The sequence below is a fragment of the Notamacropus eugenii genome, chromosome 5, assembly GCF_028372415.1.
Source record: "Notamacropus eugenii isolate mMacEug1 chromosome 5, mMacEug1.pri_v2, whole genome shotgun sequence".
NCBI classification, from domain to species: Eukaryota; Metazoa; Chordata; class Mammalia; order Diprotodontia; family Macropodidae; genus Notamacropus; species Notamacropus eugenii.
The window spans coordinates 278,166,982-278,275,760 of NC_092876.1; the positions used below are offsets into that span (position 1 = coordinate 278,166,982).

A 108,779-nucleotide genomic window follows, 5' to 3' on the forward strand; every position below is an offset into this window, starting at 1 on the left:
ACAATTCAGTAGGGATAAATGTAAAGTCTTATCCTTGTGTACAAAAAAATTAACTTCTTAAGTAGATTAGGGAGGCCGGGTGAGGCAACAGTTTATCTGAAAAGGAGCTGAGGGGTTCGGTGGACTGCAAGCTCAATATGAGTCATCAGTGTGACATAGCAGCCAAAAAAGTGGATGCCATCTTGGGCTATACGGAGGAGGAGCACAGCCTCCTGAAACAAGGATGTGCGAGGAGCTCCACTCAGCCTTGGTCAGATCTTACCTGCACCTGCAGTACAGTTCAATTCTGGGCACCGCAGTTCAGAAAGTTCATTGATATTCTGGAGGATGTCCAAAGAAAGACTGTCAGGATGATGAAGGGCTTTCCCTAATGCAGGTCATATTTGGAGAGACAATAAGAATTGAGGATATTTAGGCCAAAGAAAAGAAGGCTCAGGGGGCGGGGGCATGAAACCTGTGTTCTACTATTTGTTTTTTTAAAGAGGCATTGGACTTGTTCTGCTTAGCCCCAGAGGGCAGAGCCAAGAGCCATACAGGTGATGATCACAAAGAGAAGGTAGAACTGGTGCCAGGAAAAACCTCCTAACAGTGAGAGCTGTCCAAATATGCAGCAGGCTGCCTCTAGATGGAGGAGGTCCCCCTTCCTTGTAGGCCTTTCATCAGTGGAGGGATGACTGCCTGTAGCTATGCTATATGAGGATTCCTTCAAGCAGTGAGTTGGACTAGGAGACCACTATGGTCCCTTCCAGATTTAAAATTCTATGATTTAGTGAATAATAAAAACAGTACTTACTTGTATTTATATAGCACTTTCTGGTTACAAAATATGTTGTATATATTATCTCCTTTGAGCCTTACAACTAGTTTTTGGACCAGAGGCAGGTAAGGTCAGTATCTCTCTAGATTGCAATGTGAAGGGGTTGGAAAAATGTCATGTACAACATGTCCTAAAAGTCTTAGTGCATCTATATCTATATCTATACCCATACCTATACCCATATCCATATCTATACCCATATGCATATGAATATCCATACCAAGAATTATACTCATACCTATGCCTACAACCATACCTGTACTCATATGTATACCCATAACCACAGCTATATCCATAGTATGCCTATACCCATACCTATACCAATAACTATACTCGTACCTATGCCTATGTTCATACTTTTATCTATACCTATACCCATACCAATACCTTTACTTATTCCCATACTGATACCGATATTGATACCTATACCCATCCTATACCCATTTCCATACCCATATCTATTACCATACCTATACAAATGCCTATACAATATCTATACCTTTGCCTAAATCCATACTTATATCTATGCCCTTACCTGTACCCTTATCTATGCCCATACTTGTCTCTGTCTATAGATTTTATCAACATACTACCAAATAGAAAGATATTTATATCTGTCTATACATTAAGATGCAGACCGAGATAAAGATATTTACATATAGTTAAACAACTGACACATTGAAAACAATGAATGCGGGGCACACTCTCAAATTTAATCTGCATTCTTAATATTTTCTCCATTACTTTCTTAAATCTGGTCAATCAATACAAAAATAAGTCAAGTCTTGATTTATAGCGTTTACCAATTTCTGAGGTGTAAATGATCACACTGAAAATTTGAGCTGGTATGAGCTGGCTTCAGTACATCCTTATATAGGTATATACACAGATATTAAGTTATTATTTATATTCTATTATAATATTGTTAATAATATTATATAAAATAAAATATTTAAAATTTTTAATAACATATTATATTACACATATATAATATGCACATATAGATACGCATGTATGCATATACATATATATGTATATACTTCCCTCTCTGCTCCTTCCTTCTCCCCAATATTTTTGTGTTCATTTTCTATTAACTTGCTTATATTGTTTCTCTCCACTATAATTTAAGCTTACTGAAGGTAAGGACTGCCATGTTTTTTTCATCTTTGTGTCCGTAGTCCCTGGCACATACTAAATGCTTGTTGCATTGGATCGAATTGTTCCATGAGTCACCAAGACCAAATCATTCACCATCGATTGGCCAATCTTCTCTGATGAACCTTTACATGCTTAAATAGTCTGATCTTTGGCAGACAGACAAAGCCTGTTGTTCAGCTTGTGCTTGGGGCCCTTCCTCAGTTCTCAGACTTTGCTTGTGGCATATCAGTTCCTTGACCTACTTTGGCTCACAACACCTGGGTGGGACAGTACAAATACTACTGTTACTCCACCTTACAGATAAAGAAACTGTGTTCAGAGAGCTGCTGCAGAGTCACCTAGCAGGTGGTAGAGATGGAAATAAAACTCGTGTCTTCTGCCTCTTCAATTTATTGTGGCCCTTGGTAAAGGTAATGAGGTTGTAGGTCTGAAGCCATCTTGCCTGCCTAGAGTGTGGGTCCCTTCAGTAATGAGGGGATTGAATGACTGGCAGCAAGTGGTATCGAAGGGAAGTCAGAGAAGGGTGAAAAGGTGGGAGGGCCATGGTCTTAAGGGGAGAAGTATAGATGGCTCCCTGTCTTGGAGTTCAGAATTCAGGCTCTGACATTTATTCACTGTATGACCCTAGGGAAGTCACTCCACTTCTTTGAGACTCAGTTTCTTCACATATAAAATGGGGAGAAAAATATTTGCATTACTTACCTTATGGGATCACTTATAGGAAAGTACCTGGTAAACCCCAAAGTGCTGCAGAAATGCGGGTCATTAGTGGTTTGAAGATGCATTGAGGCTGCTTTATCATGGAGGTCAAATGAGGACAGTGCTTCCTGGAGAAGGTCATTGGGAACTCTCCTTGGGGTGACTTTCTTTTCCATGGGCAGAGCCCAAGCCTAGGAATTGGGTATCTTGGATCTGATTCCCACATGACTTTGGTCATTTTAATTTTCAAGTTTTAGATCTTAAAACTCCTAGAACCCTACCTCAGCCTATGAGAGGATCATACTCTGACAAGGAATTAAGCTCTTGTGTCTTTTTCTTCGTTCAAAAGTGGTGCCTAGCACCATGCTTTCTTCTAGAAATGTTCAAATATGGAAGTATGGTTTGGAGAGAAGACCGAGGGAATCGGAAGGCCTAACAGCTGGACCTATCTGTGTCTTGTTCTGTGACCTTCTTAGGGTCATTTACTTTTCCTGTTCTGTTTTCTCATCTTTAATAAAAAGATTATAGTTTCTAGCCCAGCTGTATTTCCAGAGGCTCTTAAGCGGAAAGATAGAAGAATATTCTGGAAACTCCTTAGAAGTCATTGATAAATTGAAGCCATCTTTATCTTCTTCCTCCTCTCTTTGCTCCTTCTCTGACTCTTCCTTACAGATACAGGCCTTTATCTCTCCTTTCCACTTCTACCACTATCCTACTTGTATTATTCTTCTTATTCTGGGTCATGGGGACTTGGCAGAGATTCTAGAGCTCATGCTAGGTTCTGTGCCCTTAACTACTTTTTACAAACTCTTTATGAACCCTGCCTCACCCAGGAGCTCCAAGGTAATAGTTGAACATCTGGTTTACAGAGAAGAATCCTAGGGCTGGGGGTGGGGAGTGGGGAGGGAGTAACTTCAGTTAAGACAAAGCAGTGACTAAGCATGGGAGCAAGGAGAAGAGGCAGGAATTCAGCACTCCCATCCTGGGATCTGTAATAACTGTACTTTATACTCATCTAAGTGGCTTTTATCCTAGGATCTCAAAGCACCTTTTATACTAGGAGCAGCTCCAGGAATTGGGTAATCAGCCTGTGTCATCATTCCAATTAGCAGGAGAAAGCAGAGACTAAAACTTGGTCTGAAATACTTTCCCCCCAAGGTATCCACTGAATCACTCATTTGGGCAGGGAACCCAGAACTCACCCAAGGTCTAGTCCCCAGTTCTAAAGTCTGGAGAGAGAGGCTACCTCATGTCAAAGTTAGGGACCAGGTAGGCTTGGAATTAGGAACCCTGGGTTCAAATTCCCTTTCTGCTGATTAATCCCTCTGTAACTCTTGGAGGCTGTTTTTGAATGTTTCCTCTCTTGTCTCTGTTTTAGAGAGGGGAACATTGCCTCAGAGGCAGTGGTAGGCTTCTTGGCCTTCTGGTATGAGCCTCTGAGAGGGCCTTGGGGAAAACTGGCATTTTGTATTTTTCCAAGATCTACATGGGGTGGAAGGAAAAGGAGGAAGCAAATGTTAGAATTAGACACACAATTCCCTTGGTAGCAGCAGCAGGAGAAGTGGGAGAAGGGTCAAAATCTCTGAAACAAGTAGTCAAAGACTGGACATCAGGAAGATCCAAGAAGCTTGGTATCTTGGGTTGGGGTTGAAAGCACCATGGGGGTGAACCATAGAGATCACAGCTCAAACTTCCCTCATTTTATAGATGAAAATTATGGTCTCAAATCACACAGGTAAGTAGCAGAGATGGGGTTTCAACATAGGCCCTCTGATTCTAAATCCACCCAGGGTACATGGAAATAAATACAAAAGAAAGCCCTGGGACCCTTAAAGGTAAGGCCTTCCATGGGCAGGTCCTGAGAAGGAACTCTAATTCCCCTGTCTGCAGCATTGGAATGGCAGAGCTGGAAGGAATCTTATCAATCAACTAGTCTAATTCCCTCATTTTTTTCAGATGAGGAAATTGAGGCCCAGAAAGGGGACCATTTTTGCCTAAAGTGACAAGAATCAGGACTTGAATACTAATCTCCTTATTCCCAGTCCAGTGACCTTTCTGCCCACCTGGCTGCTTCCCATCATCAAAACAAGAAATAATGATTGAGTACCTACTCAACTGTGCTTGATGCTCTGAGGGAGACATCATTTGCTTCTCATAACTAGACTGTATTGTAGAGCTTTTCAGATTCAATTTTATAAATGAGGGAACTAAGGCTCAGGTAAATTAAGACTTGACTGAGGTCACAGAGTGAGTTAGTAGCAAGGCCAAAATTTAAACTCTAGTATTTAAGTAGACAATACATATGGTATTTGCTCTTGAGAAGCTCCCAAACCTTCCCTTCCTGACTTTTATGGATAGGAAAGGGATCCTCCTCCATATGCTGTGAGCTTCAGTGACTCAGGACAGGGGAACAACTTCGAGGCTGCTGTTCTCAGCAGATTGGGTAAGAGGTAACTGCCCTAGGAGGTGGGGAGGAGGCTGGGGAAGTCGGGGGCAGAAGAAAATCCCAGATGTTGCATAAGGAAGAGTGGGAGTAGGGGAGGGTCCATTTTAATGAGTTGGCCAAAGAAGAAGAGTAGGCAGGCCTCAGTGGACAGATGACAGGCAAACCTGGTGATGACTATGGATGGATCAAAGCTTGGCCCAGTGCATCATGCTCTGGGAACAGCGTTGGCTTCACCAAATCCCTGACTTTAGGATGTGGCTAGTTTTGATGTCACTGCCTTGTTTTTCTTTTTCTCCTGCCCACCACCCCCAGCTTTCCTCTGAAGGGCCTCATCCCACCCCAACAGCTTTAGCTTCCCACCACTGACTCAGGGAAGCTGGCTTGCCTTCAGTAGGACTGGTGATTCCCAGCTACCTGTCATATGAATTCCAGAGTCTTCTGTCCAGTCTTCAGTGCCCTCCAGGCTGCGTGCGCCTTCAATCACCAACTCATTTCTACTGACTTTTGCTCTGCATCTCCAGTTCCAACCAACTCTTTTACAAGGACATGCTTGTTCTCACAAATGAGCTTTTAGCACTGGCAAATTACCTACTATCTACTGTGGAAGAGACCACCTCCTCACCTCCCATACCCCCTACCCCAATCCACATTCTTCCCTTATTCAAAAGCTGATCCAAGAAATTTTCTTTGGTTAAGTTCATTCTCCTCTGATTGTTTTCCCTCCTTGTGTCCTCTTAGCTTCTGGAGTCTTAGTTTTTCACCATATTAATTTTCAGTGGTTCTCATATCAGCTCTAACGATTTTCATGTCTTTTTCCTGTGTATTTCTTTTCCCCTCACTAGACTGTGAATACCTCCAAATAAGGAGTTATATCTTCAGTTTCTTCTGAGGATCTAAGGAGAGCATTTATCTTGTGAACTTTGTTGGTGATGTGTGCATTGGACTGAATTATTCTGATTTTGGAGAAGACGGGAAAACTGCCAATCTTTTCTCCTCCTCCTCCTCCTTCTTCTCCTTTTTCTTCATCATTTTTTTCTTCTTCTTCTTATCATTCCCTCCTCCTCCTTCTCTTCCTTCTTCTTCTTCATATCCTTTTTCTTCTTCTCCTTCTTCCTCTTCATCATCTTCTTCTTCATTTTCATCATCATCCTCTCCTCCTTACTCTTCTTCATCATTAATAAGTTTATAAAGCTCTTACTATGTACCAGTCACTGTGCTAAATGTTGGGGATATAAAGAAAGGTAGAATCATGAAAAGTTCATGTCTAATGGGAGAGACAACATGCAGACAATTATGTATATTCAATATATATATATAGTGTAAATGATGGATAAACTTTGAGAGAAGGCACTAGCAATGAGTATGACTAGGAAAGACCTCTTTGTAGTAGAAGATGAGATTTGAACTGAATTTTCAAGGAATCCAGAAAGTAAAGGTAAGGAGGGAGAGCAATCTAAGCATGGAGAGATAGCAAGTGAAAATTTCTGGAATTGGGAGATGGAGTATTGTGTGGCAATTCAGATAAGAAGGCGACGGGTAGTTCTCATGGTCTTGCACAAATTTAAAGCTAAAATAGATTTAATCAAAAGAGAAAAATACTGAAACTACATGATATGTCAGCCATATGAGCCAATATTATTTTAGATCATTTAAAATAACTAGACAGTATAAGGTTGGAACATTGTTGTTGTGTAGGAAATAATGAATTGGTGGACTTAGAAAATTAAGGAAAGACTTGAACTTAAGAGGAAAAGGTTATCTACCCTCAGAGAAACAGAGGATGAACAAGTATAGTATGGTCTTACATACATGCATATGAATGTATATGTCTATATATGATTATAGATATCTTAGTATATGTATATATGTGTATGTTTGCATGTGTATATGCATGTCTATATGTTTGTGCCTTTATGTGCATATATGTATGTTTATATGTGCACACACTTACATATATGAGTGTACATATATGTGTATATATGTATGCCTGCAATTAAGCACTGATATCTATATATCTAAACATATTCTTAAAGGGGGAGAGGAAGGGGGGAAAAGAACAAAGTTAAAAGTACACAGCAAAGAACAAAAGAAAACTTACAAAGAAGAAAAGAAAAGATTGACAGCTCTGAACATGTCTAGTATTTATTATATAGGCTTTCTTGAAAGGAAAATTTATTTGCTGTATATTCTGAATCCTCTTATGTTCTGCTGTGCACATGGCAGTGCTTTTTTGCTTTTCTTATTTTGTATTTAAATTTTAGTATTTAAGTTTATAATATGTTTCTTTTAAAAAGTATAAATAAATAAATAATGTTTCTTTTTCTTTTCTTATTTTGTATTTAAATTTTTATATTTATTTTTCTTTTTTGTATTTGTTTTAGTATTTATTTAAGTTTATTGTAAGTTTCTTTTTCTTTTCTTCCTGTGTATTTAAGTTTAAAATAAATTAATTTAAAAATTAAAAATAAAAGCCAGTGTCCTTGATTTGTACAGTATGTGGAAGGGAGCAAAATGTAAGAATATTGGAAAGGTAGGAAGGGACCAAGTTATGAGGGCTTTAAAAGCCAAGTAGAGAATTTTCTGTTTGATACCAGGGATAATAGAGAGCCATTGGAGTTCAATGATATGGTCATACTTGTGCTTTAGAAAAGTCACTTTGGCAGTGGAATGGAGGATTGCTAGGAGTAGGGAGACTTGAATCAGGGAGACCAACTAGCAAGCCGTTGTAATAGTTCAGGTATGAAATGATGCATATCAGTACTCAGGTGGTAGCTGTGTGAGTGGAAAGAAGGGAATGAATATGAGAGATATGATAGTAGAAATAAGATCTGGCAACAAATTGTATGTGTGGGGTGAATGGGAGTGAGTAGAGGAGGATGCTGAGGTTGCAGATATGAGTGACCAGGAATGATCATGTTGTGCTTGATAGAAATAGGGAAATTTAGAAGACAGGAGGACTTGAAAGAGATCAATGAATTCTGATTTGGACATGTTGAGTTTGAGATATCTATGGAATATCTAGTTTGAGATATCTGATGATGTGATACTGGAGGTCAGGAGAGAGGTTGAGACTGGATAAATGGATCTTAGTATCATCTTCCTAGAGATAATAATTGAATCCATAGGAGCTGGATCATTACTAGAAAGAAGGCACTAAAATTAAGAGGGATCAGGAAAGATTTCTTGCAGAAGATGGGATTTTCGTTGGGAGTTGAAGGAAGCCAGGAAAGTCAGCAGGTAGAGATGAGGTTCCAAGAATGAGGAACAGCCAGGGAAGAAGCCTGGAGTTGAGAGATGGAGTGTCTTGTATGAGGAATACCAGGAAGGCCAGTGTCACTGGCTGTATATGGAGGGAGGTATTGCAAAGATAGGATGAAGTCACTGACTTTTTCATTCTTGGAAGACAGAATGACATCTATCTAACTCAATCTAAATGCAAACTTTTCTGAAAAGAGGAGCTCATAGACTTAATGTATCTAGGACAATAGTTTTACAATGCTGCAGTGGGAACTGCTTTATTCAGCACCATCTTCACTCTCTTCTGGGATGGATCCTGTGTTTCCTTTGTGCAAAGCCTGTATATGCATTTAACCCATAACTTTGGCCTCATTAAGACCATACTCTAACCTACTGAATGACCTGGCCACTTGATCTATGGAATACTTAGAACAACCGCATGCAAATAGGTGCTTATTAAATGCATGATGAATGTATAAATGCTCAGTTGATTCATTTATTCATGTTTATAGTCCCCTCTCCTTTATCCTAATCCTACCTCTTGGCTTTTGATTATAACACATTCCAAAGAGTCCCTGTGAAAGAAATACTGGTTACTATTTCTAGAGATAGCTTCGGTTCTCAAGCTTTTTTATTTTTAATTGTAGTTGTCCTGAGTTCTCCCTGTAGTCTAGACTGACTTTGACTATGTCATACTTTCTGTTAAAGGCTCAGAGAAGACAAAAATGATGCCACTTTCTTAACTTCTTTCACTTCTTTCTGGAAGTGTAGCATGATGCAGGGTCCTGGAAGTAAGTGTTTAATGAATAACTCTCTCTCAAAAAAAGTATGTATGGCACACTTAAATTTTAATTTATATTATTAATATTTTCACCATCATGTTCCTAAGCCTAGACAATCGATGGAATAACAAACCAGGCCCTGATTTATTACATGTGTTGATTTACAAGTAGCAAATTTTCATAATCAAAATTTAACAATTGACTTTCCACCCCTGAGGTGGAGACACTTCGCTCTTTGGGTGCTTAGAAGAAGTAACATCTATGCCGCACCCTCAAGAAGACAGAAGTCACTCTTAGTCTCTTGCCCAGACATATAGCATTTCAAGCCTTAAGTACTGACTCGGGTTAAAAAAAAGCTTCTAATAAATTCCTAGATGACAGTTCCACCAAGAGTTCCTAAGAGAGATATCTGGGGGCCCATTCCTACCATTCTGAGGGTAACATCATTGAGGACAACAATGAGATTTTCCCTCAGTGACTCAAAGACACAACATAGGGATAAAAATAAATGGACCATGGAGTTGATTCAAGTTAGTGGCTACAATATTCTTAGATTTTAGTCAGAAAATACCAAAGTTGGAAGGTCCCTAGAGGTTATAATGTTTAACCCCCTTAGCTCCACCCAAGCCACACTAGAAATATAGTGCTCCTTTCTATTTTTTATGGCTTCCTGGGAATCTTAGTCTATTTCTTCCCCATTCAGTTTGATCCAATATCATCTTGTTCATCTCTGGACATGCTGTAGATATTCCATTAGGGCCATTAACATCTCCCCTCCCTCCCCTCCACCTCACCCTGCCCCAGAATGGAGCTCCACCCCTGGAGTCATCTTGTGTTTGGTGAAGCCAGATTCGACTTCTTCCTCCCCCGCTTCATTCCAGGTTTCCCTCCACACTTCCTGGGCATGTCCAGCCAAGGCACTAAGTACTACCTCTACCTTCCAACTCTCTTTTATGTATTCATTCTCCTTTATCCATTAGAACATAAGTTCCTTTAGGGAAAGGACTGTTTGACTTTCCTGCATTTGTATCACAGTACTTGGCTTATAGTCAGTCAACAAGCATCTATTAAAAACCCACTAGGTGCCCTGCTAAAGGTCGGGCACATAATTATAGGCATACCTGGGAGATATTGCAGGCTCATTTTCAGACTACCACAACAAAGGGAATATTACAACAGTCACACAAATTTTTTGGTTTCCCAGTGCATATAAAAGTTATGTTTATACTATACTGTAATCTATTATGGCAAAAAAAAATCCCAACATTGTATATACCTTAATTAAGTAATATTTTCTTGTTAAATCTTGATCAACTGTCATCTGAGCCTTCATCAAGTCATAATCTTTTTGTTGGTGGAGGGTCTTGCCTTGATTTGTGGATGACTGCTGATTGATCTGGGTGATGAGTTGCTGAAGACTGGAGTGGCTGTGGCAATTTCTTAAAATAAGACAACAATGAAGTTTGCTTTATTGATTGACTTTTCCCCTCACTTGAACATTTAGAGGCCATTAGAGGTAGGATTATTAATTGGCCTAATTTCAATATTGTTGTAACTCAGGGAATAGGGAGACCTGAGAAGAGAAAGGAAGAGAGATGGGGGAATGGCAGGTCAGTGGAGCAGTCAGAGCACGCACAACATGTATCAATTAAGTTCATTGTCTTATACTCGGTTCTCAATGCCCCAAAACAGTTACAATGGTAACATCAAAGATCACTGATCACATATTGCCATAACAGATATAATAATAGTAATGAAAAAGGCTGAAATATTGTGAGAATTACCAAAATGTGACAAAGGGACACAATGTGAGCACATGCTTTTGGAAAAGTAGAGCTGATCGACATGGTTGTTGCATGGTTGCCTCAAACCTTCAGTTTCTGAAAAACAAAACAAAAACCCAAGGGGGAAAAACCCCAACACTGTCTCCAAAAAGCAATAAAGTGAAGCAGAATGAAATGAAGTATGCTTATATTAGCAAAAAGATAAACCACACTTATCCTCCAGGAGCTTATATTTTAACGTAGAAAAAGAAACTGAAAGATGGGGAAGGAAAGGAATTAAGTTGATGGGGGTGGTGTCATATAATGAAGAAATCCAGGGGAATATAGCCTGGTAGGAAATAAAAAGATGTGTGCTGGGGACTCTCTTTAAATGCAGGTTCTGGGAGGAGCCATCTAGTCAGTGGGAGGGGCCCCATGGACAGGCCATATCTGGCCCTCTAGTTCCTCAAGTGTGGCCCTTTGACTGAATCCAGACTTCATAGAACAAGTCTCATTCATGTGGCCTCAAGGCTGCAGGTTCCCACCCCTGCTCTGGGCCTTTATATGTGCCCTTCTGGGTAGAGCTGTAGGCTGGGCTAAAAGAATGGAGCTGGAAATGTGTGGCATGTTGGTTTGGGCTTCCACATTGTCCAGAGCCAGAATGCTTTCCTGGGAAGAGAGCAGTAGATAGCAGTGACAGAGGTGATGGAAGCAGAACACTAAAGCTTCCAGCCTTTGGTGAGAGTGAGAGACCAGGACAATGTGGAGATGCACAGAGACCAGAGAAAGCAGATGCTGAATGTACTCTAGAAGCCTCCATAGCAGGAGGGCTCCAAAGTAGAGCGTAGGGGCAGAGATTAGTAGAACAAGGGACCTCCGATCCAAGAACCAGAAGGCCTGGAATTGAGGAGAAATAGGGAATACATAGAGTCACAGTGTGAAGGAACAAACTCCAACTGTGCTCTTTGCTGTACTGTGGGTCAGGTGGACTGTGTGAGTGTGTGTGTGTGTGAAACAAAAGCATTTCCATAACAAAGGTCAATAAAATAGATGATTCTACAGGAAACTGCAAATCTGCTGCCTACAATTTATTATTCCTTTCAAATATACAATAAAATTATCATGTAAATTTCTTTTTTTCCCCTCTTTTCTTCTTTCCTAACCCACTTTCCACCCTGTCTCCTGCTCTAGAGATGGCTACCATTAGACACAAGTATATATACCTACACATATATACATACACATACACATATATACATCCTTCTATTTATCTGTGCACTGTTCTATTTATTCCATACATACTTCTATCTATCAGTCCTTTCTCTGGATGCAGATAATGTCTTTCTTCATATGTCCTTTACAATCACTTTGGGTGTTTATAATAGACGGCATGACTTGGTTGCTCAAAGTCATTCTTAAAACAATGTTGCTGTTACTGTATATAGTGTTCTCTTGGTGTTCTGCTCGTTTCACTCTTCATTTTTTTGGGCAAGTCTTTCCAAGTGTTTCATGTTAGTCAATTCTCTAGTCACTCCATCCATTTACCTCCAACCCCAGGAAGATACAAACTACAGAGATGATTAATGATTGGGAAGATTTCCAGTACTGAACCTTATCTATGTGTACTCAGCTCAGTGGGTTCTGAGGCCTAAGGTATAGTGTGTGTGTCCGTGTGTATATATATATTATAACCCTAACCTTAAATATATATATGTGTGTGTGTATGTATGTATCTATGTATATCTATATATGTGTGTGCATTTGTATATATCTATGTGTATATGTGTGTACATGTATGTACATGTGTATGTATGTATGTATCTATCTATCTATAAGAGAAGCATTTCAGACAGAGGAAGCTGAGTTCAGAGGACTGAACTCAGACTGGCTATCTGAGCTGGGACACAGGAGTCCCCTTCCCTTGGAACATAAACCTTTCAGATCTATTTCCAAAGAAATGGACATTCTGGTCTCTTTTGCCTTAGCCTGAATTTGCTCCTCAGCCATTCCTTCAGGTTCCTCCCTTTTCCTTTTTTTGATCCACTGGGCTTCTTCAGCTACATCAAGACTCCGTGGGAGTTCTGGGATGGCTGTTTTAAAGTACTGTCACAGCCTTCATCTCCTTCTCAGCCTCTTCAGCCTCCACCTCCACCTCCACCTCTTCTCCTGATATATCAAAGGGAGTCAGGGCTGAGCTATCAGCTCTAGGGGATGGGCAAGGGGAGGGACTGAGCAGAAGATGCTTTCCAAAGTTGGCAAAGAAAAAGACAGTTATTAAATATTTCATACCCCAATAAAATTGTTTCCCCAAAGCCAAACCCTGGGGCCCTTTGAAGCCTGGACTTGACCTGACTCTCCTTCCTTCTGTTTCATAGGAAACCGAGCTCTTTGGGTTCTTTGGCTGAGTTTTCCTGGGCAGCCCATTTCCCAGGAGGGTATAATAACTCTAGAGGCTTCCCAAGGTCTAATGATGGTTAACACTGGTCGAGGGCTTTAAAGTTTGCAAAGCTCTTTATATGAATTATCTTATTTGATCTCCTTAAGGTAGATGCAATTCTATAGCCTTGTTTTATAGATGAGTAAACTGCATCAGAGAGAGGTGAGGTGACTTCCCCAAGGTCACACAGCTGGCAAGTGTTTGAGGCAGGATTTGAACTTAGATATTCCTTCTTCCAAGTCCACTGCATTCTTCTCCATAGCTGCTAATAGGAAAGAAAGGACCCAGTTCCTTTTAGGGAGCATTTATGTAGAAAGTTTCTAGAGAAGTATGGTATTATACAGACTTTCTTCTCTAGCTGGTTTTCACCTGGACCCAAATGTAAACAGATATTCATGAATTGGAGTGCCTTAAACTTCTCAGAAGGGAAACTGGGGAAGGACTCTATTTGAGACACCTTACCTCAGTCCTTTCTCTTCTTCCTTATCTGCAAAATGGAGAGATCAGTCCTTAAAAAGAGATTTTCCAGTTCTTAATCCTAGGATTCTGTAAGTCTGAAAGTGGATGGAACTGAAATGAGAGCAGTGGGACAAAGAGGCAGAGTCAGTCAACTTCTTTAGGGCCAGTCTGACTCAACAGGGATATCAATACAGGGTCATTGCTCCATTATCCACTCTTATGGGTGGGGGAGGGTGGTATGGACCAATGGTGTGTATAATCTCAATCAGTGGATGATTAAAAGTCAGCTCTGTTTGGCTTGGGGCTGCATGAAATGAGTTTCTTCTGTTGCAACTTTACCCTCCTAATGATGTTTGCTCACATTAACCAAGATTGTATTCTGTGTGTACAGGCTGACTGACAGCCGGATCTGTAGGCTGAGCAGCCTCAGAGTAGACTGGGTGGCAGATAGAAGGATACCATCTTGGGCCTCAATACTGATCAGAGCTCATCCACAGCAGGCCTTACACTCCAGAGGATCCAGAGGGCTGAAAGCATGAGGCTACTAGCTAACCTGAAGTTCCAATATCGTTTACCAGTGCCTTCACCATCTCTGATCTCAAAGCACTCTTCTATCTATGGGAGGTTGTCAAGTCAGAGAAGATTATCTTGATTAGACTAAATCAGATGAGAAACCTGAGGCCTAGTTAGGCCTGGTGTGGATGCAGGCAGATCACAGGAGGTCTGTGTATAGTTCTTTCTTTGGCAGGTGGTGGGTAGAATGCCCAGCCTGGAGTCAGGAAGACTCATCTTCCTGAATTCAAATCTGACCTCAGACACATATTAGCTGTGTGACCCTGGGTAGGTCACTTAATCCTGTTTGCTTCAGTTTCTTCATTCGTAAAATGAGGTAGAGAAGAAAATGGTGAAACATTCCAGTATCTTTGCTAAGAAAACTCCCAAAGAGGTCACAAAGAGTCCGACATGATTGAAACAACCAAATAACAACCATTTATTAAGTTCCTATCATGTGCTAGGACAGTGTTAAGCACAAAAAAGCCATATGATTTTGGACTAGAAACTTCTCTCTAGTTCAGATAAGTGCAGAAACAGATAAGTTTCCTTATCTGGGAAGGAGATTGTGCTAGGTAGAGAGACCATAAGTTTGCTTGTAGCTCTATTATTGTGTGGTTTTATTCATTCAATATTAAAACAACATTGTATAGTGCAGGGCCTCTTAAACTTTTCCCACTCAAGATCCCTTTCCATGTTGCAGCAACATTTGTTGGCGTCGCGTGGTCTGACAGCATGCACTGTACAAAGTGCACATGCTTTGGGTTCAGAACCAAGGCTGCAGTGAAGTTGTGAGACGCAACATGTCCAATCGCTGCTAGAAACACCTTGGATTCATTATGCCTCTGATTTTTAATTAATTTTCTGTTGTTGCTTGTTCAAAAACATTTTACTGTTGCCAAATTTTTTGAGATTCCATATGAGATTTCAATCCCCAGTTTAAGAAGTACTGAGTGGATAATGGGCTGGCCTTGAAATCCGGAAGAGCTGGGTTCTGGTTCTGCTTCAGACACATTAGCCGTATGACCCTGGGCAGATCTCTTAATATCTCAGTGTTAAGACTTCAAGTTAAAAATCAGCTTCTGATCTATAGAGGCTGTTTCTGTACTCAGGGAATTCCTTATTTAGATGAAGTCACAGGTCTGGAACCCCCACCCCCCAAAAAAGAGTACAAGACCCAAATTGCATGATTACTCAGTGGTAATGGTGGAATCAGAGCCTAGTACTCCTGTCCCCTCCCTCTCTAGTTCAGCTCAGAATTCCTTCTCCTGCATCAGATATCAAAACAGAACATATATTGGGCACTTATGATGTAATGGAAAAAGTGTTAGAAGGAGTCAGAACTGTGTTCTCCTGACACTTTTCTATTTAAGTTAGCTATGTGATATTATGCAAATCTTTACCCTTCTAGGTCTTAATTTCCTATCTATAAAATGGGGAGTGGTGAGACTGGGAAAATTAATCTCTAAGATTCCTTCGAGGATTTAAGTTTCTATGATAATACCTCCCATTTCTGTAGAATTAGAGAGTTTACAAGGCCTTTCCTCACTTCAGCCTCTCAAGATAAGTAGGAGCACAAATATTATTATCCCCATTTTACAGATAAAAAAACTAAAACTCATGGCTATGAAATGGTTTTCCCACATTCACAGAGCTAGTAAGCATCAGAGCCTGTACTTGAGGCCAGGTTTTTAGTGCTCTTTCCATTAGCCAGCCCTTGGGGAAATGAGGGGGTGGGTGTGGGATGGGGGCACTCATGGTCCTTGTAGAGAAGAAAAGACATGAGAGAAGGCAATTTTGAAAACAATTAATTAATTGATTGTTGCAAACAGTTATTTTCCCTGGCCTCCCACAGTTGGACGATGGAAAAAAGAACCACTCGTCAACAAATATATATAACCTAGCAAAACAAATTTCCACATTTGCCGTGTCTGAACATGTGTGTCTCATTCTTCATTTAAAATCCATCACCTCTCTGGCAGGAGCTGGGTGACATGTTTCTCGTCACTTCTCTGAAACAGGGCTTATCGTCACTTTGATCAGAGTTCTAAAGTTCTTCAAAATTGTTTTCCCGTATAATCTTGATGTCATCATGCAAATTGTTCTCATAATTCTGCTCATTTCACTCTGAATCAGCTGGTAGAGATCTTCCTAGTTTCCTCTGAAACTATTTTATGATTTTTATGGTCCAATAATAACATTCCATTCCATTCATACACCACAATTTCTTTAGCTATTCTCCCACAGAAGGGCAGCCCCTTGGTTTCCAATTTGAGGGTCCTATGGAAAGAGCTACTATAAATATTTTTGTACATATAGGTAATTTCTCTCTGTGTGTCTCTCTCTTTTTTAATGTTTTGGTAGTATATGCCTAGTAGTAGTATGGCTCCATCATGTTTTAATGACTTTTAGGGCATAGTTCCGCATTGCTTTCCGGAATGACTGGAACAACTCACAGCTCCATCAACAGTGCACGGGGGTGCCCACTTTTCTACAGCCCCAGGAGGGAGTGTTTTCCCAAAGGACTAAAAAAGAACCCTAACTCTCAGAATTCTTTCTTGGGACAGAATGGTAGGGACTGCTACTAGACTCTGCAGGGGCAACTCATTGAATCTTAGCTCCAGACAAAGTGGGATGGGGAAAGCATCTTACCACCCCCAACAAGCTCCCCTTTGGCAGAACAACAAGAGGCTGTCCACTCCCAATAAAACCAACTCATTTCCTAAATTGCTCTTTCCAGATGGCCCTAAAAGTCTAATCAAAGACAGATTCCCTTCCCTTGGCTTCTTCCTTTCCTATTCTGGCTGGTTAATAGCCTTTCCTCAGTCTCATTGGCTCTGGGGTCCCCTTTAACCATTTCATGACTGACTTCTACTACATCAGAAGTAACTGAGCTGTCACATCTCACTTTCTGAAACTGAAGTCAGGGAGACCCTCTGGCAGAGGTTTTCCCCAAATTGGATATAGTGTAATGGAAAAAGCATTAGATTGGGAGTTAGGAGACCTAGGTTTTTAATCCCAGCTTTATCACCAATTTGCTCTGTGATCTTAGTTAAGCCAGATCATCTCTCTGCCTTACTTTACCTCCCATTTGTAAAGAAATCAGAGTTCCTGTCCTATCTACCTCAAAGGGGTGTTGTGAATAGAGCTATAAGTAGGACTTTTTGTACCTGGGGCAAACACTACAACCCATATCAAAGGCAAGAGACAATAAGCAAGCCCACCATTGAGGGGAGGATGTCGGGGAGGAACTTACCTCATTCCAGTATCTCATAACTTCATAGACAGTGGAGCTAGAGACCTTAGAAATCACATTGTCCAAACTAGCTTGGAAAACAGTGACTTCCCTAAGCCCACAAAAGTCGTACATGGCACAGTTAGGATTGGAATACGTGTCCCTTGTCTCCAAATCTATTATCCTTTCCACATGTACTGATTTACCCCCTCTCAAAAAAATTAATGTTCAATTTTAACTAATTATTTTTGCTAATAAGATGCTAAGCTCTGTTGTTTCTAAATTGTTGGACTTCAGCTGTTATCATGTCCTCTAAATACAGCAAATTCTAATTTCATTTACTGAGACAAGGCTTTAGTTGCCCTGTCCTAGAATGGCTCTGGTTGTAAAGCTCAACCAAGGCTATAGAAAAGTATAAAGTGCTCTGGAGACAAAAGACATTATTATTTTTTGTTACTATTATACTAGGCTGAGAGTAGAGAGATGGTAGTATGTGTGTAAGTGTGTGTGTGTATATGTTTGTTGGGGGCAGCAGGGAGGATGTCCATTTGAGCAAGGTGATAAACGTCTATACCTAAGGCTTCTGGGAACCTTAGCCTTAGGGAGAGCTTTATAAAAGTAATTTGTAAACTCTGAATCAAAATGGGATGAGGCTCTGCCCAAGTGTCTCCTCAGAAGACAGAGAACCTACTCCATGAAAAGAGTGATGGAGAACTCAGAAAAGGTCACATGAGGAAAAGCTAAGGCAACAAGATCATTTGATCTAGAAAGGAAAAGACTGAAGCATAATTTGATATTCTAGTGTATTTTCTTCAACGATTGAAAATATTTGTGGTCTCCTCTGCATATTATTGTACAATAGCCCCAAGCCAAAACCTCTGTGGCTCATTGTTTAGGCTGTGATGGCTTAGAATGAGTGTAAAATTGCAATTGTTTTCTGTTCTGGCCAGAAACTTTGGGGGTCTTCTCCTCCCAGGTTGATACTTTTGTGATTGTAAACTAGGACATCTTTTGTTTCAATTCTTAGCTAGTCCCCTAGTCATTGAGTGGGTATTGCTTCAGACCAACTGAGGTCTGGGAAAGACCTTAATTTAGAAAGGTCAAGGTCTCCCACTACATCCTGGGCCACTGCCATCATCTTGACTCCTGTCTTGCCACTGGACTTTGGTGACTCTGAAGGAGGGAATAAATCTGATGACCTTGCACAGATCTGCCTCCCTTAAATCCAATTTGAGAAAGTCAAGAAATCACCCTTGTGATGTCATTGGACCTCTTTGAGAACAGAAAGAACAAGAAACAAACAAAACATTCCTTCCATGGATATAGATCTTAGCCATTCTACAACTTAGCAGATGGTTTTAATGAGTTACTGTGAACAAAAGAGTGGATCCTGCAAACTTTAGGCCAGAGTTCTTGACTTTTATTGCTGGCAAAATTCTAGAATGTATTATTAAAGGGATGATTTCTGATATCTAGAAAAGTGGCAGGAGAGCACCACCTGTGAAACATTATGCAAAACTAACCTAACTTCCTTTGTTGAAAAAAATGATGAGTTGGGTAGATGGGAATATTGTAGCCCTAGTTCACTTCAGCAAAGCATTTTACAAAGCATCTCCTGTTATCCTCATGGATGATATGAAGAGATGGTCCAGATTATACTATTATGTGGATTCCACTTGGAGAGATGCCTCTAGTGATATGTCCTGTTATCTGACCTCAGCCTTATATCATTAAACATTTTAACCAATTATTTAGTTGAAAGTGTATTGAATTTGCACATGATACATTGGGCAGTAATAACAGTCGTTGAGTAGCATTACAAAGTTTGCAAGAGCACTTTACATCTTATCTCAATTGATTTGCGCAATGACCCTGTGAGCTAGGTGCTATTATCTCTGCTTTACAGATGAGGAAACTGAAGCAGAGAGAGTCTCAAAATCTGACAACTACAGTTATCCTTTCCACATTGGGACTTTCCCCATTGTGGTTTTGATATATTGCAGGTTGGCTTAAGAAATTAAATGAGAATTTTTTTTTTTTGCAGTAAAATTTTTTTTAAATTAACTTATTTAACTTTTAACATTCATTTTCACAAAATTTTGGGTTCCAAATTTTCTCCCCATTTGTCCCCTCCCCCCACCCCAAAACACCGAGCATTCTAATTGCCCCTATCACCAATATGCCCTCTCTTTTGTCATCCCTCCCTTCCCTTGTCCCCATCTTCTCTTTTGTCCTGTAGGGCCAGATAACTTTCTATACCCCTTTACCTATATTTCTTATTTCCTAGTAGCAAGAACAGTACTCGACAGTTGTTCCTAATACTTTGAGTTCCAACTTCTCTTCATCCCTCCCTCCCCACCCATTCCCTTTGGAAGGCAAGCAATTCAATATAGGCCATATCTGTGTAGTTTTGCAAATGACTTCCATAATAGTTGTGTTATGTAAGACTAACTATATTTCCCTCCATCCTATCCTGCCCCCCATTGCTTCTGTTCTCTCTTTTGATCCTGTCCCTCCCCAAGAGTGTTGACTTCAAATTGCTCCCTCCTCCCCATGCCCTCCCTTCCATCCTCCCCCCCACCCTGCTTATCCCCTTCTCCCCCACTATCCTGTATTGTAAGATAGGTTTTCATACCAAAATGAGTGTGCATTTTATTCCTTCCTTTAGTGGAATGTGATGAAAGTAAACTTCATGTTTTTCTCTTACTTCCCTTCTTTTTCCCTCTACTAAAAAGTCTTTTGCTTGCCTCTTTTATGAGAGATAATTTGCCCCATTCCAGTTCTTCCTTTCTCCTCCCAATATATTTCTCTCTCACCACTTAATTTCATTTTTTAAAGATATGATCTCATCTTATTCAATTTACTCTGTGCTCTGTGTGTGTGTGTGTGTGTGTGTGTAATCCCACCCACTACCCAGATACTGAAAAGTTTCAAGAGTTACCAATATTTTCTTTCCATGTAGGAATGTAAACAGTTCAACTTTAGTAAGTCCCTTATGACTTCTCTTTGCTGTTTACCTTTTCATGCTTCTCTTCATTCTTGTGTTTGAAAGTCAAATTTTCTTTTCAGCTCTGGTCTTTTCATCAACAATGCTTGAAAGTCCCCAATTTCATTGAAAGATCACTTTTTCCCCTGAAGTATTATACTCAGTTTTCCTGGGTAGGTGATTCTTGGTTTTAGTCCTAGTTCCTTTGACTTCTGGAATATCATATTCTATGCCCTTTGATCCCTTAATGTAGAGGGTGCTAGATCTTGTGTTATCCTGATTGTATTTCCACAATACTTGAATTGTTTCTTTCTAGTTGCTTGCAATATTTTCTCCTTGACCAGGGAACTCTGGAATTTGGCCACAATGTTCCTAGGAGTTTCTCTTTTTGGATCTCTTTCAGGCAGTGATCTGTGGATTCCTTGAATACTTATTGTGCCCTCTGGTTCTAGAATCTCAGGGCAGTTTTCCTTGATAATTTCATGAAAGATGATGTCTAGCCTCTTTTTTTGTTCATGGCTTTCAGGTAGTCCCATAATTTTTAACTTGTCTCTCCTGGATCTATTTTCCAGGTCAGTTGTTTTTCCAATGAGATATTTCACATTCTCTTCCATTTTTTCATTCTTTTGGTTTTGTTTTGTGATTTCTTGGTTTCTCATAAAGTCATTAGCCTCCATCTGTTCCATTCTAATTTTGAAAGAACTATTTTCTTCAGTGAGCTTTTGAACCTCCTTTTCTATTTGGGTAATTCTGCTTTTGAAAGCATTCTTCTCCTCAATGGCTTTTTGAACCTCTTTTGCCCATCGAGTTAGCCTATTTTTCAAGGTGTTATTTTCTTCAGCATTTTTTTGGGTCTCCTTTAGCAAGGTGTGGACCTGCATTTCATGCTTTTCTTTCATCTCTCTCACTTCTCTTCCCAGTTTTTCCTCCATCTCTCTAACTTGATTTTTGAAATCCTTTTTGAGCTCTTCCATGGCCTGAGCCCATGGTATATTTATTTTGGATGTGTGGGATACAGAAGCCTTGACTTCTGTGTCTTTCCCTGATGATAAGCATTGTTCTTCCTCATCAGAAAGGAAGGGAGGAAATATCTGTTCACCAAGAAAGTAACCTTCTATAGTCTTATTTTTTTTCCCTTTTCTGGGCATTCTGACTTCTGAGTTTTCTTTCTACACCCACCACACCTCCAGATCCACCCAGCCAGTGCTTGGGGTCTGAGATTCAAATGCTGTTTCCCAGCCTCAGGGCTTTGGGCAGGGGCAGGGCTGCTATTCAGTGTGAGATTAAGTTCAGGTGCTCAGGTGGGGGCAGGGCTACCACATGGGGCTCAGTTCCCTCAGGGGGTTTATGCAGAGATTTTCAACAATGGATCCAAGCTCCTGCCTGTTCTGGGAGGAGTTATCTGCTGCCGCCCCCACTGCTGCCTCCCGAGGGGGCCCGAGCCATGGGGACATCCTACTCCCCTATCGGCCACCCAAAAAGACTCTCTCACCAACCCCCACCACCTGTGAGTAGAGGGACTCGCACTGCCACTGGAGATTCCATCCCTGAAGCCTGCTTGAATCTGATCCTCTCGGTGTCGTGTGGCCAAGGCAGGGCTGGGCTCCTCTCCGGGTCCGGGTCCAGTGCGCGACGGACCTTTCGCGTCAGGTTTTCTGGTCTCTTTGGAACAGAAATCTCGTTGGCTCCATTGTTCTGTGGCTTCTGCTGCTCCAGAATTTGTTGGGAGTTCTTCTTTACATATATTTGGGTTCGGAGCTAGCATATGTGTGTCTTTCTACTCCGCCATCTTGGCTCCTCCCTTAAATGAGAATTTTTGAAGAGTTTTGAGGAAGCTGCAGATGATATACAAAGGCCAGCAGATGACACAGAAGTTATGGCCCAAATATTACAATGAGGTACTGTAGACACCCCATAAAAGAAAAAGAAAAAAGAAAGAAGGGTCCAAAAATTTTGTGTAGATTTTCTAGATCACAGGGCTGCTGTGCTGCTAACCTCCACAATGTGGAAGGGATAACCGTACTGAGTATCTAAGGCAGGATTTGAACTCAGGTCTTCTTGTCCATCACTTTATCAACTGGGGTACTATGATTCTAAAATATTTCGACCATTTATACCAATGGGTTAAATCTAATAAGATGGAATTTCATAGAGGTAAATCTAAAGTCATACACATGGATCAAAACATAGATTTCAAAAGTACAAAATGGAGCAGGTATGCCTAGACGATAGTTTGTCTGAAAAAAGATTTTATGGTTTAATTGCCTGTAAGCTCAGTAAGCAAGCCAAGATACAGCACCCAGAAATGCTAATGGGATTATTAAGTTGCATTTAGAGAAGCGTAGTGTGTGAGACTAGGCAGTGTTATTTAGTTGGACTCTATAAGTAGGATGGTGTAGGTTGGGCTTTACTTTTTAAGTAGGATATTGATAAATTGGAGTGTCTCCAAAAGGTCACATAGCACGGTGAGGAGCCTCATAACCAGCCAGGGGAGTATATGCACACACACACATAAAGGTATATATTAAAAATAAGTACAAGACAACCATGTACACCTAACATATTTTTGTCTTGGATTTTTTTTAACAGATTTGTAATTTCTTTGGAATAAGGAACACCCAATGGAAACCTTATAAGTGGAAGAAAATGGAGAAGAGAAGATTTTTTTTTAACCAAGCATGATAGCTGTCCTTACATATTTGAAGAATATATGGAAGAGGGATTAGATTTTCTCTGCTTGGTCCCAGAGGATAAAGAAACAATGGTAGAAGCTGGAAAAAGGCAAATTTAAGCTTTGGTATTAGGGAAACCTTACTAATAATGAGGGCTATTCAAAAGTTGGAATGGCCTGTTGTGGAAATGATGGATTTCCACTTGTTAGAATTTTCCAAGCAAATCCTGTTCTGGCTGTGGTAGACAGACGCTCTTCTTCAGGTACGAATCTGTTTTAGATGGCCTTTGTGGTTATCTCCAACTCTGAGACTCAGTGATTCTTTGACACTCAATTTAAAGATGAGAAAACAAGCTTAAAAAGAGGTGAAGTGACTTGCCACAATTTCTTGGCTGTTACATGGCAGAGGTGCAACTTAGACTCAGGTGGATCAGTCACATGTCCTTTCTTTGGAGCTCAGTTTCCTGATCTGTAAAATGGGAGGTAGGGTTGGCCAAGATCTCTTTTAAGGTCCTTCTAGCTCTTTACAATCTATGACTCAGTGAATTGGGTCTCCATGTCTAGTGCTTTCCTTTTTCCAGGTCAACAGCATTTATTAAGTGTCTGTCATGTCCCAGGAGCTGTGTTAAGAACTGGGGATACAAATAAAGGCATAAGACAGTCTGTGCTCTGAAGGATCCCACAGTCTAATTGGAGATACAACATGCAAATTGCTACATAATACATACATACATACATACACACATATATATGTATACACATACACATATCCATCCATCCATCCATCCATCCGTCCGTCCGTCCGTCCGTCCGTCCGTCCGTCCGTCCGTCTATCTATCTATCTATCTATCTATCTATCTATCTATCTATCTATCTATCTATCTATCTATCTATCTATCTATCTATCTATCTATCTATCTATCTATCCATCTATCCATCTATCCATCTATCCATCTATCCATCTATCCATCTATCCATCCATGTATCCATCCATCCATCCATCCATCCATCCATCCATCCATCCATCCATCCATCCATCCATCCATCCATCCATCCATCCATCCATCTATCTATCTATCTATCTATCTATCTATCTATCTATCTATCTATCTATCTATCCATCTATCATATCTATCTAGTTAGTTGGAAATAACCAATAGAAGGAAGGTGCTAGCATTAAGAGGGGTTTGGGAAAAGCTTCTCTCAGAAGATGAGAATTTAGCTGGAACAAGAAGGAAACCGGGAGGCAGAGATAAGGAGGGATAGCTTTCCAGGCATGGGGGGACAGTCAGTGATAATGCCTGGCGAGAAGTGTTTGAAGAACAACAGAGGCCTGTGTCATTGGATTGTCGAACATTGCCCCTCAAAATGATTTTCATGTCTAGGATGGAGTTGGGGTGGATGGGTTGGGAGGCACAGGGATGAAGCATCTCAACAAAATTCCCTCCATTCTGTCCCCCTTCTGCTCCTCCCAGTTCCATTCTATTTTCTCTTGCGTTAACTATTGCAGACATGGTAATTGGTCTATTTGCACAGTGGCAAAGAGACATCTTGTGGTACATGTTGGGAACAGCAATTCATTGTTAAGAAAGGAACCCTATACAACACTCCACTCCGGGGGCATTTGGAAGCTTTTTTGGTAATGTGTGTCTTTTTAAAGGATTTTTGCAGAATATTTGTGCTGGAAAAGACCTTACATATTTTCTAATTCAATTGCTCCATTTTTTCAAAATAAGGTCACCAAGACCCAGAGTGTCTAGCTGCCCAAATAAGATCAAGAAACCTTTATTATCATTTATGAAGGACTAACTGTGTGTAGATATTGTTCTGGGAGCAGGGAGAGAAGCAGTGTTTACATAAGACACATTTCCTGCTCTCATGGAGCTTATAGTCCAGTTAGTGGCAGAGCCTGGATTTAAATCCAGTTTTAACTCTAGTATTCTTTGTACTATACGATATGATTCCCTGCCTGGAAAAAGCAATGCCTATTATTTAAGAAAAAAAGATGCATAATAGGTATTTGTGACAATGTAAAAACATAGGTATATCATACATGACATACACACATACAAGTACTTATATTGAGAGACATCAAGGAACAGTGGTGGCCTCGTTATGTATCAGGAAGTCTTATCTCCAACATATATTGTCTATACATTCCTAGGCAAGTTCCTCAACTTATTGCCCCCCAGAAACTAACACTCTAGGTAGCAAAGCAGTCTAGAAATGCACTGGCAGAGGGAGGTTTCCATGGGGTGTTCCCTAGACCAAAGAAATTCCAAGTCTATTAAAAAATCCCAGACAAAAATGTGTTAAGTATGCATAATCATTCTGTACTATTTTTAATATATACCTGTGTGTGTATGTGTGTGTGTGTGTGTGTGTGTGTGCACATGCATTTTCCTGGCTAGACTAAGAGAAAAGGGACAATTTTCAATTTTGGGTCCCTACAACCTCATACATCACCTGGCACATAGTAGGTTCTTAAAGACTTGCTGATTGGTTGAGATATTCAGTGCCTCCAGTACTAGGAGGACTTGGCACATGGTGGGCACTTAATAAATGCTTGCTGATTATTTATGCCATAGTATGCAAATGTGTACATTTGTGAGGACGTAGTACGAATGTTTGTATATGTTGGTGAATGTGTGTGTTACAAGGCTCAGGTCTGTTCTCATTAGCATGGGACAGGTGCCCAGTTCTGGTTCTCTGGGTTTCCACTTCCTATGCCACGTTGATGATACATATCCATACTATGGATTTACATTCATTCATTCAACAAACATGAATTGAGGGCCTACTCTTTGTAAGAAAGTATGGAAAATTTCTAACTTCTTGAAGTTTATCATCTAGAAGAGAAATGCATTTACAAACAATAAGATAGAACATGATGTGTCCGATAGAGGTATGAATAAGGTGCTGTAAAGAATCATTGGAGGTTGAGAAGGCTTCTGGATGGGGTTAAGGTTGTACGCTTGAGTAGAACCTAACAGCATCAGTAACACCACACATTAAAGATGAATGGATTTTTCATGCATGGATAGAAGGTGGAACAAAGGATCATAGATTAGACTCAACTTCCCCATTTTACAGGTGGAGAAACTAAGGTCATACATGACTTACCCAGGGTTGTACAAGTGGCAGAGGCAGGATTCTTCTAACCCAGGTCCAAAGCCAGTGTCCTTTCCAATGTACCACTCTGCATATAGTCTGATATGGTGGCTAAAAGGTACTTAGCATCACAACAATCTGTCCTGTCAGGGGAGAGAGGAGTATATTAATTAGCCCATAGGGAAAAATTATTTAGGACCAAGTGTCAGGCCTGGGAGCACGGAGTGCTTACATATTTATCTTCCTGGGAGATTTTAGATATCATTCATAGCATAGTGAAAAGAGGACTGGAACCAGGACTCCAGAGTTCTGAGTTCTGACCCTGACTCTGTCACAGTCACTGGGCTACTCTAGGTAAGCCATAGACTCCTAGAATCTCAGAATTGGAAAGGACCTCAGGGGTCAGTCATGTGGTCCAGCTCCTATCTAATGCCATGAATCATCTTTGCAGCATGCCTGGTTAGTGGTCCTTCAGTCTCTTTTTGAAGACCTCCCTCCAAAGACTGGAACTCACTACCTTCTGAGGAAGCTCATAGCTCCTTCCACTGGTGGGCGACCCTGATGGTTATATTTACATGAAACTGGTCTCCTTGTAAGCTCTTTCTATTGCCCCGAGGCTTCTAAATTATCTGGGTCTCTTCCCTCTCCCTCTCTCTTCTTTTTGTCTTCTCCCTTTTTCTTCCCCTATCCCATTTCTTCCTCCTCCCTGCCTCCTATTTCTCTTTCCCTTCCTTTCTTGTTCTTTTCCCCCTGTTTTGCCTTCTCCTTCTCCCCATGGTGGATAGAGAGCCAGCCTCAAAGTCAAGAATACTTCTACTACTACTACTACTGCTACTACTACTACTACTACTACTACTACTACCACCACTACTAGCTAACATTTATATGATACTATGTGTCTGATACTGTGTTAGGAGTTCACAATCATTATCTCATTTGATGTTCACAGCAACCCTAGGAGGTAGTGCTATTATTATCACTATTTTACAGGTGAGAAGACTGAGGCAAACAGAAGCTAAGTGACTTGCCCAGAATCAAGTGGCTAGGAAGTATCTGAGATTTGAACTCATGTCTTCCTTATTCCAGGCCTGGCACTCTATCCACTGAACCTCCTAGCTTCCCCAGGCAAGCCTGGGTTCAAGTCCTGGTTCTGATGTATACTGGTTATGAGAACCCAGGCAATTTACTTAACCTTTCAGTGCCCCAGACAGTTCTAAGTTGCAGAGAAGATGTTGACCTGCATTGATAGGGAAAATTATCCCATCCAGGAATTCTATACTAATGAAACGACAGGCCTATTCCTCACCCCTAGCCCAGGTTTCTTATATGAGACAAATAGCACAGGGGCTGGATTCAGGAAGACCTGAGTTCAAATCCACATTCAGAAACTTGCTAGCTGTGTTACCCTAGGCAAATCACTTTAACCTCTGTTTGCCTCAGTTTCCTCATCTGTAAAATGAGGAAAATAATAGCACTTACCTTCCAGGGATCAAATGAGATAATATTTGTAAAGTATTTAGCACAGCACATAGTAAGAGCTAGTTTTATTAATTTGTAAACTGAGGCAACCATCTTGTCCTTCTTCCTTCTTGTCCTTTCAAATCAGCTGACAAACTAAATGTGAAGGTGTTTCAGAAAACATAAAATATGTATAACGTTATAATTAGGATTGTGAAGCTGGTAACCACTAATTAACACTTGGTGCTTTAGTTCCATTGTACTATGATTGTACTAGGAAGGCATCTGGCTAGGTGCAGAGGAGTGGGAGGGGATGATGCAGAGAGCTTCCTTCAAGGAACTATCTCTCTATGTCTGTCTCTCTGTCCATCTCTGTCTCTCCCTCTCTGTCTCTGTCCCTAACTCTCTCCTTTCCCCCTCCCCTCACGCCATAGAAATAGGTCCAATCAATCATTAGTCAATAAACAAACATCTATTAAAGTCCTTTAAGGCTCAAGATACTGAGTCTACAAACATGAACATGAAATAGCTCTGAGGTAAAATTCTCTGCTGCCCTCCTCAGACTGAACATGAAAAGAACACACTTGATTGATCTCCAGAGCGTTCAGGGTGCATTCTTAAGAGACCAGGACACTGGACAAAAAGGCTAGGGATAAAACCCAGGCTAGTCCCCCTTCCGTCACTCCTCCTCGCTCCAGAAGTGTGTGTGTGTGTGTGTGTGTGTGTGTGTGTGTGTGTGTGTAAATGGCATGACTCTAGCACACACTGACAATAGTCCCAGTTGGATAATCTGACAGGATATATCCTCAGCTGAGTCATTTGAGTTTCTGGGCATCCATCCATCCATTCTTTTTCCTGGCCCTTGACAGTGTACCAGCTTATCCTTGAGCCATCCAGACCTCATTTTACTTACTTCACCCTTCAACTGTCACCTCAACAGAAATAACTCCCAAATCCCTATATCCAGCCCTGACATGTCTCTCAAACTCCAGACTCACGTTTCCTATTTCCTGATGGGCATCTCCCTGAATATGTACCAGTGGGCATGTTTAAAACTAAATCACTATCTTTCTACCAAATCAACTCTGCCCCTGACTTCTCTATTTCTGTTTATGGCTATATCCTCCTAATCAGCCAGGATCAAAAGCTCATTATCATCTTTGGGTCCTCCTTCTCCCTCATCTCAGCAATGATCACATTCTGTCATTTCTACTGCAAGCCATCTGTTGCATCACTCCATCCCAGCTCATGTTCTCATCCCCTCTCACCCAGACCATTGCAGTACCTTAGCTATAACAATAATACTAATCTGGCCCCCTGCCTTCAGTCTTTTAAATAAAAAAACAAAAAAAAGGAAAAAAGTTTTAGTGATGATCCTCTGTTCATTTCTGTTTCTTGTCTGCCTCCTATTCTAGCCCCCCATCCTTCTTTATAACAAAGAAGTGTCATTAACCATACAAATGAAAGCTACGGCTGTAATGGACAAGCTATGCCTCATGATGAACTGCTGGTCTACCTTCTGTCCCCAGTGAAGAAGGAAGAATGTCTGACCTCTTAAGTCACCACTTGTGGCTTCACTGATAAGAATTCTGAAGTCTTTTCTCTGTTCCCTGCCTCCTACCTTTACATTATTGTGGCCATTGTATAAATGGCTCTTTTGTTTCTACTTATTTTGTTCTATGCCAATTCATCCAAGCCCTCCCAAATTTTTCTGAATTTTTAATATTTATTTCTTCTTAATGTATAATTGGGCAACTAGGTGGTCCAGTGGATAGAGTGCTGGTTCTGGAATCAGGAAGACTCATCTTCCTTAGTTTAAATCTGGCCTCAGACACTTACTAGCTGTGTGACCCTGGGTAAATCACTTAGCCCTGCTTGTTCCAGTTTCCTTATCTGTAAAATGATCTGGAGAAGGAAATGACAAACCACTCCAGTATCTTTGCCAAGAAAACCTCAAAACAAGGTCATGAAGAGTCGGACGTGACAGAAAACGACTTAATGACAAAATTGTTTTTTATGCAATAATTTGCCATACCCCAGTTTAAAAGCATCCCCTTTGTTTCTGGTTCTTTGCTCCTGTTAAGGGCTGCCTCCAGGCTTTCCTCCCTTTTATTCACCCTGCACATTTCTGCCTGAGTTATTTTCTTAACATACAAGTCTGCTCTCATCATTTCCCTGTTCATAACACCTTCAGTGGCTCCCTACTGCCGATCAAACAATGTCCAGATTAGCGAGTCATTCAAGGACCTCAATAATTTGGCACTAACCTATCTTTCTAGACTTACCTCCCATTATTTCCCATTATATAATCTATACTCTAGTCAAACGAATACTGTGCCACATGTGGGCCCCATTTGTGTTTTCATTCTTGGAGTTCCTGACACCTCAGATTCCCTCTCCTCCCTTCTCTATCCTCAATCTACCTTTACCTGATCAACAAAATTATCCTTTCCTCCCCAGAGGTTCAGATGGTAAAAAGGGGGTAGAGGTGGATTATACCCCCAAATGTTGGAGATGTTTTGCATTTGTTCTTGCTATAATGCTGAATTAAGCATTCATTTGTTAAAGCTGATCTGACCAAATGTTTAAATGGAACTGGAGTGCATAGGACCCACAAAACTGGGAAAACCCCATTGGTGGGGTCCTGAGCCATTCTCTTCAAGGCTGAGCTCATATCCATCTCTTTGATGGCTGCCAGCTTTTCCTGATTCCTTCAAAAGGATGGAGTCTTTCCCGTTCTGAACCCTGCAGAGCAATTGCTTTGGACCTGTAATGTAATGAAACTTGGCTCTGCTCATTCCCAGATTACCCGAAATTGAGGCACCTACAAAGGGGACACCAGAGACCTGCTTTTGGGGGAAGATATCCTGCATTCCCCTAACACACAGCTGAGAATAAACCCTTTTCTATTGGCCATGGAGCTGGAAATGGCTGTGTCTTTGAAATGACCAGACTAGGAAAATCTCCTTCTCCCTTCCTCCCTCCCTCTTCTTCTTCCTTCCTTCTTTCCTTTTCCCCTTAAGCCCTCCCCTCCTTCTCTTGGCATGCAGGGGGAACAAAGTTCTGTTTGCCTGCAGTATTGGCTCCATGAAGTGGGTGTGAGGGAAGGGCTACCTTCTTTGTCCCTCACTTGGACCCTGTGGTTCCAAGAAATGAACTTGGGGTTGAATCTGTTTCCCTTTCAGGCATAGTTGTAGGCAGTAGAACCCTTGGCCCTGGGAGCTAGAGCTATGGCCAACTGAGAGGCAGGTTTCCAGGCTGGATGTTGCAGTCAGCCCAGCAGAGAAGCCCTGAGAGGCGGGTATATCCTGGTCTTGAGCCCAAGGAGAGCTTTGGACAGAACTTGGTGGGACAAAGTTATGTAGTAACTGAGCTCAGCTGTGAACCTAATCTCTTTCCTCCCTAGAAACTGAGATGTATGATGCGGAGATTGTGCCTCTCATGCATTGGGAGGATATTTGTATGTTTGTCCAAATTTTTAAGTTTACCATAACTTTGGAAGTAAATATTTCTTTGTAAAAGCGTATCCATTAAATGATTAAATGGAACTGTGGTGACTCTTAAAACTGGGAAAACTCAATCTGTGGGGGCTGGAGCCAGTGGCAGAGAGAACCCTGCCCCATATCCCCATTAAGGGTACCAGAGGACCTTGGGGTAGGGATGAAATGTAGCACACGTGGCCTTTTGGCATTGTGGGCCAGAATAATTATATACCTCCTTATAGACATATTGTATTCCACCTTGTATTAGAGCTACTTGCTTATGTGTCTCCACCTCCAGCTACTCCTCAAATTAGACCTAAGGCAGGACTTTTGTTAATAGTCTTTAGTTAATAGTCAATAGTCAATAAACATTTATTAAGTGCCTTCTATGTGCCAGGCACTGTGCTAAGCAGGAAGGATACAAATGTGAAAAAGAAAACCAATTCCTGTCCTCAAGGAGCTTACAATAGGGGAAGACACAAAAAAGGGATCTGAAAAGGGAGGAGGTAAGATTAGGGGGGTGGGAAGTGAGGAACAGGTATGGGGGTATGGTTGTTGTTGTATCCTTTTGGTCATGTCTCACTCTCCATGATCCCATTTGGGGTTTTCTTGGCAAAGATACTGAAGTGGTTTACCATTTCCATTTCCTGCTCATTTTACAGATGAGGAAACTGAGGCAAGCAGGGTTAAGTGATTTGCTCAGGGTCACACAGCTAAGTACCTGAGGCTGAATTTGAACTCAAGTCTTCCTGACTCCAGGGCTGGCATTCTTATCCACTCTGTCTAGCTTCCCGGGGGTATGGTAGAGAAGTTAAAGATGTCCCAAAAGAATGCAGCCAGGTGAGAAATGAGATGTCTGTTGCATGCCCTCCCCTTAAATGGAGGAGTTCATAGCTCCACCCTCTAAATCAAAGGGCCAGAAAGTACTGATGAGGTCTGAGGAACAAGGTGGATCGAATCTAACAAGAGGAGATTTTTCAATGATGAGTTTACTGGGGGAATGGTGGAGAACCAAAGAAGAGCAAAATAACTACAGTGTGTGGGAAATGAGGAGAGGCATAATTTTCTTATCATTGTGGCCCCCCATTCCAATACTTACCATAAGGCCTTGTACAGAGTAGGCATTCAATAAATACTTGTGAGATTGAATTGAATTTATCTTGGTTCTGATGTATTTCTTAGGAGACACTCACCCCTGAATTTATAAGTTTTCACCTTATTAAACATAAGAAGGAGGGAGATTACAGCTCTTGTACTGAGAACAGAGTTGATCCGTGGGAGGGGAGTGGAAAACCAGATTGGCCATGGAACAGCAATATAAGGCCCCAGTGAGAGAAGTAGGGACTCTCTCTCCCTGAGGAGGTTGAGAAACAAGATCCAGGAAGAGAAAGAACTAGACTTTATTGAAAAGAGCTCTAAACTAGGAAGATATGGGTGCTACTTAATCCCACACTGGGATATCTTTCCACTACTGAGCTTTAGTTCCTCATCTGTAAAATAAGGGAATTGGACTGGATCGTATGATATAGACTGGAAGAATCCAAAGAGACTATTTAGTCCAATTCTTTATAGTAACATCCAGCAATAACATCTTGTGATTCTGAGAAAGGGCCTAGAGTCTCCTATTCCTCTTAATAGGCTATAAAGAAATGACTTACAGTAGATGGGTACTGGGGGTGTATTTCTACTACTCCTGGTGGTCTGGATGTTAGCCATAGCCTGCAGAGTAACCTTTAAAAATAGGGCTTGGGACTGTTAGTTCTGCACTATTGCCTCCAGTGATAGATAGGAATAAATTTAACTCTGTCCTTTCTTCTTCCCTGAGAAAGGAGACGAGGTTATCCATTCACCTTCTATTTGGAAAAATAGAATTCTAAAAGCCCCTAGTTGGGACCTCTTAGAGGTCATTTAGTCCAGCCCCTACCTGTTCTAAAGTAGAGGTTCTTAACATCGAATCCATAAACTTAAAAAAAATTATAGCTGTATTTTGATATAATTGGTTTCCTTTATAACCCTATGCCTTTTATTTTATGCACTTGAGAACATTATTCTGAGAAGGTTCCCATAGGCTTCACCAGACGGAGAGTTAACCATGACATTAAAAAAAAAAAAAAGGTCAAGAACCTTTCTACAGTATTCTTAACAGGTGGTCGCGTTGTCACTGACCAAACCATTCCGATGACAGGGAGTCCATTGTCTCATAAGGAAGTCTACTCCATTGCTGGATAGAATCACAGAATCTGATGGGAGGAAAGGATTGTGGTGACCATCCAGAATCTAAATGGCTCCTATTACGAACCCAGTGTGTTGAGTCCTGTCCTGAGCAGTGTTGAGGCATCTATAGAAGGAAAATGTTCTCTGGAGGCTTTCTGTTGAAGCAGGCACTATTTTTAGAACTTCCTAGGAGGAGCTCCTTTAGCTGGGCAGTTTCCCTCAGCGTCCTGACCAGATATCATGATGTGACTCTGGAACCATTTGATTTTCTGGAAAGTTCTTCCTAGGGCTTACATGAGAAAACTTATGGACTCAAGGGAAGAGGCCTAGCATAAAAGAAGAGCCTCTCTTTGCCCAGAGTAGGAATGTCTCTCCTCAGAAAAAATTAAACCCATCCCAATGGTGTCAGGGAGACTACTGGACAGAGAATGGAAGGACTCTATGACTGCTATTATTTGTCCCGTGAGAAGTTCATAAAATGTTGGTTTTCCACCCGACCCCTCAGGCCTCAGGACACATGCCTATGACTTTTTGGCATAGTCATACAGGAGGGGTAGAAGGTGAGGGAGCTTCACACCTTTCTCTGCTGACACAAAGTCCACTGCTCACTCAGGGGGATGAAATAGAACTTTGTGATGGGGTGGAGAACAACCATCAAAGGCTAACAAGCTGGGACAAGCCCTGGGAGTGATGAGAGCATGAAAGCTGCTTTCTTCTCACAGGTCAGCCTTCCCCCTCCCCCCCCATTCTCCCATCATGCCTGCTTCTGCCTTCCCCTCCTCCCTCCCTCTTTCTTCTCTTGGCTTCTCTTCCTTATCCTTTTTCCTCCACACCGGGGTGCTCTTTCTTAGGTTGGCTCTCCAGTTTCATACTATCTTCACTTCTGTCCCCAGTGCCTAGTACAGTGCTGGCATGTAGTGGTCACTTTATAAATGTTTATTGATGGATTATTTCTCTCCTTTTCCTTTTTTTCCCTTCTCCAGACCTCTACCTTCCCATTTTGCAGATAATGAAACTGAATCCTAGAGAGATTAAGTGACTTGCCTATCATAAGATGCCTGGCAAGTGTCTGCACCATAACTTGAATTCAGATTTCCTGACCCTATAGTTCTCTACTCATTTCACCCTATTGCCATCACCACCATCGCTCTTACCACCACCACCACCTTTATCACTACCACCACCACCACTAACATCACCCTCTTGATCACCACCATCAAACCTATCCTTGGATAAGGGCGCTTGGCCAGAGCAAATCACATGATGACTGATGTAACGAAATGACTTTAGGTAGGAATCAATCAATGAATGAACATTTATTAAGCACCTGCTGTATGCCAACACTGTGCTAAGCTCTGGATTTACAAAAAAGAGACAGAAGACAGTCCTTGCTCTCAGGTTGATTACAGTCTTATGGGAAAGACAATATGCAAACTAAAGCTACATACAAGATAAATAGAAAATAATTAGAAAAGGGAAGGTACCAGAGTTAAGAGGAGTTAGGAAAGGCTCCTTTCCCAAGAGATGGGAAAAAAGATGGGAAAAAAGAAGCTTGAATTATGTTTGTTTCCTCATGGGATGTCCAAGGAAGTGCTTAAGGAAAGTTCTTGGATGATGATGGGGAGGTCTGAGGCATTCTTTGCTTAGGGGATTGGAGTTTCACCAACAACTCCAGGCTGAATAAACAGCAGCTCAGGAAGGCAACAGATAATCAATAATCAATAAACATTGATTACATGCCTACTATATGCCAGGCACTATGCTAAGCAGTTTTTACAAATGTTATCTCATTTGATCCTCACAATGACCATGGGAGGCAGGTGTTATTATTATCTTCATTTTACAAATGAGGAAACTGAGGCAGGTGGAAATTAAGGTGACTTTCCCAGGGTCACACAGCTAGTGAGTGCCTGAGGATGGATTTGATTTCAAATCTTCCTGACTCCTGGCCCAATGCTCTATCTGCTGCTTCACCTAGCAGCTTAGGTGGGCTTGCAACTGTACCCCAGACTCAGTGCTATCATTTCTTTATACTTTCTTTTAGGTCTCACTCCTGATAGTCATATCCAGGTGAAATTTGAAAGACAGTGAGTATCAGGAACAGCCCTGAAGAACAAAGCAAACCATACCTGGAAAATGGATGGCTTGGGGAGGCCAGAGGGGCAAGAGTTCTATTGGATTTTAGTGATTTGGGTGGTGGTGATGGCAGTTAGAGACTGACTGGATATATGTATATGAGCTCTATAACCTATTTAAAAATACTGGCTGACAGCTCTACCTCCTCTTTCCCTCTCACCTTGTATCCTCAGTGCTTAGCAACAGAGTGGGTCTTTTATAAATGTTTATTGGCCAGCTTCTTTTCTCTCAGTTGTCACCCTGAGTCACTGTTTATCCACCTGTAGCTGCAGAAGCCTGATGCACTCCTAATCCTCCAAGCAAAGGACTGCTCAGACCAATATTACCATCCCCATCATCATCCAAGAACTTTCCTTATACACTCTGCTCGACATGCCAAGAAGAAACATGACCTAGGTAGGAAGGAGGTTGTTCTTCCTGATAGACCTGAACCTAAACCTCTGTCTCTTTCTGCCTTAACTGATCCTCATTCATTTGTACCACAAGGCTTTTGGAAGATGGCCTCTTTCCTAATTCACTAACAGAGCCAGCAGGCTGCTTTGTTTCCAGGAGACTAAAAATCCTCAGAATTCTCCTGACTTAAAAACTTTCTTTCCCTGCAGTGTCAGAGGGATGGAGGTTAGGTTTTTCAAAAGGACGTTATCAGCCAGTAAGAGAAAGAAAGCACAAATTAAGCAATCTTACAGAGCATAGTAATCTTATCATAAAATATCTGTTATCTAGCCATAGAGGCTGTCACAACTTCCTGAGCTAACTAGGCCAACCCTCCATCTCCCTCTTCTCTATCCCTAGCCTGCTCTCTGGTCAGCCACCATGCTGCCTAGGAGGAAAGACTCTATATGTTCTCTCCCTGGCTTTCACTCACTCTAGATTCACATTCCAACTCAAAGCTGGTGTCCCTTTCTGGTATTTCCCTCTGCTTTCAGGGTTAGCACTCAACCTATCAGTTCTACGGCAAAAATAATTGCTTTTCTCATAGTGTAGTAGTAAGTACTGTGCATATTGAACTGCTTACATATGATATCTGTCCTCTGAGAACTTCTAGTCTTAGACATAGAGATAAGGATATACAGAAAGCACACTAGAAAGAAGAAATCTGTCCATGGACAAGGAAGGAGATTGTCAATCTATCAATCAACCAGAACCTACTTAAAATGTGCCAGGTACTCTGTTGGAAACTGGGGATAAAAACACAAAAACATGAGAGTCCATGACCTCAAGAAGCTTGCTCTGGCATTTGCGAATTTTGGGGGCTCACCAGTGTCTACGGTTGAATTATTCTGACTTTGAAAGTGATGAAAAACACTTGTCCTTTCTTCCTTGTCTCCTTCCTTTGTTTAAAGGAAAGGAGAAGTGAGATAACAGATGATTAGGTAGGGATGTAAGTGGATCCGCCTCAAAAAAAACCCAAACAAAACAGAATATTTTTCTATCACAGGCTTCTTAATTGTCTGATGGTGACTTAGAAACTGCAGAACAAATAATCATTACAACTAGTATTTATAGAAATCTTTGAGGTTTACAAAGCTCTTTGGCATGTTTTACCCAATTTTATCCTCATAACAACCTTAGGAGGTAGGGGTTATTATAATTCCCATTTTACAGATAAGGAAACAGAAGCAGGCAGAAGTTAACTGCCTTGCAAGGCTTACATGGCCAGTAAGTATCTGACTCAGGATTTGAAGTCAGATCTTCCAGATTCCAGATCCAGCCCTCCATCTGCTCAGTCACCTAGCTGCCTAAGTAGTTTAAGCCAGAGTATGCAGGCAAGCCAATCCCAAATTGGTATTTTAAAACAGAAAATGCCACCGTCTTCTGAGAGTGACCCAAATACTATGCTTGGATATTCAGTCTCAGAAAGGATCATAGGTCAAGTGAAGCCCAGGGGACTATAACTAGACTAAATGAGAAATTTATGACACCACCCAAACTTCATAGTCTTGTTACATGCTCATTTATAATGAACTGCTCCTGGTATATTAGTGCTGAAGTTATATATTTTATATTCTCTTTGTTCTTTGCAAATACATGTTAGAAAGTTCTCTTTTGTGGTCAGGAGTTGTGTAGCTACAGGGGAAAGAGAAAAATAGAGGCAGAGAGTGGAAATGGACACCAGAACACAGTGGTAGCAGTGGTGGGGGTGGGTGGGTAAGTGGTTAGGGTGCAGCAGGTCTCTGAATTCAGGAAACCAAACCAATATTCTGTGCCCAGGAAAGTACAGTGCTCTCCCACCTGGGTGTGAGGTTTAGTGATCTTAGAAGTTTAGAATGGAGCGAAACCTCCGGGGGATCAGCTCTAATTGAAAAGACCTCTTAGCTAAACTTTATGTCTCTCCCAGCACAATGTTTGGCACACAGTAGATACTTAATAAGAATTTTTTGAAATGAACTAAAATGGATTAGTGAGACCTAAGGCCCTTAAAGAGGGCATTAGGGGGAAGAAGGCAGGGGAATTCATGTGTGTGTGTAACATGGGAGAGAGAACCTGTGCTAGTTACAAACCATAAAAAGAGAATGTAAAAGTTACCAACTCCCTCTATAATCAAGGCTTTCTAACCTTCTGCCTTTGGACCTGGTGTTAGGTTAGCACCTCATAGCACCATTAATTTGGGCAAATCATTTGGCCCCATTGTCCCTGAGTTTCCTCCCCTGCTACAATGAGGGTGTTGGGTTAAATGACCTCTGAAGTTTTGTTCAGGTTTAAATCCATGATCCTATAATTCTTTCCTTTAACTCCTGGAATTTCCATTTTGTTTCCTTCTTCACATTTTTCCATTTCTCAGTCTCTCCTTTATCTTTCCCTCATTTCTTTCTTCCTCTCGTTTGCCTCTTTTTTCATTGCTTTTTTCTGGCTTTGACTTAGCTATCCTTTGTCCTGATTCCTTAGCATTTTTCATGGTCCTCTCCTGTTGTCCTAATATCTTGTTCAGAGAATTGGGAGAAAGGCTTCCCTTCTGTTTGTGTGCTGCCTTTTAGAAGGCAGGATCTTTGTCTAGGCTCATCTGTACTTGGCTTCCCTGAAGACACCAAGGAGAATTAGTGACCAGCTCCCAGTCCAGAACCTGGGTTGGGGCCTGGTCCTCCTCCCTTGCATCCCCTCACACCCTTTCACTTTTTGGCCCCACAGCCTTCAGCTCTGGTCACTTTAGCTCCGGTTACTCCCCCATCTCCTAAACAGACTTACCTACCCCTCTCATTTTTGTCCAAGCACATAATGGGTACCTGGATCTGCCCTGGGTAGAGTAGAGAGGTGAACACTGTTCTTCCTACTCACGTCCTGTTCTTGCTGCGCATTCATAGAGGTGTATGTTGGAGGAACAGGGAAGCAGAGGTCATCAGGAAAGGAATGACACAGGATTAGGCACAACTCATCCTCCAGAGGCTAGTGCTTATACTATCTCCTCTCTCTGTTTGGTTTCTAATCCTCAGGACTTGCAGGTTCCTGAGAGATCCACAGTCCTGGTCAGGGATTAGACTTATTTGTTTTCTACTGCCAATGATAGGGTGTCACTGCCTGCCTGCAACATTCAGAGCTCTAGAGGAGGGTGCTGGCACCAACTTCTTGCCAAAGAGGCAGCTCGCTGCCAGCTACTGGGCACAGCACAAGCCTCAGGCAGCTAGTGAGCTCAGCTGTCAGGAAGGGCCCCGCTACATAAAACAAGGGGAGCCTAAGTGCCTCTCCCACACCGTTCATCTGCCTTTTTTTCTGTTCTCTCCTTGTTCTCCCTCCACCCTTTTGCCTTGCTTCCCCTCCTCCCCTTGGCTTCCTTCGCTGGTGCCTAAGGGTGGGGGACCAGGCAGATGACTAAACCAGAGGTTGTCCCCCCTCACTCCCTACCACATGAGTCATTCCTGGTGTCACTTGTCTCCTACCTTTCCCAGTAGTTTCACCTTTCAAGGAATTGTATCTGGTCTGAGCTAGCTAAGCAGAAGTCAATGAGTAGGCATGAGAGGTGGATGTGGGAATGGAGAAGGGATGGGGAGGTAGGACAGAGGGTGCAGGGCTCTTCTTAGAGTAAGATGGGGGGAGGGTTAGATGGAATGGTACCCTCACTGCCTTTCGCCATCCCTTTAAAGGCCTGTATAGATCCCACAATGTTTGGGGTCGGGGCTGGGATGAAGAATGGGATTGGGTGTGGTTATATGTACTTCCTGAAACAGATTTCCCAGTCAGAGAGTCTAGACCAGTATCCCAGACATGGAAAGAATTTTTAGAGATGTAGATGTAGATGTAGATTTAGAATTTGTAAATGGCCAGCAAGGTCTGAGATCAGTCCCTCAGTTGTTGTGTGAAAGAAAAAAGAATCCATATTTGTTGGCTCCTGCCTCACCATTCCACATGATTGGTTCCCTCTGTCTGCCCTGAGGAACATGTCTGCTAATTCCCTCCCTCAGTTGGGATAAGATAGAGGGTGCTGAGTGAAGATCCTCCGCCCCCAGGGCAGCAAGGTATCTATCTGCTCAAGGATCTGTGGAGAAGCCTATCTTGTATGCTTTACTCTGGTCTGGATAGAGCTGTAATGACTCACTAAAAACTAACGAGTGGCTCAGTCTACCCATTTTATGCTGGGGTCAGCTTCTCTTCAGGGATCCCCACATGCAGCCTAGGCCATAGCCTCTGTGTAAGAGTGTCGGGGTATGTGTGGGGGGGTACTTTGTTACCTCCAGTCTAATTTCTACTAATTCACAGACCCACTAGTTGTGATTTATAACCCATTTTTTTCAGAGATTAGAAATTAGGCCTAATTGTTTTCCCAGCCCCTAGGGCAGGCCTGCTTCTCTGCCCTTACCTGTTCTGTCTGTTTTTGTCTTCTAAATCTTGATGTCAGCTTTCTTCTTGTGCCTCACCCTAGGAAGACCTGTTTCCAGAATATGAAGGGAGGTGTTGGTGGTGGGAAACCCCAAAGGTTGTCTAGTAGATCTCATGGTCTCAAGTCAAAATATCAACCCAAGTCCCTTCAGAGAAGATAATTGTCTCAAAACCCTGTTGGGAGCAAGTCCTCGTCTGTCTTTTGCTAAGACATATATCCAGCTGTCTAGCCCAAATCCCTTCAGTTGTGATTCTAGGCCATCTTCTCTTACTTGTTCTTGGCCTAGTTACCCTATAGGAGTGGGAAACCTGTGGCCTTGAAGCTACATGTGGCCTTCTAGGTCCTCAAGTGCAGCCCTTTGATTGAATCCAAACTTCACAGAACAAATCTCCTTAATAAAAGGATTTATTCTTTAAAACTTGGACTCAGTTAAAAGGCCACACCCAAGGACCTAGAAGGCCATATGTGGCCTTGAGGCCACAGGTTCCCTGAAAGATATAGTGCATTCTTTGGAGTTTAAAAGATCTTCGTTCAAATCCTGCCTCTTATATGTGGTGGTTTCCTACTGAGAACAAGTCTTTCAGGACCTTCAAAGACTAGATTTTACAGATGAGTTGTTTCTCTGTATTGTTGGAAGAGGGAGTTTCTGTGGGGCCATCTCCAGTCATCCTGATCCATATCTGGCCACTGGACCCAGATGGCTCCAGAGGAGAAGGTGAGTCTGGCGACTTTGCACAGCCCTGCCTCACTTAAATCCAATTGACGTGCATGTTATGGCTTCACTGCCTTGATGTCATGGTCTTCTTTAAGAACAACAACAAGAGGGAGTTTCTACTCAGAGAATTCCCTCCCTCTAACACCCCCCCCCCAAAAAAAAGAAAGGTATAAAATAGCAGACCAATACTCTCCTTTTAATCAACTTCCCTACTCCAGAAGGCTTTAATGAACTCAATCCTTCCCCAGGCTAAAGAATTCCAGTACTCTAATGCTTTCTTCACATCAATTATTCTCTAAGCCTTTAGTTATTTTCATTTGCCTTTTCTTGTATCTTAGAAGATAGCTCTAGAATAGGGAATCTTAATCTGGAATCTACAGACTCAAATTTCAGGGAGTCTATATACTTAGATGCGAAAAGTATACATCTTTATTTCAAGACAATCGATTTCCTTTGTAATCTTGTATATTTTATTTTATTCATTTAAAAACATAATTCTGAAAAGGGATCCACAGGCTTCACCAGATGGCAAAAAGATGATATGTTAAATGATTATATTAGATTATATTACATGATATATTAGAAAACAAAAAAGTGGGTTGTTTTTCTGGTCAAAGGTTCTTTGACCAGAATCCTAGGAAGAAAAGAGCTGGAAGGCATCTTCCAAGTCCTACCATCCAAGCCCTCATATTTTGCATGAGGAAATCTAGGGCTTCCCCAAATGAAATGACTTGATTAAGGTCACTAGGTGAGTTAGTAGCAGAGAAGCGGAGTGTCCTGACTCAGTTCAGGGCTAGTTCTACTACTTCACACTGACTTTTTGGCATCTTTCTTTGAGCAGAGGGAGCAGGGGTCTTACTCTGCTCATTTGCCTGAATTTTCACTCCTTACTTGAATGTATCCTGTAATCCCCCTCTATCTTTGCATTTAGTCTTACTCCCTATTTTTCCATCTGCTTCCACTAACATCTCAAATAGCCATGTGCTAAAATCATTTGCATCTTAGGGGGACCAAGGAAGCTTCACTTTGTTTCTGTCATCTTCCCTATTGGTCTGGCCCCCATCAGCCCCTCCTTCCTGTAGCAGGTCCCAAGGCTTTCTCCTTGATCTCTGGGGCAGGGAGCAAACAGACTAGAGTTAAGTTAAGTGTGTGCTTCTAGACCTAGACTTTCCAAGAGAGTTAGAGGGCATAGGAGTTCACCTCCATCTGAATGAATGGTGATTGCTAGAAGGGTTATCCTTAGAATTCCCCTGAAAAAAGTTGTTTTGTCTAATGTGCCCTTCTCCTTTGACCTAGTTTTGGAAAGGCAAGGGAAAATTAACTTTGGTCAACTCATCTTCCATCTGAAGACATGGAACTCTTTTCCCATAACAGACCACGCATAGAACTACTGGGTAGAGTCCTCAATGATTAATAAAATTACTGAATTTTGCCCACCTCCTACCCTCCTCAAATTATGTCTAAAATATATGTTGTCCCTCTCTTTCCCAGGTCTTATTTTACATCCTCATTGCCCATAGGGAAGGAAGGTAGTATTTTTAAAATGCCTATTATATGCCAGGTACGAGGCTCAGTGTTTTACAAACATTATCCTTACAACCCTGTTGTGAGAGAGATGCCACTATTATCCTCATTTTACAGATAAGGAAACTAAGTCAGACAGATATTAAGTGACTTGCCTAGTCATATAGCTAGTAAGTTTCTGAGACTGATTTTGAACTCCAGTCTTCCTGATATCAGGCCCAATGTCCGATTCCACTGTACCACCTGATTTTCTGCTAATTCCAAGTACCACCAGGTTTCAGTTTAGGTTTATCCTTTTTTCTCATATCAAACAGACATGCTGGAGTGAGGTTAGTCCCACAGAATCATAGAGTCAGAATTGAAAGAGGCCTTAAAGATCATCTTTACTGAATCGATTTTACAGATGAAGAAAACAAATTAAGAAGAATGTTGACTTCCACAGTCTTGGAGAGAAAGCAAGATGATGATAGAAATCGGAAGGGATACCACAAAGTCATGTAATGTATCTTCCTGCCTCTATACAAAACCTTCTCAGTTGTATGGGGATCAATCCTTAGTTTTAAAGCTTTCTCCAGAAAGAAATGGACAAGAACAATACTCTTTCATTTGAAATTCTACTTGGATCCCTCATCATGTCTCAGAAGTGACTCTGGATTATGGAAAGCTATACCAGTGGGTGACAAGCACTGGTAGGCCTACCACGTTTGAAAAGTTATATGTATGAGCCAAGGCACAAATTGGAAGATTTGAGAATTAAACTACTTGAGTTCAGAGAAGCTCTATACCAGAAAGTTGACCACTAGATGATATATGTATGTGTATAGGTATTCTTTGCAACATCCCTAACTTCCTTCAAATGAAAGCTTCCCTCCTTTCTTCTTTTCATTTGAACACATCTTTTCATGCATTTTATTATTTCATGAGTGGCTGGAGGAAACATCAAGGTAGGAGCATCCCTAAGCACTAGTCAGTGGGTGGCTACAATAGCTCCACCCCACTGAATGAGGGGAAGCTTCTGGCAGGTGAAGGTCTTTGTGGTACAGTTTGTGAGAGATTAAGAAGGATTCGTAGAAGGGATGGAGGATGGCTCTTGTAAGGAGCTGCTCAGGTTCCACCTCTTACAACCTTTCCTACTCCCTCATTTATCCTGTCTCTCTCTCTCTGTCTGTCTGTCTTTCCCTCCCTCCTCCCTCCTTTCATCTCCTCCCTTCTCCTCTCTTCTCCCTCTCTCTTCTCTTCCCTCCTCCCCTTTCTCCCCTCTTTTCCATTTCTTGAAACTCCATAATAACTTACTTGTGTATAGGCTATATCCCCTCCTACAATGTAAGCCTCTTGAAGGCAGCTTGAGTTTCATTTTTCTTTGTATGCCTTCCATTCCAAGTACTTGGTGCAGCCCCTTGAATATAGTAGGCAATTAATATATTGAACTGAGAGATTCATTTTTTCCTTTCTTTTTTTAAATGCAGTATCTGACTTGAATCCAGGTCTGGTGGATTTCAAACCTATGTAAGCAAGGGGTTTCATCTTCTCTTACTATTTTCAGTGATTGATAAGGGAACAGTAATTTACTATCATCTCTTTAATTCCTTTTTTTTAAAAAAAAATTATAAGAGATTTAGGTTAGGCTTAAGAAAGAACTTTCTGACAGTAATAGCTACCAAACACCAAGACATAGGATTGTGGGAGGTTGTGGGATTTTTTTCCCTACAGGTTTCTTAACTATGGGAATGACCTCCATCTGTTGGGAAAGGGTTAGTATATAGTCTTGCTTAAAGAGGCAGAGGATTGATTTGTTGGCTTCTCCCTTGCAGATTCAGGATCTGATGAAGAGTCTCTTCATTTTAACACATCTCTTCAATCATTTTATTATCTTATGAGTGACCAGAGGACACATCAAGGTGGGAGCATCCCCAAGCACTAGCCAGTAGGTGGCTAGAGTGGCTCCACCCCACTGAATCAGAAGACGCTTCCTGCAGGCGATGGGCTTTGTGGTACACTTTGTGAAAGAGACAAAGGAAGATCCATAGAAGGGACAGAGGATGGCTCTTGTAAGGAGCTGCTGAGAGAAAAGTGGGTGGAGAGAAGATCTTAGGGGGCTGGGCAGCTTGTGTGAGATCAACACTGAATGAAAAGCTTGTATACCCTGCACCCTTCCATGGTTACAGTCATACTTACTCATTGTTCCAGGAAGGGAACAAGAGATATGTTGGAGGTTGGCAGCCAGTCTCATTTCTCCATATTCAGTAGGCAGGAATATATAAGCTTTGTTTCAAGTTTCATAGATTTAGAGATGGAAGCAACCTCAGAGAACCTCTAGTCCAGGGCTGGGGAACTTATGGCCTTGAGGCCACATGTGGCCTTTGAAAGGTCCTCAAGTGTGGCCTTTTGACTGTGTCCAAGTTTTGCAGAGCAAATCCTTTCATTAAGGGGATTTGTTCTGTGAAGTTTGGATTTAGTCAAAGGGTCACACTTTTGGCCACATGTGGCCTTGAGGCTATAAGTTCCCCACCACTGCTCTAATCCAATACCATACCCCTCTATCCCTTTCTAAACTTGAAGAAACTGAAGTTCAATTTAACCTTGGTTAAAGGATTTGTCCAAGGACTTAGTAATTATCAGAGGTAAGATATGAATCCAGCTGCTCTGATTCCAAAGGTAGTCATCTTTTCCATCATACTATGTTGCAGCTTTAAGTGAGATTCGAGGGATAATTTCCTTGACCATGAGGGAGGCTATGGCGTTCCTTTCTTTGAGGAATATTAGGAATGAAGGAGATTCCCTTCTGTGAAGAACATTAGGTTTATTCTATGTCAGGATTTCTTGAAGGAACTGGAGTTGTTTAGCCAGGAAAAGAAAAGCCTTAAGGGGAATGTGATAGCTGTTTTCAAGTATTCAAAAAGTATTCAAGTATGTGGAAAAGATCCTAGAAATATTCTTCTTGGTCCAAAGGGGCAAAACTGGAAGCAATGAATAGAAGTGGCAAAGATTCAAATTTAGATTTAATGTAAGCAGCTTCTGACAATCAAAGTTGTCTAAAAGAAGATGGACTCCATCAGGAGGTGATGGATTCACACTTATTGGAGGTGTTTATGCTAGCTGACCACTGGTTGAGTAGGCTGCACAAGGCATTGTTTTTTAGGCTTGGGTTGGGTTTAATGGCCTCTGGTGTCCCTTCCCAGTCTGAGATTCTGTGATTCTGTTAAACAGTACTCATATTGTAAATAAGATCATAGATATAGAACCAATGGGAATCTTACAGGTCATTTAGTCAAAGCCCATCATTTTATAGATAAAGGGGAAGGGAAGGAAATAAACAAATACTAAGCACCTTACACATCTTTCATTTGATCCTCACAAACAACCTGGGGAGGTAGGTGCTATTACTATCCTCATTTTAAAGTTGAGGAAACTGAGGTGGACAGAGGTTAACAGGTAGTCAGTGTCTGAGGCCACATTTGAACTTGGGTCTTTCTGACTCTCTGCTCAGTGCCCTATACATGTTGACACCTAGATGACTCTAGGCAAGAAGAATTGAGGCACCGAGATATTAAGTTTCTTATCTAAAGGTAACCCTGGACATAAGAGGCAGAACTGGGATTGGAGCCCAGGTGAGGTGATTGCAGATTTACAAGTCTTTCTACTACATTTGCCTTGCCACTTCTCAGAGGCACAGGCTAGGTGGCCTCCAGAAGACTCTTCCACCCGGTGGAAGCAGGCTCCATGATGCTAGACAGCTCTAAGTTATACTCCCCCTGCACAGATGCCTTGCAATGACAGGATATGGAGGTTACCCCGGCCTCCACATGGGGCAGGAGGTGAGCACCAAACAAGTGCCAGGGCTTGGTTAGAGGGGTTTTGAAGGACTTTAGCCTGAGAACTGTCTTCTTATTGAAAGCCTCTCCCTCCTCCCTCTTCCTCTCCTTCTCCATCCTAGATTTTAGCACACAAAAAGTTACAATCCTCATTTCTGGTAGATGTGAACAGACTTGTGTGAGTCATGTGGAGGTGGGTGGATGGGAAGGTGGAGACCTTGGTGCTTCTGGCAGATTCCCAACAGAAGGTGGTTTATACCATATCCTATAATTCCTGAGATATTGGGGAACCCCTAGGGAGCCTACCCCTACCTTGACACTTTATCTCAGCAACAATTAGGAGTGAAGAAATGAAACCCAGCACAGAAGTGGAAAAAATCCATCAATTGATTTAATTTAGCTTAACAAACATTAATTAAGTGCCTACTAAGACCGTAAGATTTAGAGCTGGAAGAAACCTGGAGATCACTTAGTCCAGAGGTTTTTAACCTATGATCCATGAACTTATTTTTTTTTTTGAAGTATATATTTTAATAAATATTTCAATATAATTTATTTCCTTTATAATGAGATATATTTTATTTTATGCATTTACTAACATAATCCTGAGAAGGGCTCCATAGGCTTCCCTAGGCTGGCCGCCAAAAGTATCCATGACACATAAAAGGTATTCCAACCTCCTTATTTTGCAGAAGAGAAAAGTGAGGTCCAGAGCTGACATTTACACAGCAGTTTAAGGTGAGCAAAACATTGTGAATATATAATCTCATTTATCCCCACAACTACTCTATGAGGAAAGCACAACAGGTATTATTATGCCTATTTTATAGATGAAAAGACAGCAAGACTCAGAAATGTTCAGTGACTCAACTGTGGTCACACACTTGCTGCTCTGAATCCAGGTCTCGCTTACTCTAGGGCCCAGGACACTGAACCATATAGCCTCTCCAATGTACATTGTGCTAGGCTCTGAGAGAGTAACAAAGAGCTAGGCCTGGGGCCCTGTCCTTGGATCTGAGGAGCCTGCCCAGTTGATTTGAGGGGACAGGAGATATAAATGCAAGAAAACATAACCAGCAGTTGTTGTTGGTCAATCATGTTAGTTATGTCCAACTCTTCATGACTCCATTTGGGATTTTCTTAGCAAAGAAACTGGAGTGATTTGCCTTTTCCTTCTAGAGCTCATTTTACAGATGAGGAAACTGAGGCAAACAGAGTAAAGTGATTTGTCCAGGGTCACACAGAAAGCAGTGCCAGGTATTTATATACTAGTTCCTCAGTAAGAGATGCAGACAGCAAGTGATACAGGAGCTGGGAAATGGGGGATTTGCTGTTGTTTGGTGAGGATAGCAAAGACTTTACCAGAGGAACAAGACTCAGGAGACATGAAATCTAGTCCTAGGTCTGCCACTAACTAGCTGTTTGATTTGTGGTCCGACTGCTGTGCCTTGTTATGCTTCAGTTGAGCAGTCAGGTATCTCCCTAGCTGAGAGGGATAGGACATAATGTGTTCTAAAAACCTGTGTCCCTGTCTGCTGAAGGTTGTATTCAGAGGCCTCTCCAGAGGTGAGAAAGGTAGAATAACAGGCCTAGATTCCACTGACCCTTATCTTGTCCAGTGAGTCTGGACCCTCAGAGGAGATGAGACTACAGAAAGAGAGGATTCCTAGGCCAAATCCAGGTGTTACTGATCTGTAGCTGGGAATTCATCCTCCCTTTTGGGAGAAAATCTCCTTTTAAGACTTTGGGCTCCTTCCATTGTGTTCTTTAGAGTCCTGGGAGTTTACTGTTCCCACAGTAAGGAGCTTCCTTCCTTCTCTCAGCAAGACAAAGGATTAGGTGTTCAACTCGAGATCCGAGACCAAAACCAACACAGAACCTGGGGAACATCCCCCCTCATGAGCATTCAACCCATCACCTCCCCACCCGAGGGAGAGAGAAAACCTTGTATCCAGGTCACTGGTTTGCAAAGTGCAGAAACTGGAGGCCTCCCAAGATTTACTAGATGGCATGCCCCAGCAAGAGCAGAGGAGATTGAGAAAAGTATGCCTGCAGTGGGAGGGCTGTGTATATTTCTCTAAGTCTTTTTTATCCCCTCCCTTCCACCCCACTGCCAGGGGCTTTCATTTAGGTGATAGTCATACTCAAAATAACTGCTTCCACCTCCTTCAGGGAACTATACTGCAAGTGGAGAGGAGACTTTAATCTGAGAAACAAAGGCAGTGGGGGCTGGAGCCAGGAGTTTAGACCTCTGGGTCTTGCTCTCTTGGTACCTACTGCCTTGGCTTGGGAGTTTCTTAGGCAATGTCTTAAGTAGCTTTTTCCATCTCTGAAGTGCCAGCTGGAGTGGGTTTAATTTGCATAGAAATATCCACTGTTAGTATGTGATACTAGCTGTGTGACCTTGGGCAAGTCACTTCATCTCTCTAGATTTTAGTTTCCTCATTTGTAAAATGGGAACATTAATAGTAGCATCGCTTCCCTTACTAAATTATTGTGAAGAAACCTTGGGGCCTTGCTTTCCTGAGGCAGCAAGGGCTAGTGTGCAGATAGTGTGCCAAACTTAGAGTTGGGGAGATGTGGACTCCAATCCTGCCCTTGACACTTACTTGTGTCACACCGGACAAATCTCTTTACTTCCTAATCTCAGTTTCCTTATCTGTGAAATGACAGTTAGGCTAGGTGGTCTCTAAGTCTCTCTTACAGTTCTGAATCCATGATGTAACCTGTGATTTGAGGGGCTGTTTGACCCAGCTGGTAACGTTGCATGTCTTCTCATGGTCCCAAGGCCCAAATCCAAAAGAAAACCACAAATGCGCCTTAATGTAAGAAGCCACCCCACTGTCTGAGGGTGGGAGATCCTTCTCAGAAGCCCAGGCCTACAAATTACAAAGCTGCTTGGCTTTGGTGACCCAATTAACGCCCCCTTACTCTGTGGGCCATTCTGGGAACCCCACCCACCTTTTTAGGTCAGAAATTTTTCTTTCCAGATGAGAAACAGGCCCATTTGATGGAAGTAGCTCAACTGGTTATTGAGTTATGGAAAACAATTAAACTGGAAAAAATATTTCTTCTTTTAGGTTAGGTCTGAATGTTCAGGGCGTGGCCCTTGCTGTGTAATTAGGTGCTCTGCTGGCATCTCCGACTTGTCTGCTCCTCCCTCTTCTCAGGTCTGCTCCTGCCCCTGAGGCTGTGGCCACCCCTCCTCCCTCCCAGCCCCTGCAGGTGTGTCTCCAGGTTCCCTGCCTCCATTCTCCACTCCTCACCCAGACTTGGGCCTGATCAGTCACCCTGTCCCAGACCTCCAGCTGGTCCCACTGACAGTGACAGAGAGAATGGAAGCCTCAGACGGCACAAGAAGCAATGGGGCCAGCCCCGAGGCCAGGGATGCCCGAAGTCCCCTGGGCACCAATGGCAATATGGAGAATGGTGGTAAGGTTGAAGCCAAGGATTCCAAGGGCACCAATGGGAACATTGGGGAAGGTGCTGAGAACAAAAGCCCAGGGAGTCCCCTGAAGCATGGGGAGGGAAGGAGTGCCTTGTTTTCTGGTAATGATTGGAGAAAACCCATCATCCAATTTGTTGAGTCTGTAGATGACAAGAATTCCAACTACTTCAGCATCGACTCTGTGGACAAGAGGTCCCCTTATGCCAGCCTCCAGTTAGGGGGCTTGAAGAAGCCACCTGTAACCTTTGCAGAAAAGGGGGAGCTGCGTAAGTCCATTTTCTCTGAGTCCAGAAAGCCTGTGGTGTCCATCATGGAACCTGGGGAGGTGAGAAGGAACAGCTACCCCCGGGGGGGAGACTCGGGGATCCTCCTTCGCCCCAAGTCCAGTTCAGAGGAGATCCTGTGTGACTCCTGCATAGGCAACAAACAGAAGGCGGTCAAGTCTTGCCTGGTATGCCAGGCTTCCTTCTGTGAACTGCACCTCAAGCCCCACCTGGAGGGAGCCGCTTTCCGGGACCATCAGCTGCTTGACCCCATCAGGGACTTTGAGGCTCGGAAGTGCCCCCTGCATGGGAAGACCATGGAGCTCTTCTGTCAGACAGACCAGACCTGCATCTGCTATCTCTGCATGTTCCAGGAGCACAAGAACCACAGCACTGTGACCGTGGAGGAGGCCAAAGCAGAGAAGGAGGTAACCAATCATTCCCCCTCCTTCTCCCAACCCTCACCTGTGCTCTCCTTGGCTCTTCCCATTCCCCTTTAAAACACTGAGGGGAGCAGGGCAGTTCCTTTTCCCAGGCTAGACTTTTCCTCCCCTGGGTGTGTGTGGCATAGTGGAGTAGTCCTGTCACAGCCAGCTGGAATGTCTTTCTCCCCACCACAAGCTTGGGCACCAGAAATAGTGAATTCTTTGTTCCCAAAGATCGCCCGAGTCTAGGAGAGGAGGAGAGGGTCATTTCTTAGGTGTTCACAGCAGGTAAGGAGTTTGATGAAGGTCCAAAAGATTATCTACATTAGAAAAGAGAATAGGACTGACAGTCTACTAGCCAGGATTTTTATCTCCTTTTTTTTTTTTGACCTGGGGATGGGGATGCAGTAAGGAGAGGGAGAATAGGAAGGAGGAGAAGGGTGGAGAAGAATGGAATAATTCCTGGATTTGGAGGCATCTGCCTGACCTCAAGCAAATGATTTCAATTTTCCCTTCTCTAGAAGGATGATTGGACCACATAATCTTTAAGGTCTTCTTTAGCTCTAAATCAGGTGACTCTATTCTTTTTGGCTGTAACTTTAGGTAGGGTGATACTAGAAGGGAACAGGGGGTAGGTTTCTTGTTAGGTTTTTTACAGTCTGGGGCCTTCTCTGTGGGATCCAAGGTCTTTCTAGTTAGCAGAGGGACTCCTTGCCTTAAAAATTCACCAAGGATCTTATTTATCCCTGCATGTGGCTGTCAGTGATGTATGTAGGCCTCCTTTCCTTTTCTTTCCCCATCTACTCTGCCATTATCCAGTCTTAAGGTTCAGGGAGACCTTCATTTCTCTTGTTTCTTCCTACCATGGGATGAGTGGAGGAATAGGATCACTAACTCACAGGAGCAAAGATTTAGAGTTGGAAAGATCCTTTGACAGCATCTAATCCAAGACTCCTTATTTTATAGATAAAGAAACTAAGACCTACAGAAGACCTTGACCAAGGTCACATAGGAATTAAGTGGCAGAGCAGGATTTGAAGCTAGGACCTCTGTCTCCAAATTCAGCACACTTCCCATTGCACCACACTGCCTCTTAATAATAACACCTTTTAATTGTGTAACACTTCCCCACTTTATAAGGGACTTTCACAAACGTGGTCTCGTTTGATCCTTACAACAACGCTGGTAGTTAGGTATGGCCCGTATGATTATCCTCATTTTATAGGTGAAGAAAATAAAGCAGAGAGAAGATAGTTAAATGAGTCACCTATGGTCAGACAGTTAGCAGATGATTATAGACCTGAGATGTAAACTGAGGTTGTGTGATTTTGAGTCTAGGGCTCTGTGCAATGAACCACTTTTGGATTTAAATTAATTCTGTTCTATCTTTAAAGGAGGGGGAGCATCTCTAAACCCACTTGACCCCTTTCTATATTCTTAATCCTTCTATCCCTGTAATTTTGTATTATTGGATTCAGAGCTGGAAGGGACCTTAGAGATCATCTAGTCAGACTTTATCAGTTTGCAGAAGAGGAAACTGAGGTCCAGAGAGGGGAATGACTTACTCAAAGTTATAAAGGCCTTATGACAGTAAAGATATGAATCCAGGTCCTTTGACTCCAAATCCAGTGTTCACTGCCCCATGGTAGCAGGATCCTCTCCCAGGTCATTTAAAATTGCTTTTAACAAAGCTCAAGAGGCCTCTGAAGAAACTCCTGGCAAAGTCGCTCACTTTGGTCCTGGCCCTGGCCCCAGACTACAAGTCCTGTCTTAGCTCAGTATATTGCTTTAATGCACAGCCACTCAGATAACCCTCCAGGAGGCCTAGAATGTCTGCAGTCCTCATGTGTACTATTTTGTGTTAGTGTATAAGTAAATAATAGCAACAATAATAATGTAGTATTTTTAAATTTGCCAGGGATGTTATGTGTACAATCTCATTTGATTCTCATAATAACCCTTTGAGGTAAGTACTATTATTTTATTATTTCAATGCTATTATTATTGCTTGAGGTAAGTACTAATATTATACAGATGGGGAAACTGAGTCTGAGAGAAGAGAAGTGACTTACTCAGTACCATACAACTAGTAAGTATTCTGAGGCAGGACTAGAAATCTAATCTCCCAGGCTCCAAGTCTGTCGACTGTACCCAACCAATTAGGTTTCAGAGTGTTACTAGATCATAGAGATTTAGACCTGGGAAGGGCCTTAGAAATAATTTAATGCATTTAACCCCCTTCTCTCTACATATTTCTCTAAGAGAGTAGTAATATGACAGGTTTCCAACAAACCCATTTCTTGAACTTAGTCATTTTCATTGATACCACCCCAGATTATGGGCATTATGGGAAGACTTGAGGGAACAGAAATGCCCTGGGAAGCTTCTCAGCTAATGAAGAAGTCAGGGATAAATCACCCAAGATCAGAGAAAACTAAAATATACTCAGGCCAGGATGTTAGTTAGTGGCAGGGACAGAGCCTAGCCTACCCTTGCTAAGGACATGTTGGAAGGACAGGAGTAAGCAGAGATGTTGGGGGTTAGGAGGTGACCGTCTTTTAGAGGAAATTGTTCTAAATGAAACTTTATAGGCCTCATCTTGAAACCCCCAAGTCCTTCTTCCTGGCAGAAGAGTATAGCAGAAAGGTTTAGGATTCCTGGGTCCTTCAGAGCAGCTATGGGACCTTGGGCAAGTCACGACCTCTTTAAATAACCTCTAGTATACCTGTTTGCTCTAAGATTTTCAGATTCTTGTGATCTTGTGACACATTTGGAAATAAAGTTAGTATAGTAGTGTATGTGCTCTCAGTGGAATGAGCTTAAATTATGGGCAGCACAGTCACAAGTCCAGAAAAAATATTCCCTTGTTCATAGTTACCAAACCCACAACTGGTGTCCACCAGTTAGAGGTTCCCTTCATTTGTGTTCTTCAGCTTTCTGCCCTTCCCCCCAAGGTTCCATAACTTGTACCTATCTGGGGAGTTTTAACATTTATAAGACTATCACAGAATCTCTGAGTTGGAAAGAATCTCAGAGGTCTTCTTGTCCAGCCTGAACTTGGAAAGAAATCCCCTCAACCACATCCCTGAGAAGTAGATGTCCAGTCTCTGCCTAAAGACCTCCAATTGTCTCCAAGCATTTATTAAATACCTACTATGTGCCAGGTACTATGCTAAGTGCTTTACAGACATCTCTGTGAGGTAGGTGCCATTATTATCCCCATTTGACAGATGAGGAAACTAAGGCAGATAGAGATTAAGTGACTGGCCCAAGGTCACACAGCCAATAAGTGTCTGATGTATTTGATTTGTCTTCTTGATAACAGATCCAGTGCTCTATGCACTGCATAGTGGAAGTGAATTGTGGGACACAAATTAATTTACAGATACTTATTAAGTCCCTCTCTGCCTGGAATAGAGTCAGAAAGCCACCTCCTGGGTGTCACCTGAATAGGCTCCCATTAAAGGCCATAGACCTCCATTTCATAAAGAATCTTAGAGCCAGAAGAGGCAAGTTCTGTAACCTTTAAGTCAAACCTTCTTTATTTAATGCATGAAGAACCGCAGAGATGTGAATGACTCATTTGAGGTCACACAGGTGATCTCTAGGGATAGAGTTTCCAGTGGGTGTAGAATCCTGGTCTCCCAGCTCTGCTGGCACTTCTCTCTGTGCACTTTCTATAGATACCAAGCTGGGCATGATGTGGACCACAAAAGAATGATACAAGACATGATCCCTTACCTCTGGGGCCCTTAGAGTCTGTGAGGACAGCACACACTTTCCTCTGTGTGTGTGTGTGTGTGCCTGCACATACATCATCCTAAAGATCACATCCCCAACCAAAACCAGGCAGCTCAGAATGAATATAGTGTTCCCTGAATAGATGCTTATGGAGGAGATGTGGACTCATGGAGTGACGGAGAAAATACCTTGGTGCCATAGAAAGATTGCTCAGTTTGAAATGTGAAAATCTGGTTTGAGGTCCTGCTCTGCCATTCACTAGCTGTGGGACTTTGGACAAGTCATTAACTTCAGGAGCAGCATGGTTCAGTGGACAGAGTGATGGTATGGGAATCTGGGAGACCTGAGTTTGCATCCTTCATCAGCTGATTAGTACCTAAGACCTTGGGCAAATCACTTAATCAAACTCTGTGCCTCCCTTTCCTCAACTGTAAAATGAGCAAATTGGACTTGAATGGTTTCTATTGGCCCTTCTAGCTCTGAATCTACTATCTTGGGATGTAGATAAGGAATGATGTAGATATATGTCATCTGGAAATGGAGGTTGGTATCTACATTCCAGCTTTCTCTGAGCCTCAGTTTCCTTAGCTGTAAAATTTAATTCAATCTAAAAGATATTTATTAAGGACCTATTAAATTCAAGGTACTCTACTAAGTGCTAGTGATACAAAGACAAGACATGATTCAGACACTGAAGTTTCTTGCTTACCTTCTTCTTGGGGACTGGAGGGGATGGCATACGTACATTGTTAAATATAATACAAAGTAGGGAACGAAGAGCTCCAGGAGGGAGGGTAGAATCACAGCTACTCCCTGGGTCGGGAGAGCATTTGGTTAGGGCTTCTCAGAGAAGGTGACATAGAGAAGGGGTCTGGAAAGAAGATAAGGATTCTGAGTGGCAGAGGGGTGTGGCATGAAGGGGACACATTACAGGCATTGGGCAAATGCTCAAAGGCTGGAGATGCAGTACTGACTTCAGGGGACAGTTGTAACATAGATCGAAGAAAGAAGATTGTGATGAAATAGGTCTGGAAAGGGAGGTTGGTATCTAGTTATAGCAGGTCTTAAAGGCTAGACTGAGGAGTTTGTATTTTATCCCAGAAGAAATAGGGAGCCATGGATGGTTTTGGATGATAAAAATACTCCTATCTTCTGTCTCTTAGGGTAACTGTTCTGAAACACTTTATAAATGTAAGTATTCTCATGACCACCATTTTCAGGAGAGATGAATCCCTCTCTAGTCTTCTCAAATGCCTACAGGAATTATCTTCTATGGTTATAGCAAAGCAAGGAGCCAAAGAAATGGGATAGTTCCAACAGCAGGGAAAGCTTTTCTGTGCTCAACTCTCTCCTTGGTGCTTTGCGTTCTTCCCCTAGGAGTCATTCTCTTGGCTTAAGGCCTTGTCTTCGGAAATGCACATTAATTATCTGGGAGGGGCACCTTCTTTGTCATCCATTAGAATCATAGCATTTAGAGCTGGAAGGGACCTTAAAGATCATCTAGTATCATCTGTAAAATGATGAGAAAACTGAGATCCAAAGACAAGTAATGTATCCAAGATCATTAATAGTTAGGAATTAGTTAGAATTGTTAGGAAGTAGAACCAGGATTTGAATCTGGGTCCTCTGACCACAGTGGTCTTTCCACTGGGCTACCCATGGTCGATTATCACCCTCATGTGGATTAATTTTCAGATTAGCCCTTTCACAGAAGAGGGCAACTGAAGGAATAGGATACAGAACTGTTAAGTCTGAACAGGGACCTTGATGTCTGTGGGTTATGAAGCTGATGCTGGCACCTCTGATCAGGGAGTAGTGGGACCCTGGGCAAGGAGCTGATGCTGCAGGATGCCAGCTGGGATCCCAGGGATTGGAGTGGAGGAGGTCATTGATAAAGGGGTGTGGAGCACAACACTGACCTCATAATTCTGCCTGGGACCAGCCAGCCCTGCTGGAATGTCAGGGGTGGTAGATATTGAGAAAATAGTTTGTGGGTGGAGGAAAGAAAGCAAAGGAGAAGGCCTGCCCCACTCTTGGTTCTTCTGTGGACCCAAACATCATCCTCCGCACATGGGTCTTTGTTTGGGACTTTGGCCCAAAACTGGTTCTGCAGGCCTATTAGCAAGGGCACAGATGAGGTAACCACAGAATCATCTCAACTGTGTAAGTCTGTAAATAAGGACAGGGCTCTCCCTGGGCTCTGGTGAATGAGTGTCTTAAAGGCCTCAATGTCCCTGAGCCAAGGATGTTTGGGGAGAGGCCACTTAGTAGGGATAAACACATGAATTAGCCTACTGGAGAATAGTAAAGGGTTAGATGTTAATAAGTTTATCCAATAGAATCACAGAACCTCAGAATTGGAAGGAGCCTCAGAGGCCATATTTGATCAAGAATCCTGCTAGCCAACAAATGGTCACCCAGTCTTTGTCTGAAACCTTCTCGTGAGTGGGAACTTAATAAAAAGTCAACCCATCTCTGGACAGCTATAATCACTGGCAAATTTTTCCTTTTGTGGAGCCAAAATCTTCTTAGAAATTTCTGCCAACTGCTCCTACTTCTGACCTTTGGGGCTCTTCCACATCATAGCCTCTCAAAAACTGGAAGGTGGCCATCAACTTCCTTCTGTCCTATACTCTCCAAGTCCTCTCTCCTGCAGACCAAACATCAACAGTTCCTTTAACTGACTCTTGTAAAGTATGGCCTTCACTCCCCTTACCATAACAATTACCCTTCTCTGAATATGCTCTAGCTTCTCAATGTCTGTCCTGAAAGGCAGCACCCAGAACTGGACACAATACTCCAGGTATTGTCCTACCAGGACAGAGTGCAGTGGGACCATCCATCACTGTAGCCTGAATATCATGTCTCTCAACGTATCTTAGGATGATTAGGATAATTAGCTTTTTTGGCTTCCAGGTCACACTGTTGACTTACTCTGACCTTAAGAATCACTAAAGCAAAGTCTCCTTGGAGCAGAAGAGTCCTGTGAAGCTACTTGATCCATCCTTCTGCATTAAAGTCCTTACCAGGCCAGAGGGCAGGAGAAGAATCTACTATGTTTCCTTCTCGATTCCTGTTCACTGTATGAGGCAGCCCTATGAGGGTGGTGCAGTGGATAAAGTATTGACCTTGGACACAGGAAGACTTGAAAGATTCACTAACTGTGTGACCTTGGGCATGTCATTTCATCTCTCTCAGCCTCAGTTTCTTTAATGGTAAAAAAAAGAACCTACCTCACAGGGTAGTTGTAGGTCAAATAAGATAGTATATGTAAAACACTTTGCCAACCTTGAAGCTTTATATGACTGCTAGCTATTATGATGCCAAGGGTTATATAGGTCTTAGGATCATTTCCTTTATCGGGAAAGGGAATAGGCATTTATTAAATGCTTACTATATACTAGGCACTGTACTAAATGTTTTACAAATATCTCATTTGATCCACCCTCTGAGGTAGGTGCTGTTATCATCTTCATTTTACAGTTGAGGAAACTGAGGTTAACAGAGGTTAAGTGACTTGTCCAGGGTCATGCAGCTAGTAAATTTATGAGATAGGATTTGAACTTAGATCTTCCTGACTCCAGACCTAGAGGTCTATCCACTGCACCACTTAGCCTGCTTCTAGAACTAGATTTAGAACTAGAATGACTTTAGAAGTCACCCATTAACCTCTTCATTTTACAAATGTGGAAACTGAGGCCCAGAGAAGTGATTTGCCAAGATAGTAAGTAGCAGAAGTGACATTTGAATTCAGGTCCTCTGACTCTGAATCCAAGTGTTCTGTGCACTGTACTACATTGCCTTCTGTCTAACCCGTATCCTTATTGTGGAAACCCAGCAACACAAGAACACTCAGAATTTAAAAGCAAGTTCAGGGCACCTTCCCAGGGCAGAACAACAATGTATTTTGCATCCCATCCTGCTTGGCACAGTGAAGCAAGCAGCTCAGCTCTGACCCAAGCACAAAGTCCAAGTTGAACCAGCTGGGGCTGTGTCTGTTGCCAAAAACGTGCGGTGTGCCTTGGCTATCCTCTCTGGAGAATGGACTCTCTTGGCTCCCACAAAACTTTACATTTCAGTTTGCCAGGACCCCCTGGGACCAAATGAGCTCCTCGTCTGCCCTTTTGGTCTGAGTTGTTCCACTTAATTTATCTCCCTCGCACTTTGTTGGACTTTTTGGCATCCCATTTCTCAATTCTTCTGCCAAGTTCTCCAGCCTCCCAGCCTCTCAGCCAATGTCAGTGCTCCATGAGAGCTCTTTTATCCTTGGATGCAATGATGCTGAAAAAGTCACTGCTCTGACCTAGCTCTTAATGGACCAGTGGTATTGAGAGGTATTTGGGGAGATAGCTCCAGTGTAAAGGGATTCCTCTTCCCTCTGGGAAGGACTTGGCAAGAAGTAAAAATTTCTTTCCCTCAAAGTTTTAATAGATTCATAAAATATTAATGTTGGGAGAGACCTTAAGGACCATCTTTTAATCCATTATTCTTGAAGAATAAGAAAGAAATACAGCTCTGGGACTGGTTAGGTTTAAGTACTATGAAGAGGGGCAACTAGGTGGTGCAGTGGATAGAGCACTGGGTCCAGATTCAGGGGGACCTGAGTTCAAATATGGCCTCAGACACTTCCTAGCTGTGTGACCCTGGACAAGTCACTTAACTCTGCTTGCCTCACTTTTCTCAAATGTAAAATGTGTTGGAAAAGGACATGGCAAACTACTTTCACATCTTAGCAAATGGGGTCATGAAGAGCTGGACGTGACTGAAATGACTCAACACTATAAAGAAATTCAACTTAGTTTTATTAAAATAATTTATTATATGTATTATTATTTATTATTAATTTAAAATAATTATTTATTATTTACTAACCATTTGCTATGTGCAAAGCACTATCTAGTCACTGGGGATATGAAAACAACAAAAAAATTTATGTGATCCCTGTTCTCAAGCACAGGCTATAGAAGAACATTTCTATATCTTTACAAGTAAGTAAGTAAAGTAATACAAAGTCATTTCAAGAGGAACAATCTTAACAGCTGGATGGTGGGGGGAGAAAGGCTTCATGAAGTCTTCATGGCCCCCAAGTTATGCTTCAAAGAAAGCTAGAGATTCTGCAAGGAGGAGGTGAGAATGGAGTGCATTCCAGGCATGGGGGAATCTTTTGTGCTAGAATGTATAGGTGAGAGATGGAATGTTGTGTATACTATAGGAAGTAGCAAGCAGAGATGACATGGGATGACTTCGAAGGGGTGCTTCAAACTCAAAGATTGGAAAGGTTGCATGGGATGGAAAGAACTGTGGATTAGGATTTTTCAGGAGACTGGATTCTGGTCCCAACTCTTCTGCCAACTGGCTGTATGACCTTTTGGTATATAACATCATCTCTCTGATGCTTAGTTTCTTCCACTGTACAATGAAGGGAGAGGCCTGAGGGATGGTGAAAGTCCCTTCCCACTCACATTCAGTGGCTTTCAACATCTCCAGAGCACTAAGAGATGCTGTAAGGCCTCACAGTGGGTGACCTAGTATCCTTGCTATATTAGGATCCTACAATGGAAGGGGCTTTAATCAGTCAATAAGTATTTATTAAGTACCTACTATGTGCCAGGCCCTGTTCTAAGTGCTGGGATTAGACAAAAAAAGGCAAAAGACAGTCTCTGCCCTCAAGGAAATCCCAGTCTAATGGCGGAAGACAACACATAAGGAGACGGTGATGTTGGAGGCAGTGGTCCTCAGCTCAAGGGCATGATGAAGTCCTGCAGGGGCTGGGAGATGATGGAGATGGCTGCCCTGGGAAATTGTCTAGTCTAGCACTTGCATTTTACAGAGGAACTTGAGACCTAAAGTGATTTACCTGTTTGTGATAGGATCAGGATTGGAACTTGGGTCTCCAGACTTCCAGTCCGGGGTTCTTTCTACTAGCTGTGTGATCCTGTGTGATACCATTACTGACTTTTCTGGTATTGGGATGTCTAGAAGAAGAAAAAAAAAAGGGCAGGGAGATCCCAGGGGAAGAGATTAATATTTAATTTTTGTTGTTGTTCAATCATTTCAGTTGTGTTCAACTCTTCATGACTCCAGTTGAGGTTTTCTTGGCAAAGGTACTGGAGTGATTTGCTGTTTCCTTCTCCAGCTCATATGACAGATGAACAACAGGGTTAGGTGACTTGCCCAAGGTCACAGAGCTAGTAAGTGTCTGAGACTGGATTTGAACTCGTGAAGATGAGTCCAGGACTGTGCCACCTAGCTGCCCCTTAATCTATTCAATCTACTTTAATCTAGGGGACACCAAACATGTATTTGAAATTGAAAACTGTATTCAATGTGTTGGATGCTTATCCAGATAACTACCAATTACCTAGAAGTGGCAGCTTCAATTATCTAGTTCATTTGATTACAAGTAGACAACCTCTAAGATCTCTTCCAGATCTAAAATTTAATGAGTCTGTGTGGGTAATTTGGGCCTGGAGGGGGACATACAAGTACCTAATCACTACTTCCTTTTGGGCAGCATTGGTTTTTCTCCAATCACTCTGGCTCTGGCTGGATCCCGTAGTTGGTCTTTCTGTGTATTCAGGTCTGTCTTCAGTAGGGGAGGTCCCATCCCTGACCCAAGGTTCTAGGCAGGTTTGGGCTACCTTAATGGAGAATACTTGATACAGAGCTATGGGAAGGGTTCTGAGGTCTCAGGTCCCTTACCTCCAATGGAGGGCTACTAATTCATTCATATCCAGCTGCAAAAGCCAGCTTTTCAAGGGGAGGAGGATGTTGAGGAGGTTCTTAAAGGAGAATTGAAGTGGGATAGGCCCATTTAGAGTCTCTCCCAAGTAGTGGAGAGGCCAGAGGCAGCCAGACAAGTGTGGGAGAAGAAACAAAGAAAGTATTTAGTGGCAGGCCTGGGCAGGGAGAAGCGAATTGAACAGGGAGTAGGAGGAAATCAGCAGAGAGGTGGAGGTAGGGGTGGAGCTGGGGGAGCAGAAGGTGAGGCTCAGAGGCCCCAATCTGACATCAGGGGGATTCAGCCTAGCCTCCAAGGAAAAGGGGAGAGGGGAAGATGGAAGGGGACAGAGAAACAAGGACTGTTGGGTGGGGCTGGGTGGGGCAGGCAGAATCTTAGAATCATAGACTCTCAGAATTGTAAGACTCCTCTGAGAGTTGGGCAGAATTTAGTTTCAGGATTGGAGAGAAGGAAATATGTTTTAGGAGGAACAGAAACAGGAGCCAGAAGGGAAGTATCAAGGTTAGAAAGGGTAAAATGAATTTCTGTTAGACACTTTACTTCTCTGGAGACTAAATAAAACAAGAGGGCTGGAGTAGGTTAGTTCTAATGTGTTATGGATCTAAAGTCCTACAGTCCTAAAGATAACAAAGAGAGGGAGAGCGAAGAAGGAACCAAACATTAGCGGACATTGGAAAAAACAGGTAGCAGAGCAATGGTCAGTTCTGAGAGGGTCTGTAGGTTTTGTGCATCTCAAGGAGGCAACAGGTTGGAGACCGAATATAGCATCTTCTAGGACAGGTGGGTGGAAGTCCTGGGAATGAGAGATGTCTCATGTGAGGTGGAAATGGACAGATCAGCAGCCTAGATTAGAGTAAGAGACTGGGCCAGGAGAGGAGAAAGGGTCCTACAGGATTTGGGGAAGGCTGGAGTCCAAGGGAGAAAAAGCTGAAAATGGAGGGAGATGATGAAAGGGGCTTATACAATGTTTTAGGGAAAGGGGAGATAGGGAGAGGTGGGGTAGGAGAGGCAGGAAGAGAGGGAGAAAAAGACTTTTGCTAGGGTGAAGGCTGAGACAACTGAAGTTCATTTTTGGGACACAAGAGGACATGAAAAGTAGGGTGAAAGAGAGCTTTCAGCTCACCTTTCCTCAGAGAAGAAGGGATGTTAGTCTGTGCCTTTGGAAAAGAGGAAGAAGAGGAGAAGGAGAAAGAGAAAGAGATGAGAGATGATTTGTAAATGTGGGAGGGCAGGGTTCAGAAGCGGAGATCAGCTGTCTGCTGCTTTAGGCAGAGGAATCAATCAGAGAGTAGAGCAAGAGAAAGGAGGCCTCCAGATTCCTCCAGGGCACTGGATGAGTCAGTGAGGGAACTTTTTCTTCCAAAGATGGTCATTCAAGCTGGCAACAGGGTAGGAGGGACACAGAGGGTCTTGAACTAAGAACACACAGTCAATAGTGGCCTCACACTATTTAATGGGGAACAGCTTTTGGAGGGAATGTCTTCCCATAATACCTCCCCTCCCCACTATGTCCTTTCTGGGATAAGGAGATGACACAAGGGAAAGTGGAATTTGAGTTTGGATGACAAAGGAAGGAAGTAGTTCCTAGATCCCACTGTCAATTCTTGTGCTGACTTGTTTGGGACTAGAGAAAACTGGGTTGAAGTTATAAAACATGGTGAAGTCTCAGGGAGGTTGTATGTCCTTTATAAGGGATGAATTATGCTCACCTATCCCTCTCTGGAGGGTTCTCCATTTCCAGAGAGAAGTGACTAGCTGTTTCTCCAAAATGGAGTATGGGATTTTCTTTGGGATTGAGAGTAAAAGGTCCAGACAGGATGTGTAGGAGTGACACATTTATTTCTTCAGAGGCATCATGATGTAATGGATAAGATACAAGACTTGGAACTAGGGAAGACTTGGATTCAAATCCCACCACACAGTATCTATGTGACCCTGGGCAGATCATTTAACCTCTCTGTGCCTCAGTTTCCTTATCTGTAAAATGAGGGGGTTGGACTCATTGGCCTCTAAGGTCTCTTCCACCTCCAAAGAGGCTATGATCTCTCTTCAGGGATAATACAAAGGGCATTGCAGTTGGAGTCCTGCCTGGCTTTGACATTCACAAACCTTGTGACCACTGGCAAGTCACTATAGTTGTCTGAGTCTCAGACAACTCTAAAATGGGAATAATTACATTCATGTTACCTACCTCATGAAGTTGTTCTGTGCGAAGTGCCGTTATTGCATAGTTGGGAGTGATTCTTGCTGCCCCCATTATGGGTGGGGTCCCTTTTATGACCCTTGTTATTTCGCCCTCCATGACTTCATAGAGAAAACAAACCCTGCTGCCTCTAGATTGGGTTAGGAAAGCCTCAACTTGAGTGGGAAGGACTTCAACTCCACCCTGAAGCCATTGCTTAGTTCAAGAGCTCCCCAATGACAGGAGAATCATAAGGGGTGTATATATGCCCAGCCTTCTTCCACATGGGGGGAAGTAGTGAAAAGAGGGAGCGTTTCTCCTCATTTATAAGGTGACCTCATGGTTAGCATTTGCTTGGGTCTCCTGGCTCCCTAGCAGCACTACCCAGGCTATATATAAAGTATTAGAGTCGGAAAGAACCTTAGAAGTAATTTGGTCTAACTACTTTATAGATGAAGAAGGAGGGCCCAGAGAGGTTGTGACTTGCCTAGGGTCACACAGCTGGTTACTTATAGAACCTTGACTCTTTCCTAGTCCAGAACTGTTTTTAATGTCTCCCAACCTCCAACCATCATCTCTACCTAGAATGAGGTGGGCTCATTTCTAGGCCAAGAGAGATACCCAAAGCACTACTTTGGCCTCTTGGTCTTTGCAGGAGGTCTTAGGACCTCTCTATCTCACCAAAGAGAATGACAATCTCTATTACTTTCTCTGCTTTCCTGCCATGTTGCTTCTTTCCTGCGAATGGAAGTGGAGTTAGGCTAAATTCCCTTCTTGCCTTTCCCTTATACTGATGTAACTCTTGTTTTAGTCAAATGGGCCTTCTTCCCTGTACGTACCGTTCCTCCACTAGCTTCTGTCCCTTTGCGCAAACTGCCTCCATGTTTAGGGTACCCCCTTTCTCATCTCTGCCTCTCGAAATCCCAGGGCACTTTCAAGTACCCACTCAAATGCCACTCCCAACAAAGAGACCTTACTTGACTTCCCTCATAGTTAGTGCTCCCTTCTGCACCCTTCTCAGCTAATTTGCATTTATTTTATGTATGTAGAGTATTGTAAACTCCTTGAAGGCAGAGACCATTTCCTGCCTATATTTGTGCTCCATTAGCATGGTGCCTGGTATGTTGAAAGGGCTTTGTAACAGCTTGTTGAAACCTCCTTTTTTACCTGGTGAGGTTGCCCACGTTTCCTTCTTCCTCCTCTCAGTTTGCCTCTCCTAGCTCCCAAGGTCCCTAGGAACAATTTGGTGGGGACTATGAGCTAGCCTTGGCTAGAGAGCCTACGCAATTATTCACAGTGCTCTAAGATTTACAAAACCCTTTCCTCACCACAACATTGAGAGTTAGGTATTGTAAGTTTTCTTATAACCATTTTATAACTGGAAACTGAGGCTCAGTGAGGTCTAGAACAAAGCTAGTAATTTCTGGGTTGGGGTTTGAACCTGTGCCTCAGGATTCTAAATTCCACAGGTTTCTCACAACAGAAGCTGGAGAAAGGCTAGAGATAAGATAATCTTTGCAGGGATCTATAGCTTCCTGATTGGATAACCACTTTCCTCTTCCCCACCAGTTTTCCCAGCCCGCTGGGCTCCTTCTTGCCTGAGAAAGCCCAAAAGAGCTTCAGCTGCAGTCAGCTTTCTTCTCTCTGATCTCTATCCATAATTGGCCTGTTGGCTTCAGCTCCTGTCATTTGTGGCTAGGAGTCCTGCTCCCAGGCTCAGTCTCTCATGGCTCTGTACTGGCCAAAGGCCAACTAACATTCCTAGTGGTTTTTGGCTTCCTTGACTCTCTGGTTCTATGGACACCCTGGCAAAGGACATAGGGTGGGGATAGAGAAAGGAGCCCAAGATACCCAGGCTCAAATTTCATCTATACCTTTGGAGACTTTGGATGAGTCAGAGCTCCTCTAGGGGCCTTGGTCTCTTAATTAATTTACTAAACTGGGACATTCACATTCACTCCCCAGCTTCTTCGTTGGGAGCTTCTTCAGCTCCCCCTGAAGTATGGCTGATGCCTAAGGGGTGAGCTAATGGAACACGTATCTTCTGTCCCAGAGGGACATGTGGACAACAGCGTGCCCTGGTGCACCCTTTGACTTTAGAGGATCCAGTATCTCAGGAATAGAGGGGAGATCTCCTTCCACCTTAACCCCAGGCTCTAGTGGCCCACCCTCTGATCCCTTAGCCAGGGCACTAAAGAATTCCTCTCCTGTTCTCCCACCAGCCTTTTTCCCTCCTGGCTCCACTAGGCCTCTTCACCCTTCCCAGGTTGATGGGAAAAAAAAAAGTGCCGATCCCATCAAAATTGAGGTTCTGCTTGTCCAGGCAGAGTCCCTCATCTGCAGCAGCCGTCTCAGCGGCTGCTTGCAACACTTACCTAACACCATTCCACAATTATACATGAGACTGTTATTGCTGCTGGGACACTCCCTGGGCTGGGCTAGACTGGGCTGGGCCCCCCACCTCATAAGCCCATCCTGACCTGACAATGCAGGTGCCTTCCTCCTGGAAAATGGCCCAGGTCCTTTTAAAGGAGCAGAAACAATTTATTCGGAAATGCACTCCCCCACCCCCCACCCCCTGCAAAGGGGGGCACCAAGGTTGGGTGAAAGTGAAGGGGGGAGGAGAGAGCTGAGCCCATACCACTCACTTTCTGCACTTTCTTGTTCTTCTAATAAACAAATCTGCCTCAGATCTGAAGAAGTAGCTGGTGCTTTATAGAGGATACCTCCTGCTCTCCCTGGGGGGAGCCAACCCCTACTATTCTTTAAATGGCTGAGATGTGGATAAGGCTAAAGAATAGAAGTTTTCTACTACTCAGTCAATTAGCATTTGTAAATCACAAGTGCTAGGTACTGTGCTAATCCCTGAAGATGCAAGAAATGCACCCCCTAAAAAAATCAGTTCCTGCTTTCAAGGATCTCATGGTCTAATAGGAGAGACAAGATCATACAGAAAGCTATGTTCAAACAAGATCCATACAAGATCAATTGGGAGTGGTCTCTGAGGGAAGGCACTAAGATTAACGAGGACTGGGAAAGGCTTTTACAGAAGGTAGAACTTTAGCAGAGGCCAAAACAACCGTAAGCCTACATTTACATAACACTTCATAGGCTGAGTTAAGCACTGTGCTTAATGTTTAGGGAGTGCAAGAATGACTATCCTATTTTTCAGATGAAACAGGTTCAGACCGATGAAGAGACTTAGCATGATTTATAGGATTACAGAATTTAGAGCAGAGAGGGACCTTAGAGATTCATCTGGCCCAACTCTCTTACTTGACAAATGAGCAAACAGAGCTTTCCATAGTATCACAGAAAAAGAGGTGAAGGATGGGAGAATTCATACGATATAACCATTGGAGCATAAACCAGAAGGAGCCAGTCAGAGTAAGTAGAGGGAATCATAAGAGCATGGATTTGGAGCTGGAAGGGACCTTAGTGACTAGGCCAACCTTCACCTTCCCCCCCACTTTATAGAGGAAGAACTGAAGCCTAGAGAAGAGATTAAACCATTTAAGTCTGCACCAGTATTAAGTAGCAGAGCTAAGATCTGAACCCAGGTCTTCAAACTCTCATCCAGAACTCTTTCCCTTGTATTGTGCTGAGTGATTCATTATACAATGTTTCAGGCTCTTCTGTGCCCTCTCTCTGTTGGTACCTGTAGAGCTCATCTCCAGTCTGTTCACTCTCTCTTCCCTTAAGCATCCAAGCCAGAAGTGTGTTTACAAAAGTATTTACCAGCAATTAAAGGAAAGAGAGAAAAGTAGAAAATATAGCAGTGTATAGAGAAGTACAGACCCCAGAGATCTTTCCCAGCATGTCCTAGTCTGGGACACTTTCGTGAATCAATTTAATATTCACCAGTTTGACTCACTCCATTTCCATCCTGGACCACCCAGGTTAGGGAGCAGGGTATAGTGGGGACATCTAGGTGGTGCAGTGGATAGATTGCTGGGCCTGAAGTCAGGAAACTGCAGTTTCTTGAGTTCAAATCTTACCTAAAACATTTCTGTGTGTCAGCTATGTGACTCTGGGCAAGTCACTTAACCCTGTTTGCCTCAGTTTCCCTATCTGTCAAATGAGCTGGAGAAGAAAATGGCAAACCAGTATCTTAACCAAGAAACCCCAAATGGGGTCATGAAGAATTGGACACAACTGAACAACAATATAATGGAAACAGCAGTGGTTTTGGAGTCAGGGGACCAGGGCTCAAATCCTTCCTCTGATAAGACCTTTAATTTTGGTCAAGTCACTTAACTTTCATCAAATATAACATGAAAGGTCTGCACTAGGTAGATTTTGAGGTCCCTCCCAGATCTAGACATGTGCCCATGTAGATTGACCATTGTGGATTTGGAACTGAGGGAAAGCTGTCAGCATACATGCCCTCCCTTTTCCATATCTCATAGGATGCCATTGGACACTGTTTTGTTTTCCCAGCAATCCTCCTTTGGTCCTGGCTTCTCTTATTTATTTCCAGGTGTCTGCCACATTACCGTATCTCCACCCTCTTTACCAGAGTGATAGCTGGTCACAGGTGCCCTCCCCAGCACAATCCAGGGTAACAGTGTCTCTACAGATACCACACATACACAAAACATCAACACTTCAGCTAACCCCTCCCTGCCTTAGTAGCCAATTTCATGAGTTTTTAATATGTCTAAATGATCTGTGACTTCCTCAATAAAGGGAATCCCTTCTGTGGAAACTCCCTCCACCAACCAGTTCATGACTGAGTTCACAAGGACTAGGACATTGCCAGAGGCAGGTAGAGATTAAGTGACTTGCTGAGGGTCACATAGTTGGTTAGTGTCAGAACCAGGACTTGAGACCAAGTCTTCCTGCTGCAGAACCTCACACTGCCTCTTCATGAGGCTAAAACACTTATTAGCACCATAGTGCTAGTGGAAAGAGTGTTGATTTTGGTGGCAAGATGATCTGGGTTCAAATCTTGGCTCTGTCACCTATTACCTTTTGGATCTTCCCTGAGACTCAGTTTCCCCATCAAGAAAATGAAGCCCAGATCAGTGGTGTCAAACTCAACTAGAAATAGGGTCATTAAGTGGACCCTTCATGACTGTATAGTGACTTAAAAAAAGAGTAATAACAGTATCTATGTTCTGTTCTATTTTTATTCATTCTCTTGAATATTTCCCAATTAATTGTAATCTGGTTTGACTATACTGTGGAGTATAGAAGGCAGTCAGTTGGATGCTTCTGGTTTAGATGACCTCCAAAGTCTCATATATCTCTGCATCCATGAGCCTCTGATCTAATGGCCAGTCTTTAGCTGATGAGATCTCCAAACTCAGCCAGGATGGTTCTGGTCCACCAGCACCATTAGAAGCCCTTCTGGATGATTAGGACTTGGTGGATCTTGTGTTGCTTTGACATAGCCAATAAGCTCCAGGATCCCATCTCTGCCATGTGATAATGAAGCATCAAAAAAACCCAACTTCAGTGGAGAACATGACAGTAAACTGCATGATTAAAAGGAGGGTTATCAGCTCTAAACTACACAAATAAGTTCCCCTTTCCCTCTGAGCTTAAGTGAAGAAGATGGAGGCCTGCTCTTTTACGCACCTAGGCCTGAAACCTGGACTACCTGCTTCCTTTCTCCCACTTTCAATCCAAATGCAGCATACTTTCAGAGGGTAAATTAACCCCTCAAATAATCAGAAGTTTTATGAATTTCACTTTTGCCCTTTTTTTCTCTCCCTTCCCTTTTCCCTGCCCCACAGACAGAGCTCTCTTTGCAAAAGGAGCAGTTGCAGCTGAAGATCATCGAGATCGAAGACGAAGCTGAGAAGTGGCAGAAGGAGAGAGACCGGATTAAGGTGAGGCTTCCTAGCATCTTCCCTCTCGTGATCCTTTGCTCCATCCCAAGTCTGGGGATTTCCCTAGACTCCCTTTGGAACAAGGGAAGGAAGGAACACTGGCTGCTTGCTCCACTCAGAAATCTCAGTCCTTGGCCCTCCTCAGTGCTGACCAGGTCCTTCCCCCATGTATTCCCATCTATGGTTATTTCTGGCTGCCGCCCGAACCTTGCCTAAGCCTTATAAGCAAGGTTACACAACTGATCAGCCTGTGGAGATGATGGACCAGCTAGCCTTCCCCCATGGATGCTGCCCAGCTACCAAAAACCTGCTGCTTTAGTTATCAGGCCATTGTGTGTGTGTGTGTGTGTGTGTGTGTGTGTGTGTGTGAGCGTGAACATTGGGGATGGAGGAGAAGAGAATAGACTAGTATGATAAGGAGCTTCCTTTCCTTGAGCTAACACAGACTAATGGTGGAGTTCTGAAAGGATATTGGTAGACCAGCCTAAGGTGTTGAACAAAGACAATCTATAAAACAGGATGATCTGCCTCTGGACAAATAAAAATTGGCAATCTCTACCCATCATGTTAGTTTTGGTAAGATCAGTCATACCACTTGGTGCGATGAAAACATCCTGGTCCCAATTTCTAGGGACTTAGTGATTTGTTTTAACTGAGGCCCCTTTTTTCTTGTTCGCTCCCTATTCCCTTACTCCAGAGCTTTACCACCAATGAAAAAGCCATCCTGGAGCAGAACTTCCGTGACCTAGTTCGGGACCTTGAAAAACAGAGGGATGAAGTTAGAGCAGCTTTGGAGCAGCGGGAGCAAGATGCTGTGGACCAGGTGAAGGTGATTGTGGATGCGCTGGATGAGAGAGCCAAAGTGCTGCAGGAGGATAAGCAGACCAGAGAGCAGCTGCACAGTATCAGCGACTCAGTGCTGTTTCTTCAGGTAATCTGTCCATCTGTCTATCCATCCATCCATCTCTCTCTCTATCTATACATAGTTATTGGTTCCTCCTATGTGTTTTGCACTGAGCTGTGCTGTATTGGGGTTTCAGAAGATGTTGAAAGGAGTTTAAAATCTGTTTAAGGAGATAAGTCTTACACATGGGAAATAGTTAGAGAACAATATAAGAAACTATGTAATTAAATTACAAACTGGATGTTTTATAAAAATATGAACCCTAAGGGTTTAGAAAGGGGAAAGTGACCGCAAATGACTAGAGGCTGAGAAAACAGGGTGATGCTTCCCATTTTATAAATGGGAAAACTGAATGGAAGTCCACTGACTTTTCATAGTCAACTAGCTCACCAGTGGCAGAACAAAATCTAGAGTCCAGATTCTGGGGCAGGACTCCCAACCCTGCAACTGTTTTCATTAGACTACGAAGGAGTCAGGGCGCCTGGGCTTGACTCCCAGTTCTAGATCTTAATCCTTAGGAAAGTCATTTAATTTCACTGGGTAGCTAAATGGCATAAGTTATTGTTGATTTTCAGTCTTGTCTGACTCTTCATGACCCCATTTGGGGTTTTCTTGGCAAAGATACTGGTGTTGTTTGCCACTTCCGTCTCCAGCTTGTTTTACAGATGAGGAAGCTAAGGCAGACAGGGTTAAGTGACTTGCCTAGGGTCACACAACCATTAAGTGTCTGAGGCTGGATTTGAACTCATGAAGATGAGTCTTTATGATTCCAAACCTGGCTCTATCCACTGCATCACCTAGATGTCAGAAATGACACAAGAACTGAGTTCAAATTTCACCTCATACATTCACTGTGTGGGACCCTGGGCAAGTCACTTAACCTCTGTATGCTTCCATTTCCTCAACTGTAAAATGGGGATAACAACAGCACCAACCTCTTGAGGTTGTTGTAAGGATCAAATAGAATAATATTTATAAGGATCTTATACAGTTTCTGGCATGTGGCAGATTCTTGTTTCCTTCTGGGTCTTAGTTTTTTCAAATCTAAAATGAGGTGGTCGAACTAAATAGCTTTTAAGGTCTCAACTCTAGGTCTATGATTCTATAACCTTTGAATACTTGGGTAAGTCTCTTTACCTCTCTGGGCCTCAGTTTCCTCATCTGTGAAGTGGTGCTGTTAGGCTCAATTATCTCTCTAAGAACTCTTCTAGCTCTAAAATCTCTAATTCTATTATTTTATCCTTTCAGATGATGTAAAGATCAAAGTATCTCTGACCTTCAAGGGCAGACAGCTTAATGGCTTCTGTTACTTCTTATTGGCAGGAATTCGGGGCACTAATGAGCAATTACTCTCTTCCCCCACCTCTGCCTACATACCATGTCTTGTTGGAAGGAGAAGGCCTGGGTCAGTCACTGGGTAACTTCAAGGATGATCTACTCAATGTGTGCATGAGACACGTGGAGAAGATGTGCAAAGCAGATCTGAGTCGAAACTTCATTGAGAGAAATCATATGGAGAATGGTAGGTCACATACTAGTAAGAGGGCTCCAAAATCCCTTTGTTTCCCAGTAGAGACTGGTCCTCCTCTCTGATTCATAAATGAATAAACAGAAAGTCAGACAGTCTCCTCCTACATCCACAGCTATGTCACTCCATACTCTGGCTGATCTGGACTTCAGATAGATTAGTTCAATGTATAATAGAATGGAATGGAATACTATGCACATTCAGTGGATAGATAGATAGACAGAGACAGACTGTTAGACATTAGGTAAAGTGAGAAATATAAAAACAGATATTGGTATGTAGGTAGATAGATGGATAGAGGGATATATGTATAAACAGGTAGAAAGACTGATAGATGAATAAATAAATGGATGGATGGATAGATAGATATTAGGTAGAATTAGAATGATAAAGACAGATATAAATCAATAGATTAGATAATAGATATCTATCTATATATCTACATATAGATATAGAAAGAGAGACATCTATGTTGTAGTAGTTAAAGAGTTGGCCTTGGAGCTAGGACAACCTGGGTTCAGATCCTACCTCTGCCATATACTGCTGTGTGACCCTGGATGAGTTAGTGATTATTTCAGTGCTCTAGGCAGCTTTTGAAGACTGGAAAGACGTTGACTACCTGAATTAGTAGAGGGAGTTTTCTCACCTGGGTAGCTCCCAATACTAATCAATTCATAAGTCCATATTCATAGTTTAAAACTGCATGACTTAAGACTTTTGGAACATAGTCATACAAATATGAATATATGTCTACATGTTGATCTGTGTGTATGTACATTAACTTTAAAAAGATAAAGATACCATAAGAGACTATACTTCTGTAGAGGGAAGTTATCTAGACCACTGGTGGTTAGACAGTATCATGGAAACAATGAACATGAACTTGGACAGATTTTGAGAGATAGTGGAGGATAGAAGGACCTGGCATGCTGTATAGGGTGCATGGGGTCACGAATAGTTGGACACTACTGAATGATTGAACAACAACAACTAGGCCACAGGGTTAGTGAATATGATCATTGAGCAAAGTTTTCTGCCAGGTCATCCAGACAGTACAAAGTTAAGCCAAAGGAATGGTTTCAGCTCCTTCATACTTGTTTATCAGGTAGTATCCAGTGGCCACAAGGATGCTGCCATGCCCATGGAGCCAGCCGTGTTGCTTTTGGTGATCTGTGTGGATGCAAGCTTGTTAGCCATATTAATACATGATCTTATTTGATCCCCATAACCCTATTAAGGAGATATTATTGTCTTCAATTAGCAGCTGAAGAAAATGAGGCCCAGAGAAGTTAAATAACTTGCTTGTGGTCACATAGCCAGTAAATACCAGGGGTGGGGTTCAGATCTGGGTGTCTCCTGGCTTCATGTGTAATGCTCATCCCACTACACCGTACTACCCCAATATGATGATGACTTAATGGACAATACAAGTTGAAATGAATCTTGCACAGCTACTATCCTTGACCATAGAGTAAAGAGCCAAGAAGAGTGGGCCAGCTCTACCCTGACAATGCAAAAGTTTCTGTATAGTTGGATCTGGGTCATTCCCATCCCCAGATGAGGTCACCTAGACTATGTCTCAGCAAGCCCTGGTCCCATAACTTGAAAAATGGCTCCCATGGAGGAACTGTTTTTTTTTTTTTAATCTGTAATAATCTAGTTTCCTCAGGCTTGAAGCCTTTGTGTTTTCCTTCATGCCCAATTTCCCTACTCTAAACCCTAATGTCAGGCTTATATTGTTGATCTTAGGGGTCCCCCATGAAAAGCATAGCATGGATCTCCAAAAGTGAGGAAGTACAACATGGACTTGCTAGGACACAGTGTTGCTCGGAAAGTAGTCCTTCTTGCTGAGAACTTTGAGAATGTTTGTAATTAGTGACATCCAATTGTTGGCCCTCCCAGTCTTCAGGAAGAGGTGGGAACTGGGAAGGTGAGATTGTAGGAAGTTAGCCTCATGGCAAAAGATATGTGTCAGCAACAAGGTCCCTGGACAGGGGAACGCAGTGTGATGTATGGCCAGTGTAGGATCATGGGGGCAAGGCTATTGACTTACAGGACTTATATATTCTCTCATATCACTGCCCTGTGGCAAAGGTCCAATTTCCCCATTCTAGTTATGGTTCTGGTTGCTAAGTTTAGCCTGATCATTTTTTCCTCTGGCTGTGCATGCCCAGGAAGGAAATGGTTGACCTCTATTGTCTGCCAACAAGGTGGAGGACCTGATTTTTTGTGTAGGGGTAAGTATGAGGATAAGATAAGGTGAGGGGATAATGATTCTTAGGAGGCTGAGGGTTGAGGACTGAGATAACTTGTCAGTGAAAGAATTACCATGAAATGAGTCCTCCTAAAAAGCTGAAGAAGTCATTAATTGGTGACTAATTTCTCAGGCACAGATCATGGAGGTGGCAGTGGGGCACTACGTTCCTATCACCAGTTTGCAAACATCAGCTTAGATCTGGGTTTGCCCTGTGAGATCTGGTTCTGGTTTGCTCCCTGGTGGAGGCGGGTGGGGCCCAAAGGATTCAAGTGAAAAGCCAGAGACCCAATCCCACGCTGGCGCATTTTGTAGGTCAAGGTTGATGACTCTACCTAGAACAGGTGTGGCTCCTTCAAGCCTTCCAAAGGCAGGAAGCCTAGTGGGAGAAGGGGAATACTGCTGATGTCAGTGCCTCAGCCTCAGGCTGGGGTGGCTACCTTACTGGGGTTTATTCCTTCTCACTGGTAGTTCTGGGTCTGGATATAGGTTGGGGATTTTATAGGATCATAGAGGTAGATCTGGCGTGAAGGGAGGCCTTCTCTAGAAGGCTCTGAGTGAGTTAGCAATAGGAACAAGCTGTCTCCAGCTCTCTCCTGATTGCCAAGTCTTTGCTGCTCCATGGGAGGAGGCAGGGGGATTAGATAACTGGAGTTCACTGGCAGCTCCCTGACTTACGTAGAATAACACTGAGTCAGAGTCTCCCTATGGCCTGGTGCAGAGATCAAGGGGGAATCAGGAATAGGTTTTCCCTGAAAGATGGTATCAGGGGTGAAATGGACATCTCAGACTAAATGTTGACCTAGATGTTCTCTTTTCTTTCATTCTTAATATTTCCGCCCCCCCCCATAACATGTAAAGACCATTTTAACACTTTTTTTTTAAAGTTTTGAGTTCCAAATTCTAACCCTTGCTCCTCCCTGAGATGGTAAGCAATCTGATATAGGTTATACATGTGCAGTCATGTAAAACATTTCCATATTAGTCATTTTGTGGAAGATAACTCGAACAAAACCAAAAAAAGAAAAAAAGAAAGAGGAAAAATAGTATGCTTCAGTCTGTATTTAGATGACATCAATATGAATTCTTTATCTGGAGAGTGGATAGCACTTTTCATCATGAGTCCTATGGGATTGTGGTGGGCCATTGTATTGCTGAGAACAGCTAAATCATTCACAGTTGTTCATTGTGCAACATTGCTGTTACTATATATAATGTCCTCCTGGTTCTGCTCAGTTCATTCTGCATCAGTTCATGGAAGTCTTTCCAGGTTTTTCTGAAATCAAACTGCTTATCATTTCTTATAGCATAGGAGTATGCCATCATGATTATATATCACAACTTCTTCAGCCATTCCCCAATTGATAGGCATCCCCTCAATTTCCAATACTTAGCTGCTACAAAAAGAGCTGCTATAAATATTTCTGTACAAATATGACCTAAACTTTCTGAGGTAATTCTATTTGAGAATAGTTTCTTACACCTTACTTGGCCCAGGAGTCTCTCTTGGTGAGTCTAAATTACCCTTAGCCTCCAGGAGGAAGAGGAAAGGAAGGAGGAGACATTTAAGGTGAAGGAAAAGGCAGAAGAAAGAAATGGGGTGGAGAAATTAATTAGAAGACTTGTGAGGAACTGTGAATATAAATCAAGTAGCTCATTTCTCTTCCAGTTCCTAGGACACTTGATGGCAGTCTAAATCTTTAAGGTCAAGGCTAGGATTTTTTCACTTTTTGTAATTTGTCATATACTCCTCTGGCCATCTGGAGAAGCCATTCTCAGAATAATGTTGTTAAATGCATGGAATGAAATATATAGGAGTAAAAAATAAACCAGTTATATTGAAATAAAGATGTGTTTTTTTCCTAAGTTCATTGACACCTTTAAATCTATCCATGGACCCTATGGTGGGGGGGTGGGTCCTCAGGATCCCAAATTAAGAACCTCTGTTGTAGGGTAAGACATTCAATTGTTCAGTCATTTTTCAGTCATGTCTGTCTCTTTGTGACCCCATTTTTGGATATTTCTTGGCAAAGAAACTGGAGTGGTCTGTCATTTCCTATTCCAGCTCATTTTACAGATGAGGAAACTGAGGCAAAAAGGGATATGTGACTTGCTCAGGTTCACACAGCTGGCAAGTGACTGAGGCCAGATTTGAACTCACAAAGATAAGTCACCCTGACTCCAGGCCTAGCACTCTAAGGGTAAGACTTGGGTACTGAGTCTTTTAGGATCCTGAATCATAATAATAGCTCACATCTACAAGAGAAATAACTAGAAGTTTAGTGGACGGAGTCATTATACTTGGAGTTAGGAAGATCTGAGTACAAATCTTCCTTCAGTTCATATTAGTTGTATGACCCTGGGCAAGACACTTGATCTTCGCCTCAATTTCTTCATCTGTAAAATGGAGGTAATAATGGCACCTACCTCATGGAACAGTGCAGATCTAAAGAAAGAATATTTTTAGAGAGCTTTGCAAACCTTAACATGTGATATAAATAGTGTTAATGGAGCAGTTAGGTGGCACAGTGGATAGAACGCTGAGTCTGGAGTCAGGAAGATTCATCTTCATGAGTTCAAATCTGGCCTCAGGCCTTTACTAGCTGTGTGACACTGGACAAGTCACTGTTTTGCCTCACTTTTCTCATCTATAAAATGAGCTGGAGAAGGAAATGGTAAACCACTTCAGTATCTTTGCCAAGAAACCCCAGTTGAAAATGACTGAAGAACAATTTTTATTAATGAAAGAAGGGGGCAGTGTGACATAGGACAGCAGGAAGGAAGGAAGGAAGGAAGGAAGGAAGGAAGGAAGGAAGGAAGGAAGGAAGGAAGGAAGGAAGGAAGGAAGGAAGGAAGGAAGGAAGGAAGGAAAGAAGAAAGGAAAATTGAATGCAGAACTAGAAAGCCCAAATTCAAGTCCTAGTTTCAACACTGACTAGCTATGGTACCTTGGGGATGTCACTTCTCTGAACCTCAGTTTCCTCAGTCACATAATGGTAATGATAATATTTGCACTGCCTTTGTCCTAGGATTGCTGTAGGGAAAGTGCTCTGTAATTGTGAGTATACTCTAGAAGCGTGAACTGCTGTGTTTTTCATGGGAACCCACTTGAACCCTGGAGACACAACCTGATGTGCCCATATTATCCCTGGTTGATGAGGTTGTAATGTCTGTACTTCAAGGATCTAGGAATTCATTGAATGGGGCCCCCTCCACTTACACAGACTGTGCCCCTTCTGCTCCTGGCCAAAACATAGTACTGATCCTGGTGATGAGGCTTTCTGAGCTCAGCCAGGCCAATTCTTTGGCACCTTTTCCATTGGATAGGACCTGCTAAAGATTGGGCCATGCTATCTCATGTTCTCTCCAGATCATAGGAGGAAAACTTTAGTGCTATTTACATGAAATTCCCTGAGATAAGAATCTTGGCTTTCTGAGACTAATCCATCCGAAGACCAGGGCCTCCCTCCAGCCCACTCAGTGACCCTGCTTCAGCCCACTGCTGATCCAGCCTTGTCTTTTTTCCCCAGGGGACCATCGCTATATGAATAACTATGCATCCGACTGGGGCCAGTCAGACACCATGAAGAGATATTCCATGTACCTTACACCCAAGGGTAAGCAACAGCTGTATTCATTTACTCTGTGGGCCTGTGAACCAACTGTGGCAAGTTCACATCTCCTGGCCTTGAAGGTTCTTCCTCCCTCCAGATGGTTCCCCACTCGGTCTCTCACTTCCCCAATCTCCATTTCTAGAATGGCTTCACATGAATCTGTGTTCCAAACAGGTTTCCGGACTGAGAAGACCTGGGTCTGAGCTTGGGCCTGGATCTTGGTAAAATAGGCTAACTTCTAACTGATCCTAGCTCTTCCTTGGAATTAGTTCCCAGGACTTTGCCTTTAGTTCCAAGACTCTCCTTTCACTGCTTTCTAAACTCTCCTCACTATTTTGATATTAGGCAGTGAGCCCTTGACCTTGGTCACTGAGCTCACTTGGTTCCTTGGGTTCTATTGGCCAGGTTATTCTTAATTAGCCTTCCTTCTTGCTCTTTCCCTTGTCACCATAACTGGCTACACAATTCTGGCATCTGTTTCCTCTTTAGCTTTGTATCAACACATTCCTGGTTATTGTAATGTGTTTCATAGGGATTTTTCGCAAGGGAAAAGAAAACATAAAACCCCAGAAAGGTAAGGTAATTAGTAGTGTGTATTTAAGAAAGCAACCAAGTCTCAGGATGGCTGGTGCTTAAACTTTCCAAGGCTATTTATCTAATGCCCAGTTCTTCAGACCTCCTTGCTGCATGACTCTCTCTAAGCCTCTTGCCTAATGCCAGTTTCCATACTCTATTGGCCAAAAAAGAGACCAGGGCTTTACTGACCAGAGTACCATGAGTGAAAATTCTTCTCTTGGGCTGTCTGGATCAAGCTGATTTGTCCATTGTAAAATGCCATGATTATACTTCAAGTTCTATTAAAGAGCCTCCAGTTTCTATGTCCTACTCACACTGCTGCCCTATTGCTGGCTTCTCAACCTTTCCTTCTTCCCAACCACAGGAAAGTGCGCAAATAAACACAGACCTTGTTCTCTATCATCTCAAAAATCAGAATAAAAATCCACACTCCCCAAACCATTTTGTACTCTCATAGAATTTGCTTTTGTAAAATCGTTCCCTCTCTTGGGTAAGAAAATCTTCCTTCTCCCTCTATGATAATTATTGCTGTGGTTCAGTTGTGTTCAACTGTTTGTGACTCCACTCAGGGTTTTCTTGGCAGACATACTGGAGTGGTTTTCCATTTCCTTCTTCAGCTCATTTTACAGATGAGGAAACTGAGGCAAGTGGGGTTAAATGACTTGTCTAGGGTCACACAACTAGAAGTGTCTGAGATTAGATTTGAACTCATGAAGATGAGTCTTCTTGACCACAGGCCTAGCGCTCTATCCACTGCACCACCTAGCTACCCCCTCTTTGATTATCTATAGTGCCAAATGAACAGATCTCAGTGCAAATCCCCCAGGAAACTGGGACCTAGAGATACGATATGATGAATACAAGGTCACAAAGCAAGTTAGTGGCAAAATTGGAACTAAAGCCTAGGTCACCTGATACCAAGTCTGAAAAGAGTGCTGTACTCAGAGTCAGGAGGCTTGGATTTGAATCCGGGTTCTGTTCCTTACTTCCTATGTGGTCTCTGGGCCTCAACTACCTCATCTGTAAAATGAGTGGATTAGATATGATCCTCTCTTTTCCATCATTGCTTCCTCCCCTAGAAGACAGGAGCCAAATTTTCCTCTTGCTTCGTATTCCCCAGCCTGGGACTCTTTGCATGCAGATAACAAGGCCAGGTTTTCTCAGGGCTGACTTCTGATGGATTCTCCTTCCCTTTCACCCATCCTCTACCTTCCCCTGGTCAATGGGAGTTTTTATGGCTCAGGAGATCATTTCTGTCTGCTTACACTCCTGCTTCCCCCAAGCTGGCCCATCACTCACAACCCTCACGCTATTCTCCCTTATACCCCAAATGTCTGTCATACCAGTGAGGAGACACTGTCCTCCTTTGCACAGAGAATGTAGGTTAGGAAGCTAAGATCCATTCACGAAAGAGAACCTTGGCGAATGGGTATTTTCCTATTCGATGCCTGTGGACATTTGGATCTAGCTGCCCCTCCTATAGTGGGGACCCTGTCCAGCTTGAAAAACAGCATCTGGGCTGTGTGAAGACTGTCTGGGGGTGGCAAGCGTGAGGGATGGGGCCTCACCTTCCCATTCCTATCTCATGCCAAGCCTGAGCTCATCTTCCAGCAGAAGGTTGCACTAGCTTACTGTGCCCTGCAAGGGGAGGAGATGACATCTAGTAACCTGACCCATGCCTCTGCATGTTGTCTTCCTGGCATTTGGGTGTCCTGCCTGCACAGACTTGTTCTGGGATCCACCATTCTCTGCCTAGACTGCCTGCTTCTGCCTGCTCTTTGGGACTCATCACTGAGTCTTCCCACACTGGTCCCTGGGAGCTTTCCTACTCTGCTAGGAACGGGTGGTTTCTGGTTTTATCATCTCGAGTGCTTTCTCTTGCCTGGAAAGGGGAGAAACCATGAGAAGGCGCTGTGTTATAGTGGAGAAAACACTGGACTTAGGTGATGTGGGAACACAGAAATCACAGGATTCAGAAACAGAAGGACCTTTGTCCTCATTTTACAAATGGGGAAACTGAGACCCACCTACCACAGTTGCCCACATTGTTCAAATTTGAACTCTGGTCCTTAGACAACAAATTCAGTGTTCTTTCTGCTCTGTTGCTCTGCTGCTTCTGCTGATAATTAGCAGTATGACCTTAAGAAAGGGACTCGATCTGTCTGGCCTACAGTTTCCTCATTTGTAAAATAAGGGGGACAGATGAGGTGATCTCTAAGGCCCTTCCCCTTCTGAATTCAATAATTCTATTTTATGGCCCTGTGACTCCTTGGCCATTCAGTCTGAGAAGAATGACCATTGGGGCATCTTAAAGAAGTCCCACAAGCAGTCTGCTCGGCTAGAGCAGTGATTTCACATTGGTGAGCAGCCAGAAATGAGGGATACAGAGATATGTGAGAGAGGAATAGAGTCTTAGAGTCAAGAAGGTCTGAGTTCAAATCCAGCCTCAGACACTTAGTACTTGTGTGACCCTGGGCAAGTCACTTAACCTCTGTTTGCCTCAATTTCCTCATCTTCAAAATGGGGATAATAATGGCACCTACCTCTCAGGGTTGTTGTGAGGGTCCAATGAGATAATATTTGTAAAGTGCTTAGCACAGGGCCTGGCACGTAGTAAGCACTATCATTATTACTGATGAAGAAGACTTCCCTTAGTTCAAATCCTCCCTCAGACACTTACTTGCCTGTGATGCCAGGCAAGTCATTTCACCTTTCTCAACCTCAGTTTTCTCACTTATAAAATAGGGATAATAAGAGCATCTGCTTCGTAGGGCTCTTGTGAGAACTGAATGAGATTAAATCTTTAGAACACTTTGAAAACTTTAAAGTGGCATGTAAATGCTAGCTATTGTAATTATATACCACATAGAGTAAGTATTTATATATGTGTGTGTGTATATATGTATACATACATACATAAGTATATATACATACATATATATGTATATATATATACATACACACATGCATATAATTTCATTATCATTGCTTTTGATGGAGGGAAGATATCGTGTCCTTATATAACCATTATTCTCACGGGAAGCTATGCTAGGTACAAAGCAAGATGTATCCATCCCTTTAGCTTCTGGTACTTAACAGAGGATCCCTACTAGGGCAGTCCTGGCTCAGGTATCCTCAATTTTGACCTTCCTGATAGACAGGGAACCTAATTCACAGAATCACAGAGCTATCTAGCTCAATCTATACTTGAAAAGGGATTCCTTCTATGCCATCCCAGATAAATGGTCATCTAGCTGCTGCTAAGACCTCCAGCAATACCCCTCCTGAGGCAGCCCACTTTACTGTGGGGTAGTTCAATAATTAGGAAATTTGTCCTTATAGGCAGTGGAAATCTGTCTCTCTAACATTCCCACTTACCACTTCTAGCTCTGACCTCTAGGGTCAAGAAAAATAAGCCAGATACTTGAAAAGAGTTGTCAAGCCATGGCCCCCACCTCTCCCTCTAATCTTGTCTTCTTCAGAGTGCATCTTTCCATATATCCAGTTCCTTCCTTGATCCCCCATGACAGGATTTTTCCTCTTCTGCATGGCTGGAACATTTCCATTGCTTGGGACGAGCTTACAAAACAGGGTAACCTTTAAAGTTTCTCCTTTCTATTCTCCATAGCACCTCATTGTTCCCTTCTTCCTTCCCCACAGAGGCTGATACCTACCAATGTCCCACCAGTAGAAGGCTTCTCCTTAGACAGCTTGGTGTTTACTCATAATCCCAAAGTGTGGGCTGGTCAGGTTTAAGTTGGCACTTGTACTGAAGTTATTTCATTCTAATAGGAAACATTGGAAAATCCCAAATAGTTTTAGGATCTGCTCCCTTCCCTCTAGTTAAATTTCTAATAACAACATGTTCGATACCAGCATGGGCTACAGGAGAGAGTGTTTTTGGTCAGGGTTCACGGCTTCTCTTCCTCTTCAGATCACACCCGAACATATACTCTTTATCTCTTTCCTCAGCTGGGGCCAGGACATCTTATCAACCTTCTTCTCCAAGCCGCCTCTCCAAAGAGATCAACCAAAAGAACTTCAACAATCTCTATGGAACCAAAGGTAAATGGCATTAGGACAGTTCATGAGCTGGAGGAGGAGGCAAAGTTAAACCAGGAGAGGATAACATTGGTGGAATGGAGAAGGGTCAGTCAGGGTGAAGAGGGTGACCTCCTATATGAGATGGGCTTAGAGAGCTTTCAGGGTGTGTGTGTGTGTGTGTGTGTGTGTGTGTGTGTGTGTGTGTGTGTGTGTGTGTGTGTGTGTGTGTGTGTTTGTAGTGGAGCTGCTAGCAGATGGTGAAAGCCTAGAGAAAAGGCCAAAAGTAGTCATTTAGAGATAAGGAGAATCATGTGGCATTTAGTAAAGCCTGAGTCAAGGGTTCCTGAAATCCATCTACTTTCTATTCTCATCTAGGATGGAATAAGAGGAGATGGGCAATGAACTGCCACCAGAGGGCTGAGTCTAATATTAATTCACATTTCTATAATGTTTTATGGTTTACAAAATAGGGTTTCCTCCCAAAAATCCTATGTGGTAGGTAGAATTCCCATTTTATAGTTGGAGGAACTAAATACCTCCTGTCTTCCTGGTCCTGGGAGTTACTACTACTACATTTTGCTACTTCTAGAATCAAGAACTTCCTGACATTAAGCACTAATATTTGGGCCAGGAAATCGCTGTCCCTGGTTTTGTTGTAAAAGCACTAGTCTAAGAGTTGGAGGATCTGGCATTTGCCAGAATCTTTTTGCTTAGAATCCTGCCATTTACCTGCTGTATGGTCCTCGGAAAAACTGATTAACCTTTCCAAACATCAGTTTCCCCATCTGCAAAGTGGGAAGAATGATACCCATAGCCCCTACCTCAGAGGGTTGCTGTGAAAACATACCTTGTAAGGCTGAAAGAAAACCGTAGACATGAGAATTATGACTTTAGGACATACTTCTGCCCAAAGGCAGAGGGATGGCCTAGATGAATATGTAGCTCTAAGAGTCTTTAATTTTATGCCAGCTAGTCATGACTTATTTCATAGTTGTAGAATGTCCTTTGAGGAAAAGCATCAGCCCTAATTGGTGAACTTTCTAACTCTGTCTTCCCAAAGAGAGCTCCTTTAATATGGGGGGCAAAAAATGGATGGCTTATACGAGGGAGAATATGTAAAGATGGAGGCATGAAGAGGAGACGTCTAAGGTTCCTTTTTGGTTAGGCTCAGGTACCAACCTTCTCTAAAAGAAGGGTGGCAGAATTGGCAGAAATAGATTGGTGCTTGAGGCCCTGGAAGGAATCATGATGAAGTGAAAAGAGCCCTGGCTTTGGAGTCAGAGAGTCTGGATTCAAGTCTCAGCTCTGCAGCTTAGTACCTGTGTGACCTTGAGTAAGCCATCTAAACTCTTAGAACTTCAGTTTCTTCATTTGTGATGTGAAAGAGTTGGACTAGACAATCTTAATTGTCTGTTTAGGCTCTAACTCAGTGACACACTCCTGGTTGGAAATCCTTTGGCCTCTCTACGTCTTGGCTCCAGGAGAAAATTCTCTTGTAATTACTGGAAGGTATAAGTTCATTGGCACTCTGGGTAGCAGGTTGTTATACAGACCCATTCTTATGTTTCCAGGAGTTTTTGCTTTAGAGAAAAACAGTTGAAAGTAATTTCTTCTGTGCTTGGAAATCCAGCTATCTGTCCTCTGTAGGCAGAGAGCAGATAAGCTTGGCAGGAGGCTGAGAGGAAGGGCTCAGCCATACAGGAACCTCCTTTGGTTACAATAAAGGGAGAATGGGGTGCCACTCCACACATATGTCCTATCAACTCTCCATTATGCATGTTGTAGACTATCTGTGACAAAATGTGGGTACCTGATCGTTTTTTCTCCAAGTCATCCAGTTCACTCCACATTGCCTTGTTCCTTCTGCCCAATATGAATGTGTTCAGGGAATACAAAATCTTTTGACTATTAAACCAAACCTAAGAAAATTAAGGAGGTAGCACAAATTGCTCCTCAAATTCATGGTCCTGTGACACGTGGAAATGGTCTTTGTGTTATCGGATGTTTTGGGTCTGCTTGCTGTTTTTTCTTCTTGCCTAGTATGGATAATTGAGAATGATTCCAATCTCTAGCTGTTCCAGGGGCAAATTCAGATGGGCTGGTTAGATTTCAATACTCACTCTTCTTCCCTACCAGGTAACTACACTTCCAGAGTGTGGGAATATTCATCTTCCATTCAGAGTTCTGATGATTTGCCTGTTGTCCAAGGCAACTCTTCCTTCTCCTTGAAAGGTATTGTTCCTCCCTCCTCCCTTCCCAGTGACCACCTCTCCTACTGTCCCTGTTCTTCTCTCCAGCTATATTTTCCTTTCAACAACTCCCCTATTGACCTCCAATAGGTCTTTTTAAAATCTGTTTCTTCCACTTTGGCTAACTTATCATAGTGCATCATACAAAGCACTTGGACTCTGAAGACCTAGATTCTAGCCCTAACTTTGTCACTGCTGTGTGACTTTGGGAAAATCTTTTACTTGACCTCGCTTGGACCTCATTTGACTAACTTACAGAAACTAAAGGTTTGGATCACATGTTACAGCATGATATAGTAGATATAGAGCCAGCCTTGAAGCCAGGAAGACATAGGTTAAGTCTCACCTCTGATACATATGGTTTGTGTGACCCTGGGCAAGTCGCTCACCTTCAAAGTAGTCTAGGAAATTCTCTAAATCTTGAAGTTGTAGAGAAAATACTGACTTACACTGGTAGAAGGAATTTACTCACCTGGAAATCAATGAGTCACATTCCTATCCTTATCCTTTGGATATGACTCTGTGACCCCTATTCTTTGACTCTTTTCCCTGCAAAAGAATCTTAATATACCTTCCTTCCTTCCTTCCTTCCTTCCTTCCTTCCTTCCTTCCTTCCTTCCTTCCTTTTCTCTCTCTCTCTTTTTCTTCAACTTTGTCTCATTCCCTTAAGCTCCCTAGCAAGACATGAAGTGTCAAGGACCCCTACCCTTGAATGCTTCTCTGGTCAAACTCAGGAGGGAGCATAAGCCTACAGGAAGATGAGGAAGGAAGCTCACATCCCCAAGGTGTTGATGGAACTATCTGAGTAGATGCTGATGGAAGCAGACTTTCCTTTCAGCTCCTCATAAACAGATGGTCTGGAAGGGAAATAATCCCCAGATGTGAAAGGGGGATAGGAGATGGGAGACTCTCTAATTACTGAATCCTCTAACCTGCACCTTGAGGTAGCTTCAGCATCTTGGAAAGGGACTGGAGCTAGACCTCTGGGCAGGACCTAAGGATCTAGCAGTGTCCATGGGGGGAGGGAGTGGTCAGTTTTGAGGTCCCCCGGGGAGTTCCAGTGGTCTTCAGACAAAATCTAGAGTCTGTCAACCATCATTAGAGATGCTGGATCATATGTAAGTCATCATACAGACTATTGCATGGCCTGTTGAAAAAAATTCTGAATTTAGAGTTAGGAGATCTGGTTTTGATTCCTGACTCTGTTTCTCAGTGTTTGTGTTACTTTAGGCCATTTTATTCCCCTCTCTGGACCTCAGTTATTTTATCTGTAAGATGAGGCAGTGAGGCTTGATGGTCTCTAAAGTTCCTTCCCATTCTAAATCCTATGATCTTCCATTGGCAGAGGAACGTTACTGTTTAGTTGATTAGTTGTGTCTGACTCGTGGTGACCCCTTTTGGAGTATTTTTGGCAAAGATACTGGAGTGGTTTGCCATTTCCTTCTCCAGCTCATTTTACAGATAAGGAAACTGAGGCAAACAGAGTTAAATGACTTGCCCAGCATCAACAGTTAGTAAGTGTCTGAGATCACATTTGAACTCAGGTCCTCCAGCTGCACTGTGGATAGATCTTTACAAGGTATTAAGGATGGCTTTCCTACCTCCAAATATCTTTCCTTAGGCCCTTGGTGCCCCGTATGAAAAATGTTTCTTTGGATTAAGGCATTCACTTTGGACATTCCACATTGTTTATTCTTTCCTTGACTGAATAGTAAACCTACCTTAGAGGGTAATTCACATCGTACAGGTGCAAACCGATATCCTGCGTTAGGTTTGCAGAAGATCAATACCAGCCTGGGGAGTCATCCCCTACATGATAGAGTTTGGGATATATAATTTTATCAGATGATCTGAGAATAGACCATGGTCAATGAACTAGTAATTGATGCATTGAATTGTTCATATTCATTTAATTTTTCTTGAGTGCCTTTTCGGTGCCAGCAACTATATAGAATGCTGTGGCAGTTTTCTAGACAGGAGAACCTTGTGGCAGGGAATGTTACCTGGAAGGTCAGGCCCAGGATGGGAACTATAGTAACAGCTCTAAGGCACATAGTAGAGATAGACAGTGCTGAAAAAATAATTGAGGGGAATCACCAAAAACAAACTCTCTTTGTATCTTCTCCTTTCCCCATGCACCCCACACCCTCTCTTAGTCTTCCTTGGACCTGGTCAGGCTTAGAGAGATCAGGCCTCTCCAAGCTGCCCCTAACCTTCAGGGTGCAAATTGGGGATATGTTGGCAGACCTTAGAAGCACGGACCTTCTGTTGTGAAGGAGGGGACTCCAAGGAGAGGCTAGAGTCCTCTGTGGGATCACCCACACTGCACTTCATCCCCTGAGCCTTTGGATGTAGTAGAAAGACTTTTATACTGGAAATCAGAGAAGTTAGTTCAAATCCCTGCTTTTCTAATTCCTACGGGGCCTTGGACAAATCACTGAAACCAATATGGGCCTCAGTTTCTTAATCTGTAAAATGGAGGAACTAGATTAGATGGCTTCTGAATTCCCTTCCAGCTCTCAATCTGTGCTCTTTTGATAGCTCCTAGTCATCTAGGCTTGTCCCCCTGCAAGCAGCATGCTGTTGCTAATGCCTTTCTCTCTCCCAGCAGGCAGTGGGAGAGTCCCCTATCAGTTCACCACCCTGGGACAGGCCTCAACAGAGTTTTCCAAACATTTGGATGGTGGCCTGTTTAACACTGGTACCCAATCAATTTCCATTTGTTTCCCCTGCCCTTCTATTCCTGCCTTTCTTTATTCCTTTGTGCGGGAGATGGAGTTTCTAGCAGGGCCTTTGCCTTCATTTCTGGGGCATCCTGGCCTTTCTTCTCAGAAGAGTTCTCTGTCAGTGGCATGCATGGTCCTTCTCCTGAATCCCCAAGTTCAGACCTTCTCTCTGCAGCTCTGCTGGTTGCATACCACCATCCATCCCCACGTAGCTGTTATTCCAGCCTCTAAAAAGCAGGAAGACAGTCTCTTTTCCCTTCCTTCTCTCCTCCTCCCCACCCTTGTGGGTAACTCTTTCTTTCTGGGAATGTAGGATACGATCCCATCCTCTTAAATCTCTCATCTTGTAAGACTTTCTTTCCCTGGGAGCAGGATGACACTTTGGTCCTTAACTCTCCAGCTCTCTTCCTTTCTTCTCACTGCTCTGATGGAATGGCCAGTGCAGTGTCTTTTCTCTCTCCACCCCAGGGGGTTCTGACGAAGTCCTCAGGGACCAGGAATGAACATCGACATTTAGGGCTGGAGAGGAAATGTGGGCTGTCCCAGAGCAAGAGCTTTAGATGAGGTCTCAGGGCCTCCTGGGCCAAGCTGCTCCAGCTGTCAGCAGCCACCCTGTTTATCTCTTTCTCTCTGTGGTGTCTTGGTTACCACTGGCAATTCTAACAACCGTTGTTTCCCATGGCATCAACAGCTGACCTGCGTAGTGCTGCCGGAGGTGGGTGGCTGCTGAAGTGTGTGCTTTTCATTTTTTAAGCTGGATTTGAGCTCAGATGGGATGAGTGCTATGCAAATTGTTTGTAGGGGAGAAAGGAAGAAGGATCTGAGGAGACTTCATTTTTCTCATCTATAAACCCAAAGGGCCATGCTAGATGAACTTCAGTTCTAACATCCTACAGTCCTATGAGGGACTGTCCTGCCAATAGTTCTTCATAGCCCAGTCCAGAAGTTCCTGCCTCTTAACTAACCCCTCCTAGACTAAACCCTGATGATTACTCATGTGTTCTGGATACCAGGACCTCTAGGGCCTTGGATTAGTTAGCCTTGAGTCATTGCTGGGCTGTTTGACCTATGGGCCTCAGTTTCTTTCTTTGTAAAATAGGAAGAATCAATGGTGCCCCAGGATTGTGGTAATGGGGTTGGGGGTGAACTTCTTGGAGAAGATGAGGTATTGGTGAGAAATGTAAATTGGTTTTTAACATCTAGCCTCGCTAGATGGCATTGAAGGTGACAAAGCCCTACTCTTCATTCTTCCCTTGATTTAACTCCAGGTTTATAGAAAATCAGTAATAGATCATTTCAGCATTTGAGTTTATGTCAATTTCAGTGGGTCACTTTTGCCTGGGGTTATGTCCTTTTCCTTTTTCTGGATGTCTGCCCATTATAGCTTCATTTAGTCTTAATCATATAGTGGCCTTATTCCAAATGAGGACATTACTATTTAGTTTGGGGACATTTTGCACCAAAACTCCACTGGGTCCTTGGTCTCATTCTTTTCTATCTCCCAATATGGCTTTCCTTATTTTTGTTTCTTGATGTCTGTTTCTGTACTCTCTTTCTTGGGAGGTATTTCTAACACCTGGACTCTGGATCATTTACTCTCCCATCAGAGGTGGTTGCATTTTGGTGATAGGCTAGACACAGTGCCTGGGCCTCCTTGAGGAAGGCAATTGGACTGCTACCTACCCTGGCTGGAAGGAATAACCAGTCTTCTCCCAGTCTAAATCATGTATCTTATCTGTTTCCTAGGTTACCCCTCCATCATCAGAAGTCAGAGTCCCAAAGCTCAGCCACAGACTTGGAAATCTGGCAAACAGACCTTGCTGGTGAGTGAGGAGGCTGGGGGAAAGACAAGACCAGAGCATGCCTAGAAATTGGTTGCATGTCACTTTTCCAGGCAGGGAACACCCCCATTTTCTTGGGGGTAGGAAGGAAAGGAGGAGTACTCAGCTGAGGTCACTCAACATGATATATAGAGAGAAATCAATCCAGTAATAACTTAATAATCATTTCTTAAGTAGTGGGTACTTTGATTCTGGAGGTGCAAACACACACACAAAACAATCCCTACTCTCAAAGAGTTTATATTTTGTTGGAGAACCCTAGGAATCAGGTCATAGGTAGTTATGTTACCATGAACAATTCATTTTACTTCTCTGGGTCTTAGTTTCCTTGTCTGTAAAAGAAGAAGTTTGGATTAGGTAACTCCTAAGATTCCTTCCATTTCTCTGATATCTGAATTTCAATAAAGTATCTGACAAAATCTCTCATACTTGTGGACAAGATGGAGGGATGTAAGCTGGATGATGGTACAGCTGGCTGAATTTGGAATTTGTTGAATGACTGGACCCAAATCAGAGTCATTAGTGTTCAGTGCCAACCTGGAAAGAAGTCTCTAGTGGAATGCCTTATTAATTTGTCCTTGGGCCTATGCTGAAAAACATCTTAATTGATGGCTTAGATGAAGGCAGAGAAGGCACACTTATCAAATTGCCAATAACACGAAGCTGGGAGGGATAGATAACAAATTGGTTGACAAAAAAGGCTAGAGTGATAGGCCAAATTGAATACAATGACATTTAATAAAGACAAATGTAAACTCCTACATTTGCATTAAAAAAATCAGCTTCATACTTGCAAAAGAGAAAGATGGATGACTAGACAACAGTTTGTATAAAGAAGTGTGGGGTTTTTGGTGGAATGTGAAATAAATATAAACCAACAGTCCAAATGGCCCAGTTCCAAGGGCTATATTTTAGCAACATTGACAGTCAGAGATGATCAGTCAAAGGAACTTGGAATGTTTAGATTGGAGAAGAGAAGACTTAGGGGAAATCTGATCGCTGCCTTCAAATAATGTGAAGATGGATTTGTCTTGTTTTGCTTGGATCTTCAGAGAAGAAGTAGAAGCAATGAATAGAAGTTGAAGAGAGAGGAATTTCAATTTGATACCAAGGGGAATAAAAATTAGAAGTATCCAAAAGTGAACTGGTAGTGAGTTCTTCGTCTCTGAAGTCACTAAGACTTCTTCAAGCTGAGAGTGGAGAGGCCCTTGTTCGGGATGTTGTTAGAAGAGGTTCTGCTTATTGAATTTGCCTTTGACGTTTCTGTCAATTCTGAGATTGCATGGTGTGGTGACAGCATTTCTTCCCTCGCCCTCCTCTCCCCTCTCTCTCTCCCCCTCTCCCCTCTTCCCTTCCCTTCCCTTTCCTCCCCTCCCCTCCCCTCTCCTCTTCCCAGTAAAGTATGCATGAAGGGGGTCATATGAATTTCCAGATTCAATGCAGCCTAAGAGTTACAGTGCCTGATCCTTTTCTGGAGTTCTCTGTGTATAAAATAAAATACATATAATTACCAAGGAAACAAATCATTACAGTTATCAAAATATTAAAAATGTCACATTAATAGAATCCCCCTGAAATTTTTCCCCAGGCCCTAAGTTAAGAACCCCTGGTATAGACACTGATCTGTTGGAAAGTAAGTAGCCCCTTCTGCCATATGTCTGCTGTTGTTAATTCAGAAAATTCTAGGATCTAGAATAGGGGTGGGGAACCTGTGACCTCAAAGCCACTTGTGACCCTCTAGGTCCTCAAGTATGGCTTATGACTGAGTCCAAACTTCATAGAACAAATCCTTCCTCTCCCCTCCTCCCCTCTCCCTTCCCTTCCTCCTTTCTTGTACAATTTGTACTCAATCAAAAGGCCTCGCCCAAGGACCTAGAGGGCCAAATGTAGCCTCAGGTTGGCAAGTTCCCCACCCCCGAAGAAGGTAGAAGGCACCTCAGAAGCTCTCTAGTTCAATACCTGTCACAGCAGGACTTTCCCCGAAAAGAGTGGTTGAAGCCGCTTAATGGGAGAAAGCTTTTAATTTATTGGTAAGGAGGGAACTAATTGAGTGTATTTGAAATTTGGAGCTGGGCCCAGAGGCTCTGTAGCAGCAGCACTAAAAAAGCAAATAAGGGAAGAAAAAGAAAAAAGAATTGTTCCCCATCCTATATACCCTTGTTCCCCAGAGGATCATTTCCTGAAAGAGAACACAGTCATACCCAAGTCCCAGGGGGAGGGGACCCCTTGGCCAGAGGCTGTCAAGGCCTGGGGCCCCTACCAACATGACAGCAAGAGCCGTCAGGCAGGAATGAGACCATCTCTCACAGTCCCATCGTTAGAGTTGTTTGTTTCTGCTTTACTGGATTTTTATTCCATACTACTAGTGGCTTCCCCAGTAGTATGCTCCTTTACTGATGCTACAGGGGTGATGACCCCTTCCGTAGCTCTCTGTTGCTGCCATAGTCTACAAATGGCCTCCAAATGGATGTCCCTGTCTTCTCCCTCATTGTACCTGAGATAGAGGCTGAGGTTCTCAAAGGGACCTTAGTAGCTTCGGTAGAAAAGAAGATAAAGCTAACTCACAGAAGAGAGAGCTTTTGAGTTACAGGCCCCAGGATGTCTTTCTCTAGCCACCGAGGACAGCAGCTTCCTTGTCCCATTCCCATCTGACTCACTTCTACTCCTGACCCAATTCCATGGCAAACCACACTACTTCTGTCCTCTTTCTAGCCTCCCCTAAAGCCAATTCCCTTTTTCTCCCCAGTTGGTGCCCCTTCTATACCCTTCCTAGTTTCAATCTTGGGCCATCGAAAATCTATATTCATGGCTTATTAAATTTGCAAAGGACATGGAACTGGGAGAGATAGCTGGCATATTGAAAAACAGGGTCACTGAATGACAAGTTAGAAAGACTGGTCCAATCAAATAATATGAAATTTAATAGGGAGTATATAAACACTCCTATACTTGAGTTTAAAAAAATCAGCTGCACAAACCTGGGATCGGAGATGTATGGTTAGACAACAATTTATGTGGAAAAGGTTTGGGGATTTTAATGACCTGCAAACGAAATCACTCAATCAATGAATGAACCATCAGTTATTTGCCAGGTGCTAAGGATATGAAGGCAGGAAAGAAACAGTCTCCGCTCTTTTGGGGCTTAAATTTGAAAGGAGGTGGCAGCCTATACACATCTAAATACATACAAAATACGTATGAGATAATATTTGAAGGGTGGCACAAGTAAATGGACTGACCTGGGAAGGCTTCATGTGGGAGATGTCCCATGAGGCTAGCTTAACCAAAAGTAAGGATTTTGAGAGTTAAAGGTAAGGAGGGAATAAATTCCAGGCATGGGGACAGCTTGTGTAGAGGCAGAGACAGAAGATGGGATGCTGGGAGTGAAGAACCATATGTAGCCCAGCTTGGCTGGACCAAAGAGTGCAAGAAAGGGAGTTATATGTGATAAGGCCAAAAATGTAGGTTGAGGCCAGGTTATAAAGAACTTTAAGGGCACATAGAGGAGTTGACATTTGAATGAGTCAGTAGAATAACATGGCAACCTAATATGGATGCCTCACATTGTTATCGTGCTTACAAATGTGTGAAGTAGCATTTTAACCACAAAAACCTAGTGTTGTGGTTATTGTTGGCATTATTAGTTCCCTATTACAGATGAGGAAATTCATGGTTTGAGAGGATGTATCTTGCTAGAGGTCATATAGTCTCTAGGGCTTTGTCTCCAGATCTTGTGATGCTGGTAGTATTCCTACCAGTGCCTCAGATGGGACTTGATGGAGAGCTCAGAAATTAGAGAAAGTACAGGAATGAAGGGAAAGACTCTGAACCCCAAAACATCCTTTCATTGTTTCCAGGGCAATTCCATAATGAACGTACCAGAAAGAAGGTTCCATCTTTTCCTTATCTCAAGTCACTTTAGTCTATAAGAAAACAACCTAGCCCTAGAAACACAGACATGGAGCTGACCTGTAATTCTTTCGGTTGACCTGACTCACCAGAAAGTCTCCTAGGTCACTCTGATTCTGCAACCTTGGGCCTTTTCATAAGGGGCATTTGCCTTGTTGATTTTTTCTGTCCTAGACTGAAAACTAGACTGAAGGAAAACAGTTGGACTGGCAAATACAATCCATGCATGGTGCCCGTGAGCATCAAGCTACGGATGTCCCATAGAAGAGGGTCAGAGAGCATTGGCTAGCTGTTGGGAGGAGTTGGGGGGAGAACACAGACTTTTAAGCCCAGTTGGAGAGCAAGCTTATTACCTGAGTCAACATGGGACAAAAGATAATCTCCATAGGGAGGTGCCAGCTGCAACTCATTCTCCAGCTCTTGCCTCAGGTGACTGTTTCCCTGAGGTAGGCATGGTGGGAGGCATAGATTTTGTGAAATCGCAGGCAGAGATGAACAGAGCAGGGCCAGGAATTATGTAGTCATTGGACTCTGAAGATGCTTAGAGAATGTCAATGAGACTGGGAAGATTAGGGAGAAAACAGGTAGTTTGGGATGGGAGTTTGGAGGACCTAGAGAGGCCTGAAGTTTCCACTACACAGATCTGAAGCTATGTTACTGGCATGCTGTGTGACCCAGACTGAATCACTTTCCTTTTCTGTGCAGGACTATCCTCCTCTGGCCAGTGGGATTGTTTAAACCATACTAGCCTTCTTCAAAGAGACAAAACTAAGGGCTTGGATTGCCTTGAGAGCAAATATGGGACATATAGAGAAGGGATAAGTTGATGATGGGCTTGGAGGTGATGGTTAGGTCTTATAAAAAGCAATTGAAACCCAATTTGTCAATTATTTCCTAGGAGGTCAAAGAGCAGGTTAGTTAGGCAAAGCCTGGATAAATCAGTTGATTTGCTCTTAATGAGTTATAATTAGCATTTAAACTAGAGTTTCTAATTATCCAGCCCTGAGGATTATATCTGATATTAGCACAATTGAGACACCTGGTGACCAGGGTCAAGATGGGGCAGCCTTTGCTATAGAGGATGGGCACATTCCCAGGAGGGTAGACCAGAGACTCTCAGACTTTTCAGGGGTTCAGGCTGCTGTCATAGCACATACCCCATACCCAGTCTAGTGGTTCTTATCTCCTTCCCCTCCTCACCTTCTTTCCCCTACCCAGAAAAGGGCAAAGACTCCACTGTACAGAAGGCCTATTTTACTTTAAGAAATACATTTCATAGAATTTCAGAATTGGAAGGCACCTGGTTGGCATTTGAGACCCTGTATGACTTGATTCCAGTCTACCTTACCAGGCTTATTATATACATTGCTTCCCTTCACATATTTCAGTCAAACTGACCTTGTGGACCATTTCTTGTGTTATTATGTTTTCCATCTTTATACCTTTGCATTGGCCATTCCCCACACCTGGAACACCTGGAACACCTGGAATGCTTTATCTCTTAAAATTCTTTGTGTTCTTCAAAGCTCAATTCAACTACATCCTCTTCTACGAGACTTTCCTGATGTCCCCAGCTACCTTTCTCTCCCAAATTATCTTGTATTTATTTTGGTATAAACTTTTATGTGTATATGCTATCGCCTCTGATAAAATGTAAGTACCCTGAGGTTAGGGACTATTTGTGTCCTTGGGGCCTCAAAAATGCTTGGCTCATAGTAAGTGCTTAAAAAGGCTTGTGGACTCATTGCTGGATTGGCCTTAGGGGGGCATCTGGTTCACCATTAACCTGAGCAAGAAATAATCCCTTCCAACACAGCCCCCAAAAGTAGTCATTACAGACTTTCTGTAATAAAGGGCTTACTAACCTGTCAAGGTAGTCCATTTGACATTTGAATATCCCTAGTTAGGAAATTTTTCCTTGTACTGAATTTAAAAATTTCTGTTGATGTCATTTTCACTGATTGCTCTAGTTTGTCCTTCTTTCTGGGGTCAAGCAGAAGAAGTCTATTCTTTCTTCACACAACAGAATTTAGAGTTAGAAGGTACCCTATTGACCTACCTACTCCAATCAACAAAATTTGTTACATTACTTGCTATAAGGCATTGCGGCTAGGTGGCACAGTAATAGAGTGTTGGGCCTGAAGTCTTCTGAATTCATATCTGGCTTCAGACATTTACTAGCTGTGTGACCCTGGGCAAGTCACTTAACTCTGTTTGCCTTAGTTTCCTCATCTGTAAAATGAGCTAGAAAAGGAAATGACAAATCACTCTAGTATCTTTACCAAGAAAACTGCAAATTGGGTCACAAAGAGTCAGACATGACTAAAATGACTGATTGATACCACCACCAGGTGTTGCACCAGGATTGGGGGATACAGCCAGTCTTCACACTCGAGGATCTTACATTCTATTAGGGGTAGAAAATACATACATATAAGTACTTACAAAGTATTTACAGAATAAAGACAAAATGATTTTGGGGAAGAGCACTAGCCTCTATGGAGATCAGAAAAGATCTCATGTAAAAGGTGGTGCTAGAGGTGAATTTTGAAAGAAACAGGGAATCGAAAGAGACAGAGGTAATGAATTAATGTATTCTAGACATTGTGAGACCACCTGTGCAAAGCTATCTCCTCCTAGAGTTAGGAGATAGAACAACAAGCAGCTGGAGCATCAGTGTAGCATTCATAAGAAGGCATTTAATTTGTAATGTTTGGAAAGTTAGGCTAGAACCAGTTAGCAGAGGGTTTTAAAAGCCAAAAAAAAGTACTTTAACCTAAGGCAATGGAGAGCTACTGGAGCTTTTTAAGGTGAGGAGTGACATGATCAAGTATATGAATTTGGCATTTGTTTGGAGGAAACATTGACAGGAGAGAGGTAACAAGGACCTGGACTAGGGTGGTTGTGACATACCCCGCACCTGAAAGGAAAATCCAATCCATCCTGGCATGTGGATATCCAAGCCCTTCTCAAGCACCTCCAGTGAAGGGGAAGCTATGATCTCCTAGGCTGACCTTTCTACTTTGAACATGTCTGTTTATTAGAGGGCAGCTTTGTGGTGCAATGGATACAGGTCTAGGTCTAGAGTCAAGAAGACTCCTCCTCCCATGTTCTAATATGGCCTCAGATATTTCCTTGCTGTGAGATAGTCATTTAGTCAATTTGCCTCAGTTTCTTGATCTGTAAAATGCACTGGAGAAGGAAATGAAAACTACTCCAGTATCTCTGCCAAGAAAACCCCCAAATGAGTCATGAAGAGTGAGACACGACTGAAATGATGAACAAAAACAGATTTGTTAGGAACATTCTCCTGACATCAGAATTAACTTGGCTTCTTTGTAACTTCTGCTCAAAGAACCAATCCAATCCCTCTTCTCCTTCAAAGATAGGCAGCCATCCTCTTCCTCAAGTCTTATCCAGGCTTGACATCCCCATTCCTTTAGCCTATTTTTGGTAACATTTTAGGACTTCACTATTCTTTCCTGAGTTCTGTCCAGTTTGCCAATTCCCTTCCTTAGCCATGGCACCAAGAACAGAATATTCCAGATGTGTCTGCCCAGGACAGAGTGCAGAGGGGCCACCACCTCCCCATTCCTGGAAGCTGTGCCTCACTTTGTGTGGGCCAAGGTCATCCCAATTCTTTTGGTTGCCACAATACACTGCCAACTCACATTGAGTTGCAATCCATTGAAACCCTCAGATTTTCTTCAAACAAGTATATTTTATATCTTTTACAAGATGACCCTTCAAATCCTCCAGGACACCTCTCTTTGGGGAAAGGGATCATCCTCTGGTTGCTGATGATCAAGAAAGGAAGGAAGCTTGGAGAAGGGAAAAGGGAGGCTGATAGGTTGGGATTTGGGGCATTATGTCCAACTTCTAACCTTTGTTTCTCTGTTCTCTCCCACAGTCTCACTACCGTCCTTTCTATGTCAACAAAGGCAATGGTGTGGGTTCCAATGAGGCCCCTTGAGCTCCCCACACAAGAGTGAGGCACCGAGAGACTGCCTGACCCTTCCCTAGCTGTACCTGCTACTATTATCTACTCAGCTACTGCACTGTCTATAGGGGGACTGGGCTGGTGGGGAACATGACCTTCCAAGGATTGTCCTTTCTCCCCTCCAGCTTCCTCAGTCCTCCAACCTGTCTGACAATCCTAGGATTTGTCAGCGACTCCCCCTTAGCTTTACTGTGCTTGGTCCCCTGTCTGCTCAAGCCCCTTTGTCCTCTGCTTTCCCTGTAGTCAGAGAGGACTCTGTCACCCCTTTCATTTTATGGGTCAGGATATGGTTGCAGAAGGGACTCTCCCTCCACATATCCCGTACACATAGTAAGTCCTTCTGCAGATCCTAGGAGGGTAGCTCTGGAGGTAGGCACCCATTTGGCACCAGCCTGTCATTCCTGACTGGTGTTTCCTCTATCTCCTCTGCTCAGCCGCTACCTTGATTTTCCCTTAGAACTGCCAATAATCATCCTCATGGGTGACCTGAGGGGTCTGTGCACCTAGCAGACAAAAGTTTGTATTCTTCCACAAGAGTAGACATTGTCTCACTCTTGTCAGCTCATGTCCCTAGCAGTGCAAGACTGACTTCCTTGAGACTCAGACTGTTTTTTCTAATACCCAGGATTTCTGATCTTGCCTGAAAAGGGCAAAGTTCCTCCTATCTGGTTAGAGGCTGGTTTCCTACACAGTCAGAGGAGTTTGATGCTTTTGTCTTTGTGCCAAACAGGCCCATGGTACCTGAACAGGGGTAAGAGATAAGTCACCCCCATTCAGGAAACCTATGTGTTTTCTGTTCTCAGCCTCAAGGGAGGCTGAGGCTCTTCAGCAATGACAGCCAGGTTGCTTGGCTCTTACCCCTCCCCAGTCCTTCTCTGTTACCAGAATGGGTAATGTTCCTCACAGTGCCTTCCCCCAGTCTTGTAAATAGCTGCTAGCCTGGTGACCTTGGAATCGAGTAATTCATTCTTTTGCATAATGCAGAATATAAAATGGGGGTAGAGTGGGTAGGAAGGGGAAATACTGGGGGTGAATGAAAATGACTGGACTGGTACACAGTAAGTACTTAGGTAAAAATGTGCTCCCACCTCCCCTTCCTATGCTCACCCCAACCAGAGCTGCCTTCCCTCTTTCCCTTTGACCAGTCTCACTGCTGGGATCTGCTCCGAGCCTCAGCTTCCCCAGGGCATGGCAGAGAAGAAAAAAAATCAACAACACACAAAACCAGGAGGACTCTGAGTCTCCACACTGGACTCACCTCCCCCACTGGAGGGGCAGAGATGGAGCAGGATTGAGGGGTTAGTTGGGAGATACTGAGCTGGCAAAGAGTGGGAGGAGCTCAGCCTTGGCTTCCCCTTCCTGAATAAATATTGATCAACACTTCATTTGCATTGAGGGAGGGGCTCCCTGAAGGTCATGGGGGGCACGGGATTGCTCTAATTATTCTGTACATATTTCCCGCCTTGATGAATGTGCTTTCATACTCCCCTTTCTCTCTTTAATACACTGCCCTTTCGAAGTCTTTGGTCTGATAGTCTGCTGCTGTCACCAGCCTCACTTAAAGTTTCATCTTATCTCAGGAGGGAGGGGATAGGTCCCCCAAGCACAAGGGCCAGGAACCCTGTCTGCCCTGACATGCTCTGTCTGCAGAAGACTGGGGACAGGGCCCCAGGAACTTGTAATCCAGAATGAACTGCAAAGGACAAAGAAAATTGCAGAAATGGAGGCTACTGAGGGTCAGCGGTTTTTGTTTTGTTCTTGTCGGTGGCTTAAGCCCGTCAGTCAGGCTGAATGGAGAGGCTCCATGACAAGGAGGTCAGTCCTGGGCACTGGGGGAGACAGTGTCTCTACCACCCTGAACTGGTAGTCTGCTAAAAGGGAAACACACACACACACACACACACACACACACACCACAAGTAGATATAATACAGGCAACAGCAAATATAGCCAGAATTGGAGCCATTATACACAAATGTAGGCGATGCAACAGGGAACAGTAACCCAAGCCAGGAGGCTCATTGCAGGAGACAGGTCCTGAATAGGGTTTGGAAGAAAAGGGATGGTGAAAAGGAACCATAAGATACTAAAACTGAAAGGGGTGGTAGCTAGTCCACATTAATTTAGGGGTGAGGAAACTGAGATCCAAAGAAAGGATATGATCTACCTAAGGTCAGACAGCTAGGCAGTTGTAGAGCTGGGACTTATAACCCAGCTCTCCCAATTTCTGGTTCAGGCCTATTTCCTGACTCGTCTGAGCATCTATCTGTGGATGTTTGGTGCCTCCTAGAATCCTGTGTTCTGCCCTTTCAGAACTGTTTACGGGCCTGAGCAGTCTCTGAGCCAGCCCCAAGAGCTTTTACTGTCGCAGTTTTCCCTTAGCAATTTTTCAGTCCTTTCCTCCTTTGGCAGTAGGGGCTGTGAGGTTGTGTGTGTTAGTGAGAGTCACAGGGAGAAATCCTCCCCTCAGTATATATGGTTATTCTAGGATAGTCATGATCCTAGGCTAAGCTGGACAGAATCCCTGGGAAGGGGGTCTTTTAGGGGTTAGTGATACACCAAATGGCACCTGCAAGTAGGGATGTAGGATCCAGGGCAGAGTTGGGGACTCTCCAGTCCATCCAAGCCCCTGTGGATGGAGGAGCAGGTAATGAGAGAGGAAATGGGCATAGCCAGACAAGAGGGAGGAGAACCAATGAAGAGAGAAGCCTGGAACCAGCTGGGAAATTCCTCCCACCCCTCCAGAAAGTGGAAATATTAGACATGTAAGGGATGTGGTTGGGAAATAATTATGACCCTCACTACTGGGGTAGTGGTGAGGAGGGAGGTAGAGAGAGGGAGAAATGAGGAGACAGAAATAGAGACAGATAAAGGAAAAGCAGGAGACAGAGTGAAAGGGATTGGGAGGGAGGGGGTGCCCAGGAGGGACCAAACATGTTCATGAAGAGTTAACATTTCAGGGAGAACATGTGACATACATTAGCTCATTTGATCCTCACAACAATCCCTGTGGGGAAAGTAATACACTTATTATTATCTCTGCTTCACAGATGAGGAAACTGAGATTCAGAGGGGTTAAATCAATCACCCACCTTCACAAATAAAAAAAAAATGCCAGAGCACAGATTTAGACCATGGTCTTTTCCAATTCCAGGCCCAACCCACTTCCCAGCACTCCAGGTTTTCCCACTGTGGACATCTGGAGGTCATGTCAAAAGAGGGCAGGAAGTTGAGGTTATTAAGCAGCTAGATGGTATTGGTCAAGGAATCAGGAACCTCCCTCAAGTACTTATAGTATAATATCTATATAATGCTATATATAATATATAATAACAATAGTGGTTATTATTCAAAATAGTGTGTTTCTGATTACCCTAGGGCTAAGTCAGATGTGGAGCTCTAGAGCTAATGATTATCACCTCCACCTTGGGAAATGCTATCTCAATAAGTCAATTGATTGACAAATAAATCTCATCAGGTCAACCAGGAAAAGTCTTCTAAGAGATCCCCAGGCAGAGTCCCCACTTTACCCTCATCTCCCTAGTTCTCTATCCATCATTTTTTCTGGTTTGGGAAAACATTCCAGAGAAGTGAGAGGAACTACCCCCACATGGGCATCCCCTTTCAGTTTCCCTGGTTTATTTCGCCAAACGCTATTTCTGAGAATAGTTGGGCTCATTCCCATAAAGGCATGACTTTTACCTGGGAAAATCTGCAGTGAGAATTGAGGGGTTGCAGGTAGAATCACCTTGTTCTACTGTTTCTAAGACAACAGACTCACCTGGGCTCAATTTCTTTTTCTAGCTAGCTCTAATGGAAATGGGAGGGGACCCCTACTTTTTCCTTCTATCCTGGGGGCAGGCCTAGCTGACTCAAGAAGGCAAAAAGGAGAGAAATCCTCAAGGACCTAGATGTGGCAACCCTCTGGAAGCCACCATGAATGAATGAATCAATCAGCAATCAATAACTAAGCACTAATTAATATTTTGTTGCAAGCACTAGAGTAGGGGCTGACATACAAAGACTAAAGTGAAAGGCTGCCTTTAAGGGGCTTGTAGTCTTGGGGCTGGTGGAGAATACATGTACAGTATATATAATTACATGCAAAATATATAGAAAATAGATACAAGATTATTGGTGGCAGTCGATGAAGCTGTTGGGAGGACCAGGAAAGTGGCCCCAGCGGCTTTGCTAGACACTGGGCACAGGACTTACCTCCCAAGAGCTTGGAGGAGACATCCTCTGTCTGCAGCTCCCTCTAAGAGGGTCACATTAGGCTCCTGGGGAAAGATAACAGCACTTAAGGGTGGAGCCAATAAATCCTCTTCTGGGGCCCACGTGGGATTTCTCCCTGAATATCTTTCTTTTCTTGCATCAATCCCCCCGCCACTCCATTACCATTATTACTGTGATTATAAAGCAATCAGGGGGAAATCTTTTCTTTCCAGTTCTGGAAAATGTCTCCCTCCCTCAAATAAGAGGAGGAGAGTGAAGGGCCATCGGCAGCACTCAGATGGCTTGGTGATGGTGCCTGGGAGGGGGAGGACTCTCTGCAGGCTGGGATAAGGTAGAAAATGAGACACTATTTCTTCTTCCCAGATGCTATCAGGCTTGGATTTCAGACTGCTCTGTGGTCCCTACCTTGTGATTTCCATCTGGTTTAGGTTTGGGGTGTCCTAGGTATGGTGTAGGTGTCTCTAAGGTAGCCTATGCTTTGGGGAGAGGGGAAAGAATGGGGGATTTAGAGATTAGAATTTGGGATGAAACAGCAAGGAACAGGAAGCCCATTGAATTGACAGTTCTGAAACCAGAATTCTGCTCCTGCTCCCACCAAGAACTTGCTGGATGACCTTAGCCAAGTCTTTTTGCTTCCCCAAATGACAGTTCCCTCATCTGCAAATTGAGGGAGCACATGGCCTCTGAGTTCCCTTTCACCACTAAGCTAATGTTCTATGATTTGAGAGAGATTTATAGGGGAGACAAGCTGCCCCAGGTTCCCAGACTAAGTATCACCTTCTACATAGAGTCTTTCTTCCCATCAGCTAGGGCCTTCTCCTCTTTCTCTGCCCTCAATTATCTGGCATCTATTTTGAGAAAGAGTGGGATTTTTGGATAATGGGAAAATATAGCCTGGTATCTGAGGGGGGCAAGGGATAGGGACTCTATCTGTGAATCTGTTAATGGAACTCCCTTCACCAGTGCCAGTTCATACCTTCTCAGTGTTGCACTGAGAGAGGTTAAGCCCAGGGTTATATGGTCAGGATGGAAAGGCCAGATGCAATATTTGACCTTGGATCTCCCTGGTTTTGTGGCCAGCTCTCCAGCCACTATACTGCATTTCTTGTCGCCATAAAGTGTGGAAGAAGAGAGAAATATAGAGACAAAGGAAAAATCTAGGTCATTTTGTTACCTGTTGTGAGGCAAGAATTGTGAAAAACTTAAATCATGATTTGAACGTGAGCTATTATTATCATGATGGAAGCACTCTGCCCAAGTGGAGGCCCCCAAGCTGAGGCTAGATGACCCCTCATTGGGGATGTCAGAGGGCCGATCCATACTTTGGGTCAGAGGCTGGATGACATGGCTTTCTGATTCTTTAGTTTCGGAACTTCGGGAGGCATCCCAGTCCTTCCCTCCCTCCTGGGCTGGACTCCTTCCCTCAGAAAGAACCAGAGTTCTGACACTTTAGGAGCTTAAAAAATGAGGGCTGGCTGGACCATGGGAAAACTTGAGAATTCAAGGAGCCAAATCTGCCCAGTTATTAATCCCAGTCCCAATCAGAGAGGATGGCTCCAGGGCAGCCAGAGAATGGAGCTAGGGGCCAGGAGCATTGGGGCACTAGGAAGAGACTGACTGCAGATCTAACCTGTGGGCAGCAGGGGTCAGTGTTTCACTGTGTGTCAATGGCAGTGTCTCTACCTCCTCCATCCTCTCTGCCCGTACCCAGTTCCATTCTGATGAATTCTCTCATTGGTTTTACCACCGGATCAGAAGGACTGTCCTTTTGCCTCCTCAAATCAGCACAAGTGACTCAGAATATATCAAACCAGGGGACAAAGACCAAACAAGAAATAGCAATAATGATGGAAGCTCATGTCTGAAAACGCCTTGAGCTTTTCTTGGAAAGTCTCTGTGAGGCTGGGAGTACAGGCGTAGTTATCCCCATTTTACAGGAGGTAAAACTGAGGCTCTTTGGAGGTGAAGCCACTTGACCATGAGTATATGAACAATACATTGCAGAGCTGACACTTGAACCCACCTCTTCTGAATCCCAATTTTTTTATTAAGCTGCAGCAAAAGGGAGACTTTTTCTTTCAATCAGGGAATCAATGGATTATAGAATCTAAGAGCTGGAAGAAATGTCAGAAGTATTCACCTCAGTCAAAGCATGAACCCCTCTATATCATCCTTGAAAAGTAAGACCTAAGATTTAGAATAAGAAGTAATCAGAAGTCATTTAATCTAAATTCTTCCCTACCTCAACATGCATCTCCACCTCATTTTATAGATATGAAAATTGAGAGTCAGAGGCATTAAGTGCCTGGTCTAAGATCACCCAGGTTGTAGAGAGTAAGGATTCGAATCCAGGCCTTCTGACTCCACCACTGTACCATACTGTCAGTCATGGAGGTCTTGCAATGAAGCCCTCTAGTGAGAGAATAGCTACTACCTCCCCATATAGATAGCCTATTCCAGTGCTTTCATTGTTAGATAGATTCTCCATACATTTAGGGGAAATCTACCTTTCTCATCTTCCATACATTGATCTGATTTTTCCCTCTACAGCCAAGGAGACCATGGTTAGACTCTTCTATGTTGGGTTAGTTGGTAAGAACTTCCTGATTATCTGGGGGCATTAAACACAGAAATAGTTGGGGTGGAGACTATCGTGTTTCCTTCTGTAGACACCTTTAAACTTAGGAGACAGTCTCAACCGGCTGGGGAGAGGCTGAGTCCTTTGGAGTGATAAAGGGTTGGAAGGTATCTTAAGGATCTCTCTCACTCAAAGATCTGGTGTTGCCAGGATACTCACAGAGTACCTGATTCTTGGGTACCACAAAAGCTTCTGATTCAAATCCTGCTCAGTTCCTAGGCTGATATAAAAGTTTGAGTTCCTGACCATTTACCCTAAATTCAGCCCAGGGCGGCAACAAAGGAGTCCTGAAAACGGAACGTAGCATGGTGAGGGAGTAAGAGTGGACATGATTTCATAGACTGTTATATAATATAATATATAAAATAATAATTATATAATAATAAGGGCTTTGGGAGATCATCTAGTCTAACACTCTTGTAGATGAAGAAAATCAGGACCTACAGAGGTAAAGTGATATGTTCTGCATCACACAGAAGAACCAGGACTTTAATCCTGGCCATTTAATGGTCCTGCTGGGGGACTTTGCCCAAGCTGTTTGCCTTTTAACAGGTTTTGATTTTTCATCTACACAATGTCCCACTGCAAATATACATTATATGTATGATCCTGGACAAGTCACTTATCTTCTTAGTGTTCTGTATCTTAGAGTCTCAGAGATAGTGCCAACCTGCATTGATGGAGGGAGTTTTCTCATCCTGGAGTTCCCTGTATCAATGAAATCACAGATCTACTCCCCTTCCTTCCCTACCTGGGATTTCAAGAAGCTAAATTACCTCTCCCCACTATCCCCACATTGCCCCTGGCCAGGCAGCCAATGGGAGGCTTGGGGTAGAGGTGGGAGAAAACCTCCCCTCTTGACCTCCTGTGGAATCCTGGTCATTGTCACCAAACTCTCTCCTCCCTCTGCAGGAGTGAGCCAGTCTCCAGTTTGATCTTCCAGGGGGCATTGACTATTAAGGTAGAAAACTAACAGTTCTTCAGTCACATAAACAAGGAAGATAAACCCTAATTGCTTGCGAACGAGGCCTTTCCCAGTTTGCCTGACACATCATCTCTCCAAGATAGAGAGAGACAAAGGAGAAAGAGAAAGGCATCCAAGACAGGGTCTTTGGAATCAATTAGCTGCAGCTGGCAGGAGGGGAGTGAACTTGGGGGCTCAGGGAGAGCTGGTGTGAACCTTCCATAGAAGAATAAGAACTTCTATTTCTTTAATGTGCTTTTTCAGAGGTGTACCAATATCTGTACTGGTAAATGTTAAGAACTGGCTCTCTGAAAAAAAAATACCCTTCCATGACACACTTTTAAATTTAATCTGCATTTTTCCATCATGTTATTAAGTCTAGAGAAAATCAACAAAGCATTACATTACACCTTAACTCACAGCCTTTGTAGATTTCCAAGGTGTAAATGCTCATTCTGAAAATTTAACTATTGGCTAGTGGGTTGGAGCTGGCTCCAGCATACTCCCGCATACCATTTGATCCTTAGAGTGACCCTATGAAGGAGACATAGGTCAAGGGCTGGAAGGGACCTCAAAGACCATCTAGGTCAATCCCATAATTTTACAGATGAGGAAACTGAGACCCTATAAGCTGAAGTGACTTGTTCAGGGCCACACAGCTACAAAGTGGTACAACTAATAATGCAATTTAGAATTTCTGGCTCTACATCTAGTATTTTTTTTAAATTAAACTCCACTGCTTCTGCTAAGATGAGAATAATGAAATGCAAATAGAATATGATTCTTCAGAGAATCATATACTGTCAAAGGTTGACGGGACTTCACAGATCAACTTGTCCCTCATTTTCCAAATGTATCCAGTGGGTGGGGAGGAGGGATAAAGCCCAAGGTTCTTGATTTTTTCTTTAATATTCTTTTCGTTGTACCATAAGCCTCCTGGTACCTGAGGATCTCTAAGCACAAAACTCACACTAAAGGAGTGGCTCCCCAGCTGGGCCATTTATCTGTGTTTGTACCTCTCGACAAGCTGACCCTAAATGAATCAATTACTTTTTTCCATCTTTCTTAATGATTAATCACTAAGTAATAGCCTAGATTGATGAATATTTGAGCATTTGTGAACCAATCTATTTATTGGCTACCGACCTGAAAATAGTTGATCTTATTAAAAGGGAAGGCACCTCTGTTAAGATGCTAGCATTAGTTAATGATAGTTAATGTTAGTTAGTTAGAAGGTTAGTTAGTTAATGACTAACCTATACCCTTGTTCCTTGAGTAGGGATTGTTATTTGTCTGTGGGGCTTCTGAAAGACTTGCCTGGAAACTCAGGGTTGAATCCAAAGACTTCTGACTTGAGGACTTTATGATTCAATGATTTAAGTTTTGGGGGGCAGAATAACTTCACAAGAGGTTGAAGGAGTGTCCCCAAAGTATATCCATTAGTGGTTTGATGTCAACTTGGAAGGAAGTCTTTAGTATACTGCCCCAGGGGATCGAAATCTAACATTTTTGTCAGTGATACAGATTATGGTAACATATTTATCAAATTTGTAAGTGACATCAAGCTAGGAGGGACAGCTAAAATGTTGGGGAAGAGTCAGAAGGCAGAAAAGAGATAACAATAAGTTAGATTAAATGTTGGATTAAATCTTGTATGATAAAATTGAAAGAGATACGTCTTTGTAAAGATTTATGCTTGGGTTAAAAAAAAGTCTCCTTCCCAAGCATAATGTGGGGGTGGCTAGGATAGAAACCAGTTCATCTGAGTCACATCTTGGCCTTTTGGGGGACTGCAAACTCAACAGGAATTCCCAATGCAACAGAGCAGCCAAGAAAGTGTATGTAATCTTAGGTTCTGTTAAGAGAGGTCCAGGACTGGGAAGAGGGTGGTTCCTGCTCTGGTCAATCCATGTCTGGGGAATTATGTTCAGTTCTGTATACTACATGTTGGGAAGAACATTGTATCTTACCCCTGTTCGACATGCCCTTTTCAGTTTCCTTTTTTGTGTCAGTCTCCCCCATTAGACTGTAAACTCTTTCAAGGAAAGTTCGATTTTTTTTCTTTTCTTTATTTGTATCCCCAAGCACTTAGCATAGTGCAGGCACATAGTAGGCGCTTAGTAAGCGTTTATTGATTTGACTTAAGTTGGCAAACATCTCAAGGAAGAAAATCAGCATGGTAAAGGGTTCAAGATTATGCCGTAGAAACCTCTCTGAGTCTTGGTTTCCTCATCTGTAAAATGAAGGCCATAGTGGTTCCTAGGTAGCCTTTCAGGGTTGCCTTGGAGATTAAATGAGATAATGTATGCAAAGCACTTAATAATCCTTAAGATGCTACAGAAAAGCCAGTTGTCTTTATTACATAAAGCACTATATGAATGCATTATTTTTTTCTGTGCCCTTCCTTGGTGATTTTTGATACCAATTTCAAACTGGACTGTCTCAAGGAAAAGCTGGCCTTTGGTTTCCAGAAGTCCTTTCGTGGTGGCTCGCAGGCCATGGGGACTGGTAAATGCTGCCATGCCCAGGGGATACAGCCACTAAGCAGCTCTTGCAGTCTTTGGAAGGAAAACTGAAACCAGAGAAGGGATTGAAGACTAATACTTTTCACCTGAATGTGAGGCCAGCTTCTACATGCACGGGTAACCGAGGTAATTAATTTACATGTTTCATCCTATTTAAACTAATAATCTCATATATTCTTCTTTTCTACTGAGACTGATCTTGTGTTCCAGGCTTGCCAGACACATCCTTCCCAAGGGGGAGACAGGATGGCAATCCTTTCCCACTTCCTGCCATGCTTAGCCAGAAGAGAGATCTCAAAGCACTTTGCCCACAGAATTGATGCCATACAGTGTGCCTTTTTATTCTGCAGTGGGGAAAGCTAGTCATGGAGTAATCTAAGTTCTTTGGGGACATTAGGTAGACCAGCACTGGGCTGAACTCAGGAAGATTGAATTAAAATCCAGCTTCAGACACTTATTTGCTATGTGACCCTGGGCAAGTCCCTTAACCTATGTCTGCCTTGATTTCCTCAGCTGTAAAATAGTGGCAGTAATAGTACCCATCTCCCAGTGTTGTTGTGAGGATGAAGTGAAATACAAATTTGTGAAGTGCTCTGCAGACCTTAAAAGACTTTCGAAATGTTAGCTGCTATTATTATTAACTCGAGGCTTATTTCCAAAAGAACCCTGGTTGGAAAAGAGGAAGATGTGGCTTCTTGCCCTGATTTTTCACAGATTTGCATGGTGTTATGTGATCCAAAGAATGTTGCATAATCTCTCTGGGCTTGTTTCTGTCTCTCTAACAGAGAAGGCTTTGCCCATGAAGTCCACAAGAGCAAATAAGGGTTTTTTTTTGTTTTTTTTAAGTAGTTTACTCTCTTAGAATTTCCAGGTTGCATTATCAATGATAAATCTTTGACTTCCTACTTACTTGTAAGAAGTGACTTGAGGAGGAGGAGAGGGCTCTTTAAGCACCAAGGGTCATGCCTGCTTTTCTTCCTAGAGAAAAATCTGTTGCCTCTAAGAAGGACTGAGCCAAGCCCTCCCCACCCTCCTACTTATGGATTCCATGTGTATGCTCAGATTCCAAATCCTGCAGGATTTAATATCCATTCTGTAATCTACTGGCACCAACAGGCATTATCTAACTGAACCTTAAATTGAAAATGCTAGGCTTCCATCTTCCCTGGGCTGTCAGGAAAAGTCGGGGACTGTCTTCCCCCATTGTAATTTACTCTTTTGCTAATTCAAACACATCACTGTGCAGTCCTTGGAGAGAGAGGCCCAGAGGCAGCTAATGGTATGGGTGGAGGAGGCAATCTGGGGGCTGGAAGGTTTTCCCTATAGATAACCGAAGTCCCACCTCCTTGAAAGACTGTCTTTGTCCCTAATAGAAATCATTCCCCCAGAAGTTAGGCTTGGCAGAGACCTCAGAGATAATTTAGAGACAACAGGTACAACACTCCAGAGTGGTGCCCCAAGCATGATTTAAATGTAATTGGGAAATATTTAACAAAACCGATACAAAGACAACAGGACATAGATAATATTCATATATGGTTTTTCTACATCCATAAGCAGTACAGAGCTCCCATTTCTATTTGAGTTTCACACTGCTCATATGGTCCTACCCCTGCCATCTTCTAACTG

At 42.9% G+C, this 108,779-nt stretch overlaps 1 protein-coding gene and 1 long non-coding RNA gene across 2 annotated transcripts; one reads left to right on the plus strand and one right to left on the minus strand.

Moving 5' to 3' along the window:
- The first annotated feature begins 49,606 nt into the window (after positions 1-49,606).
- Positions 49,607-98,309, plus strand: TRIM29 (tripartite motif containing 29). Its single transcript, XM_072612947.1, has 9 exons — positions 49,607-50,643; positions 69,047-69,142; positions 69,840-70,073; positions 71,370-71,568; positions 77,359-77,445; positions 81,991-82,083; positions 84,199-84,294; positions 88,784-88,860; positions 96,698-98,309. The coding sequence occupies exons 1-9, from the start codon at positions 49,840-49,842 to the stop codon at positions 96,758-96,760; spliced, it is 1,749 nt and encodes a 582-aa protein (XP_072469048.1). The 5' UTR covers positions 49,607-49,839; the 3' UTR covers positions 96,761-98,309.
- On the minus strand, positions 50,638-63,580 carry LOC140506131 (uncharacterized). Its single transcript, XR_011967790.1, has 3 exons — positions 63,315-63,580; positions 60,239-60,356; positions 50,638-50,960 (listed from the first exon to the last, which is right to left on the minus strand). It is a non-coding gene; the product is annotated as an uncharacterized lncRNA (long non-coding RNA).
- Positions 98,310-108,779: the final 10,470 nt, after the last annotated feature.

Coding starts and splice junctions, on each gene's coding strand:
- TRIM29 (XM_072612947.1), top strand. CDS start 49,840: ATGGAAGCCTCAGACGGCACAAGAAGCAATGGGGCCAGCCCCGAGGCC. Junction 50,644..69,046: donor AGGCCAAAGCAGAGAAGGAG/GTAACCAATCAT, acceptor CCTGCCCCACAG/ACAGAGCTCTCTTTGCAAAA. Junction 88,861..96,697: donor CTGGCAAACAGACCTTGCTG/GTGAGTGAGGAG, acceptor TCTCTCCCACAG/TCTCACTACCGTCCTTTCTA.